Below are 143,075 nucleotides of genomic sequence, written 5' to 3' on the forward strand. Positions count from 1 at the left end.
CTCTCTCCAGCCTCCCCCAACCGAGGCGGGGATCTCAAGTTTCAGCCCCCCACGCCACCCCCTCCTCTCCCCCTCCCCCTTCCCCCCTCCGGTTCCATGTTAGCACTTGGAACACAAGCAAAGTGACCCCCCGGAGAGCGAAGGGAGGGGGCAGAGGGGTGAGGCTGGGGAGGAGGCAGCCAGTTCGGTCTGTCTCTAGAGGCACAGAAAATCCTCGAGAGGCCAGGGAAGTGGGCGCGCAGCTGGGAGCTGGCTCCTGCCCTCCCGTCCTCCCTTCTCCCTCGGGGCCTGGGGGGACGTTGGACTCTGGGGTGGCCCTGGCTCAGTTGCTGTGACAGTAATGAGAGGTTGTACTGTCCTGGGGCAGACTGTTCTGGGGCCGCCTGTGGCTGGAGCAGGGAGGTGGAATGCGGGGAGAAGAGCTCGGGGGTGCAGCGGTCTCTCGGCCAGCCCTGGAGTCAGAGGTGGCTGGTCTAAATCCCGCTCCCAACTGCTGGCCGTGAGACCCCGGGCAGGCGGCTTCGCCTCTCTGGGCCTCCACATCCCGACCTCTAAGCCAGGCAAACCCCATCTCTTGCATGAGGAATGTACGTGAGTCCTAAGCATAGAGACTGAGGAGTTTTTAGTTTACTTGTTTACTGGTTCAAATCCTGGCTGCACCACTTACCAGCTGTGTGACTTTGGGCAAGTCACTTAACCTGTCTGTGCCTCCTTTTCCTCTTGGTGAACTGAGGGAAATAATACCATCCACATCACAGGGTGTGAAAATTAAGTGAGTCAGAGCAGTGCTGGCACAGGGTGAGCACTAAATAAAGATTTTTTATTGCTGTTGTCAGCGTCATAGTTATAGTGTATCTCCCCTCCCACAAGTCGCTGGAATGTAAACCCCACGAGGGCAGGGACTTGTTCTTGGGTGACGCGTCGCTGGGCAGGAGGCGCCAGGGAGTTGGTTGGGCCTCTCCTGGGTGGGCTGCCTTCCGGCTTTCTCTGCTCATTTTCCCAGCATGGGGGCCAGGCCAGTGCTTGGTATTGTTTTTTTTTCCCTTTGTTTTCCCAAATGCTGATGGAATTTTGAACCAGGCAGGCTGCTTGGGGCGGCGGCGATGTAGAGGCTCATCCGGGGGACTGAGGACATTGTACCAGGTGTGTGGGGCTTTGGCAGGAAGAGGAAAGGCAGCTGGTTATCAGCCACCGGAGTTCCCTGAGCTTCCCGTGCGCTCAGAGCCCTGCCTGCCCGCCTGGCCTCAACTGTCTCAGCTGTAAATGGAGTCACACCACCTCCGACCTCTCAAAGAAGAAGCGCGTTAATACAGGCCAGGAGTATATATATCACAGAGCCTGGCACAGACGAGCCCCGAGGAGAGGGCGGCTGGCATTAGCATGCGTCAAGAGTCGTGTGGTATCCCGGGAAGGCCAGCGTCGCTATCTTCCCCATTTCACAGACGAGAAAACCGAAGAGCAGGAGAGTGATTTGCCCAAAGTCACACAGCCTGTTATTTGACCCAGAGCTGAGAAGGTGGGCAGGCTCAGCTGCCACGCTGACCCCAGAGCCCCTCCCACTCCTCCCGGGTATCCCCAGGGCAGTGGGCAAGGACACCCACCCTTCAGCCTCAGTCTCCTCATCCGTACACTGGAGAGGGCATGAACACCTCCTCTGGGGCGCCAGGATGACAATGGGAAGCTCCTGAGACAGGCAATGCCTTTAATCTTATTGATGGAAAGAATGAATGAATGAAATGTAGTCTCCTTCCCTGCACAGGAAGGCTTAGCACAGGCTTAGTTAAACAGACATGGGCTCCATAATTATGCTAGCAGCCCTCTGCCCAGAAGAGGAGACAGAATTACCTGTCCACAGAAGAAATGTAGGTAAGATCCAAAGAAGAGTTCTGGAAAGCCTGGGATATGGCCCTGCCAACTCTGCACCTCCATTTTAGCACCTCCTTCTCACCTCAGGACCTTTGCATATGCTGCTTTCTCTGTCCAGAACACTGTTGTCTACCCACCCTCGCCCCCACCTTTCACCAGTGTCCCAGTTACTGTGGCTGCCAACAAATTACCCCAATAGTGAGCAGCTTAAAACAAACAGTATTGTCTCTCAGGGTTTCTGTAGGTCAGGAATTCGGGAGCAGCTCGGCTGGACAGTCTGCTCGAGTCTCTCATGAGGTCGCAGTCGGGTCGTGGCTGAGCTGGGGTCAACCCACAGGCTTCTTCCCTCGCCTGTCAGCACCTGGGCAGCCCATGCCCTCCATGGTGTCTTCAGATGGTGTCTCCAGCTTGGGGACTTCAGGCAGCCGGGCTTCCTACATGAACTCAGGGCTACAAATGTGCGCATCCCCAGAGAGCAGGTGGAAGTCACATCGCCTTCCTCTAGGACACCCTGACATCCCCTAGGCCATGACCTGGCCTTGAAGTCAATCAGTGAAACATCTACCACATTCCATTGGTCGGGGTCTGCCCAGGATCCAGGCAGGGAACACAGACCCCGCCTCTCGATGGAGCATTGTCATCGTCACAAGAAGTCTCGCGGGATGGGAGGTGCGTTGCCGTAGCCATCTCTGGGAAGTGCTACGGCAGGAGAACTGATCTACGCTCACACGGGCCCTCGGCCCTGTGCAGGTGTTAAGTCAGGACCTCCCTCTTATAGTCCCCCACTTTATCCCAGCCCTTCTCAAGGGGCTGGGAGGGCCATCCCTTGTGCAGATTCTCACCTCTCTCTGTCTGTCCCCAGTGTTTGGTCTACAGCGTGTTCTCAGTCCAGATCTGCTGAATGAATGAATGAATGAGTGAGTGAGTGAGTGCAATGCCTGAGCCAGGCTCTCCCCTTTGGGCTGATGCGGAGCCGCTGTGGGGCTGCACTAACAGGGCACACCCAGGTGGACACAGACACTGGGCGGCCTTGGGCAGATGGCTGACCACTCCAAGCCGCAGTGTCCTCTTCGTCTTCCGCAGTGTCCCACGCCTTCCCGTGGGAGGGCGCGAACAGACTTGATCCATGTCCCCCCGAGATTTCGCAGAGGCCAGCTCTCAGGAGAGTTTACAAACTGCCAGGCTGCTGAGGACCTTTAACCCAGGTCCCAAAGCCAGTGTCCAAGGTGGCTTGGGCATAAGTCTAGCGCAGAGGCTGAGGGTTTGCAAAGTGACCTCTTGGCCCTCAGGGGAAATGGGAACCAGCCATTCCCACGAGAAGCAGCAGTGGCAGCAGGTGAGAGGAGCTCATGGCAGGACCCAGAGAGGGAACCGGGAAGGCGCCACCTGGGGTCAGCCGGTGAGCTCAGGGAGCCCACGTGCCGGTAACCAAAGGCAACACTGAACTCTGGACCCGGAACGGCTCTGTGTGTGGACTCGTGGCCCCGACCTCACTTCTGAGCACCAGACCCAGGACCACCCGCCTTCTGGACACGACCCCCAAGGTCTCAAACAGAGCTCCCCATTTCCTACCCTCCTGACTCTGCCCCGAACGAGCTTCTCCTGGATTCTTCCATCACTGGCATCGCCCAGCCTTGACCAGGCACCAGGGACAGAAGCCTGGGAGCAGAGTTGCCACCTCTGCAGTCGCCCAGGGCCCCGCGCTGGGAAGGGTCTCATGCTTGGTTTAATGCTCTGCTGTCACCGTCCTGAGAGTCTTAATAAATTCTGAACAAAGAGTCCAGGGCTTTCATTCCACACTGGGCCCCTCGAGTTATGCAGCCGGTCCTGCAGGGAGACCTGAGCATCCCGCTCCTCCCTTACCTGTCCCGGCCCTGCTGCCCAATCAGACCTGCTCTCCCAACGTGACCCTTCAAATATTCCTCCCACTCTTCATTACTCCGGGCACACTGGGGCCAGCCTGTCTGGACTGGAGTTCTGCTTTCCTGCCTCCCAAATGTACGGTCTTGGCCAATCTGCTTAACCTGCCTGTGCCTCAGTTTCCACTTCTGTCAATGGGGTTGATACTAGTCATTACCTGACAGGGTTGCTAAAGGGTTGAAAAGCTGATCCCTGTGAAGGGGTTAACACAGAGCCCAGCACATGCTAAGTGCTCCATAAATGACAGCCAACCATGTTCTCATGTCCCCACTGTCACCCTCAGCCCGGGGCGCTCCATCTCTGCCGAGGGGAGAAGATAGAACTGCACTCTCGTTGATCCATCTTGGATGCTGCAGCCGGAGCGATTTTTCTAAGACACAAATCCAGCTCCTGACTTCTTTGCTTAAAACTCGTCAGTTTTAAACTCCAAGCCCTTGACGTGGTTTACAAACCCCTGCAGGATCCGGCCTCATCGCTTCTCCCTTGGACTCTGTACTTGTGATGTGGAATTGGTTTACTTCCAACACGCTCTCCACACTCTCCGACCTCAGCGTCTGCTCTTGTGGTGACGTCTGCTCGGACCATCCTTCCCACTTTATTCACTGGCTTCTTTCTACGTGTCTTTCGGGTCTTATCTCAGGCGTCACCTCCTCCGGAAAGTCTTCCCTCATCTGCCTCCCTCCTTTGGTGGGAACAGGCCCTCTACCTCGGGGAGATCAATGCCCCTTGCCTGTGCATCCCCTGTAAAAGCACTCACCCGCATTACAAAGCCCTGTTTGCAGGCCTGTATCCCCCTCTAGACGGGAAACCCTTCCAGGGCATTGACCACACTTTCCCCTTCTGTGTCTGTTGCCTGTCCTAAGGTCAGGTTCATAGCAGGTTCTCATGGGTGTTTGTTGAAAGAATAGTCTCCACTAGAGAGTAGGGGCTGGAGCTGCAGTCCCAAAGTAGAAACTAAGGAAGTCATCCTTTTCTCTCCAGGGCAGGGGCAGCAGGAAGTTTCTGTTTGGGGTATTTCAAGTGTCTTGTCTCCAAACACTGAAAACAACCCCCATTCCCCCTGGTTTATTTTCCCTTTGCTAGCCTGTTATTGCCTTGGAGGCAGAGCATGGAGAAAATGCATCTGGAGACTTTGGCTTTTGCTCAAAGGGCTTGGGCAAAAAGAGAGCTTATTGGCCAATGTAACTGAAAAGTGTAGGGGTGTCTATTTAGCTTCAGGCATAGCCGGATCCAGGTGCTCAAATGACATTAAAGAATCTTTTTTTTTTTTTCCTTTTTCTCCAGCTGTAGGCCCTTGTTTTCCTCTGTTGGCTTCATCCTCTGACAGTTTCCACCACCATCATCTCCACCATTGGCAGCAGATCCAATCTATTAACTTACCAACCCCCTAGAAATGGAGTGCTTTTTTCTTGATATTTTTGGGGAAAGTTCTGGCTTGGGTCACATGGACTTTCCCAAACCAACTACTGTAGCTAGAGGAATGGGATGCTCTGATTGGTCAGGCTTGGCCATGTGCCCAGGCCTAGAGTAGGGTCAACCTCATAGGACCCAAAGGGATTGAAGGAAGGGTAGGGTGGTTCTCAAGGGAACCTGGGGTAGAGTGACCAAGAGGGAGATGGATGTTGATGGGTGCAAAACACCTGCCCATCTGCTTCCCTATCCTGGCCACTCACCGAGTGAGGAAGCCAATTGGCTTCCTCTCCAGAGCCGGTGGAGCCTTGGCATGACCGTGGATGCCATGGATCCTTACCTTGCGGTTAGCTCATAAGGAAACATACCCAGAGAGGGAGGTGACTTGCACAAAGTCACGCACTGGAATCTATTTTCCTGGAAGAACTGATCTTCCTGCTCCTGGGAACAAAGGCAGGGAAACGGGATGATTCCTGGAGAGTCACTTGCTGATTTGGGGCTCCTCAAGTATTTGGATCTGTTGAAAACAAGACAACAGGCTCAAAATGGAGTCACTTATGCTAAGACCCATGTCGCCAAACCAAGACTTGATGCCTAACTTGATTACAGTTTCGGCTCTCCCAGGCATGGAATCCTAAACCAATCAATCAGGAATCACCTGGTCGGCACAGTGAGGCAATCTGCCTGACAGACCCCTGCTGTCCCCTAAAGGAAGGTGACTTGCCACAATCAGTCCGCTTTTTGCTGCTATAACTTCCTGGTCCCCTCCCTTCTGCCTGTAAGTCTTCCATTTTGCACAGCTCCTCGGAGCTCCTTTCTGTTTGCTGGATGGGATGCTGCCCAGTTCATGAATGGTTGAATAAAGCCCATAAGGTCTTTAAAATGTACTCAGTTGAATTTTGCTTTTTAACAGATCCAAAGAAGAAGATTAGGTCACAAGTCCGAGTCTCCCACTCCTGGCCTCATCTCCACAATCCAGCACGTCCTCCAGCCCCTCCCTTTCCAGCTCCCTGCTTCTCAGCACCCCGGGCGGTAACTGAGGATTGCAAGCCGGGCAGCTTAAAGCGCGCCCCAGCCTCTTGTACTGTGCTGTTCACGTCCCTGAGGACAGTACCTGGGCGTCTCCTGGGGCCACTGACGGCAAAGTCGTGAGGTCTGGCAGGAAGCTCTGGGGCAGCTGACAACCCTGGGGATGATCCATCAGTGTCCCCGGGAGGTCGAGGGGTGAATCTTGTAGAGCAAGAGTCACGGGGTCCCCATAAGACTTTCCACCCAAGGCAGTAGTCTGTCAACTGTTCCCCATCCCCTCTTTCCTCCACACCAAACCCAGAGCCACAACACAACTGATGGATCAGAAAGGACCCTAGGCTGGGTTTTGAGGTCACCCCCGTGGCCCAGGTCCAGCGATTAAGAGCCCCTCACTCCTGGCACTGACTCCCGATTCCACTGTGGTAGGTGAGACTCGGTCTCCTCGTCTATAAAATGGAGAGGATGGTCTCCCGCTAGCAAGGCGTGGGGGAGAGTCTTCCGGTTCCCAGAGCTGTGTAGCAAAGTACCCCAAAACTTGGTGATTTAAAACACTGGGAACACCTACTTTACTCATAAATGTGCAATCTTGGCCCGGGTCGGTGAGGACGGCTTGACTCGGCTCCGGTCTGCATCAGCTGCAGCCGCTTGAAGGCTGGAGCCTAGAATCGTCCGAAAGCTCACCCATTCACATCGCTGAGGCCTCAGCCGGGACTATCAGCCGGAACAACTAGTACGGCCTCTGCACGTGGCGGGGCTGGTCACACCGTGTGGTGGCTGGGTTCCAAGGGCGAGCATCTCAGGAGAGCAGGCTGGAGGCGTATGACCTTTCGTGACCTGGCCTCACGAATCACACAGGGGCGATTCCTCTACATACGTTCATAGAGGCCTCACAAAGTCCCACCCAAGTTCCAGGGTGGGGGAGCAGGCTACCCCTTGATGGGGAGTGGCGAGGTTTCAGAAGAGCGTGTGGGCTGGGAGTGTTGTGGCCATTTGTGGAAAATACAGTCTGCCACAGGAGGGCAGGATGAGAAAATGACGTTTCAGTATTTAGCCCCTAGGTGCTCAAGAGTTGGTAACTGTTATTATTATCCCTGCTATTGTTGGAAAGATCCAGCATCTCTTGGCATGAAAATGTCCTTCAGACCCTCTGATAATTTAAGGTGCAGCAGGAAGCGGGATTATTGCCATTGGGGCTGCCAGAGATATTGGCCCAGAGACGCCCTGGGATTCGTCCAAAGTCGCCCAGCATATCAGCACCCAGTCCAGTCCCAGCCAGATGGGCCTCCAACACAGCTGCCTCTGCTGTTAGCAACACTTGTCTCTTCCCGGGGTATCTACTCTGGCCTTGGTTTCCCCTCTGAACAATGGGAGTGTCCTGGCTTTTTGGCCCCAGAGGCCGAGGGGACCAGCATGGAGGACACGCACCCTCTTGGCTGTGCTGCTCAGCCTGGGCCACCAGCCACGCCCGTCCTTTCTCAGGCCTAGGGAGCTCGGCCGCCTCTGAGCCCGCATCTGGCACTCACTCCAGGACGTGAAGAACGAGCCTGCCAGGTCGGAGGGCAGATCTATTTTGGAACCTGGGACCCCAAGGAGGCCCAGAGGAGCCCATGACCCAGAGAATCCACAGGCCCCTCTATATTTTGTTTGTTTTTATTAAACAAGCACAGCATGTCCCTTGTATAAAAGTCAGAAAATACATACTAGCAAGAGGAAAAAAATAAATGTTGCCTGCGCTCTTGCCAGCCAGAGGCAAAAACCACAGCTAATGTTTTGGAGTATTTTTCCCTAATCATTTTCCTCTACATATAGATATATATATTTTTTGGTGAGTTTTCCAGAAAAAAAAAAAACAACTTAAAGGAACATTCTCTAAACCATTTTTTATTTTATTTTACTTATTTTGGATTTACCTTTTGAAAAAAGAAATCAGAAAAGCGCACAGGATAACATAATACAACCCCATTTACCCATCACTCCAAATGGGCTCATGTCAACATTTTGCAAATTTGTCCCAGATTTTTTAAGAAATGAACTATTATTATGGGTAAAGTTAGAGTCCCTCACATCCTCTTTCCCAGTCTCATTTTCTCTCCCTCCCTGCCCATAGGTCCATATATATGTATCCATAAATAATTTATACTCTTTTTGTGTTTACAAAACTCAAATATATGCTATTAAGCTCTGGCAGTGTCCCACTTGCCCACTATGTTTTCTGGATCTATCCAAATGACACATATAGATCTTGTGACCCAGTCATTCTCTTTTCACCACTGTGCAGCATTGCATCATATAATGATGCCACTCTTTATTTATCCAGTCCCGAGAGGATAGACATTTGGGTCGATTCCTAACGAGGCTTCTGTGGCTATCTCATACATGAGCCCTTGTGCCCATGATCAAGGGTTTCTCCGGACTGCTCCTCCTGGGGTTTCAGGTCTATGTACTGCCAGCTTGAGTAGATTGCCAAACTGTGCTTCCAAGCGGCTGCACCGAGTCGCCTCCGACCAGCAGGGCAGGAGAGCTTCCATTGTCTGCACTCCTGCCCTCCCACAATGCCCTCCCGGGGCGTTGTCAGGCTTTACTTTGTGGCAATCTGATGGCTGTGAGACGGTACACGTATTTTATAGCTGCTTTGCCTTTAATATATTGTAAACTACTTTCCTCAGCAGGAGATTCTTCTATAAGTACATGTTTAATGGTGATTTAAGGGGCACTGGCACTGATGGATTTTCTTAGATGATTCCCTATGGCTGGACACTGGGCTTTGTCTTGGCGGTGAATTGCAAAACTGACTACAGACTCCTCCCATCCTGTAAGCACGCTCCTTGGCAATGTGACTTTGCAGCTCCTCCCATTAAGAGGCGGAGTCTATGTCTCCACCCCTTGAATCTGGGTTTGACCATGTGACTTGCTTTGGCCAATGGGATCTTTTCAAATAGGAGGCTCCAGAGGCTTGAAAGGGACTCTGCCCTGGGGCTTGCTCTGCGGCTCTCGTGGGTCCCAGGGACCACGTGGGAGCAAGTCCAGGCTAGCCTGCTGAGTGCTGAGAGACATGTGGCCAAGTCATCCAGTCACCCCAGCTAGACACTGAGCCAACCCCAGATCTGTGGGTGAGGCCATGCCAGACCACTCAGCCCAGACTTGACCCACAGGAACATGGGGAATAATAAATGTTTGTTGTTTTAAGCCAGTAAACTTTGGGAATGGTCTGTTAGACAGTAAGAGCTGATACAACCCCAGTCAGCTCTCTCCTTTGCTCAGCTAATTCCTGGCTGTGACCTTGGGTAAGTTGCTGCCTCAGTTTCCCCCTCAGTGAAATGGGGCATGATATCTACCCCTCAAAGTCACTGTGAAGATGGGATGAGAAGACGCAAGTCAGTATCACAGGCGAAGACTCTGTATCCAAGGGGGGTCCTCTTTCACGTCCTGGTGGTCTTGGATGTGACTTGTGACCTTTCTCCTCTCCTCTTGGTTCTCTCTACTGCCCCTTTTGATCCAAAACTTACTCATCCTTCCAGGTTTTCTCGAAGGCGTCAATATTTAAAGGTGAATGCACACTCAGGACTTAAGTATTTAATGGCGGTTGTGCGGACACCCCTAGCGCTGGATTTCCAGGTCCCCCCCGGACACGCCCTCTTGAAGTTGGGCGTGGCCACGTGACTCGCTTTGACTAATGTGGATAGTTTTAAGAACCGTGTCTGGTTCTCCCTGCTTCCTTCCCTACTGCAGAGACTGGAAGCCTTGTGTTGAGAGAGCTGCAGCGTCAAATGGTCGAAATTCCGTCAGCCTTTGTCCTGTGAGGTTGCCATGAGCTTACCTGATGATCCCCATTGGACAAGAGGCATGAGAGAGAAAAAAAATCTTTGTTGTATTGGCTGTTGGTTATGGCAGCATAACCTATTTGGGGTTGAACTCTGTACCCCAAAAATACATGTTGAAATCCTAACCCCCAGAATGTGACCTCAGAATATGATCTTATTTGGAAAAAGGATCGTTGCAGATGAAATTAGTTAAAAGATGAGGTCATATGGGAGTAGGTATGCCGTTAATCCAATATGCCTGGTGTCCTTATAAGAAGACCATGTGAAGATACGAGGGCAGAATGCCGCGTGAAGAAGAGGCAGAGGCTGGAGCCGTGCAGCTGCCAGCCAAGGAACTCCGAGGATTGATCCACCACCAGAAGCCAGGAAGAGGCCAGGAAGGATTCTACCCAGAGTCTTGAGGAAGCATGGCCCTGCTGACGCCTTGATTCCTAGCCTCCAGAGCTGTGAGAGAATCCGTTTCTGCTGTTTGCTGTGCTTTGTTATGGCAGCCCCAGGAAACTAATGTGACAGCCTACCCTGGTTACTACAGCAGTCAAGGAAGGTGACCTCCTACAGTCATCGCAGTGTCTGTTCAGTGAGACTTCTGTGCATCGGGTGCAGTGCTCCGTGCTCCACATACAATGTTCATGCATTTTTATTATTTGTTATTTGTTTATTTCATTTAGCGTGTGCCTGCCATGCACCCAGCGCTTCTCTCTGGGCCATAGGGAATCAGAGTGAACAAAACAGCCTCCGCCTCCCAGAGCTGGCTGACTAGCCGGGCAGACGCTGAGCAGGAGGACTTGGTGGTGGGTGTGTGGCTTTTCTGAGGAGGTGGCATTTGGACAGAGACCAGGAGGAGGCCCCCCAGGTCCAGCCTTGGGGATATAGAGGCCCTCTGCCTGGACGCTCCTCCTCCAGAAGAGAAATAGGAAACTGTAGCGAGCTCACGGGCTGCAAACCCAAGGAGCTGTTATAAGGGAGGTTGTAGAAGAGATTCATGATTTATTGTGAAGTTAAAAAAATAACTTCATCCACGATTTCTTAGAGAGGGCACAAATAGCCTGAATCATAAGAGAAAAGACTGATAAATTGAACTTCATCAAACTTAATTGCTTTCATTCTTCCAAAGACATGATTAAGATAATGAAAAGGGGGATCACAGACTAGGAAAAAATATTTGCAAAATATATATCTGATTAAAGATTTACATCCAGGATATATAAAGACATCTCAAAACTCAATAATAAGAAAATAACTAACCCCCAAAATGGGCAAAAGTTTTGAACAAACTCTCAACGAAAGAAGAGACACTAATGGCAAATAAGCGCAAGAAAAGGTATTCAGGATCCTTAGTCATTAGGGAAATGCAAATTAAAACCACAGTGAGGTGCCACTGCACATTCACCAAATGACTGTAATCAAAAAGACTGAGAATGTGCACTGGCAATGTACGGAGCAGCAGGAACTCTCATTCATTGCTGGTGGGAATGCAAAATGGGAGAGCCATTTGGGAAACAGTTTGGCAGTTTCTCATAAAGTTAAACATATACTTACCTTACAACTCAGCAATTCTCCTCCTAGGTATTTTATGCAAAAAGAAGTGAAAACGTGTGTCCACTCATTTGCACACAAATGTTCCTATGAATAGCATTATTCATAATTGCCCCAAACTGAAAACAAGCCAAATGTCCATTAACAGGTGAATGGATAAATAGATTTTGGTGTATCCACCCAATGGAATACCACTCAGTAGTAAAAAGGAATGAACTATAGATGCATAGAACAACATAGATGAATCCCAAAAACATTATTCTAAGTAAAAGAAGCCAAAACCACAAAAGAGTTCATACTGAGTGATTCCATTCATATGAAACTCCAGAAAAACAAATCTAATCTACAGTGACAGAAATCAGATCAGTGGTTGCCTGGGCTAGGGGCTGAAGGGTAGAGATTGACTGGGAAGGGGCACAAAGGAACCTTTTGGGGTGATGGAAATGTTCTATACTGGATCAGAGTGGTAGCTACACAGATGTATAAATTTGTTAAAACACAACAAACTGTAAACATAAAATGGGTGAATTTTATTGTATGCAAATTATACCTTAATGAAGCTGATTAAAACAATAACAGGTAGTGTTGGTAAGAAGGAAGTTGACTCTTGGTGGTCACCAAGGTGCTTGACCACTGCCTGCCTGTGAGACCAAGTGCAAGTCACTGCACCTCATCAACAAACGAGAATCACCACCCTTGTAGTGCGGTCCTTCGTGGGGGTTAGAAATGACACAGGGAAAGAGCTCAAGTGATCATAGTAAGTGATGGTGACAATTATTATCTTTAATGCATAAGGATAAGTCAGGCTCCTTAAGGAGCCTTAGCATCCTTCCTCCATCTACTAAGAATTTATCCATCCATCCATGCATCCATTCATACTTCCATTCATCCATGCATCCATGCACTCATGCACTCATGCACTCATGCATCCATCCGTGCATCCATTCATGCACTCATGTATCCATCCATGCATCCATTGACGATCTATCCATCCATCCATGCATCCATCCACCATCTATCCATCCATCCATGCATCCATCCATCCATGCATCCATCCACCCATCCATGCATCCATCCAGCCATCATCTATCCATCCTTCCATCCATGCATCCATCCATGCAGGCGTCCATCCATCCAACACCTATCTATTGAACACTTGCTATGTGCCCAGCACTGTGCTCGGCCTTGTGGATTCAGGAACACACAAGAAGAAATGCTTGTTGGTTTACACTTTAGTGCAAGAAAATAACACCAAGCAAAGAATAGACAGAAAATGAATTCCAGTTGCGAAAAATGCTGAGAAGGAGACTCCAGGGAACCCTGGGCTAGTATAACGGGGTCCTAAAATAGTCAGGGTCAGGAAACGCTTCCTTGATAAAAGAACATTTGAGCCGGGCCAGAGGGTTGGTGAGGAGTTACTCAGGCATAGGGTCAGGAGGAAACTTCCAGCAGGAGGCACAGCACAGGAAAAGGCCCGGAGCAGGGAAGAAGCCACGTAGAAGGAAGACCTCCCTTGTGTGTGGATCTGGAAGATGTGGACTCCTGATGGGAACAGAACGGCCCCTCTGTGTCTTCACCTCCCTGCAGGGCTGCGGTCTGGCAGGGCAGGCAGGGTGGCTGCTCTCCAGCTTTCTGTCCAAGAGCCCCCCCACCCTCACCTACCTGGGGAGCAGCAGGAGTCAGAGCCAGGAAGGTCTGCAGGGTGTTGGGGGCCTCAGGGGGCCAGGTGGGGGTAGGAGGTGGGCTCAAATCTGGAGCAGGTACGTAGGCAGGGGTGGGAATGGGGGAGCTGGCAGCAGGACCTTGCCAGGCCTGGATGCCCAGGTAGGAGGGGAGTGGGGCTGCAGGAGAGGAGGGAGTGATGCCATGGCTTTGAACTTGGGCTTTTCAGACAGCCCTGGGTTCGAGTTCCACCTCTTCCATTATAATTATGAGAACCTGGGAAAGTCGATTCACTTCACTGAGCCTCCAATTCCTCCTCAGAGAAAGGGGATGATTTAAAAAAAGGAGAAGTTAGTAATAGGATCTCCCTGGCCGGCTCAGAAAGCAGCGAGGCATAGGGGTCAGCCTGTGCTCCCGTCACGTCTGCACTGCTGACCAGCCATGTGACTTTCGCAAATATCCTTAACCTGTCTGCGCCTTGGCATCATCTCTAAAATGATGTCTCAGGGAGTTAGGAACCATAGGTTCTTCCCAATGTCTATACTTCTCTTCTTCATCAGGAACAGAACCCCTGAATTTTAGCTAGGCTCATGTCTCCTGAGAATAAAGATTGCATTTCCCAGCCTCCTTTGCATAAATTGTGGTCTGGTGATTAAATTCTGGCCAATGAGTTGTAAGCCAAGGTGTATATAAACTCAGAGGTAGGGACAGGGCTCATTTTCCTCATTTCCTTTTTCTCATTTCTGCTGTCTAGAATGTGGGTGTGATGGTTGGTGCTGGAGCAGCCACCTTGGACCATGAGCAGAACCTGGGAATTAAGGCCACGCATGGCAGAGCAACAATATGGAAGGCCCAGACCTGATTGTCTTCTCTTGGCTTTTAACTGAGAAAGAAACAAAATTCTCTGTTGATTAAGCCAACCCACTCAAAAGGCTGTAATTTCTACCTCGTGGGGGTTTTGTGAAGACTAAATGAATCAATACATGTGACAAGACAGAGCTTGGTTCAGCATGCCGCCAGAAAGTGCTGCATTACTGTGATTACCTATGGGCAATGCTGGGAGGAGTAAAGGAGATAGTGACAACAGCAGGCCTAGCACAGCATCTGACAAACAGTAGGCCCTCCATGAAGGATAGCTAGTATTATTATTGGTGCTGATGTTATTTCGTTATTGTTGCCCAAGTCCTCCAGCCTTTTGTGGTCACACTTTAACAAATGAATAAATAGAAATAGGAATAACAACATATTGATATAATAACAACAATATGATATTTATTGTGTTCTCTGTTCCACACACTGTTCCAAGGGCACGTGCTAACTCATTTATCATACTTTGTCTATTCTAGGTCAGCAAGTGTTTACTTTTTAACATCCTCCAAATCAGGACGTGCCTTATAATTGTTGGCATCTCAGATTTGATGGGATACACTAGTAACCTTTAATAAAATCACTGCAGGCTCCACGAGGCCCATAGTCTTGGGAAGTCCAGGGTGCTCTCTGGTGCCCAGAGGGCAGGGCTTACTCTCTCTAGGGGGTTCCTGCTGTCACATCTCCCCCTGACCTGCTGGTTTCAACTCCCCAGGGTGTCTACGGCCACCTCCGGGCCCCTGGGGACCCTCAGGCCTTCGCCCGCTGGCTGCACCGTCTCTGCCAGGTCTGCTCTGCCTCACGTGGGAGAGTTCCCCATGCCCCCCTGCCCTGAGCCCTGGAGGTGGGGACGGCAGCAGGGGGACCCAGCCTGGACTGGAAGCAGCAGGTGTTTGGCCGCCTCGGCCACAGGGGCCCCCTATCCTTCCTCTCCACCCCCACCCTGCTGCCCTGCCCCCACGCTGTAATCTGAAACTTCTCCCCAGAAACCTGTCCAGGCCTGCAAATAGCCCAGTCGGCACCCCTTTTCTTTCAAGCCAAAGGGTATTGTGCTTCCTGACAGAGAGCTTCCCGCCCGGCCCAGGTGAATCTGGCAGCTGTCCTTGGCTGGAAGCCTGCTTTTCGCAGGATTCCTCTCCCTGTGATCTGCTGTCCCTGCCGTCGGAGTGGGGGTGGGGTAGCAGTGCTGCGGGGCCGAGAGGCAGCGGCTGAGCAGGAGGTGTGTGAGCAGAGGGACTTCCCCGTCCTTCGCGTCCGCATCCTCCGGGAAGCCGTCCCTGACCCCTCCTTCACCGCATCGCCTCTCCTGGTCCTCATCTGGCACTGAACACACGGCCCGTAATCGCTGAGGATGCTGCTGCTGATGACAAGTAGTAACCGCATTGACAAGACTGACCGCATCAGCACTGAGAGATGGAGAGGTGAAGAAAACAGACTCGAGTTAGTCGGATTGGGCTTCTCTGAGCCTCAGTTTCCTCACCTGTAAAATGGGTTTAACAGCATCTACCTACCTCGGTAGCTGCTGGGGGATGACGCAGGGTCAACATACCACCCTTGGCACTCAGAGCAAGGGCTTAACCTGCGAAGGCAATTGATGTTATTATTACTGTTGTCACCACTGCAAGGAACATTCACCAAGAGCTTACCACAGGCCGGGACCTGCACCTCCTCCTACATGATCACCCATGAATAACAGGGTGTTATGATACCCATTGAGGTTGAGGAAAGCTGAGTTTTAGCGAAGCTAAGAGATGGGCTCAAGGTACCACAGCTGGTGTGTGCAAAGCCAGCATTGCGTTGAAAATGTGGGTGACACCACAGCCTGGGCCCTGACCCAGCAGACTCTGAGCCCCCGAGGGTGGAGGGCCCGTCTCAGTCCACACTGCTGCACACACCGGCCGCAGGAGGGCGCCAGGCTCACTGGGCTCTGGCCTCAGACATCCTGGGCTCATTCCTGCTTCCCACTGAGTGGTCCTGGGCGAGTACTTCACCTTCCAGAGCTCAGGGTTGCCTTTGGAGGTGAGACAATAGCCCCCACCTCGCAGGGTCGTGGGGGGATTAAGTGAGTACGTAGATGGCCTGGCACACAGTGGGGCTGAGGCGGAAGGTAGAAGCAAGTAGGCCAGGCCTGGAGATTCTCGGGGGCAAGCACGTGTCCCCCAGATATCACCTCCTTGGCAGAAACGGTTCTCTGAAAGCTGGCAGCAGGTGAAGTTCTGTGAGTGACAGAAATTCTCAAATTGGCCTGTTTTCTCAAGTGGGGCATTTTTTCATTCCACACGGGGGCGAGAGGAATGTTCTAAGCCCAGGAGTTGCTGTGACAGGTTCGTTCATTTATGCAGACATTTCCCACCACAGGTCATGTGAGGCCACCCTGGGGGTCTTTATATCCGCTGTTTGCTCCGCCCCCATCACTGTTCCCTCATGGGTGTCTTCTTATCGTTCTAGCTAGGCTGGAGCATCTGCCCTCACAGAGCCTTCCCCAGGCGCCCTGTGGACATACTCTGTAGCCCTGTCCCCTGTGGTTTCTTCACGGCACTTTACTATCTGATGTCGAGTGTTAAATTTATTTGTCCGTTTGCTGTCTGTCTCCCCCACTAGATGTGAGCTCCTGAGAGCACGGACCGTATCTAAGGCACTCGCTTCTGTGTCCCTACCGCATACAATATACCTGGCATACAGCAGGTGCTCAATAAATGTTTGTTAAATGGATGAATGAAGTATTGTACCCTCTCATTCAACCATTTCCTGAGGCCTATGAGTTGTGGATATGCAAATAAACCAGGCATAGCCTGTGACCTCGAGGAGCGCTCGCTCGGTCTAAAGGAAGAAGAGAAAATGTGACAAATGCAAAACATAGCTGGGAAACTCATCTCCAGCTTCCGCAGGCTTCACGGAAGTGAGTGGGAGGCAGGAGGGAGGTGGGTACTGTGTGCTGAGGCCTGCTCTGTGACAGGACATCTCACACGCCACATTGGCTCAGGCCACACCACAGCCCTCCTCACAGAGTGAGCATCGGGAATTTGGAGGGGTGAAATGACTTGGTCCCAATCAAACTCACGGCAGAACCAGGATTGGAACCCGGGGGCCCGATTCTAAACTCTGAGTGCTGTTTCCTCTACCATGAGGTCCGTCCTGCCCAAGAGACAGAAGTTAAGCCCAGCCTAAGGGCACTCAAGCCCCCTCATATATAAAATATATAAATTATATGTTTTCACATATAAAAATACTTTATAAGGTATTCTATAAAGTGTATTTTTTATATGTTAAATTTTTTACAAAATAAATTTTAATAAAATATAATAATATTTTATTATTATTATTATTTTGCTCATGTAATGGCTACATCCAAGAGTATCAGCCTTCAGGTGTGGCTGGATCTAGGGTCTCAAACAACATCACCAGAATTGGCTCCATTCTCAGCTGGCCTCTCAAGTCTAGTGGCAAGATGGCTGCCTTGAGTGCCAGCCCTCTCATTCCCTCCCCACCTCCCAAAAGAACCAAGTCATGAAGGAAAAAGAAGGTCTCATTACAGGCCTTGGTGTTGGCTAATCCAGTGCCCGTTGCCATCAGCCTCCTCCCCCGATAGAGGCTGTGTAGCCAAAAATCCATCTTCCCTGCCTCTCCTATAGCTGGGGGGCACATGACACAGTGCTGGCCGATGGAGACGTAAGCCCGAGTGGGCCGGCAGGAGGAGGGGCGTTGCTCTGATAACGGGGCGCTGTGGCTGGAGCTGCCCCTCCTCACCGTGTCTTGTCTTGAGCACAAGATGATGACAGAGCATGGACCATCTTGCATCAACGAGGAAAAGGCCAAAAGTCACCCCACTAGCCCTGGCATCGCTAAGCTGGTGAACTCCTACCCCCAAACTTCTTCCTAAGAGAGAAAAATAAACCTGTATTGTTTGAGCCACTGCATTGCATTCCCTGTTATGTGCAGCTGAAAGCTCTCCTCTCTGTCCAGGCCCCAGACAGTCCCGGGGAAGGCACCACGTTGCTCTGTCCTGTTCAGGGGTCCTGTTCCCACTGCTGAGCTGACACTGGTGGCCAGCAGGGGTGGGATGTGCCAACTGCCCACTCCACCCGCCCCCTCGCCATGTAGGCTGAGAGTAGGCAGGGATGGTTCCCAGTGGAAAAGTGAGGGGCTGTCAGCAGAGGAGGAAATGATGGCTGTGTTCCCTATCCCCAGGGTCCATGGAGAAACAGACACCTTGTTCTTGGCCTAAGCTCTCTTCCATCATTTCCTGGAACGCGGAGATATTGGCTTGTTTGATCCTCCGGGGTTTTTATTGGGGCGGTGGGGGTTGGGGGGTGGGGGGATAATTCAGTGAACTGTCCAGCTAGGGGCTCTTCCTGGGAAGGGGACAAGCTGTAAAGACTGCATTAAATGCACTGTGCACGGCGTCCTTTCTGTGCCCCAGGACCGTGCCATGACCTTGCTTGCGTTCACCCTGTCACATCTGGATCCTTGCTCCCCTGAAGGAGAGGAAGAGAAACCTCGCCCTCCTCGGTGCTCTCTGCTTTCCCTGTAAGGCTTCGGAGCCAGGCAGGCCTGAGTTCAAGCCCGCCTCCCTCACGCCAGCAGGTGGGCTGCCTCAGGCTGTTACCCTGCCTCTGCACCTGCGTCTCTCATCTCATGCGGGGACAGATGGACCCTCCGTGGGGGAGGACGGCAGGAGAGAGAGTGAAGCAAGCGCCGGGCCCACGGTGGCCCTGAGGCAGCAGCAGCATGGAGCGTGCTTTCTCCGCAAACCCTTCCCCGACAGTCCCAGGATCCCAGGTGGGAAATCTGCTCCCTGAGGCAGGAACCATGGAGCGGTGACAGCCCCGCTGCCGCTCTCTCCCAGGCGCATGGCCAGGCCACGTTCCCCGGCCTCCCTTGAGGGTAGGAGCAGTCACGAGGCTCAGTTCCATTTCACCACACGCCTTCCCCTTCCGTGGGCTTCACGCACACAGGCCTGGAGACCTCGGGAGCCACGGCGGGAGGCGGAGTGTGGCTCCTGGACTCTCTGCTCGGGAGAGCCGCTCACTCGCTGGGGACACCGTGTGAGACTGTGGGTGAGTGAGAGGCAGACCTGCATGGTGTCTGGGGCATTCCGCCTTTTGGGCTGACTCTTGTTATCCACTGCCTGTTGTGTGTGGGGGGGTGGTGGCTGGAAGGGCTTGTAGGGTGGGCGATGGGTGGCCCATCAGGGAGGGCATTCCGTGTGGGTGTCGGCAAAGGCAGAAGGCCGGAGGTGGGGAGGCCTGAAGGGCCAGCGGTGACCACACTGCCTGGTGCTGAGACCAGACTCTCCTCGAGCCCTCCTCCCTCCCTTGACAGTCAGACAGCGGCCCACGACATCAAGCCTGGAGTCGGGGTAAAAGACTAACAATAACAATGACAAGGATGGTAATAATAATGGAATCATTGCCAATATTCAAGAACACTTACCACTTGCCAGGCGCTGGGCGACTGCTCCATAGACCTGACCTCACTCAATCCTCGTGATGACCCAGAAGGAAGACTGTTGTGTCGATCCCATTTTACAGACGAGGAAACAGAGGCCCGTGGGGCATCCAAGGACACTTTCCAACAGGCAGTGTCTGTGGAGGGCGGAGGGCAGCACTTCCCTGAGATCAGCTTCCTTCCTCAGCACAACCTTTCCTCGGGGTTGTGCCTTCAGTCCGCGGTGCGCCAGGCACTATTTATGGGGCTGAGGACACAGTGGGGAACAGACGAGATGAAAATCCCGGACCTTGTGGAGCTGCTAGCCTAGTGGGGAAAATGGGCAATAAACACAGACACACAAACAAGAGGCATGATGACAGGGATGAGTAACATCAAGGCAACAGGTAGGGAAGCTGTGGGGGACAAGCAGAGGAGGTGGCCCCGTGAATTTAGATGCGAGAGGAAGCCTCCCTGACACTGAGCTGAGGGCAAAAGGAGTGAGCCACACGAAGGTCTGAGGAAGGGTGTTCCTGGCAGAGGGAACAGCACGTGCAAAGTGCAAGTGCAAAGGCCCTGAGGCTGGACTGAGCTTGTTGTCTTCAGGGAACAGAAAGGAGGGCAGTGTGGCTGGAGCGGACTAAGCAGGAGAAGGAGGGGCGTGACGAGGCTGCGGGGGGGTCCAGGATGGGACAAAGGACAAATTTGTGTGGGCAGTGGTGGGAGGGGCAGAGGACTCCCCTGGAAGGACTCATCTGGGTGCCAGCTCCAGGGGTGCATGGAGGGGGTATCCATGGAGGAGAGGAGACAGGAGTCTCAGCCCAAATTTACCCCCCGACTTGACTTCTCTCATTCTTGCTCTTTCTTGGCACAAGTGGAGGCTGGGGCCTTGGGAGGGTGAGGCCCAGGCCTGAGTCCACGGGCCCCGGGAATGACGAGGCACACTCCTGCCCTCCTGGAGAGCCTGACCGGGAGCAGAGGAGAGGGAAAGAGAGCCCTGAGAGTCAGCACCCTCACAGCGCCTGCCCTGCCTCTGCTCTGCTTTGTGGCCTGGGGCTGGTCGCTACCCGTCTCCGGGCCTCCCCGTGCTCCCCTGTTTGAGGAGCGGGCTGGTCTGGCTCCACTGTTGTCCAGCTGTCGGTCCTTGGGCAGGCTATTTAACCCCCTGTGCCTCAGTTTCCTCATCTGCACAGCGAGGACGCCCGGTCCCTGGGGTTATGGTGAGGAGTAAATGGACAGTGACTGGACCTCAGTGGCTCTCCAGGAATCACTGTTATCTTACCTTCTATTGCTGTTGTTCCTGTGCTGTCAGCATTAATGCAGATCCTTTCTGAGGCACCTTCCAGCTTTCAGACTGGCCTGGATGTGGCCGTCCTGCCCCCTGGGCCGGTGTTGAGGGGCAGCGTACATCTTCCTCAGCGATGCTCTGCCTGGAGAGGGGTGGGCAGCGGGCTTGACCTCCCCTCCACGAGATGGGCCCCGTCCCCGCTTCCTGCCCCAGCCCTGCAGCTCCCCCTGCCCAGCCCCCTTCTGCAGGGACCCAAGCGTTACTGCCCTGAGAAAGGTGGTTTCCACCAGGAGGAGGAGTCAGGACCAGGAGTCATCCCTCAGGCCTAAATGACCATTGCGGGGGTGGGGGGGGTGGGGGCGGTGGGGGGGGTTTGTTTTTGAGCCTGGAGGGAGAGGAAGGGGTGGGAAGGAGCAGGGGAGGAAGTGGAGATGAGCCCCCAGCCCAGCTGCGGCCTCCAGGAGGACGGTCTTGTCAGGGCGCAGGGCACCGGGCTCCCCCACACCCCTGGCGCTTCCCTGCCCACTCCGGCTCCTGCCCCAGCCTCCCACCACTGCCCTCCCCTTTCCTGAGGGGGTGCTCCTTCTCTCCCCAAGTCCCGCCCCCGCCCCGCTGGAGAGCAGCAACTTGGGCTGGCCCCTTGATGCCCTGCTGATTAAAATGCAGAAGGGGCCTCTGTCCAGAAAACGTGACTAGGCCTAATGGCTCCCAGCCTTCTTGGCGGAGCAGCCACCGGCTGCTGGCTGCCCTCACCCCACTCTGGAAGGGACTTGCAGACAAGAGAGCAGAGCCCAGCGTGGATCACGAGCCGGGCTTCAGACTCCTGGTCCAGTGCTCGGGCAGGCAGGAAGGGTTGTGAGTAGAGGATGGGGTGGGCAGCCCCTTGGTCACTCCCTGGGCTTCAGTTTCTTCATCTGCAAAATGGGGGTGATAAGGGAAGATTTCCTGCTTAGAGGGCGCCTGGGCCACTGTGAGCACTCGGTAAATCCTCCATGAGCCCTCAGCCCTCAGACTCCCGCTGTTGCCCCGTCTCGGCTTTCCCGCTCTCTCCCTCCACCTCCGTGAAACCGCTCTCAGCAGGCACTTGAGGCCACAGTCCAGGGCGGGGCCCCTGACTGCCCTCTTCGCGGCTCCACCCCAGCACCAAGCTGTCACCAGGGGCTCAGGACGCCTGTGTCAATTCAGTTGATCTCTCTCCCATGCGGCACAGTGCCGTGTGCTTCTTTCTTATTCTGATAATACAATTACTGATGCAGGGAAAGAGGTTCTAGAAGGATACAAAGCAAAGAGTTAAAATTATGCCTGGTCCACCCACGCATGGCCCCCTCCCGCTCCTCCCCCGCTCTCTGTGCAGACGGCTCCCGGGCCGCACCCTGCACACGCTGCCCGGCAGCTCCCCTGTCCACCGCCCAGGGGGGTCCGGACGGAGCCCCGTCAGCACATGGGCCGTGCGTCAGCCTTTTCATCACTGCATAGTCAGCCACCGCGTGGCTGGGCCACCGCAGTGAGCCAGTGTCCCTACGGACCTTGGGCTGTGGCCCAGCTCCTTCTGTTTCTAACATGGATGCAGGAAAAGCGGTGCAGGGGTTTCTCTAAGATTCCTGGGCATGAGGCTGATGGATGGCATGTGCTCTTTGTGTGTGGGGTACCGTCAACTCCCGCCTCCCCAGCAGGCTGTTCTGGACTTGCACACCCTCTGCCCCCAGCCCGTGTGTGAGGGTGCCTGTCACCCCAACTCCTCCATCCTGGCAGTCCCCACCTGCTTGCCTCTCTCGTTTTCTTGCTCTGTTGGAGGTGACTAGAGGCTCGAGCATCCTCTCATGGCTGTGCTATTGGCGCTTGTCAACCACACTGGTTGAGAGCAGTGTTCGTCTCCTCTCCGTCTCAGGGGACACCGTCACAGGCACCCACAGGAATCAGGGATCACCGGGGAAGAGGTTTGGGTCCACAGAGGCAGTGTAGGGAGAGCTTTGGAGTGGAGGCTCTGGAGCCAGGTGGCCTGGATTCGAATCCTGGCCTGTGCCCTTTGCTAGTTGAATGACTCTGGGCAAGTTACTCAACATCTCTGAGTCTCAGCTGGGTCATCAGAAAAGCTGAGCTACTAGGAGCATCTAGCCCAGACGGCTGTTGTGGAGTTTGGATGAGCTAGTACATACTCAGTGCTTCAAGCAGTGCTGGGCACACCAGCTGTTGGTGGTGTTATTTGGGCACCTGAATAGTAATGTGACCTGAAGGGACATCAGGAGACAGTAACAGCTACTGTTTGTTGAATGCTGACTGCGCTGCGAGCTTTGCGTGAACTGGCTTATCTAATCCTTACAACTAGGGGAACCTAGAGCTCCGACAGGTGGAGGGACCTGCTGGCCTGGAACTGGACACCCGCGGCCTGCTGCTCTCAGGGCTGTTCCCCACCACGCACCCTGCTTCAGGTTCCAGTGGGCAGGGTAGCTGGTGTGAGAGTGGCCCGGCCTGGGTGGGAAATGGGATTTCCGGGGCTGGAGCCTGGTCCAGAGCATGAGCCTTGATGAGAAACAGCTGCACACAATCGGGGCCCCCACCGGCCCCTCCTCTGCAGCCCGGGGTGAGGGGCGGCGATAGCTTCCAGATGGGCTCGGCTCTGAGCCGGTACCGTAAGTGACTCGGTCTGGGTGCCCAAGGGGCGTTACTGCAGGCCTCTTCCTTGGCTCTCGGCCCCTCTGGCCCTGCTAGATACCTGACGAGGTACCTTGGTTTGGGCCAGGTGACCTCAGGAATGTCTGCCTTGCTCTGAGCCTGAGTTTCCCCATGTGAGAAATAGGCATTCTCCATTCAGCTGGCCTGGCAGAGCTATTGTGTGCTGGGAAACCTGAGGAGGACCAGGAGAGGGTTTCCCCAACTGTGGAGAGCTGTGCACATGGGACAGACTCTCCCAGACCAGGAACCCCAGGAGAAGTAGGGCTTTTTCGTTTGTTTTTTATTTTCTATTTGTATTATTTTTGGAAAATATAATACATAGCCATAGTACAAAATCTCAAAGGTACAAAAGGGTCCATAGTGTAAAGGGAGTCTCTCTCCCACCCCGTCCTCCAGACGCCCAGACCCCCTTCCCCGAGGCAACTTATCACCAATTTCTTGTGAATCCGCCCAGAGATATTTTATGCACATGTAAGGAAATATACAGGAATTTTTTACCCAATGATGGAAAACTTCACACACTCTTCTGCACTATCCTTTTGTTATCTAATAACACACTTTACATCACTCCATAAAGAGTGCATCATTCTTTTTGATGACTGACCAAGATGATATTCAAAACATCACACAACTGTTCAGCACGGACATTGACCAGTCAGAATGGACCCAGCAGTGAGCAACCCCTACAGCTGTACAGTGCTGGTGGCTGGTGCCGGCTTCGTGTCTGTGCAGTTTTTCCTTGCGTGGGTGTGTCAACATGTACTCACCCAGTCTTCAGGTGATGGGCGCTTAGGCTCTTTCCAAGGTTTTACTTGATTTACTTTCAATCAAGGTGGCAATGAATATCCACTTTATACATTTGTGGGAGGGTATAAAGAGGATAATTTTCTAGAAGTGAAATGGCATTCTACATTCATTTGTAAAAAAATTGTTTTAACCTGTACCTCACATCATACACAAGAATTAACTTTAAATGGACCATAGATCTAAATGTCAAACCTAAAAGCATAAAACATGCAGATAAAAACATAGCAGAAAATCTTTGTGACTTTGGGTCAGGCAAAATTTTTTTAGATAAGACACAAAAAGCATGAACCATAAAAGAAAAAAATATATAAATTTGACTTCATCAAAATTAAAAACTTCTTCTCTTCTAATGACACTGTTAAGAAAATGAAAAGACAAGCCACAGATTGGGAGAATATATTTGCAAAAGTCATATATTATAAAACACTTGTATCCAGAATATATATAAAGAGCTTTCATGACTTAATAACAAGAAAACAAATAATCCAATAAAAAATGGGCAAAAGATTTAAAAAGACACTTCACCAAAAATAGATATTGATGACAAATAAGTACATGAAAAGATGCTCATTATTATCAGTCATCAGAGAAATGCACATTAAAACCACAGTGAGGTACGACTACATGCCTATTAGAATGGCTAAAATTAAAAATATCTGATAATACCAACTGCTGGTGAGGGTACATAGCAACTGGAACTTGGGAAAACAATTTGGCCATCTTTTAGAAAATTAAACATATACTTCCATATGACCCAGCAATCCTACTCCTAGGCATTTACCCAAGAGCAATGAAAATTGTATTCACACAACAAACTGTATGAATATGTTTATAGTGGGTTTTCTCATTATCACCAAAAACTGGAAACAATGGTTCACCAACAGGTGAATGGATACACAATAGAATACTACTTGGCAATGAAAAGGGATGAACTACTGATGCAAGCAAAAATATAGATGAATCTCCAAGGCATTAAGTGAAATGAAAGAAGCCAGACTCAGAAGGCTACATACTGTAGGATTCCATTTACATGACCTTCTGGAAAACCATATGGACAGAGAGCAGCCTGATTAGTGTTTGTTGGGGCAGATGGGAGACGGGGGACGAGATCAACTGCCAAGGGGCGTGAAAGGACTTTCTGGGGTGACAGAACTGCTCTGTATCCTGATGGTGGTGGTTTTGTGACTGTATGTTTGTCAACACACAGTGGACTTTACGTTTCAGAGAAGAACTTTATTTACTGTAGTAAATTATATTTCAATAAATCTGATATTTAAGAAACTCACACATATGTCTGTAAATTTGATAACTTTCCAAATGCCTCACAGAGATAGAGGGTGTGCCGGTTTATTTGTTCCTCATAGTGTGAGAGCGAGGGCAGGGCTTCAGAGGGCCAGGAGGGAGTGGGGAGCTGGGTTTGATGACCAGACTGGAAGCTGTGTGCTGGGGCCTGGGGGCGGTGGCTGGACGCGGACCCGCTGCAGCCTGCGATGGCAGGGGCAGTGGCTGCTGCTGTCAGGTAACACCCGATCTCCTCTTGCCCAGAGCCACTTTGGGGTCATTCATCCATCCATTCAGCAGTGACTGGGTCCCACCCTGTGCCAGACTGGGACTGGGCACTGGGACCCAGAGATGAGTCAGACACAGGCTTTACCCTCATGGGGCTCCAGTCTAGGGGCAAGACGACACACACAGTCAGGGACCACACAGTCATGTGAGCGGGGAGCCAGGGGGAGAGGCTCCTGGCCTGCCTGGGGGCTGTCAGGGAAGGCTTCCAGGAGGAGGCGGAGTCAGAGCTGAAAGCTATAAGATGGTGGGAGTCAACCAGGTGAAGAGGAGGAGAGCACAGCTGTGTGGAGGAGGAGAGGGGGCAGGCAGGGTGGGAGCTGCAGGGGCGGGTCCCCACACCCCAGCCGTGGACCTCTCACCCTCCCCTGCAGCCACTTCCTCATCTGAAGGATGGGGTCGTCTCCCGCCCTTCCAGAGTGGTTGAGATGAGTCAGGATAACGTGTGTGAAGCGACCGATGCAAGTTAGGTCTGCAGCCACCACGGAAGAAGAGCAGGAGGTGGGATATTGGGGGCCCGGATGGGGGGATGGGCGGATGTCTGCTGGCAGTCCTCTGAAACTGGGTGGAATCCGAAAAGGGGGCTCTCGTGCTGTCAACGTCAGGGAGTTTCCTCAAAGGAAACAAAATCTAATATCAGTCCTTTACTCCTTCGTGTGAAGTTCTCCCAGTGTTTCTTCTGTCCGGGGTCTGGGTCTCTGACCAGGAGATAAAAGTGTCTGTCCCTGGAGGCCAACCCAACTCCATTCCCACTTGCTGCCTCCCAGCTGAAGTGGTCATTGGTTCTGGACGATGAAATGCAAGCAGAAGTTGCCCTTGTGTGTGTGTGTGCGTGTGTGTGTGTGTGTATATATGTGTTGTGGGGGGAGGGGCGGGAGGGAGCAGGAAGTTTCCTAAGAGAGCTTTCTTGGTACAGATATGGCCTCTCCCTGTTGTTGCCTCTTTTTTCCTGCTTGAATGTGTGTGCAGAGGCAGCCATCTTGCAACCATGAGGGACAGTCCAAGAGAATCACAGAGACACCAGTCCTGACATAACTGGATCACCGAACCAATACCAGTGGCCACCTACCTCCAGACTTTCTATTATGTGTGGAAAACAAACCTTTATTTGCAGGAGGTGATTTGAAAATATTGAACAATTGACATGAGCATACGTGTGTGTGCTGGATGCATATCCACACTGCTTATTTGCTGAAGCCTCTATGGGTTGGAGTTTTCCCATACTTATAGTCAAAAGCAGTCCTGAAAACCCAATTAACAGAGTCTTAAACAATTAGGGGCTTATTTTCCTCATGTAACAGAAGTTTGGAGATCAGAGGCAATAGGTGTAGTTTCAGTGGTTCAACAAAGTCAGGGCTGGCAGCTTTTCTCTCTTAGACTTTCCTTCAATTTGTCACCTCATGGACACAAGATGGCTGCTGCAGCTCCAGACATTACATCTACATTTAAGGCAGGAGTAAGGCAAGGAGAGAAAGAATAGTTCCATCTATTCCCTCCTAAGCAGACCTCCACTGAGGGCTCATTGGCCAGATTGTATCACACGGCCACTCCTGGCTGCAAAGGAGGCTGGGAAAGTGAGTATCTGGCAAAGCCAAGAGTAAAAGTGTGTTCAGTTAGCAAGGTGGAAGTGGAGGATGGTACTGGGTGGGCAGTGCCCAGTACTGCCATAGTCCAGTGTCAGGAACAGGTGGAGAGGGATTGTGGAAGGTACGCTAGAATTCATTAATTTTTTAATAGAAGCATAATTTACACACAGTGAAGTGCACGGATTTCAAGTGTACAGTCAGATGAGCCTTGACAAATGCACACGCCAATGGCACCACCGTCCTCAACAAGATATAGAACATTTTCATCACCCCCAAAAGTTCCCCTGTGTCCTTGGAGAAGGAGAGGTGGGGGGCATTCAGGATGGAGAGGGTCTTTGCAAGTGGTCACAGGGCTCATGGTGCCTCATGACGGGGCGCCCGCCGGCAGCGGGCAGGGACAGGGCGATGTGGCGGGTAGGGAGCTGGACAAGAGGTCTTCCTAGTGCAGAATGGAAAGCACGGGACACTGGTAAAATGTGCAGGCTAAAACCCAGGCCTCTCACCCCTGAGCTGTGTGACCTCAAGGAAGTCATGGACCCTCTCTGTGCCTCAGTTTTCTCTTCTGTAAAGTGAACACCCATTCTCTGCAGGGCTGCCTGAGGACTGAGCTGCACCGGGCACAGAGGGAGCATGCAGAAAGTGAGTGACCTGGGGCCCCGGAACGCATTCTTTCCTTCCCTCTTTCATTCACCCACAAATACCGATGAGGTGTCACCATGCGCCGGGTTCTCTTCTGGGTGCTTGGGATACGGTGGTGCACGGGGCAGCTGCAGTCTCTTTGCATAGTCTGGTGGGGAAGATGGGCACAGTCAGGTGAGGGGGCAGACACAAAGAGGTCAAGAATTAGATAAGCAACACCATTCTAAATCACGATAAGGGCTATGAAGAAAAATTTCAAAGGTACTAAGTAGAGAATGATTTGGGGGAAGGGCATGATATTTAGACAAGGTTATCGGGGAAGAAGGTCTCTCTGAAGAGCTGACATTTGAATGAGACTTAGAGGAGGAGAAAGAGCCAGCCATGTGGAGATCTGGAGGGAGAGCATTCCAGGCAGAGGGGATAGCAAGTGCAAAGGCCCTGAGGCCAGATGAGATTGGTGTGTTTGAGGAACAAAGGAGGCCAGTGGGGCTGGAGCAGGCAAGGAGGAGAGGGCAGGAGATAAGGGCAGAGAGGGAGTGGGGGCCGATTAGGTAGGGCCTTGAGGCCACCACGAGGAGTATGGATTTTATTCCAGTAGGGAAATATCTAGGTTGCACCAGCCCTGACACAGTGCAAGACACCCTCCAGGTCCTTGTTCCTCGTGGCCCCTGGCCTCCTGCGTCCTCCTCTGTGTTCATCAATGTCAATGGGCATGTTGGCCATCCCAGGATCCCTCCCGATGCCCTTCCCCCTGGCCTGGCCCACCCAGTAGTGAGGCCCACCCTCCCTGAACCCCCTTTACTCAGGCTCTGAGGCGATCCTGAGATCATGAAGGGACCAGACAATATTTGTTAACTGAACAGACGACGATGCATTCTTGCTGCTGTTAGAGGCGGCCCAGGGGAGGGCTCCCTGTTCTGCTATTTGGGGGCTGAGCCTCAGTTGTGTCACTGTAAGGTGGGGGAGAATGCAGCAAACAAGTGTGTGATAGATGCTTGTACAACCTCGGTAGTAACCTGAGAAATGTGAGTCAAATAGTGAAGAGGGACACCCTTTACCACCCCCCCCCCCCGCGCCTGGCACAAATTAGAAAGTCGAGAACTACCACATGTCAGCGAGGGTGTGGGAGGCGGGAATGCGGTGTCCTGCGGGGCGTTTGGACAGGTGCAGCACCTAGGGACGGTGAGCAGGAGCCCTTCTAGTGACCCAGCCACCCTCCTCCTGTGTGTGCAGCCCAGAGAAGTTCTCCCACAGGCGCGGAGGGGACCCTGGAGGCGATGCTGGCTGTCCTTGTGAGGAGGTTGAGGAAGGCAGCAGTGGACCACAGTCCACGCCTAATGCCAGGGTCGGTGAACCGCAGTGGGCAGAGGCACACGGCTGGATCTAAGAAACACCAGGCGACTGGGGAAAAAAGACAGGAGGAAGCCTGCAGCACGAGGCCGTTTCTGTAAATAAAGCCTACACAGCATCCCTACGTGGTCCACAAGGACTCACGTATATTCGAGGGCACTGCACAGACTCGTGAGAGTGGGCGCTCGAGCAGGAGGGGAAGAGGAAAGGGCTGGGGGCACCAAGAGAGAAACTAAATTAAATAAAACAAGAGAGGGGTTTGCACAAACTGAGAATAATTAACTCAATTCTCTTAGCACCCACACTCTAAAAAAAGGGAAAGATAAAATGGGGATGATAGAAGGGCAGCCACGTAGCACCTTCCTCCAATGAGCTGCAGCATATGGAGTGCTCAGCGCGGCCCCTGGCGCACAGTAGGGCTTCGCAGATGGGAGCTAGATTGTCTCCAGCCCCAGGCCCTAGCATTGGAGCCTCGCTCCTCTGGCTTCCTGGGCAGTGCTGCCCCCTCGTGGCTTAAACAGTTACAGGTCTCAGGCCACTCCCGGGCTATCAGAGGAAGGGTGTGGAAGGGGGGAGGGGATGGAATCTCAGGAGGAAGGAGACCTCCAATTGGGGAAGAGATCGCGGATCACTGAGGCTTCCTGGAAGAGGAGCGTCTATGCTGGACGATAGATACAATTTGGAGTCCAGGAGATCCATGAGCGAATGAAACAATGAATGGAGTTACCAAAAGCTACCCTTCCTGAGCCCTACTGTGTGCCAGTGCTTTACACACCCCAAATCATTTCATCCTCCGCCACCCCTAGGATGGGTGTTATTGCTCTCAGCCTCATCTGCAGCTGCGGACAGGGAGACTCGGGGGGGGTAAAGTGACATGTCCGAGGTCATGCGGCCTGCTGGGCGCAGAGCTGGGGTACGCACCCGGGTCTGTGTGACTTGCTGGCATGTTCACCCCCACTTTGGGGTGGACCGAGAAACCCAGGGAGCTCAGGCACAAATCACCCCTGAGTCTTGGTGTCTGAACAACGGAACATCTCAGTAGAATTCCACACGAGGTTTGCACAGGGGGTGGAAATGGAACACGCGTGGACAAAAGAAAGCTCGTCACGGGCTGGCGTGCGGGGGCTCACCTCGAAAGCTGGACCCTCACTCTTTGGCAGGCAGTGGGGGCACCCACACTTGAGGGTCAGAGGTGGCACCTCACTCCTTGGGCTCAAGGACATGTCTCTAAGACACTGTCTAAAAAATGCTTCATTTCAGAATTGATGTCAAAGCCATTTGAATCTTTATTAAGGTATTTAAAGACCAGTTTGCAAATGTCTCCAAAGTATGTCCTTTTTATTTTTGGACTTGGTAATATATTCCCACCTCTTAAAAGTCAAAAAGAACTAAAGGGAAAAGCCAGCCTCTTTCCACCCTGTCCAACCGCAGCCCCACGCACCCTGCACACCGTTCTGCAGCTTGCTTCTCCCCCTTCCCAGTGCGTCTTGGCAATTGCTCTGGGTCAGTACGTCCAACGCTTCCTCGAGACGCCCCTCAGCTGCAGGGCGTTCCCCTGAGTGCTATGAGATTAGATCTTAGATCTCCTACAGTTAGGATGTTCCAGTTTTTGTGATCACACACAGGCTACAGGAACAGCCGTGTACCATGAACATTTGTCCTTTTGCACGTGGGCGAGGATAAATCCCTAGGAGTGGATTGCTGGGTCAGGGGACATGTCACTGTAATTCTGACAGATGTTGTCAACTCGCTTTCTGTCGAGTTTGGACCACATCCTTCCCCCGGGAAGGCAGGAGGGAGCGCCGCCTCACCCACAGCTCAGGCAAAGCCCTGGGGTTTCAAATTTTGGCTCTTTGCCAATCACATAGGTGAAAAATGGTAGCTCTGTGTGATTTTATTGTCATTTGATGTGAGTGAGGTTGACCATTCTTTCCGGTGTGTGTGTATTTGGAGTTCCTATTCCAGATGAATTCCAGAGCAACGCTGAGTGGAGACAGCGGTGCAGCTCTGGACGCGTTTCTCCCACACGATGCTCATCTCCCTGGGCTGAGTGCCCCGGTGGGTGCCTGCGCAAGAAGCGGCCCCCTGGTGAAGGGCAAGGTCGTGAGTTCCTATTCTGCTACTTACTTTCTGAGCCTTGGATTCCTCATCTGTAAAAAACAGGAATAACAGTAAAATCCACTTCAGAGGGCTTTGGGGAGGATGAACTTAAGTTTTCAATGTTAAGTGCCTGGCACAGTTCCAGGCTCAGACCTAGTGCTTAAGAAATGTTTGTTGAATGAATAAACGAAATATATGTAATAATAAAAAGTTTTATTGAGTACTTACTGTGTATATAAAACCTTTCTCATGTATTAACTTATTTAAACCTCACAGTAACACCACAAAGGGATACTTTTATTATCCCCTTTTACAGACGAGGAAACAGGCACACAGAGAAATACAGGATCTTGCCTAAGGGCTCCTATCTGGTCAGTGGTAGTGACAGGATTTTCGGCCTTGCTGTTCTGCTCTTCCCTGCCTCAATTCCCCGCCCCTCCACCCGAGGAGTGAGGTGCTGCTATTAAGCCCTGCTACAGTTGTCTACTGCTGTGGAGCAGACCTCCCAACCTTCGAGGCATAAAGCAACAACCATTCTCTTATGCTCCTGGGCTCTGAGGATCAGGAGTTCAGACAGGGCAGAGTCTTGTCTCTGCTGGGGCCTTCACTGGGAAGACTCCACCGCTGGGGGCTAGGACAGCCAAGGCTAGAGGACCCACTTCAGAGATGGCTTCTTTACTCGCAGGTCTGGCCGGATGGTCTATTCTGCCTTGTGGGTGGCAGGCTGAATGGAAAGGCAGGACTATAGGTGAGGCCTGCATGGGCTCCAGCAGACTCCAGGGCTGAGTCCCCATGTTCCAGGGCCTGGCAGCCTAGGAGGCTTGGAAATTCTGGGGTTGTCACCCCCATGAATAGCCTCTTATCCAGGCCTTTGCACATGCTGTTTCCTGTAGCTGGGACCCTCCCACCCATCTCATTAACGCCTCCTCATTCTCAGTTCTCAGCGAGCTCTCTGGTCCTAGAGGAGGAGCTCCCGGAGCCCCCCAGGCTGTGGACGGATTTGCTGGCTCTCCTCCTGGGTCAGTCCTCTGTGGAGGGCCTTGTCACACCCTCGTAACTGACTCATCTACAGACTGGACGCTCCAGGGACAGGCCGGGTCTTCATCACAGCACCCAGCACAGTACCAGGCACACAGTGGGCTCCTTACGAATATTTGTTGAGTGGATGAGACGAGATTGATGAATTTTGAACGACTTTAACTTGAGCCTCAGTTTCCTCTTCTGTGAGTTAGCTTGTTGCTGTGAAGGTGGCGGGAGATAAAGGATGTGAAACTGTAGGGCACAGAGGAGGAAGTCAGAAAAATGGTAGTTATTGGATCTCTATCGAGGAGGGGAGCGCAAAGGAAATGAGATACTGGGCCTAAAGCGCTTAGCAGTGTCTGGCACATAGTAGGTGCTCAAGGCATATGACATTCTTATTATTAATCATTATCGTTATTACTATTATTTTTGTTATTATAAGAATTCATGTTCCTTGAATTAGAAGGATCACATAGGATGGTTTGAAATTTTCCTACAAGTGAAAATCACCACCTCCCCCCCCACGGTCATGGCGACTGGCTGTGGGATGATGGGCTGGGGTCCTCTGACTCAGTTTCCCTCCAAGTAAGAAAGGGCCTGAGCCTGCGATCTCTGAGGTCTGACAGACTCTGCGCTGCTGTGAATGCCACTCAGCGAAGCCACCCTCGCAACTCTTGTCTTTCAGCCTGAGGCGGGGGTCAGCCTCTCCCTCGCCCTTCACCCCGCTTTTAGTCCTGCCAGGAGAGCAAGTCCCCAGATTTCAGAGAAGCGCCCAGTTAGCATCCGGGCTGCTGCCCTGTGCCTGGTTGGGCGGCGCCCTCTAGTGACAGGACTGGGAAGGACAGGCGGGGCCGCCGCGCGGCGTCAGGCAGGGATGGGGACCGAGTGAGCGCCGGGGTGGGGAGTGGGCCTAGGGGAGGGCCCTGGTGTGGCCCAGCTGGGGAGGGGTCTGGGAGGGGTCCGGGAGGAATTCCTCAGTTCGCCCCAGGCCGTGTCCCCTCCCACTGGAATAGCGTCCGGAGGGCCAGCGGCCGGAACCTCCCTCTGGGCTCTGCCGCACTGCCCTTTCTCGCTGTGTGACCCGGGCGGCTTCTGGGCTTGTCTCTGAGCCTCGCCTTGCAAGAGGCGGTTAGACGGAGGGTCTCCTTCCCAGTAAGGCCGCCTCAGCCCCCGGGGAATGTGGGAGAGGCTGGGACTGGAAGGGATTAGGAGATGGGGATCAGGGAACATCTGAGATCCAAAGGTTACAGGAGGGGCTTAGGCCCTGAAGAAACTTTCTCTCCTAAATTGAAAACGTTTAAAAAACCTTGCCCATAGCCCTCAGTTGGGGACAGAGGACCAGGCCCCCTGAGGGAAGGAACATGGGCAGGGGACTGTAGGACTGGAAACTTCCACTCCTATCTTGGTATCTTAGAATTGTGGAATTTAGAACTTTCCACATCCCAGAATTTCAATCTTATCAGAAACCTCTATCTAGAATATATATACACTAAACTCTGTAGAATCAGGTCATTGACCCTTGAGGTCAGGATCAGAACAGCAGCCCCTCAAATTTAGGCGCCGGCACTCTGGGGCTGGAAGTCATCTGAGAGCCACCCTCTCCCGGGTCTCGTCCTGGAATGAATGTCTGCTCTCACAGTCTGCCCCTAAGCTTGTTCACAATTAGTCAGTCTGGGCAGGGCCCTGAAATCTGAATGTTTAAAAAGCCCCTCAGAGGATGCTGTTGGGCCACCCAGATTTGGGCAACGGATGTAATCCTGTCATGCCTCCTCGTCCTCCATCAAATGGGGAAACTGAGGCCCAGAAAGAGGAAATGATTTGGCCTAGACCCCACTGACTGCTGATGACAGGCTGGGACTCCAACCTGTGCCTCCAACACTGAGGGCACTCTCACCAGCAGCCGAGGGTGTTTAGATGTCTCCGTGGGGTTGTCACACCTCCTAGGTTTCCCTGGCCCCTCAGACATGTCTTACGGAGCACAGATGGGTTCCTGGGGCCACTTCTGTGATTTATGGGGCTTCAAGAGGCGCTGGTGATGGTGAATGCTCTCTTCTCCCTGTGGCTGAGCCCCTTTCTTGAGAGGGACCTGGAGGGGCTAAGGGCCCCTCCTCTTCCTACAGCATACCCGCAAGCTGAAGCCCCCCAGTCCCCGGCACACCCCGGCCCTCTCAGCCCTGAGCATTCCAGTGGAAACCACCCCACATGGTTTAGATTCGGCTACTCCAAACTCATCAGCATCATAGTTTTGTAACACCCGCTTGATGCCCACGAAGCATTTGCAAGTTTCTTTTTTCTTTTCCCTTTATTAAAAAAAAAAAAAAAAAGTTGTGGTCTTGAAACAACAACAGAGCATTTCAGAGGCACAAACTTTTGCAGAAAAGAAGCTGTGGCCTGGCGAGGCGAGGAGGGGCTCTCGCTGTCCTCAGGGAGGCGAGGGGGGATGTGAGAGTGAGGGGGGCCGTGGGGGTCAGGCCCCCCCAGGGCCTGTCGGGAAGCAGTGCTAGGGGATCTCCAGGCGCCAGGCAGAGGGGGGCCTGAGCGTGGCATTCTCCTGGGGTGGGGGGGGCCATTTCATCACTGTAGCCGCTCCTCCAGCCTGCCGACACCCCCTTCCCCAGGCCACCCCGGGCTCAGGTCTCAGACTCTTCCTGCTCCTCAACGCTGAGCCCTCTGATTCAGGCCAGCCAGCAATGCCAGCGCAAGTCAGGAGCGCCCCTTCCTGGGGATTCGGGGGAGCAAAGGAGGAGGGGGGCTATGATGGTGGATGACGGGCAGTGAGGACAGACTGATTTCCGCGCTGGGTCTAACCTGAGACCCCTCCCACTGCTCTTCTGGCTGGCGTGTGGGTGTCACAGTGAAATGCAGATGCCCAGGTGCCAGGTGCCAGTGGTGGTGCGGGTGAGGGGGGATCTTCCCTTGCTCCTGACCCAATAGCTCCCTTCATCGCCCCCCCCGGAGGCCCCAAAGTTCCCTCTCAGCTGTGGATGTGCTGAGTGGAGCAACCAACAGGCAGAAGGCACAGCACTGGCTTCCCTGTGTGGCCTTGGGCGAGTCCCTTCTCAGGCCTCAGTCTCCCCTTGGGTACCATGGGCAGGAGGCGCCAGGGTGGGGAATGGAGTGGCCTGGATAATCTCAAAGCTCCTGTCAGCTCCCCTGGCCTCTTCCGGGATGAGCCGGTGGGTTCCCCAGGGATGACAGCCTAGCTGGGGCAGCGCTTGGGTCCCCGAAGGACATGGGAGTCCCGTAGGCTCTGGAAACAGGGCAGGGAGCTACCAGAGGGAGGGTGCCGAGGGAGCACTGATGGGGCAGCAGGCAGCTTCCAGGAGGGCGGACTCTGCTGCCACAGGCGGGCACAGGGCTGGCCGTCCAGCCGGAGGCCCCATGGTGGCTCCTCTCCTGCCAGCTGGGGGAAGCGTCCGGGCATCGGGAGGCCCGGAGCCTTCTCCAGGGCGTTTCTGGAGGAGCTGGTGTCCGAGGGCTGTGGAAATGGCCTCCGGGGACTGGCCAGAGCAGGCGGCGCTCAGAGCCCGGGGTTCAGGGGTCTGCTCTGGAGCAGGAGCGGGGCTCTCAGGACTCAGGAGCCGCCTGTGCTGTGGCCTGGGCCCCGCCCTGCGGAACCCCTGCTCTGCAAAGGTGGGGTCAGGACAGCGACAGGGAAGGGCCTAGAAAGAGATGTTTGCTGTCTTTGAGGAGCGGATGGAGAGAGTGGCTGGGGGGGGGCAGCAGATGATCTCTCTCCTGAAGTGTGTGTGAGAGAGAGAGAGACAGAGGACATACAAAGAACAGGAAGAAAGACAGGAGAGAAGGAACAGACAGACATAGGAGAGAGACAAGAGAACATGGAAGGGGGAGAGTGGAGATGGAGGCAACTCAGGAAATGAAGGGGGAAGAGAAAGGAAAGGTAGGCTGACAGGAGAAAGGGGAGAGAGAAGGCTGAAGGACGCAGGCAGCCGCGGCAGACAGCGGAGGGGGAGGGGCGGGAGGGAAAGAGCGGCTGGAGGCGCCCGGCTGCTCAGGCCTGCGGCCGCCGGGGCCTGGCGGGCAGCTTGCGGTCTGGCTTCCCGTCCTTGCGCGGGCGCTGCTCCCTCCGGCCCTTCTTCTCCCCGGGGCTCTTCTCTGCAACGAGAGCACGGCCGTTGTTTCTGAGGCTGCTCAGGCCCTGGGAGGCCCTGAACCCTGAGGATGAGGGTGTCCCCCCCCAACCCCCCGCCCACGGCGGGCTCAGACTCACGTCTGGGTGCTGACAGGACCATCGCTCCTTTCTGGAGTCTGGACTGCGGTGACTTACCCAAAGGGACCACTTCTCTCAGTTCCTTAGGGGGTGAGGAGGGGCCCCCCAGGCCTGGAGGTTCACGCAGGCCCCCAGTCAGGACTCGGGGTGGCCTCGCGGGGGTGCCCATGACCCTCCCACGTGCACTCACTTCCCAGTTTACAGGGCGGTTCAGTGGGGACTCGACACCTTTTACCTGGTCGGTCCCGGCACCAACTTCCCCACTCACCTCCAGGCCCCGCTCTGCCCCTCAAAACGACGAGACCTCAAGAGGAGCGGCATCTAGCGAGTGCTCCCGCACGCCAGCTGCCTCCAAGTGCCCTGTGTACCTTAAACTCGCGACAGCCGGGGAGGCAGGCACAGCCCCACTGCCCCACAGGACAGGCGTCACGGGGTCTGTACCTCACCCGGTTCCCACTGTGCAGAGTGGATGCAAACCCCACACCTAACCTAACCCGGAACCTTGACCCCATGGTGCCCCCCCACCCCCCGTGGAGCTGGGGTGAGCTTCTATCACAAATGCCAGATTAGCCCCATTTCTCAGATGAGGTGACTGAGGCCCAGGGAGGGGCCTCGCTTGCTCAGTGGCACAGCCAGGGCCGAGGTTCTTGGCATCACTTTCAGTGACTCCCAGCTCACTTGGAAGAAAAGACCATGTCCTCCCTCTTACCCCCCGGGCCTCCCCTCAGCCCCCTCCTCCTTGCTCACTTGGCCCCAGTCATTGGCCTCCTTGCTGTCCCTCCAACACAGCGGGTCCATGCCACCTCCACACCTTTGCACCGGCTGTGCCCTCCACCCGGAATGCTCTTCCCAGCTGTTGTTTGTCATATTATTATCAAAACAGGAGAGAAGACCAGGCTTGGTTTGGGAGCCAAGCCAGCCCTAAATTTCTGGTTTACAAAGTGTCTCCACACCCCGGCCGCTTTCATACATTGCTCTCCCAAGGGAGCTTTATGCCCACGTGCACATGAAGAAACCCAGGCTCAAGGAGTCGCTTCCCAAGGTCACACGGCAGTTAGAGGTGGCAGCGGCGAGGGGACGGCAATTTCATTTCTTGAGTGTCACCTGTGTGCCTGTCTCTCCAGGAGTCAGGGCTCCCCCTCCTCAGAGCAGGCTCAGGGTCATCCCCTTAGACCAGGCCGCCCACCTCTGGGGCTCCCTGCACTCACCCCCAAGCCCTCAGGGGACCCTGAAGCCAGGCTCCCTCTCTAAGCTCCGGGGCTGATGGTATCGGCCCTCAGGTGAGGCAGCATCTGGGGGACGGGGTGTGGGTGCTGCCTGAGTGGCCCCTGCCAGCTTTGAAGGTGGGAACATGGGGTGAGTGGCTGTGGGTCCCCATCCCTTCCCTCTGCTTGCTTGATATCTGCCCATCCACCCACCTACCCACCCATCTATCCTCCTATCCACCCACCTACCCATCCACCCACCTACCCACCAATCTATCCTCCCACCACCCTCCCACACATCCACCCACCTACCCACCCACCTACCCATCCACCCATCTACCCACCTACCCATCCACCCACCCACCTACCCACCCATCTATCCTCCTATCCACCCATCCGTCCACTCATCTAACAAGTGTTACCTGAGTACCTACTATGTGCCAGGCCCTGTTGCTGGCACTAGAGAGGCAGCCACGAATAAGGCAGACAGAGCTAGCTCTCCTAGGAGATCACATTCCAGTAAGGCAGACAGAGACTAAACGAGCAGACACAAGAATGAGCACCATCATTTCCGGAGGCTGTAAGTGCTGTGACATGATGTGATGGGGAGTGACTCTTGGTCGGGGAGGCTCAGGGCCTCTCTGAGGATGAGACCTTTGAGCTGAGACCTGGATGAGGCAGGAGGCCCCAGTAGGGTTGTCAGGAGGATTAAAGGAGTCGTAGTTACAAAGCACTTAGCACACCGCCCAGCACACGGTGAGTGCTTTATGATGTTCGCTGCTGCTGCTGTTGTTATTATTATTGTTATTATTATTATTGTTATTATCTGGGGGAAGAGCCCTGTCTCCATCCTTCCACAGCCAACCACCACCAGCTCTCAGGTGCCATGAGAGGTGTGGCCACAGGAACTAGGGCTGTACAGGACTATCTGTCTGGGTGCTTCCCTGGGTCTGGGGTCTCTTAGTTTCTCTGATCCCATCTTGACCTCACCTTCTGTCCCCAACTGCCCACCATGACTCCCAGAGGCCCCCATCTCTGCTATCTGCATTCTCAACCCAGACTCAAGTCCTTCTGAAACCAGGGGCATCCCTGGGTTCAAGTCCTGGCTCCACCACGTCCCAGCTGTGGGTTCTGGGTGGCCTGGCCACAGGTCCCTCACTCTTAAGCACAACTGTAGATTCCTCTTTGCACACAGACCCATGTTTGAATTCCAGGTTCATACATCCCTAGCTGTGTGACCCTTGGGCAAGTGACTCAGCCTCTCTGGGCCTCAGTCCCCTCGTCTGTAAAATGAGGATAATACAGTCATGTGTTGCTTACCAACTGGGATACGTTCTGAGAAATGCGTCATTAGGCTGTTTCGTCATTGTGTGAACATCACGGAGTGCACTTACACAAACCTAGGTGGTATAGGCTGTATGGTACTAATCTTATGGGACCACCGTCATATGTGTGGTCCGTCATTGACTGAAACGTTGTTATGCGATGCATGACTGTAATAATGCCAACCTAATAGTGTCGTTGTGCAGATTAAATGACTTAATGAATGTAGGGAATTAGCACAGTGCCCTGCACACAGTAGGTACACAGTCAATGTTAGCTAATTCGCTCTGTGTGGTTACAATGAAGAGGGCCCAGTGGCATTCAGTGGACAGGGGTTGGGGTGCTGAATCGGACAGTCCCCACAGAGAAGTCCCCGTCCCATCCAATTCTCTAGCGGCCTGCCACACCCTCACGTAGCTGAGAGATCTGCTGGCTCAGAGCCGAACTCCGTTTTGTGAGTTTTGAACACTGTCCCCTTCACTGAACATTCCAGGGCTGCCAGGGTGCTGTCAAGCAAGAGATCAGAGAGTTTTGTTGGACTTGATTCAGAGTTGGTCACCACTTGGGAAACCGCATCCCTGATGGCAACGCGGCCGTGCATCCAAGGCCCTGACCACGGCCATCACTTCTCCGTGATCCTACTTCATTCTCTGGTGTGGCCGAGCACTGCCAGATGACATCTCCTTATTGCCCTTTTATATTACAGTTAGGGCGCTATCCTGATTTAAAAACAAACGACTGTGCAAGTGGGTTACGTTATCCGTGAATTCCATTTCAGAGTAGGAAAGAGGGCGTTCCGAAATCCTTGTTATTGACAGGGAGGTGGTTAGTCTGCAGGGGTCAAGAAATCCTGATGTTAAGGACAACTCAGTCCTCCTAACGTACCTGGGACTGACCCCAGCAAGGAAGACCCTCCTCTGAAAGCACAGCGAGGAGGGCAAAACTTCCCGCACAGGAAGGGATGGCTACTGGGGGACTTTCAGGCAGCCTGACAGGTACTGCTGAGGTGGCAGTGTCCCAAGGCCACTCAGAGTCACCCAGGGGCCCAGCCTGGTGCTCACCTCCCGGGCAGGGCCTCTGGATGGAACATTTCCGCGACTCGGACAGCACCTGGCAGGTGGCTGCCTCTTCCTGCCCAGCCCGGCCTGCCTCTCGCACCCGGGTGTCCAGGCCCCAGGCCGAGCCGCAGGTCTTCCTGTTGGGGGTGCAGGGGCTCCAGTGGCCCCAGGGGCCCAGCTCACACTCCTCTGTCGGGCGGAGAGGGAAAGAGACAGACAGACCGACAGACGGGGTCAGCGGGCAGTGAGCGTCCTTCAGATCCAAGCGCAGGGTCTGAGGGTTCAGTTCTCCACGTGCAAGGGACTCACAGGCTATTACAGGGAGCAGAGGGGAGACATTTACACAGCCATTTATGAGAGCCTGGGGTGCGAGCTATACAGTAGCCCGCCCTTAGCCGCAGTTTCACTTCCCATGGTTTCAGTTACCCGTGGTCAACTGTGGTCTGAAAATATTAAATGGAAAATTCCAGAAATAAACAATTCATAAGTTTTAAATTGCATGCCATTCTGAGTAGCGTGATGAAATCTCACACTGTCCCGCTCCATCCTGCCTGAGACGTGAATCATCTCTTTGTCCAGCACATCCACGCTGTGTACACTGCCTGCCCGTTAGTCACTTAGTAGTTGTCTGGGTCATCAGATCCACTGTCATGGTATCGCAGTGCTTGTGCTCAAGTCACCCTTATTTTACTTAATAATGGCTGCAAAGCACAAGAGTCGTGATGTGAGCAATTCCGACACGCCAAAGAGAAGCCATACAGTGTTTCCTTTAAGTGAAAAGGCGAAAGTGAAAGGTGAAAGTTCTCGACTTAATAAGGAAAGAAAAAAAAAATCATATGCTGAGGTTGCTAAGATCTACAGTAACTTTTATAAGAGTATATTGTTACAATCGTTCTACTTTATTGTTAGTTATTGCTGTTAATCTCTTACTGTGCCCAGCTTAGAAATTACACTTTATCATAGGTCTGTATGCATAGGAAAAACACAGTATATACAAGGTTCGGTACTATCTGTGGTTTCAGGCATCCACTGGGGGTCTTGTACGTATCCCCCGTGGATAAGGGGGGACCACTGTACTGATACATAGGCTGCTGGGGGCCAGAAGCCAGAGTGACCAGTTGGCTTTAAAGGGGGGGGCCTCCCCGAGGAGGCGACATAGGGGCAAAAGGGAGAGAGAGAAGTGCATCAGATGGAGATGGAAGGACGCACGTTCCAGGCAGGTGTGCAAAGCCCTGGGGGCCGCAAACCACGTTGGAGGTACGGGCAGCTAGAGAGGGGCTGAGGTGGAGGTTCGGGAGGGGAGGGGTAGGAGATGAGGCTAGAAGGTCACACAAGGGTTTTGAAATGAACATGTGCCTTTGATAAGCCATAGAAGGCGGCAGCTACGCAGTGCTGTTGTGAGGAAGATGAGATCATGGGCATAAAATTTCTTAACAGGCAATAATTTTAAAATATATATAAGTGTATATATTCTTTCACACTTGATTCTTTTAAGAGTCCCTGAGAGGTAGGCAGAGAATAAGGGCAGCTATTAATACCCCCTTTTGCAGCTTGGGACACTGAGGCCTAAAGCAGGTAGGGGGCTTGCTGAGGGAACATGGAGGGGGTCGCACAACAGGACACAGCCAGTTTATGATCCAGTTGGGCCCGGGAGCCAGGTCTCCAGCCCTTAGCACAATGGTCCTTCTGCTGAATGCATTCATTTGACAAGTAAAGACTGAGCAACTGCTGTGTGCAAGGTGCTGTGGTGGGTGCTGGGTGCAGTGGGGACAAGACAGACCCGGGTCTGCCTCCTCGAGTTCACCATCCAGAGAAGTCAGGCTGGAAGAGCAGGGTGCTCGTGCAGTAATGGGGGCAACACAGGCAGCCGTGGGAGCCCAGAGGAGGCAGGGGTCCCAGCCTGGGGGACCTGGAAGGCTTCCTGGAGGAGGAGACTCCTGATCTGAGTCTTGAAGTATGTGCGGGGAGGTTAGCCAGGCTCAGGGAGGGCAGGAGAGAGAAGTGCTCCGGTGGAAGGAATAACCCCAGCAGAGTCCCTGGAGACGACTCGGCCCTTGACACTGGCCTAGAACTCAGGACATTAGAGCATGGACTCAAACGGGGGAGGGAAAAGTGATAGCGGCAGAGAGGCTGGCAGTGGGGACCAGAGTGCCCACAGCCTGGGAGGGCTCCAGTGAGGACAATGGGAGCCACTGAAGGGCCTTGAGCAGAAGAGAAACCTGATCAGATCGTCATGTTGAAATAAGCACTCTGGCTGCCGGGATGAGAGCCAGTGCAGGCTGAGGGCAGTGGGACCTGAGGCAGGTAGACAGGCAGGACGCTGTGCCGTGATCCCAGCGATGGGCAGAGGGTCAGGAGAAACAGGCGTTTGGGGGCGGGGTGGGGAGAAGGAGGCGGGTTTGGGAGCTTTATTCTGCTTCATTTTTTCCCCTGAAGTTCTTTCTGCCACGTGACGTCTGTATTTATCTTGTGTGTCTCCTCTGCCTTCCCACGAAAATGTCACATCCACGAGGGCAGAGGCTTTGTCTGTTCTGTTCACTCTACGTCCGGAGCTCCTAGGAAAGTGCCGGGGGCACTGCAGATGCTCTAGTAAATATCTCCTGAGCGAACGAATGAGCAGATTGGATTGCATGTCGGGTGAGGGAGAGAGACGAGTCGACAGTGATGCCCGTGTCTCCAGCATGGCCAGCCCGTGGGTTGTGGAGCTGGTAACTGAGAGAGGAAGCCCAGAGGAAGCACCAGGCTGGGGATGGGGAGGGAGGGAAGGAGGCATCCACAGGGCAGGTGGGGATGTGCGTCTCTGGTCAAGGAGTGAGGGGGCTGGGACAGCGAGTCAGGAGCCGTCAGCTTTGGGAATGACCATGAACATGAGCCCAGAGAGCAAGTGTGGGCAGAGATACACGATTCAGGTAAGAACACCAGGGACAGCCTCACGTAAGGACAGACCACAGAAGAGGAGCTCACACAGGAGTCTGAAAAGGAGCAGCAAGAAGACAGAACAATAATAATGACAGCTGACACATAGTGAGCACTTACTGTGTGCTAGCGACTGTATTAAGTTCTTTCAATTGTATTAATTCATTTAATCCTCATAATAACCCTCCCCCCACACAAGGAGGTAGGTTCTATGTTCTACTGTAATTTTTGTTTAACATTTTGAGAAACTGAGGGACAGAGAGCTTAAGTGACTTGCTCAGGGTCATTAATGGGTACATTTTAGAGCTAGGATTTGAACCCAGTTCTGTCTTACTCTAAAATCAGTGTTCTTCTTCTGTACTCTGCTGCCTCCCTTGGTGATAATAATGACGCCGATGTTGGGAGTACCAGTCATCATAATAATGGTGCTTATGATGGTCCAGCGTGTTGAAGGATTCCTATGTGCACCTGAGGTAGTGATGCTGGGCCTCCCATCACCTGGTGACATTCTGCTATGACCTCTCCCAGGTCTCCTGACACCCCTCCCCAGGCCCCAGCTCCAGGGAGGGGAGGAGGGGCAGGGCGAGGAGGCCCCCACTCACCCTGGCACTCCCGTGTGCTCTGCTGGGCTGTGGTGCCCGGTGGGCAGGTGGGCAGACACTTCCCCTTGTACAGGTAGAACCGCCTCTTGCACTGGATGCAGAAGTCCTGGCTGAAGCAGCTCTCACAGGTGGCCCCACATTCTGTAACAGAGCCAGGGCCACCCCTGGTGAGGGTGACCGCCCAGGGAGGGGCGGGAGGGTCTCTGAGCAGCCCCAAGCTCTGTAGCACTGGGATCAGTACTCAGTGTCCCCTCTGAAGCCCAGACTTGCCCAAGGTCAGACTGGGCTGCATTCTAGGAGAACTCCCTTTCTCATTGAACTGAGGCTCAGCAGGGGCAGGTGACGTGCCCAAGGTAACATGGACATACCTGAATTTAACATATTTGAATTTAAAGGTCAAGATTCCCTTTCTCATTGGAGCTGTGGCTCAGAGAGGGCAAGTGACTTGTCTGAAGTCATACAGCAATCTGGGCGGGGAGTGAGGACTCTGCTCCATTTCCATCAAGGCTCAGAGACGATCATGATTTGTCCCAGGTCATGGCGAAAATTAGAGTTAGGAGTTAGGACTCTTTTTCCCATTTGAGCTAGGCCCAGGGAGGGTGAGTAACAAGCCCAAGGCTACATAGCAAACTAGGGAAGAGGTGAAGATTCCCTGCCCCATTAGTGCTGAGACCAGAGAGGGCACTGACTTGCCTAGGGTTTCAGAGCCAGCTTGAAGTCAAGCAAGTATCTCCGAGTCTGGGCTCAGGCGTATGCCTGCTTCCCTGTGGCTGTCTTGGGGTGAGAGGCGGGATGTGGGCCACAGGCGCCCAGGAGAGCAACACAAGCGCAGGACAAGGGAGGAGCCACGTACTTTTGCACCTGTTGACCTCCTGGCCGCGGATGCCGTAGTAGCCGGGGGGACAGTCGTGCACACACTTGCCGTACTGACGGATACCTTCCCGGCGGATGAACAGGAAGAGCCTCTGCTGGCAGGTGGAGCAGCCATTCTCCTCTGAGCAGATGACACAGCCTGTGCAGTTGCCCCCCGGACCAGTGCCCACTGCCAGCCAGACCAGGGTGGAGGGTGGGGGAAAGGGAGAGAGAGATGGTCAAACCATATGCGTGAGCAGCTCAGACTGTCTCATTGGGTTATTAACTGATCACGCAGCCAACCATACAAAAGACTACATTTCCCAGTTTCCCCTGCAACTAGATATGGTCATGTGACCAAAATCTGGTCAATGGGGTATAAGGTAAAACAGTGCGTGCAACTTCTGGAAAGCTGCCTTACAGGGCAGGGGCATGCCCTTTGTCATCCTCTCATCCTTCCTGTTGGGTGGAATGTGAACATGATGCCTGGTGCACCAGCAGCTATTTTGGATCATGAAGTAGAAACTACGTGTTGAGGATGGTGGAGAAATAAGATTTAAAAAAGCCTGGATCCTTGAGGAAGGCAGAACTGCTGTACCAGCCCTGGACTGCTTCTGTGGACTCTTATATGAAAGAGAAATCAACGTCTATTTCGTTTAAACCACAGTTATTTGCAGTTCTCTGTCACTCACAGACAAATTTAATCTTTACTAAAATAGTCTGTATTTTGTGTGTGTGTGTGAGGAAGATTAGCCCTGAGCTAACATCTGCGAATCCTCTTCTTTTTGCTGAGGAAGACTGGCCCTGGGAAAACATCCGTGCCCATCTTCCTCCACTTTATATGGGACGCTGCCACAGCATGGCTTGACAAGCAGTGCGTCAGTGTGCTCCCTGGATCCGAACCTGCGAACCCCGGGCCGCCACAGCGGAGCGCATGCACTTAACCACTACTCCACCAGGCCGGCCCCTAAAATAGCGTGTATTTTTGAGTGTGTGTGGTGCACACGCAGGTGGGGGTGGCGGGAGACTCTCACTCTCCTGCTGGGTTTCTGAACACTACTCCATTCCTCACTGTCACCATCACCAACACTCCCAACATCATCAAGCACAGCAAACTGAGGGGAGGAACTTTTTGTTGCCCCAGAATTAGTGACCAGGACCCAAAGCTGGGAAGAAAGAGGTGGAAAATACCCTAGAACCTAAAGAGAGCCTCTACGAAGCTCACAGAAGCCTCTGATTAAGCTGACCACTTAGAAAGAGGGACTCACGGGAGCCAGGAGTAGTCAGCCTGGGGAAGGGGGGTTGCCGTGGCTTTCTCTCTGTTCTTAAACCCTCAAACTAAGTGCGGGGAGATTGCAAGGGAACCCCTCACAGAGACGGGGGGGCTTGCAGGAAGGGGTGACCAGCATCTCATGCCCTGGTTGGACGTGAACTTGTGCTGCAGCCCCATAGATCTGCCCCTTCCCTCTGAGCAAAGAAGAGACCAGGAGAGAGAAGGGCCAAGCTGAGAGGGGAGGCAGCAGTAGGTGAACCTGCATGGCCTTCAGGGCAAGCCTGGGGGGCTCTCAGTGGCAAGGGCCCCCTAGAAGTAGCCAGGCTTCGTGCTGTGGCTGCTGCCTCACCTAAGAGGGCTGGTTGCTGGCATGCGCCCCAGCAGTAGGAGGCAGCAGGGTATACCACCTGGGGTCGGAACTGGGGAGAGTCAGTGTGTGTCACTAAGGGACAGAAAAGGACCAGGCAGCTTCGTAGAGGCAGTGACTGGGGAAACAGGGAACTGTTTCAGGTTTCTACCCCATCAAGGTCACACTGGTTAATAAACCAGTTACACAGGGGCTCCCCTGAGCTCACGGCCACCCAGCAGGGGACATTCTTGGCTCTCCAGCTCCCAGCTCCTCCTCTGTTCCTACTGGTGCCCCATCCTCCTTTTAAAGGAATCCCCGTTGCATGAGGCCCTGTGGAAGGGCAAATCCTTCCAGACACCAAGGTGAACAGACACCAAGGAGGCCCGAGCCGTCTTCGTTTCGACAGTTGCTGAGCATTGACCGAAACCTGGCCAGTCAGACACTCACTCCAGTGACCCCGAGTCCTGGGAGTGGGGCACAAACAGCGAGGGGACAGGTGGTTCACAGTGGAGGCAGAGCTGACTGTGCCCAGTCCAGCCTGGGTCCTCTCTGTCTCCCCTTCCTCCCTCCCTCTCGCTCTGGGATGGGTACATTTCCCCAAGCCTGATCTCCAGCTCCCTGGACTCTGGGAGGCCCCCACACCCTGCCGATAACTCCCATCAGTGTTGCTTACACCTGAGAACCCGACCGATCCAGCGGGCTCATATGGAGGTACAGAGTAACTAACGTGTACCCTGGGATCCTGCCCCCAGGCAGCAAGCAAGGGTGGCAATGTTTCAATGCCCCTGGGAAGACAAACTGCCACAGGAGAGCAGAGTAAAGGTTGTGTGTTTCCAACGCTGCAGACCTGGCGGGGACCTGAGGGCAGAGAGAAAGTGTGATGTCGTAAGAGGGAGTCCCAGGGCCAGAGAGAGCATCAACTGAGAAGTGGACAGAGCCCAGACTTCCCAGCCGATCGGCAAAAAATGTAAATTCTAATGATACCAAGGGCTGGCAAAGATGAGAGGAAACTTTCACTTCTGGTAGGAGTATAAACTTTGGAGAAAAATCTAGCAGCATCTAGTAAATTTAAGGATGTGCCTTTTCTAAACACGGCAATTTGGCTTCTGGTATAAATCCTACAGTGGCAGTTCTCAAACTCCAGCATGCATCAGCATCTCCTAGAGCACTTGCTACAACACAGATAGCTGGGCTCCACCCCAGATTGTCTGATTCAGTGGGTCTGGGACGGGGCCTGAGAATTTGCATTGCTAACAGGTTCCCAGGTGATGCTGATGCTGCTGGTCCTGGGACCACACTCTCAGAACCACTGGCTTAGAGAAACTCTTGTGTATGTGCATAAAGAGACAGGTACGAAGATGTTTATTGCAGCATTATTTAATAGCAAACAACTGTACAAACCTGTCTATCAAAAGCATAAACACATAGTGGCATAGTCATATACCACAGCCATATATTGCTTATATGACCCAGCCATGCTAAATGACTGAGGGAGGGTTACAGTTGTCATCGTGGATACACCTCAGAGACGACAGCAAATTGCACAATGAATCATATAGTAAGAAGCCATTTACATAGAGTTTGCAACTTTGCAAAACAATACTCTGTAACATTTATGACATAAATTTGTATTAAGAGTAGAAGACATAAAAGGGACTGATAAACATTGAATTCAGGATGGTGGCACCTCTGAAGTGAGAAGTGAGGAAACGGATTCAGGAAGAAGTCTGGGGACTTCACTCGTATCTGTAATATTTAATTTCTTAAAATCTGAAGCAAATATGGAAATGGCAAGATTTGATAAAAGTGGCTGGTGGGTACACAAATGTTCATTGTACTATTTTTTTATTCTTGACTGTAGGTTTAAAATATTTCACAATAAAAATATATTTAAAGAAGAAAGAGTTTAGCCTCTATTGTGTCCTGGGGGGAGGGGAAGGGCACCTCATTCTTTCTACGCCTTCTCCGCCCGCACCCATCCTCAAGCTGAAGTCTTGGGCAGAGGAAGGTGACAGAAATTCAGAAAGTAATGGAAATTGGAGCCCCTGAGCTCCATGCTACTCCTCCCCCATGTTCACTCTCCCCCTCCCCCTCCTCCAATCAATAATGGAACCCTGATTTTTAGCGGAATTTTGTCTTCCAAGAATAAAGACTACATTTCCCAGGCTCCTTTGCAGGGGTATGTGGTCATGTGTCTAAGTTCTGGCCAATGGGCCTCAAGTGGGCGTGTCCTGTGCCACGCCCAGGAAGTGCCCTTCAAAGGAAGGGCCGGGCTATCCTCCTCCTCTTCTTCCTTCCACCTGCGGGATTGCGGCCTTGATAGCTGGAGCCATGGCAGATCAGAGGGCAGAGGGACCTGACAGAGAGACACCGTGGTGCGGCCATGCTAACCCAGGGCTGTCTTCCTCAGAGTCTTTTATAGGAGAGGGAGGAAAAGTGTCCCTCGTGTTTAGGCCACCCGGCCTTTCTGACAGATACGGAGGACTACATGATAATGACTGATGGTGTCGGGTCTTCAGCCACGCAGGTGGGCACAGAACGATGGCAGTGGAGACCAGGGTGCCCTCCTCAGTGCCCCAGGACTTCATAAGCCTGCTGGACCTGAGATGTGACCCCACCAACAAAGGGCAGGGGGGCCCTCATTTGGCTTGAGGGGATCACTGCCGCCTGGCAGAAGAGGAGTTCAAATTAGAAATTATGTTCAGTTACAGAAAAACAAAATGGTATTTCCTGCAAACTGAGTTTGTGGACTGAGACTCGCACCCCAACATGGGTGGTGGTGCCCATCTTGCAGCTGAGGAAACAGAGGCTCAAAGAGGTGAAATGAGACGCCCAGGGTCCTGCAGAATCAGTGGGGGTAGAGACCCAGATCATTTGGCCCCGCACTGCCCTCTTGGAGCATTTGTTCAGGGTCTTCTCTGTGTCAGGCAGAGCTGGGGCCACAGGGGTGAGCCGCACACGGCCCCTGCTGTCACAGCACCTCACAGCCTGGTGGGAGGGGCGAAGCCACAGAAGTGACTGATAGCAGCACAGATGGGGACAAAGCAAAACTCCCACCACTGTCTCTCAGAAGGGCCTGACCCCTGCAGTTTCCCTGGGGACCCTGAGGCCAGATGGAGTGGAGCCTTCCCAGAGATCAGACAGCCAAACAGCACAGAAGCCCCAATTAGAGCTACAGCACTATTTGTAGAGTGATGTTTCTACATGCTGAAGACAAAAGAACCCTACGAGGGCCCTCCCCTGACCTCGGAGGGTGTCAGGTGTGTGTGTGTGTGTGTGTGTGTGCGCACACGTGCGCAGGCAGGGGATGGATCTCAACTAGCATCTTTCAACCCCAGGTCTTAGAAGAGAGGTAGCTCTGCCTCCTGCATCCTTGGTCCTGGCAGTTGCTAGGGCGCCCTCTAGTGCCCCTATGTTGTAACAGCACTTCTGACTTTGAATTCTGATGGTCTCTGGCTTTTCATCACAACATCTCTATAACTCCTTAGAAAGAGCAACACTATCCCCCCTGTCCCCCCTCCAAGGTCACGGGTGTAGAGACTTGAATGCTAATTTTATGAATAATAAGTGATGACAACTAGAGTTTGTACAATCCTGCTTTAGATAGATCCAAACTTGATGGTTCTTAAACTTGGCTGTGCATAAGAATCCCCAGGGAAGCTTGTAAAGTGTCTGGTTTGGGCCCAGGAATGTGCATTTTAACAAGTCCAAAATAAATGTACTAGGCATTTTGGAAGTGTCTCCCCTGCTCACAGTTTCCTTTCCCCAAGAAGCAGACTGGGCAACCACGCCTGTACTACATGACCCTGCCCCCAGCCAGTGGTGGACAGACTGCACCAGGGACCGACAGCTCATCCAGGCTGGGCCAATTAGACCGTCTCTCTTAGAATTTTGACTCTGGGCCGACAGACAATGGTCTGGGATGGGCTCTTGACATAAGGACATTTGCAGGAGGGCAGGGTGGCCTGTTCTGGTGCACATGTGTGGGAAGCTACGGTCGGCACTAGCATCTGTGGCCCCTCTCTTTGCTAACAGATGCCTCATCCCCCCATACTCTCTGGCTTTGAGGTTCTTGTGGAGCCTTCTCCACCCAGATGCACTCAGCCTGGGCTTGGCCAATTAGAGCATCAGGTCCCCTTGACTACAGTGGCTGGTTCAGACACAGGCATGTATCTCAACAAGAGTTAGTCTTGGGGGTTTTTGCGGGGGCATCAAAGGGTATGTGTATGCGTGTGTGTGTGTGTGTGTGTGTGTGTGTGTGTGTTTTCTTTTCCACTTTATTTGGATTTGGGAAGATGTAGGCCAGACCTGGTGGGCACCACATGAGGGGAGAGTGTCCCTAGGATGTAGGCCACACTGGCAGCAGAGCCCAGAGATCGTCTGTGCACCTGGATCCACCCCTGGGGAGCGTCCATATATTCTCTTCTTTTCTCCCGCCACTTTGAGTTAGGTTTTCTGTCACTTGCAGCCAAAGACCCTCGATTAATACAGGAGCAGAGAGAGAAAAATAAACAATCAGGTGCAGAGGACAGCAACCAGAAACCTCATGTGCCCCGAAGGACAGAGTTTCTGACCATCTTCCCAGCCCAGGTTCTGGTCCCTGCAAGGCCTGGCTCACCTCACAGCTCCAAAGAAAGTCACGTTGACATGTGAGCTGGCTCTCCTCCTGTCAACTTACAGTCAAAATGACATAGCTCACTAGACAGGAAACAGGTCATGGGGGAGGGGCTCTGCTTCAGCAAGGATGAGGGCCTAGAGCACCGCCCACCCAGCTTGGCTGCCATGGACCCCAAGGGGCCCTGGGGCTCTGGGGACACACTTTGAAAACCCCTGGGTCCTTCTACACCTCAGCTGGGTCCTGGCCTTCATGGCCACCCTCTCCCAGCTCAGAAGCACGTTTCTGAGTGAAAGCCTTTGAGCTCTAACTGCAACCTCCCCGAGTTTCCTTGGGGCGTCAGAAGGGATGGCACCCCGTGTAATTCTTCTTAGCAACTGCATCCCATAATTGAGACCACCCTCCCTCAGTCAAAATGCCAGTCAGCCCAAAGAGTCTGGCCCTGTGTTGCTCTAGCAGCTGGAGGGGCTTGGAATGACATCTGAGTCACTTTGTCCTTCCTGGCACCCAGGGGATGAGCTGGGCCTGCATGTCCATTTTATGGAGAAAGACAGTGGAATTTATCACATCAGGCTTGGCAGTTTACAGAGGGATGTGGGCTTATAACAACCCTGAACACGTGCATCTGCCCAGGGTTGAGAGACCCATTCATTCACTCATCCATCCATTCATTCAACAAACAGTTGCTGAGCCCCCACCCTGTATCCGGTCCAGCGCCAGGGGCTTGATGGTTATGAGCTTTGGGGGGCAGCTGTGTGATCACGGGCAAAGTACTTGAATTCTCTGAGCCTCAGTTATGCTAGCTGTAAAAGGGGGTAATAATGCTTATCCTGCAGGCTTGCTGTGATTAAAGGAGATGGTACATGGAAAGCGCTTGGCTTAGAGCCTGGCACATAGCAGGCCCCCCCAAAATCGGGGCTATTGTTATTATATTGGGGCAGATGATGTGTTTTCTGCCTTCAGAAATCTAAGGACATGTGTTGTGGTGCAGGTGCCCAGGTTCAAATCCTGACTCCACCACTCCCTGAGTGAACTTGGACCAGTCCCCTCATCTCTATGGGCCTCAGTTTCCCCATCTGAAAAACTGGGGCAGCAATTCCTACCCCCAATTCCTTGTTATGAGGTCTGTGCAGACAAACCAGCAAGTGCCTGGCACACAGTAGGTGCTTCTCCGTAAACATTCGTTCCTTCCCTGCTCCCTCACCGTCACGACACACAGCGGCATTGTCAACCCACATTTGGACCCCCTCTCCCCTTTCACAGGGGAGCGCACAGAGGCCAGAGCTGCTGATGGACGGCAGGGTCCAGGAGACAGTCTTTCGCCCTCTGGAAGGTGAAGAGCTCAGGGCAGAGATGAGGAGGCAGCTTGGGTCTTGGGGGAAGGGTAGGTTTATTCTTTCTGCTGGGATCAGGAGATGACCTGTGCTCAGGGTCACCCACATCCTGGGGACAACCCCAGGCACCAATGGCTCAACGTCTGCAAGTGATCTCTCTGTTTTTCCATTTGAGGATTTGGAGTGGATTCAGGGTCCTCTCTGCAATGTCATGCCTCCTACCCATCTTCACTCTGGAGAACTTTCCTTGACGGGGTCCACAAGCACAGGGTGACATCAAGGACCCTGGAAATCATGTGTTCTCCCAGACAGGTACATCTCCTCATCAGCCCACAGCAAGTCTGTCACTGCAAAATCTTCAATACCCAAGTCAAGAACTTCAGCCCCACACTTTAAAAAAAACTAATTTGGATAGATTGCCAACATTTAAAAAACCAGATTTCACATAAAAAGCTGGAACTTAGACTTCTCTGGAAAAAGTCAGAATATCTGCCAACACTGGGCCTGAATTCCTGCAGGGCAATAATTGGTTGGAATTACATAGATGGGGCACAGGCTCTCCAGTTTGCTGCAGTCCCCACCACTCCTTAGTATTACCCCTGACCCTGAGAGCAAAGGTCAGCTGTCCTGTATCATCCTTGAGCTGCTGTTTATCTAACACCCATGTCACTCACTCACAATCGAAGACAACATAGAGCAGGTGTTCTCAAACTTGGGCATGTGGCGGATTCACCTGGAACGCTTGTTGAAACCCAGACGGCTGGGCCCCACCCCAGAGTGGCTGATTCAGTAGGTCTGGGCGGGGCCTGAGAATCTGCATTGCTAACAGGTTCCCAGGCGATGCTGATGGTCCTGGGACCACACTTTGAGAGTGGAGTAGGGTTAAGAGCCAGACTGCCTGGGTTCAATCCCGGCTCTGCCCCTCACCCTTGCCCATGTGACCTTGAACTAGCACCCTAACCTCTCTGTGTTTCAGTTTGCCCACCGTTAAAACAGGAATCATACTGGCCAACCTCACAGACCCTTGAGGCCCTAAGCAGGCCTGACATGAAGGTCTCAGTAACGTGACTGTCACCACCTGCCAGGCCTCCGTGGGCCTTTGGGATTCTGGCCTTGCTTTCGCAATCAGTGCAGGACTTTTTATTCTGATGTCAACACTTTTGGGGTAGGGTTTCTTCATAATTGGGGTGTGCCCAGGGAAGTGTGTCTCACGTGAGAACATCGTGTGTCACGGTGGACTGGGGATTTAACACGGCTGTCCTGAAGGACTCCTCGGGGGTGAGACGGATAGGGAGGGAGAGAAACAGACCACTGTCCCCTACCCCAAGGCAGTGCAGCCTGAGGAGGGCCAGGCCCTTCCCTGGGCCCTGCTCTGTCCTTGGAAGGATCTAGAATGATGTGGAAGGGCCCCATGCAGAGAGTGCTGGGCAGTGCATCCTCTGATCCCTGCCTGGCAGCGGGGGACACATGTCACAGATGACCAAGCGAAATAAACAACATCTGGGCTCCCGCCTGCCCACTGAGACTGCCGCATATGGGAGGCAGTCACTGCCACTGGAGGCTGGCTCCGAGGAGCCCCGGGCACATTCCTGCCTGGGGGGCAGATTGCACCATCCCCCACAAGGGGTGGGCCCTGGAGATGACTCCTGGCTTGGAGACTGCCCAGGGGTGCGGGGCTAGAGGTCTCCAGCCCACTGGGCCCTCCTCAGCACCTGGGGCTGGGGGTGGGGAACCTAGAGGGCTTTATGTGCAGCGGAACATTGAGGTGATCTTAGCTTTCCGGCCTCATGAACTACCACTTCCTGGCTGGGTGATCTTACGTGGCTTCACTACTCTGAACCTCAGTCTCTTCTTCTGCAAAATGGGGACAATAGTAGCAACCACCTCCCAGGCACTTGTGAGGATGATGTGAGCTCATCTATGCAAAGTGCTTAGCACAGCTCACAGCAGATGAATGAGCACTATTTCATTACTTGATTCATGGGAGATGCATGGAAGTCACCCCGAGGTGCTCCCTCGAGGGCTGGGGCCCAGCTTGTCTTGTTCTTCTTCAAGTTTCCATAGCCTTGCACATTGTAGGTGCCCGTGAACTATTTCTTAAATGAATGAACGAATGATGACTTAATAAATGTTCTCAAAACTGTTCTCAGGGAGCCTGCACTCTAGCGGGAGGACCAGGCTCACACGTGGCAATGAAAGCCGATGATGTCCGCCCAGCGGGGCTCAGAGCCCAGCGGAGGACCCAGGCAGGCGGGGGTTGGGCTCAGAGCCTGGAGTCATGGGGATGGTTCTCCAGAGAGGCAGATGTGGGGCCAGGAGCAGGACTAGTCTGTGTGGGAGGAGAGATGTGAGGACAAGGTGGTGTGTGAGTTAGCAGCAGGGAGGCAGCTTGTAGAAGGAGCACGTAGAGAATCCCTGCTAAGGCGCCCATACCCGACCCGAGAGGTTAATGGATGAGACCCTCCAAATGTAACAATAATCGGCATCCAAAGTGCAAACTGCTTATCCTTTTCCCCCAAACCTGTGTCTCCTGTCATCTCACAGGAGTCAACGGCTGCTCTGCTCATGGGCAACAGCCTTGGAGCCATCCTGCCTCCTCTCCTTCCCTTATTCCCACGTGCAGTCTGCTAGAAACTGGTCAGTCCCGCCTCTGAAAGATGTCCATGATCCGACCACTTCTCTCCACCCTCACGCTGTCACCTGCCCCCTCCAGCACCACCCCCTCACCCCCGCCCCAGCCAAGGCCACCAGCGCCCTGCAAAGACCTGGAGGCCCCGGTGCCTCCTGCGCTGACTCGTTCTCCCCCGTCCCTCCCAACCACTTATCCTGCTCCAGTGACGCCAACCTGTCCCTGCTGTTCCTCAGACAGGCCGAGACCACTCCCACCTCAGGGCCTTTGCACTTGCTCTGCCCTCTGCCTGGAATGCCCCTCCCACATTCATACACAAGTCCCACCCCCTCGGGCCTCTGCTGGAATGTCCCCTTCCCTGTGAGACCCCCTGACCACCTGACCTGAAGTAGCACCCTTCCTTAGCCCCCCCTCACCCAGCTTTGTTCCTCTTCATTTATCCCCACCTGGTATGTGATATGTTTATTTGGGTTTTGGTGTCTCTTTCCCACCACGGGAAGGTGAGCTCTGGGAGGGCGGGAACAGAGCCCAGCACCCTGCACACACTGGTCAGCCCCCGGCTTTGCTCACTGAAATGATCCTGGTGAGTGTTGGGCATCACTGCCTCGTTCCTTTTTACAGCTGCTTACCATTCCGTGCAGAGATGCCGCAAAATTCATTTGGGTGCGTTATCACACCCAATTCAGAGAGGAGGAAAGTGGGGTTCAGGGCAGTGACGCTGTTTGCCTGAGGTCGCTGAGTCAGAGGTGCAGGGGACAGTTGGACCCAGGCCGTGTGACTGCAGAACCCGAAGGTTTCCTCCCGGGGCCACCCCGCCTCCCGGCTACCAGTGCACCCCTGAGCCTCCTTTACTCGTCCACCCAGATTAACAGGTCCCTTACGAGGCCTCGCTAAGTTCCCAGTGCAGTGCCAAGGCCACTGCCTCCTTCAGTGTCCATGTGACGTTGACTGAGACAGGAACTTGACCAAACAGTGGCGGTACACTTGTCCCAGGACTGACCCCCCACCGTGTGTCTCTCTCGTTCCTTCTCCCCCCTCCCCCAACAGACATGGAGCAGATCAGCATGTGTGTGTTCAACCAGGAGAGACGTCCAGGTCTCTGTCCTTCAGGTCCCTCCAAACTCTCCAGGGGTGATGCTCTTCCCCACGTGGGCTCACGGAGGCGGGGAGTACAGGGGGGAAGCCAGGGCTCACACCCACATCTGTGGCTTCACAGCCAGTGGAGACCCCCCGATGTAAATGCACATCAGAATCGCCAGGCCGCTGACTAAAGCGGAGGCACGGCCGCCTCTCATACACGCTGTTGGTTTAATACCGACGGTGGGGTGCCCGGTGTCACGTGCGTGAACTCGCGTGATCTTCAGAAACCCCTCTGCCAGGCTTCCCCAACCGTACCGTGCACACAAGGTGCCCAGGGATCTCGGGCTCAAATGTAGATTTGATGCTAACAGTCTCGGGAGAGGCCTGCGATTCTGCTTTTCTGTGAAGCTCCCTGGGGGATGCTCATGGCTCTGTCCCCAGAGCTCATTTAGGAGGCAGAGAGGTGGGTGCTGTTATTACCCCTCATCTTACAGGTGAGGAAGCTACGGCTCCAAGGCCAACAAATGTAAGTGGCAGAGCTCGACAGTGTCCTCAAACTGATGACACCTGGTGATGGACGGGAGGTGCAATAATATGTGGAAGGGGCAACCTGACTCTTACCACTCACAGGAGGGGTATTTTCCCAAGGGGCCCAAGTTGGGGGCAGTCCCTGCCAAGCTCAGCATGGCGGGAAGGGGAGGGGCCAGCTTCATGTGTGCCTGAGCATGTGTGTGCCTCTGGGACAGCAGTGGGTGTGTGACAGTCTGGCGGCTGACAGAGGAGACCCACATCAAAAGGACTCCAGTTCCCCGGGGGTTGAAGCATGGAGAAGGCCTTGCCCCATGCTGCCCCTGTCTGGCCTCCTGCTCGGTTGGGGGGTGGACACGGTCCAGAGCAGGCTGCTTGTGCCCCACATCTGTCCCCAACCAAACCAAGCCTCTGCCTTCCCCGTCCCTACCCACCCCTGCTGCACCCCCCAGAGGCATTCTGCCCTCCATTAGCTCCTCACTAAGAGCAGTCACATTGGTGTTCCTGGTGGGAGCCCTGGGGGCACCGAGCAGCCCAGAGCAGCCACCAGTGACCTTCAGAAAATCATAGTTTTTTTAAAAAAGGATTGTTACTGGATTCCTCATCATTCAGCAGGCTGCCTAGGGTAGGAGCAGCCGGCTGAGACCGGGACCTGGAGGAGGCAGTGAAACCCTCCAGCTGGCTTCTCCGGGACCCATCTCCCCAGAGCTCAGCGCCCTGTGATCCGTGAACACAGAATTGTCACCAAGCTGCCCCGAGTGTGAAGCTGTCACAAAATCTGTCTGTGGAATTGTCACACAACTGTCTTGTGTGTAAAAGTGTCATAATGTTGTCAAGTGTGTGAAATTGTGTAAGAAATTATCTCGCAATTGTCCCCTATGTAAAACTGTCATGAAACTGTCAGGTACATGTGGTTGCCATTCTTTTGAAAAAATATTGAGAGGACAGTTCCCTTTCTTTTCATGTCATAGGGACAGGCTTGCTGTGTGTGTGGCCTTGAACAAGCTGCTGAAATACTCTGTGGCTCAGTTTCCTCTTCTGTACCCACCTCAGAGGGCTATTTTGAGGATCGAATGCATTATGCACAAAACAGTGCCTAGCACACAGTAGGTGCTCAAGTGATCTCACAACCCCCCTCCCCACCACACACTAGAATGGAATCTCCCTGAGACAGACCTGATTCTGGCTTGCTCACGGCTGTAGCCCCAGTACCTGGCAGAGTAAGTGCCTGGTACACAGTAGGCGCTCAATGGGTACTTGTGGGCTGGAGAGTGGACTCAGACAGGTTCTGGCTCCTTCCAGTCCCAGCTTTGTCCCACAGTGGGGAGGTCTGGCTGTGTGACCTTAGGTAGTTCTCTCGGCTCTCTGATCCTCTCTAAGCCTACCTCGGCTGCTGTAAAATGCCCTGGAAGCTGTGTATAAAGTGCCTGGTGACACTGCGGGGGGCAATATGCTGGGCTAACTCCCTTCCCCTCCCCTGGGAGTGTCTGATTCCTGGGGGCTGCTTAAGGCTGTGGAGGCCTCTCGTGGCTCTGTGGGAGGCTGTGCAAGCTTCAGCTGTGACTGAGTTGGGGGAGCAGCAGTTAGGACCCTGGCGGGACACGTCTGGCGAATCCGGAGACCCAATGCCATACATGGGGGGGTGGGGGGGCAGAGGTGATGCCACTGGTTCAGAGGTGATGCCACTGGTTCAACCAGGAGCCCCGACGAGCCCTGGGGAGGATGTGGGTGCCAGGATTCTAAGAAGAACTGGAAAGTCCGTGATTCCTAAAATTAATCCAAGTGAGGAAGGCGCCAGGTCTCCCCGTTTGCTCTACAAACGACCTCCTTCATGTGGTCGTGTTGAGGTCCTGCGACTAACCGAGCTCCGGGCGAGGAACTAGGAGCGTGGTTCCTGACTTGGCATGGATTCAGACTCATTGTGTAACCTTTGGCAAGGAACCTCATTGCCCCATGCCTCAGTTTCCTTAGCAGAAAGACAAAGGATTGGTTTTGATAAAGGGCTTTCAAACTTTTTTCCAGCCACGGAAGCCTTCTTTTTCCCGAGAAGAGCTGATATGGGGTTCAGTTAACAGGGCAGGTGGGAGCTGAGCCGCTTTGGGGGAGGCCTGGATGGGTGAGGGGGAGCATCTCAAGCCCAGCCGTTTTGATCCGCTTTGCCCACTTCTGGAGGCTGCCCCTAAGGGCTCGGATAATCTCTGAGGACCCTGCAAGCCCCAAAGTCCCACAGTGCCGATGGCAGTAGGAGAGGCGGTGGAGCAGGTAAGAGCACAGGCTCTAGAGGTTCCCACACGCCTGGCTTCAAGTCCCAACCAGCCTCTCTGAGCCTCAGTTTCCGCATCTGTGAAATGGGGATAACGACTGTCCTCACACGTTGCTGTGAAGGTTCAGTAAGCTGGTGTGTGGGACACGGTCAGAACAGGGTTTGGCAGATGGTAGGTGCACAGCAGTGGGAGAGCTGTGGGCAGCTGTGGATCTCTGACCCAGCCAGACTCTGGCTCAACAACCCTCTGAGGTATTATCGTCTCCTCTTACACACAAGGATGGTAACGCACAGAGAAGGTAAGTAAGTTGTCCAGGATCACACAGCTGGTAAGTGGCAAGTTGAGATTTAAAGCCAGGCAGTCTTAGTAACTGGTAGTTATTATTAAGTATCGGGGAGAAACTAGCCCCCAGAATAGGTCCAACATAAACACACCCCTCACCTCATAAAATTAAGCCCTCAGGAAGCTTTGGGTATACGATCAGCTCCCAGCACAGAGAAAACCTGGGGCCCCACTGCCAGCGAGCATTAGGGAAGAGGGTGGGGTCGAAAGGTCAGGGGTGCAGAGGCAAGCCTGAGTCTGACCCTCAGCACCGGGCCCCGTCGGTGTTCCCGGGACAGCCCCCGCCTCTCAGCCAGCACCCCGGGGACGTGGAGGTTCCAAGGGGTGACAGACAGTCAGGAATCCAGGTTGGGCCTCCAGCCACACCAGGTTGGCCCTCCAGCCACAGGGTGAGCATCTTCAAGGACTCTATTCTGGTCTGGCCTCTCCCCACAGGCTCCTTCCCCTCTCAAATCCCAGTAGAAGGGAGAGAGCCCCAGAACTGGACTCTAATCCCAGTACTGTGGGTCCTCACACAAGTCCCTCCTTGTTCTTGTGCCTCAGTTTCTCCTTCTGTCAAATGGATCATTAAATTCAGTGTTTCTAAGGGTCCAATATTCATTTATCTATCCATCCATCCATCTGTCCACCCATCCATCCATCTATCCATCTGGCAGCATTTCTAGGATGCCTACAAGGTTCCAGGCCCTCTTCTAGACTCCAGGAATATACGGGTGAAAACAAGAAACAAAAAACCTCCCCTTTGCTTTTGTTTGATTTATTAAACAAAGTTAAAAGACAAACCATAGACCTGTAGAAGCATTTTAGAAAGATACATAAAATGCCACTAGGCGGGGAGGGTAAATTTCCCAGGCACCTTGTCTCGCTCACCCACGCCGCCCAGCGCATGCACAGTCGGGGTACTGGGTGCTCTGTAAACGTTTGTTGAATGAATGCATGAACAAGACTTATCTTGCTGCTCCAAAACTTGTGACTAAGAGTAGAAGTGAAGTCTGAGTCCTCCCTTCCCCTGTCACCCTGTTCTGAAGAGAACTGTCTCCTGAGCATGAAATTGGGGCCAGACATCCCCTCCAGGACTTAGTGGAGGGGGCAACTATCTCTGCACCCTCCATCCTCTCCCCCTCCACCGCCTCCCCAGCCCGTGTAAACCAATGTCTGAAGAGGAGCCAAGAAGGATTGTCCCGCAGTGGCTGGGACAGGGCAGGGCGCTTCCCCACTCCCTAAACCCAGGTGGGGTGGGAAGAGAGTCACTCAGAGAGAATCGGAGGGCCCTGAAGTTCACGGCAATGGGCATTTCACCCCCTAACTGAACACACACTTGCTGATCTCCCAAGTCTATGCGGGGAGAGGGGAGAAGGAATGAGAGACACAGCATGGGCGGGTCAGGCCTGGGCAAGCCTGCACGGCCACCATTTGGCAATTCTCTGTCCCTGGCAACTGGATGCTGAAGAAGGCAATCGAGCTTGATCCAAGCTGCAGATTTCCAAACCAAAGGGGCAAGAGGCTGTGGGGGACCGTGGGTAGTGAGGGAGCTGGGAAGATCAGAAGAGGTTGACCCCATGCTCGTCCCCAGTAAATCACACCTGCGCCATTGTTAGGCACCTGCCACACACGGAGGGCGGGCGTGGAGGGAGGCGTGGGAACGTTCAGACCCGTCCCCCTTCCCTGCTGCTCACTGGTGGCGGGCCCCACGTTTTCTTGTGCCGGGAGTTGTGAGGCCACAGCAGCACCAGAGACGTAAGAAGCTGCTGTCCCTCTCCCCATCCCTCTGCTCCCCAACACACAGAGGACGGAGGGAGGGAGAGAGTACGACGCATCTCCCCACAGGGCAGATCAGTGGAGCCAGGAGCCATGTCAGCGACGAGGAAAGACAGAGCTTTGAATTAGACCTACGTTTGTAAAATTTAGCACTAGACTGAGCTTTTTAATACCAGAAAGCTCTGAGATCTTCCCAGAGTTATTAAGGATTGGGTTTTAGAGATATAACAGAGAATTAGAAGGAAAAAAAGCACATGTCCTGTTTGTAACCCTCTAGAACATGTTCAGTCTGATCACTAAGCCGGTTACACACAAAGCTAGCCAAGGATTACCATCCTCAATATACTACGAGCTCCTAGGAATCAATAAGAAAAACAGGAACAACCAAGGTGGGAAAATGGGCAAAGATATTACAAGTAATTCAAGGAAGAAAGACAAATGGGCCAGCGACCACATGAAGAGCTGTTCCACCTCACTAATAACTTTCAAAATGAAGATTAAAACAAGGATGAAATATTACTTGTGACCTCCCAGATGGGCAAACTGTAAAAGGCTGACGGCATCAGAGCTCCCTCTTACGAAGGGAGTTTGGGCAGTGTCTGTAAAGTTTAGAATCTGTAGCACGGGGGTGGGAATATCATTTGAGAGACGGTGCCCCGAGGCTCAGAGAGATCCAGGCACTTGTTCAGAGCCACACAGGGGGTGACTGGAGGGCAGGGCTGGAACCCTGGTCTCTGGATGGGTGCCTTTGGCCCTTTATCTCTGGCCAGCTGGTCCTCTCCCTGTGGCCTTGTGAACAGCCTGGCCCCAGGCCCCTGAATGGGGAGCCCAGGCCTGCTCTACCCATCGCTGCACCTGCTCTGGGGCTGAGGACGGCTGGGGCCTTGTGTTCCAAACGACACGTGTCCTATCGTCACCCCTTCCCCACCACAGATGAGGCTCCCCCTCAGTCCTGCTCAGCAAGGGGCAGAAGGTAGAGGTGGGAACCCAAGGTTTGGGATCAGACAAACCTGCTCTCACGTGCCAGCTCACACCTGACTCCCTGGGACAGTTATTTACCCTCAATTTGCTCACATGTAAGATGGACACAATCGCCCATTCAGTGGAAAGCTTGTTCCTTCCACAAAGACTTGGGGAGGGCCTACTATGTGCCAGCCACCGCTCTCGGCACTGAGGACCCTTCAGTGAACAAGACAGTCCTCCCCTCAGGGAATATGCACTCTCAAGGAAAGAGAGATCATTGGAGAGAATGACAGGGAGTAAATGAAAGTTAGCAGTGATGGGAGGAGGGCCTGGGCCGCCAAGAAAGGCCTCTGTGAGACGTACAGGAAAAGGAGGCACCAAGGTCCAGGGACTGGAAGGAGCTTGGCACGGAAGAGGGTGAGGTGAGGCCAGAGTGCAGTGACCAAGGGACAGGAGTAGGCGAGGAGATCAGAAGGGTGGATGGGACCAGACCCGGGTGTGTGGGCTCAGACGGAGTCTGGACAGTGCTGGGTTTTCCTGGAAGCGAGATGGGTACAGGCCGAGGAGTGTCCGCCTTGAAAGCTCCCTCTGGTGCTGAGGGGAATGGACTGTAGGGGCAGGAGTGGGAGCCAGGAGCCCGGGGCCGAGGCCTGTGGGCAGCCAGGTGGTCTGCACGAGGCTGGTGGCTGTGAGGAGCAGGGAGGGAGGACAGACAAGCTTTGCTGGTGGGTAATTATGAGAGTTAAAAGGTAAATAGCGTAGTCGGTGGTGTAGCACGTAGTTGGTGCTTCGCAGATCTGTTACTCGCCCCCAGCTCTAAAGAGACCTAAATGGAGAATCCCATGACCTTGTCTACCCCATAGCCCCCTCCATAAATGCCCCAATCGCTCCGCTTCTCCCGCCATCGGTTTCGGTCCTGCCTCCTCGACCTGCTGCTGCTGTTGACTTTCACAGGCTGTGGGGACGAGGTGCCTGTTCTGGGTTCCCTGCTTGTTTTTAAGTAGACTTGCCATTCAGCTACGCTCCCTGCATCTGCTGCACACCCGCCTCCAAGCTGGGGGCAAACGCGAGGTCCTGACTGGTGGCTCCCTAAGTCACTCAAAGCTGAGAATAGGTGGTGTCACAGTGACATCTGTCCAGGCCAGGACCCCAGACCAAATGCCCAGCCCCAGGAAATGGGGGGATGGGAGGCAGCGCCGGGCAGGCAGGAGCCCAGGTCACACACAGTCTGGTTTGATTCCCAGCTCTGCCACCTTGACCCTAGAAGGCCCTTTGACTTCTCTGAGCCTCAGCACCTCATCTGCAAAATAGGAATGGTGCTCTCCAAGGGTCCCCTGGAGGGTAAAGGGAGGTAGTAACTTGCAGAGCACCTGGTTGTGTGCCCAGCTCATCTGCCAAGTACTCACCAATGGGAGCCGACCTTATCCTGTGCTCTGCCCTGGTTTAGCTCACCAATTCCTGGCACAGTGAAAGAGGGCCCTGGCTTCAGAGCCCCACCCTGGCTTCCAACTGACTCTACGAGGACTGTGGGAACCTGGGCAAGTGACGTCACCTATGTGGGCCTACTTTCCTCTTCTGTAAAATGGGTCCAATCTCCTAAGGTTGCAGGTAATGCCCACCAAGTGCCTGGCACACAGTAGGTGCTCAATAAATGGTATGATGCCGGTAGGAGGAGCTGAATGGAAGAAGGGAAGACAGGCATGGTGTGTGGTGGGGGCGGCAGGAGCACAGGGAGGTGGGGGCTTCCACGATCCTGGCTCTACCTTGGAAACCTCTCGTGGCCCTGGGGTACTATCTCCACCGAACTGAAATCCAGGTGATCGGAGAGACCAGGGCTTGCATGGGCCTGGGAATTCTGCACCCACTGTCAGCGGGTCTCAGTTTCCTGATCTGCAAAATGGGAACCATAATCCTTCCGGCCCAGTTAAAACCAGGATTAAGGGCTGGAACCAAGATGAGCAGCTGCAGCCAAGGCTCTGGCAGACCCTCTGAGGGACCAGGACTGCAAACGGGCAGAAGGAGGCTAACGCTGGCTGTGTGTCTGCACGTGCGGGACGCTGTGCTACCCAGGTCCTCGAGTTATATCATTTCAAACCCACCACAGCCCTACAAAGCTGGGGCTACACTTACCCCACCTTCATGGATGAGAAAACTGAGGCTCAGACGGGTGAAATGATTGACCCAAGAACTCACAGCGAGGAGTCAGGTGGGATGCAAACCAGACACCAAGCTCCTAACTGCTGGGGGCCACGCCTCCCTGGTGACCTGCTGCCCCTCCCTGCTGACTCCTGCCTGGTGGCTCTCCAAAAACAGAGAAGTGCCATTGAAAGCCATACATCTCTCAGGGCCCAAGGCCCACCAGAGAGGAGCCCCAAGCTGTTTGCGGGGACAGACAGGAGGAGGAGTCATTCTCTGTAACATCAGCGGGCCACGGCGGGAGGAGAGAGGACCAGCTCAGTCGTCTCCAGTCTGAAACTGTCTGCACTGCAGGATGGAGCCCTTAGACTCCCCAGACCTTCAATAAAGTCCGCTTTATGCACAAATGTCCTGAGTGCCTGTTTTCTTTTCCTTTCCTTTTTTTTGGGGGGGTGGGCAGGAGGCTCCTTGATGCGAGAGACTAAGATGATCCACAAACTGAAGCGATTCAGCCAAAGCCGCCCTGGGAGAATGTCAGCGCCTGGCTGGGGATGCTCAGCCCGCAGGGAGGACTGAGCCCCCTCGGGGGGCCTTTCAAGACCACTTCACCTGTCTCCAGTGGCAGGGCTCTCCAGCTGACACCGCTCCTACTCTAACTAAAACTCACGCTGTTGGCCTGCCTCCTCCGTCAGTCTGGGACCCCCAAGGACAGGGGCCGGCTGACGGCAGGAGTTGGACAGATGTGTGCTGACTGGGATGCAGCACGGGGGACCGTCAGGAAACAGGGTGAGCAGAGAAGCGGCGCCGCATTTGAGAGTCCAGCAGTGACCTCAGGAAGGGCGGGGCTGCTGTGTCAGGGCATCAACCCTAGTCAAGGGAGAGTCGCTCATGGGGAGCGGGGTCCGCTCGAGGGATGGAGAATTGGGGCTCACACCCTTCTTATGAAACCTTCTTATAAACACTTTTTATAAGGCCAAAAAGCCAAAAAGCCTAGGCCATATGGCAGAAGAACCCCCTTGCTCCCCCAAAAAACCTCAAGGGATTTGACGACATGAACAGTGTCATAAATAACGATTTATATTCTCCAAAGGACAAAGTTAGCAGATGGGTTTCAGACTCAAGAACGAGATCTTCAACGTCCAAATCTACAGGGGATGGGGGGCGAGCCCGGTGGTGCAGCGGTTGGGTGCGCGTGCTCCACTTTGGCGGCCCGAGGGTTCACAGGTTCAGATCCGGGGCGCCCATGCTGTGTTAGGCCATGCTGTGGTGGCGTCCCATATAAGGTAGAGGAAGATGGGCACGGATGTTAGCCCAGGGCCAGTCTTCCTCAGCAAAAAGAGGAGGATTGGCAGATGTTAGCTCAGGGCTGACCTTCCTCACAAAAAAAAAAAAAAAAAAAAAAAAATCAACAGGGATGAATACGTAAGTAATACAAGGAAGTCCTATACACTGACAAGAAAAATTCAGGAAACTCAATTAAAAAGTGGGCAAAATAAAAATAAAATATAAGAAAAAATGAAAAACTAAAAAGCAAAATAAAAATTTTAAAATAAGGGGAATAAAAATTGAATAAAAATAATTAAAATTAATTAAAAATTTTAAATAAAATAGCATTTAAAAACTAAATTAAATGATAAAATTTAAAAATAACTTAGAAAAATAAAACGGAACAACAAAATAAAAAATATAAAGTGAATTTAAATAAATTACATTAAAATTAATAAAAATAAATAAAATACATTTTAAGTTAAAATAAAAATAAGAAATTTAAAAATAAGTGAAATAAATTTTGAGTAAAATAAAAAATCGGTAATTTGTAACAACCTAAAAAATAAAGAAAGAAAAATAAAATAACACAACACAAGAGCAGGGTCTTGTGGGACGGATGCTGATGATGTGCTGTGAATTAAGGAGTCCGATGGACCCAAATGCCTGCCAGAATGGAGGGAGGGGAGGAGGAAGCAAGAGCATATCCCAAAGGCAGCGTCTGATGGGGTTTTCCAGCCTGCTGTGGGCAGAGGGTAGGACATCAGCTCCACCTCGGCCTCATCCACAAACAGCCATCGCATCGTTTATACATTTATTATGTACGGACACCACACACACACACACACCCTTCCATCCTCACTGTACCCTCCGAGAGCTGCTCTCACAGAGGAGTGAAGAGAGGCTTAGAGAGGGTGAGTCACTGGGCCACAGTCACACAGCACTCAGGACCACCCTATCCTCTGAATCCGGGCTTCTCAAAGTAACCTTTCGACGAGTTAGGTCTGCTGAGGACTTTCAAATAGAGGCAGGGGCATGTCTGACATCAGGCTGGAATGTTCTGGACACTAGAAAGAGCCAACCCCCATGACGCATGACCGTTCTCTCACGCATGACAGTCGCACCGACTGTCTCCCAGGTGGGTTACATGCATCGTCTCCATGATCTTCAGGACAAGCGTATGATGTAGATGCTCTGATGGTCCCATCGTACTGAGAGACGGCACTGAGATCCAGGAGGGAAATAGTTTCCCCCAAGTGTGGCAGTAGCCATGGCTGGGAGCTGAGCCCAGGCCTGTCACAGCCCAAACCCCACACTCCCGCCTGGCGCTGGACACTCTTCATAGTCGCTAACTGACCACTCCCTACGTGCTAGGAACTCGTTTCATGCCCCATTTTGCAAATTAGCCAACAGAGGCACAGAGGGGAGAGACCACCTGCCCGAGGTCACTCGGCTAGTGAGTGGCAGAGCTCACGGCCTTCGTGACAGCCTGCCGGCCTCCCACTGCTCGTCTGGGACTCGCTAGACACAGCTGTGCCCACTTGCCAACCCCACAGCAGTTTCTGGAAGGGCAGCCGTGACATTTCTTCTCTGTGTGTCTCCACCCCTGCGGATGTGGGCACTGTCGTCAGGCTTCAGGGAAAGTGAAGGCTTCTGGCGAAAGGGAGTGGTTTTCCCCTGTGGTCTGGGTCCCTCAGGCATGGGAATGCCTTTCTTTTGAGCTGGTGAAACAGAACCCCCACCCCCGACAGGGAAGTGGAGTCCCCACCACAGGCCACAGAGCCGGGACCCTGTGAATCACACGGCATCACTGAAAGAAATCATGCTAGGACAGGCGGTGGTGGCCCAGCCTGGCACAGCAGCACCCGAGAGGACTCAGCTTCACCCACCAGCGATGGGGACCAGACCATTCCCCGTGGGACCTGAAGGAAACCCCAAGGGGGGGGCCAAGGGCGTGTGTGTCCTGGCTGGTGCTCACCGTCACACAGGGCCAAGAAAGGAGGCTCTGGCCCGTGGAGCCCTGGGGGCACATTCCAACCTCTCCCCGTCCTGGCTGTGTGCTCTTGGCAAGTCGATTGCCCTCTCTGAGCTGGGAGGGCCTTCTCTGTGGAATAACAGGATCAAACCACCTCATAGGCTATTATGTGGATGCACTGGGAGAAGGTCCAGCATACACTCAAGCTTTGGGACCAATTGTTTGGGTTTAAATCGTGGTTCTGCAAAACTAACTTTGCCAACCTACTAGACTGAAACATACGAAATTGCTAATATTGGGCTGTTTTCAACCTACAAAAATGGGAATTTCACATACTTCAACTAATGCTCCTCTCTCTTAATTCAGTTTCCTCCTCTGTAAAATATAGATAAAAGCAGTCCCCTCACAGGTTGCTGTGAGGACTAAAAAAGGCTGGGAGGCAGCTGAGCTCAGTATTAGAGCTTGGGCTCTGGGACCAGGCAGGATATGAACCTTGGCTGTGTGACCTTGGACAAGTTACTTAACCTCTCTGCGCCTCAGTTTTCTCATCTGTGAAATAGGGATAAAATAGTACCCACCTCCTAGGTTTATTAGGAGAATTTAATCAGTTCCTATGTATAAAGTACTTAGAACAGTGCCCGACATTGTTAAATAAAATAAAATAATACAGGTAATATCTGACATAGAGTAAATGCTCAACCACAAAACCCAATCAAAAAGAGACTTTTCTAAACCTTTGATGCCAGTGAAAATTAAGGATTTTTAAAGAAAGAAAGAAATATATCTATATGTGTGTGTGTGTGTTTAGGAACATATATTGTGTGGATACATAGGTGAGGAGTGTGCTCCTGGGTGTCCACCAAGCCCCGGGCCATTCTGTGTCCCGACAGTGTCCACAGCCCGAGGCCTCGAGGCCATGGTGGCTCTGTGTCCGTCCCAGGCCTCCGCCAGGTCCAGGTTGGAACCACACAGCCGAGCCACAGACCCTATGTGGCACTCAGGTAACTCCAGAGGCCCTTACGAGGCTCCCAACCCCGGGCTGGCCTCTGGTTGTGAAGAAAGCTCGACAGACAGCCTTCAAGCTGTGAGAGCCCTCTTGGTTGCCTCCTCTCATCTGACATTTACCCCCGACCTGGGAGAAAGCAAAGCAGGCAGAGCATTCCCAAGTCACATGAGGAAACGGAGGCTGTGAGAGGCTCTAAACCAGACTTTCAGGCTCTGGAGCAGGCTGCTTTCTTCTACCTACCCAAAGCCGCCCTCACCCCATGATCTCCCCCGCACCCTCACCTCCACCCACCACAGGGGGACCTTGGGTGAGGTGCCTCCCTGCTTGAGGCTCCATTTTGACAAGCGTTGGTCTCAAGATCTCAATTGGCCTTTTCAGCCCTAACGTTCCATTATTCTATAACCCTTCTCCAGAACTCCAGAGAGAAAATGAACAGTGAACTGCTCTGCAAACTGTAAAGCACTGTGCAAACGAGAGAGGGCTTAATGGCGGCATTAGATGGGTTTTCTGGAGAAGTGCATAGTAGGCAGGATTTGCTCCTGTGGTTCCGGAATCAGGAAGACCTGGTCACACACACACATTTGCTCTGTGACCTTGGACAAGCCAGTCCCCCCTCTCTGGACCAGGCTTTCTCTTCTGTAAGGGGCGAGGGGGCCACCATATCCACCTGGCAGGGCTGGGGTGAGGATCAGTGTGAAAGACCAGGCCATGTCTGGTGCTCACTGGCTGCTCAGGGGTGTCTGACACAGGAGGATATATTTAGGGCCCCGATGGATCATTCTACCTTCCAGGGGCTGAAATCCACACGCCTCTGGAAGGACGTGGCCACCAGATTCAGGGCCATTAGGAAAAACACACATGAACTAAGGACCTGCGAAATGTGTCGGGGGCAGCTGCTTCTGACTGAGGCAATTTGGTGTCACATTTGAGCTCTGGAGCCAGACTCCCGGGATTCACATGCTTATTGCTTTGTGACGCACTGGACCTTAGTCTCCACATCTATAATATAGGGACCCTCCTAGAGCCCGCCTCTTAGAGATGTCGTGAGGACTGCATTGGGCTCAGCTGATACAGCGGCCTCCACACTTCTTTGACAATGGTAAAAATTACATTTTTATAGCAGTACACACAGAGTACACAGATCACACACACAGTCATTCACACACTGTCACACATAGCCCACCCATGTGCACGCATGCTCACCCACTGGTACACACATACACATGTAACCCAAAACACATTTCTCATAATAATTAATCTTAACACTTGCAATGCACTCTGATATTTCCTAAAAAGGAGGTTGGCAAACTATAGCCCATGGGTCAAATCTGGGCTACAGTCTGTTTGTAGATGGCCTGTGAGCTAAGAATGGTTTAATATGTTAAAAGGGTTGTTAAAAAAATACAACAAAAACAAAGATGAGCATGTGACAGATCATGTGTGGCCCTCAAAGCCTAAAATATTTACTATCTGGCCCTTTACAAAAAAAGTTTGCCGACCTCACTCTATTTTATTCTAATCTTTACTGTTTGGTTCTATTCCATTCCATTCCGTCCATTTCATTCAAAAACGCTGGCTGCACTTACTAAATTTATCTGCTGATGGGTGGAAAACCTCAGTTTGAAAAACTTTGAATTAATTCAAGCTTCAGTTTGTTCACTAGACGGAAGGATGGAAAGATGGAAGGATGGATGAATAAACAGTGGACCAATAGACAGAAAAGACAGGCGAACAAAATGAGTAAGGTCACCGTATCCAAGCGACACTTCAGCCAAGAAACGCCCCCTCCTTGAGCCTCAGATTCCTTTACTGTGACTAGGAGCACCACCAACCTGCCTCTCAGGGCTGCGCTGGGGGCACCGGGTCCTGTCCCTGTCAATCTGTCAGGCTCCGTGCCTGGCATCTCAAGGAGACCCTGGGCACTCTGACGGCAGGGATGGTGGAGTGCATCTCTGCTATCCTTATCAACACCTAGTCCAGGACCTGGTCCAGAGGAGGGGCTCAATAAATATTTCTTCGTGATGATGGTGACAGGCCAGCGGCATCCGAGGCCCTCCATGACTGGACTCTGGCCCTGTGTGCAATCGGACCTCCCCTTCCTCTGGCCACACAGCTCCCCGGACCCTTCCTACCTGACCAGACCCTCTCTTCCCCTCCCTCCCCTTCCCCTCCCTCCCCTACCCTGCTGCCACCTCTGCCTGGCAAAATCCTGAATGCTACCCCTCTGATGAGGCTCCTCTCAGATGCCTCCACCTTGCAGCCTTTGGCAATTCACTAACAGGATTCATTTCTATTTCTGTGCCCAGTCTTTGAAGCCTCCAGAACTCTGGGTCCACACCCCAGCTCAGCTGTCGGGAGCTCCTGGGCAGGTCATTGCCCCTTTCTGAGCCTCATTTTCCTCATCTGGGAAATGGGTGTAACACAAGGCAGTGTCCTAGTGAGGATTCACAACCCATACGCAGAGCTGCTGGCACAGGGCGGGCCCTCACTAAGTGGCCTCAAGGGCTTCCTTTGGTGGCTGGATTGGGGCTGGGAGGTTTCCATCTATGGGAGAGGGAGGTGGTTTCCCCCCAGGGGTGAGGGCCATGTGAGGTGAAAACAGCATCCCCTTTGAGCCGGAGCCTGGCTCCAGAACTGGCTGCAGAGGGAGAGGGCGGGCGGGTAGAGCTCAGTTTATTGAGCACCGACTGTATGCCAACTATTCTGCTTCCCTTCTCTCAAGCGGCCCCTACTTTATGAGGAAAGCCGCGCCCAGAGGGGCAGAAACACTTGCCCAGAGTAGCATTCTACTGAGGCACAGAGCACCTCCCTGAGCCCTCTGCAGGCAGTTATCGCCCCCCATCCTGCCCTTTCCGAGTCCGTTTTCCATTTCTCCCTGGTGTCACCTAGACGCCAGTGTTTAAGGGGGCACACCTTGTTCTCTGCCCAGCCACAGCCCCGACCTGGAGACAAGAAACCCGGGTCCTCCCCCATCTCTGCCACTGCCAGCAGCTCTGGGCACCTGCTTGCTGGGTCTGGGCTTCCCTGTCTATGCACGGGAACGGTCCCACCTGCCCGGCCATCCACACAGGGCTTTGCAGTTACAGAGAATTATTATATTCACTCCACGTAACAGGCCTCCGCAGTGGGTGCTGCCACGGTCCTCTGACAGATAAAGAAAAAGAGGCTCAGAGGGGGGAGAAGGGCAGAGGTGAGATTCAACCCACGAGGGACCCCCCGCCCCCCAGTCCAGGGAGCATCACGCTCTGCCATCAAATGGGAGGCAGAAGTGGCTGAATCCTTATGAAGCTCCTACTGTATGCCTTCGGCACCTTCCCTCTGGGACTGTGGGGGACCTTCCCAACCACCAAAGAGGTAGCTACACCTGTTCCCATTTCACAGATGTGGACCATGGATGGGAGAAGGCACGCAACCTGTCCCAGGCCACACATCTAGGCAGGAGAGGGCTCAGGATTTGAACCCAGGGCTATGTGAATTCCTGAGCTCTGCCCTCTGCCCCTTGCTGCCTCAGGTCTAGAAGGATCTAGAAGCACCATGCGAGTGTGGGGGACTCTCGCCTCCACCAAGCCCCCTCCCCAGGAGGCCTTGGATGTTGGGGAAAGTCAGTCATGGCCTGTCTTCTCCTCGATGCCTACATGAGGCTCCGTATCGGGGTGGGGGGCACAGACCCCTCACTCTGCCCGACTGTCCCATTGCCAGGACACCCCAGCACATTTCAAGAGAAATGTCCCCATCTGGTTCTGACTCGTTTACTCTTAGTTAATTAAAATGTAGTTTTGTAAGAGACACTTGAGATCCAAGAACCTTTCTCAAGCCTATTCTTTCACTCTTTCTTGTCTTAGAAACAGAAAAATTGGGGTTCATCAAGCAACAGCGACGCCGGTGCTGAGGAAGCGCGGGTCCGCGGGAGCCAGGCCCTGAGGGTGACGGCTCAGACCGGGAGGCCGCTGGCCCAGCGAGTCGGGCAGGGAGGGCAGGGAGGGGACACCCCTCCACACCAGCAGCTCCTCACCTCAGCACCCCAAGGTTCCCAACACAGGCCTGGCACAGGGGCTGCCCTGCGACACTTGTTGAATGAACAAGTGAAAGGAAAGAAAGGAAGGAAGGAAGAAAGGGAGGGAGGGAGGGAGAGAGGAGGAAGAAAGAAGCACTGTAACACCCAGGTACCTTCAGGACACATTCTGTGAAAGTTAGACCAGAACATCAAAGCTAGTAAGACACTCAAGGATCTTGTGTGGAATTCTCCAAGCAGCTGTCTTATGAAAAATGGTCTCTGGTGTGTAATTACTTTGGGAAAAGTCCTGCTGTCTATCCCCAGCCTCTTCACCATGAAAGCTCTGATAAGTCCTGCAGTCAAGAAATCTGCTAAACCCAGCATATCTCAAACCTATTTGGTCAGGACTCCTATGACCACCTTGCAGAATATGCTACAGGAAGAGTTTCTCTACTCCCCGCCCCCACTCCAGTGCCAATGGGGAAACTGAGGCTGTGGGCAGGAGCGGGGGAGTCCACGTACCCAAGGCCACACAGTACAAAGGGGTCAGGGTGGGACTGAGATCCAAGGCTGTCTCCACTGCAACTGATAAATGGAGCCACAGGCCTCTCTCTGGGAAGACGCAGGGCTGGGCGTGCGAGCGTCCCAGACTCAGGAGATCAACCACCAAACTGGGCAGTGTCAGGAGCAGCCGTGCTGAACTCCTCACTGAGCAACGGGGGGTGGGGGTGAGCTGGGGACAGGGGAGGGTTTGGAATTTTTCGTTTCCTTTATTCTTTGTTTTAGAACAAAGAAGCACCTTAAAGATCTAAACCAGCTCCTCTTCAGATGGGGAAACTGAGGCTCCGAGAAGGGAAGACCAACACAGCTCAGGAGACATCTTCTCAGCGTCCCATCAGATGGATTGGGATTCGAGCCTGCTTCGCTACTTACCTGCTGTGCAACCTTGGACAAATCAGTCTCCCTCTCTGAAGCAGTTTCCTCATCCAAAAAACAAGCATACCCCCTCCCTCTGCTAGGCTGTTACGAGCAGCCAAGGACACAATAGGCAGGAAGTGAGAATGACTAATGCAAGTGCCCACTAGGAGCCTGTGTACCCGGCTACTCACTTAAGATACACACTAACTCATTCGTCTCCCCCACATTGGCCCTGTGAGCTGGATACTTAAGATTACCACTCCTATGTTAAAGAGGAGTCAATGAAGAGAAAGTTTTCATTTTTTGGTCTTTTTTAGAACTGAGAAAGACCTTAGAGATCTTCTAAAAGACTCTCAGATGGGTAAACCGAGGTTCAGAGAGGCAAAGTGGCTTCCCCAAGGTCACTTGGGGAAGGCAGGCTGACTCCAGAGCCCATATACTTAACCTCTATACCAGGGCCATTCACAGAGGAGTGTCCCCAAGAAGTCCCAAACTCCCCGTGCTCACTGAAGCCCACCCACCTCTCCACTCCCTGGGTCCCTCTGTGCAGTCTCACCGGGGTTGGAGCCCTTCTGGCCGTAGTCTCCCTGCCGCACCCAATCCCACCTCCCAGCTCTCCCACAGCCCCTCACTGCTTCCTGCTCCACTCCAAGAGGGACTGTGTCCATGTACGGCTTTTCTCTCTAATGGACTAGAAGCCCCCAGAGGGCAGACTCTTGTTCTCTTTCTTATGTAGCTTTGCTCAGACCTAACACTAGAGCTGGAAAGACAGCGGACACTGGGTCTTCCATTCACCTGCTGGAGAACTTAGCCAAGTTACTTAACCTGTCTGAGCCTTGGCATGTGGCTTTAGAAAATGGGATGACCCCTATGTTAGGAGGATGTAGCAGGATTCCACGAGACAGCACATGGAAAACCCTTGGCACAGTGGTGGGTGTTCAACTGTTGATTCTCAAACAGGCATCCAGAGGCCGAATGGCTGCCCGGCTCAGGCAGGAGACTTACTCACCGGCTCACCCTCCTCGGCCCCGCCAGCTCTGCTGCCCCCGGCTCTGCAGGGACAGCCTCAAACCCACCTCCTGAGGACGTTCTGATTCTGGTAGTGAGGGGCGGTGACATAGGACGCCAAGGTGAGACTGCAAGGGTTCCCTGGCTTAGTGCCCCAGGTACGTTTATAGTTTGAACCTTGTTCATCTTCCCCGTGGCCAGAGGAGGCCAAGATGGAAAAACTGAGGCTCTGGGAGGGGCTGGACTTCTTCCAGGTCACCCCCAAAATAAATGGACTTGAACTCAGGTCTCAGGTCTCCCTGACCTCTGCAGCTCATGCCCTCCCCCGAGGGGCCCCCACCAAGGATCACCGACTTCTCTGAGGTGACACAGTGTGTCAGGGTCGGTGATCCTACTGGGGCATATGGACTCCCAGCCCAGAGCTCTTTGTCACCTCCTGGTTCAGCACGGATGCTTGGGATGGCTTCTAAGCTACTGACTCTGTCCCCTCATCCCTGTGCCCTCCAGCCGGCACCTGGGGCTTTCTGTCTTTGCACAGAGCCGCCCTCCTCCCCCGAGCAATGCTGCTACCATAGGGAGTGGGCTCAGTGAGAAAGCCCCGCCAGCCCCTTTCCTCCCTGGAGAGCCTCCCTGCTCTAGCTTGCTCAGTGGGTGCCCTGGGGCCTCAGTGTCCCCATCTGTAGAGTGGGACTGACGGCTCTCGGGAGAAGTCAATGGCCCAGAGCGCCGGGCACCAGGCAGATGCCCCAAGGGCCCTTCCCCTTTCTGTCCCGCTGCGCCCGCCCAGCCACCCTGCCGGGCTGCACCTCGTACCTTGCTTCTTCCTTCGGTTCAAGGGGAGCATGTCCACGGCGTGGGCGACGAGCAGCAACAGGCAGAGTGGCGCCCGCATCTGGGCAGCCTGGGGCGGGCGCCCGCGGGGGCCCCGGGGAGGCCCGACGGCCAGCGACCACCCGGCGGCGGCGCGGCGGGCGCGGGGGCTGCTCCGGGCGCGCCGGGCGCATCCGCGGGGCGCGGGCTCGGTCCCGCTGTCAGGGACCCTCCGTCCGCCCGGGGGCCGGCCGCCAGGTCGAGTGAGGGCGTCGGCGGAGCCGCGACACTGCCCCGGCGGGGAGGAGCCGGCGCGGCGGGGGCGGCGCGTTAACCCGCTGGGGGCCGGCGCGCGGTGGGGCGGGGGTCGCCCGGGCCGGGGGCCGGGAGGTCGGTCTGTCCCGCAGTCCGCGGTCTGGCGTCGTTCCGCCCCGGCACTGCCCTGCTCACACACCCACCACCGGCCAGGCAGACACAGGTACAGAGCCCCCCCCCTCCCCCACCACAGGTGCGGACGCCCGGTGGCCCCCATCCTTCTGCTCTCAGCACCTCCCTGCGCCCCACTCCCCGCCCCCGATTTTCTTTCTCCTGCTGTCTCTGTATCTCCTTTCTCCCGCGCCTGGCCCGTGAGGGCCACTGCCTCGCTTCCTCTGCTTTTCTGTCTTTCTGTCTCACGTTCCCCTACTCGCGGCCTCTTCCTTCGACCCGACCCCCGTCTGGTCTGTGCCCTCTCTGCTCTGTCGCCTTTCAAGAGAGTCCTAAGTCCCCTCTGGCCACTGACCCTGAATGTTTCCGGAGCGGCCTGGGGGAGCCCCTAGTCTTTGACTCCAAGTGACCAGCACCTCATAAATTCGCTTGTGAAGGGGCTGAGGACCTGGACTGTGTTTCCTTCAACCTTATCTGCAGGACTGGGAGCAGCTGGCTCCACTTTAACCCTTTTGGAGCCAAATCCCTCCTCCTACCCAACAAACAGCACACACCGGCCTCCTGTCGCCCTGCCCAGTAAAAACAATAACGATAATAATAATGCTAGCTCTCAGTTTTGAGGCCTCTGTGCTTGGTGTTGTGCTAAGCACTTTACACGTAATATAATCTTCAAAACAACCCAGTGATGTTCTATTCTGATTAGTCCCACTGCGGGGGGGGGGGGGGGGGGGGCTCAGAGCGGCAGAGTGACTTGCCTAAGCCCACACAGCAGGTCAGTGGTCTGTCTGGGTCCAGTGCCCACCCTCTTAGCCACTACTTGGGGCACAGGGGACCTTACCCTTGACGCTCTTTTGCTGAACAGTTGTCCTTCCTTTTTCGTATGTGTGTGGTTTGATCCAAAAGCAAAGGAAGGTAAACGCTGGTGTGTCCTCTCCAGCCCTTCTCCCCATCCTTAGGGAGTCTCCCTGAGCAATGAGGACATGTGAAGGCATGTCAGGGGGAGTGAGGCAGCCCTGGCCTGGCCATTCTTCTGTGGAGCTCCGTGAACACTGGCAGACAACGTCCTGGGGATCTCGGTGGCATGTCAGAGCCATACCACCCAGATGGCTCCATTTCACAGATGGGGCCACTGAGGCCTCGGGATTGGGAGTGCCTAGCCCAGGTAGCCCAGTAAGTCTAAAACAGAAGTGGGATGGGCATCCGGGTGTCCCAGCATGGTCCCCTCCATCATGGCCTACAAAGCCCTCTTGTTCTGACGTCTCTGATCTCAGTCTTCCCCACCACCGCACCCCTCACCCCTTTAATCCTAGAGATCTCCACTCCTTGTGGAGTGGTATTTCACAAACACCTCCAGGCCTGTCATACCTCTGAGTCTTTCATGTGTGGCCTCTCTGTGGAATGTTGGCCTACAGCCCATCCCCCTTCTCCACTAACTCATTCGGGACCCAGCCCTGGATCTGCCCCTCTTTCAGGAAGCCTTCCCTGATTCTCAGGCCAGGTCTAGTGCCTCCTCTGGGCTCCCACAATCGCTTTATCACAGCTTTGATAAAACTGTAGTAACTATAGATGTGTCTGTCCCTCCTTCTAAACTGTCAGCTGTTTGAGTCCAGAGATGAGGTCGTATCTGGGTCCCTGGAGCCTAGCACATAGAACAGGACTCAGCATGTTTGTAGAATGAATGAATGAGGAATACATGAATGAGTTCTCCAGATGCAGGAGTCTCCCAGCTTATACATGGAATTCAGGTACTTAGAGAAATAAGGTGACCCCCGAAGATCAAGCTTTAGGAAGTTGGAAAGTCAGCCCCTACCCAACCATCCCCAGTCCTGAGGTCTCCAAAGTGCAGAGCAGGACAGCCCCCAGGTAAGCAGAGGCGGAGCACTGTGCATCGTGAGTCATGCAGAGGCTGGGGCCACTCAACAGCCACCCAGCTCTGTAGCCTCTCACCCCTTCTCCCCCCACTCCCTCTGCTCCAGCTACTCAGGCCTCCTCCTGTTTCTCAAACTTGTCCACCGTGTGTCCTCAGCAGGGCTTCTTGCTGTTCCCTCTGCCTGGATAATTCTTCCTCAGATATCCTCAGGGCCTGTCTCCTCTCAGGTTACCTGCTCAGAGAGGCCCTCTCTGACTGCTGCAGATAAAATAGAACATCCATTCCCTGTATCCCCTCGTCCTGCTTTACCCTCCCTGGTACCGGGCACCGCCTAGCCTGCTCATGTTTGTAACTTGCTTGTCTGTGAGTTCCATGAGGTCAGGAATCTTCTATTTTATCCCTGTGACTGACACATAAAGTGCTTAATAAATATTTGTGGAATGAACAAATGAATGAAGAGCGGCCACTCATCCCTTGATTCCTTGTGGCTCCCCAAGTACCTCCTGCTCTCGTGGGCTCAGTTTCCCCATTAGTTCAATGGCATAGAGGGGATTTTGTGTTCTCCGAGAGCCCCTCCAGTCCCTTCAGAATCCGATATTCCTGGGGTTCTAAGAGCCAGAATTCAGGCTCCCACCCCGCCCTGAGATGCTCAGAGGGTCTTGGGTTCTCTGTAGCTATAGGGGGCTGTCTGAGAATCCCAGCCTGCCATCCAGTGGCCCTCCCCCAACATAGGTGCCCAGGGAGGACATCGAGGCTAGGAGGTGTGCACACCAGCAGTCAGTTAAGGAACTGCTGAACACTGTTCAGATGGGTAACACTGTGATGTTACCCATCACAAACAGATGAAGATGGGTACGATGGCTGCAACATGTTATGCTCGTAGCATGTGTTCCTGATCAGCAAATCCTTCTCCCCCATGGGATAGCCAGGACTCAGGTTACTTCCAGCTTGTGCTCTGCTCTCTTCAGTACATGGCTTAAAGCTTACTGCAGAAGGGTCAAGGCATGGAAGACCACCTATGGGAGGTACAGAGCATGTCCCCCCACATCCCATTGGCCAGAACTCAGTCATGTGACCACACTTACCTGCAAGGGTGGCTGGGAAATGTAGTCTAGCCATGTGCTCAGGAGGAAAACCGAAAGTTTTATGATCTCTGGCCAGTCAGCCACATTGAACCACTCTCATTCTTGCCCCAGTGATGCAGGAGCTCCTGCCTGTGTTGGCTGTGACCCCTACAAGCTCTTCTTCCTAAGCAGCCAGAGGACCTGGATTTTCTTCCAAGTGAAGCCCAAACTACTCCTCAGAGCAGCAAGGGCTGCAGGATGGCCCCTACTTGAGTGACCAATTGTCCCAGTTTGAGGGATTGAAGAGTTTCCTGGGATGTAACTTTATCTCATGTATAGCTTGGTGTAACCACCACTACCTCAAGATGCTCTACTGGACCATCACTAGACTCCCTCATGCCACCCACTCCCTCCCCTCCACCCTGACCCCTAACAACCACTAATCTGTTCTCCATTTCTATAATTATGTTGTTACACAAATATTATATGATGGAATCATGCGGTATATATCCTTTTGAGATTGGCTTTCTTCACTCAGCATAATTTCCTTGAGATTCGTCCAAGTTGTTGCACGTATGAATAGTTGCCTTTTACTGCTGAGTAGTAGTCCGTGGTGTGGATGTACTATAGTTTGTTTTCCCATTCACCCATTGAAAGACATCTGGATAATTTCCAGTTTTTGGTTATTAAGAATAAAGCTACTATGGACATTTGTGTACAAGTTTCTGTATGTTCTCTTTGGTGAAATGTCTGCGCATGTCTTTTGCACATTTTTAATTGGATATTTTTGTTTTCCTGTTACATTTTAAACGTTCTTTATTCTATACAGAAATCCTTTTTTGGATATATGATTTGCTAATATTTTCTCTTAGTCTGTAATTTGTCCTTTCAGCCTCTTACCAGTGTCTTTCACAGAGCAAAGGTTTTTAATTTTGATGAGGTCCACTTCATCAATTTTTTCCTTTTATAGGTTATGCTTTTGGTGTCAAGTCTAAGAACATTTGCCTTGTCCCAAGTCTCAAAGATTTTCTTCTATTTTTTTCTAGAAGTTATATAGCTTGACATTTAAGTCCATGATCCATTTTGAATTAATTTTTATAGGAAGGGTGAGGTTTAGGTCAAGGTTTATTTTTTGCTTGTAAGAGGTCCAGTTGCTCCAGTATGATTTGTTGAAAAAGCTGTCCTACCTCCATTGAATTGCTTTTGCTCTTTTGTCAAAAATTAGTTGGGCATATATGTGTGAAACTATTTCTGGGTTATCTATTCTGTTCCATGGACTATGTGTCCTTCTATCTGCAATACCACATTGTCTTGATTAGTTCAGCTTTATAATAATTACTTTATAATTACTGCAGCTTGAAATTGGGTAGACTGATCCCACTCACTTTATTTTTTTTCAAAATTATTTTAGCTGTTCTAGTGCCTTTGCCTTTCAATATAAATATTACAGTAATTTTGTCTATGTCTACAAAAAAATCTTGCTGGGAATTTGATCAGAATTGCATTAAATGTGTATGTCAATTTGGGGAGAATTGACATTGTTGACTATGTTGAGTCTTCCAATCCATGAAATGGTATGTCTCTCCATTTATTTAGATCTTCTGAGATTTTTTTTTTAAATCAGTGTTGTCATTTTCAGCATACAAGTCCTATATATGTTTTGTTAGATTTACACCTAAGGATTTCTTTTCTTTTTTTCAAGCAATTGTGAGTGGTACTGTATTCTTAATTTTGCTGCCCACATGTTCATTCCTAGTATATAGAAATACAACTGATTTTTATGTGTTGATCTTGTATCCTGCCACCTTGCTGAACTCACTTATTAGTTCTAGGAGTATTTCTGTAGATTTCTAGAGTTTTTCAACATAGACAACCATGTCACCTGCAAATAGAGACAGTTTTCTTCCTCCCTTCCTCCCTCCCTCCCTCCCTTCCTTCTCTCCTTTCTGTGCCTTTTATTTTCTTTTCGTGCCTTATTGCCTTGGCTAGAACCTCTAGCACTGTGCTGAATAAGAGTAATGAGAGCAGACATCCTTGCCTTGTTCCCAATCTTAGTGGGAAAGCATTTGATCTTTCACCATTAAGTAGGATGTTAGCTGTAGGTTTTTTGCCCTTTATCAAGTTGAGGAAATTCCTCTCTATTGATATTTTTCTGAGATTTTTTTTTTTATCATGAATGGGGGATGAATTTTGTCATATGCTTTTTTTGCATCTATTGACAATCTTGTGATTTTTCTTTGTTAGCCTGTTTATATGGTGCATTACATTGATTGCTTTTCAAATATGGGAATCAGCCTTCCCTCCCAGGAATAAGCCCCATTTGGCCATGTTGTATGATTCTTTTTATATATTGCTGAATTGTATTTAATAATATTTTGTTAGAGATTTTTGCATCTATATTCATGAAGGGTATTGATCTCTCTCTATTTTTTTGTACTGTCTTTGTCTGGTTTTAGTATCAGGATAATACTGGCCCGAGTAACGCCGGAAGAACAAAGCCGACCAGAATAGAGTTGCAAAGGCTCTGGAAACTAAACTGTCATCACAGCTACAGCCACCCAAAGTAGGTAAGCACCTACATACTGCACCTAAACAGTGAGACTGTCTGCTAAAATAAAAGATTTAAATAGGACCTGGAGCTTCCTCATATAATAACCCAAATGTCCAAGATATATAGAAAATTACCTGTCATACCAAGAACCAGAAAACCACAGTTTGAATGAGAAAAGACAATCAACCAATGCTAATACTAAAATGATTCAGATGTTGGAATTATCTGACAAGGATTTTAAAGCAGCCGTCATAAAAATGCCTTGACAAGAAATTATAAATTCTCTCAAAACGAATGGAAACAGAAAATCTCAGCAAAGAAATAGAAGTTTTAAAGAAGAAACAAATATAAATTAGAAAACTGAACAATACAATAATTGAAAACAAAACAAAAACAGCTTGCTGATGGACTCAGTAGCAGAGTGGAGATATCCAATGATGGACAAATCCTCCGACTCCCTCCTTCAACGGGTGGGATAGCCTGAGGCGTGTTCTACCCTGTCTCCCGGATCCCCCTGTAGGCCTGAGTTCTGGTTGTCCACAGTGGTAACTGGCTTGATATCCTACACTTCATGGGCTGCCTTCCCATCCTATTTCCCTCTTCATTCTCAGCCCATTTCCCAGGATCAGTTGCCAAATAAACTTCTTGAACTCAAATGTGTGTCTCAGGGACTGCTTCTCAGCAACCCCAAACCAAGACAATATCTTATTAATTCTCATGATCACCTAGAGGTAGTGCAGGTAAAAACAATGCCTAATCCAGAGTGAGTCTGCACTAATAATTTTTATCATCTCTGCCTCAGTTTCATCATCTATAAAGGAGAGGCATTGAACCCCCACCTTCCTCCACTGGGCTTCATCTTTTTCGCCTCTTAAAGCACAACCTCTGTAACCCCTGTCTTCACTCTTCACTTCGTCTGATTTTTCCCAAGGGAAGGCCAGCAGCCCTGTCCCAGGGATGCTCAGGCGAACAAAGGAGCTGCTTCAAGCCAGCCACCCCCCTCGCCAGCCCTAATGGAATCACAGCCTCCATGGTGGGATGGGTTGTTGTTTTTAATACCAGTGTGAAGTAAATTGAAAAATTACCCATAAAATACAGGTTTTCAGCAGCTGGCCTGAAGTTTCTTTCCATAAACAAACAAGTTTAAAGAGATGCCTTAATGCCACCCGCCAACTCCACCCTTAGCCTTCTATGTCCCCGGGGGGGAGTGGGGTCTGCTGAGAGACGCAGCCTCCCAGGCGCAGGCAGGCTGCTGGGGGCCCTGGGTCATGTCTAGGCCTTTGGCTGACTTGCACCTCTCACCTTGTCTGTCTGCTCGATAAAGAATCCCCCAGACTCATCTCCCACCCCAGTTCCTACACCTCGGTGTAGTCTTCAGAGCCCAACTGCCTAGGTTTGCCTCAGAGATTTTCTACATATTAAGTGCGACTTTGAGCAAATTACTTCACCTATTTCTGCCTGAGTTTCCCCCTCTGAAAATAGGGATAATATCAGTATCTACTTCATAGGGCTGTTTGACGATTAAAGTACATATGAAGCTCTTAGCACAGTGCCCGGCACCAGGCCATGCTCTATGATGTTAGCTATTATTAGTTTTACAGGTATAAGAGAAGTTAGGATAGAAGATGGAGCAGGGGGCTTAGTGACATTTAGACTTTTCCACAATGAGCCTTCTTTGGGATTTCCTCTGGGGTGTTTATATAAAAACTGCGCAATACCCTGGAGTTTGCAAAGCTTGCTGACATCCGCTATTTCATTTGGCCTGACACTTAACTGTGGAAGGATTCGGGACAGGGGTTACAATTATCCCCAGCTTCCAGAGGAGGAAACTGAGGCCTAGTAGGTGGACTGATTCGCCTATGGTCTCAGGAAGTGGTAGACTCCTTTTTGGTGGTTTGAGGACCCATGATGAATCCTGATCCTGGTCACACACCGAACCCTGACTCTTATCATAGACTGAGTCCTGGTCCTTCATCACACACTGAAACTTGACCCTGATCCTAGACCAAATCATAACCCTGGTCTCAGGTGGGGCTCTGACCCCATTCATGATCATGGACTGAACCTCAAACTAAGCCACCATCTTGGTTTCAGTCAGAACACTGAATGTTGTTTCACACTAAGCCCTGACTCGAGCCTCAGACTGAGCCCTGATCCTGATCTTAGATTGAGCCCTGGCCCTGTGGCACACTGAATCCTGATCCTTCTTATAGACTGACTGAGCCTTGATCCTTCTTATAGACTGAGCCCTGATCCTTCTTTTGCCTGAGCCCTGATCCTTGTTATAGACTGAGTCATGATCCTGGTTACATACTGACTCCTAGCTCTGGCCCAGACAGAGTCCCCAGTGGAGCCTCTAACCTGGAACACTACCTCTAGCTCCATCCTGGATCTTCTGTATGAACCCAGTTGCCCATCTTCTCCAGGTTTCGGTCCATCACCCAGGAAACGACAGAAAACTTCTCTCAGCACCCTGTGGAGAAGGCGCAGGCATCAGAGCAAGATTTACAACCCGTTATGAGAAGCGAGACCCCATCTCATCTCCTGTGTTTGCAAACCCCCCAACCCCACTCTGGGGCAGCCTCAAACACCCAAGTGCCCCTGATGCCACAACTCTGAGGAGTTCTATTGTTTTGGTGGTTTTCAGTTTTGATTGTTTAATGAAGTAGTTTCTGGTTTTACACTCACAGCCCTGGTGCACTGTGGTAGAGTTTTTCTTTCCTCTGTGGTTGAAGTTGTGACACTCTTTCAGACAAGGGAAAAATTTTAAAAAACGGTGAAAATATTTCCAAAATATGTTCACAATCAGGTTGATCTCTTGGTAATTGGCTGACGGGGGGGCGAAGGGAAAGACAAAGAGTTTTTCACAGTGAGGGGACGCAGGTCTCTGGTGGGCAGGGGCGTGTGGGCAGCTTTGGCTCTGGGTCTACCCAAAGGTGGCGATGGGGACGGGGAGATGGAGGAGAACTGAGTGCAGGACGGTGGAGGAGAAAAGCCAAGGTTAGGCCTCCGAACGTTCCCACTCTGGAAGGAGTCGAGACGCAGAGCCTCTTACTGGCTGTGCGCCCTTCACTCTGAGCCTCTCTTTCCTCATCTGTGAGATGGAGACAATGACAGCTGCCCAAGGAGGACTCTGGAGATCAAAAGACAAGGCGGCTGCAGAGCACCCAGCACAAGGTCCAACACTGAGAGGTGCAAGTAATAGTGGTTACTGCCATTGTTATTATTTGTATCCGTGGTTTCTCAGCTGAGAGGCAGTAGAGCTTGGTGGTACATGGAGGCTGGAGTCAAACTGCCCGGGTTGCAGTCCTGCTTCTCCTGCTTACTACCTATGTGACTGTGGGCAAGTTGCTGCACTCCTCTGAGCCTCAGTTTCCTAATCTGTAAAATGGGGATGGTATTCAAGTTATTGTGAGCATTAAATGAGTTAATATGTGCAAAGCACTTGGAACTGTGCCTGGCATATAGTAAGTGCCTAATAAGCATTAGCTATTATTATCTGTTCAAAAAATATTTCATGCATCCCTACTATGTGCAGCTGCATAGATAGAAAGATCACTTCACATGAGGTGCAGTGAGGGACACTGGGCCCCCACGTTTTCTATCCCCATGTTCCCTGTCTTGTTTCCGGCCATTAGTAGTTGATGAACTGATGGGTTGATTGATTCATTCATTACCAAGCACCAACCGTGCACCAGGCAGCAGTGAAAGTTAAAGATACAAGGCCCTCACAGCCTGGTGGGGAAACAGAGCAGGAGAGCAGGCCATTACAACAAAGTCGGATAACTTCTAATCTCCAGACTCGCAGGAGGGGGTGTGGGAGCCCAGGGCAGGCGCTGGAGAGAGGCCTGCAGGAGCTGATGTCTGAGCTGAGCCCGAAGGGCTCGCAGGAGTTAAACACTCATTCATTCAACAAGTATTTACTGAACACTGGTCCACACACTGAGGACTCAACCGACAACACAACAGGTCCAAATCCAGCCCTCCTGGAGCTTCCGGTCCAGCAGGGGAGACAAGGAGCAATAAAGACACAGGTACATGTAGAATATGGCGTTGGTGATGGGGGGTGCTGTGAAGAAAGCTAGAGCTGGGTGAGGGGATGGAGAATGACGAGAGTAGTCAGGGAAGCTTCTTTGAGAGGTGATGCTGACCAGGGACCTGAGTGAAGTGAGGCATCAAGTTGGGTGGAGATCTGGGGAAAGCATTCTAGGTGGAGAGAACAGCAGATGCAAAGGCCCGGGGGCAGGAATGAACTTAGGGTCAAGGCAGTGAAGGGAGGCAGAGTGGCTGGAGTGGAGGAAGTGTGGGAGTGTGTGGGAAGGGGAGCAGAGCAGTATCAGGGGTGGGGGGGTGTTGGGGTGCAGGGCCTGAGTGTGTTTCCAAGGAGATGGGAAAGGGCAGGTGCTCAGAGGGGTGATGGAGAGGAACAGGGGCTGCCACCTTTGAGGAGGACAGGGGAGGGACAAGATTGGATGTTGGCTTTAGAAAGGCTGGAGTTCTGGTCCTTCCTCACTCTTGCCTTAATTCTCACAACAACCCATTTCACAGGTCCTGGAGAGTCACCCTGAGAGGAGGTAGATCTGGCTGCCTCCAGCTCCCAAGCCCTGGCTCCCTGAGCTCCCCCTTGTCTTCTCTGGCCTCTGCCTCCCAGCCCTAAGGACCCTCAGGATCCACAGCCTCCCCTGGCCCACCAAGTCCTTCTTCCCGGCCAGCTCAGCCAAAATTGGACTGAGGAGGACGTGATAGGCACCCACCCTCTGGTCTTCCTCAGCCCCTTAATCCCAGGACCAGTCTCTACCTGGGGCCTCCACTGCCCGCCTCCTATCCCTCGTGACTTTGACCAGTTTAGCTCCTGAGCAGTGTTGGCAAAGGTGTCCAGTCTCAAGTCTGCCTCTTGCCATTTCTCTAGCTCCCCCAGTGGGTGCCCTGCCCATAGCATCTCAGCATTCACCCTTCAGGTACTGCTGGCCAGAACCCAGGGCTCCAGCCTTCCACAGGGCAGGCTGGGAGTGCTGCTGAGTTAACACCCCCCAGGATGATGCTGGGAGCTGGCGGATAAGCCCCCAACTCCCTCGCCTCTTGGGTGGGACGACTCTGTCTCCAGACTTCCCAGTGGGTTGGAAGCTCAGTGGCCCAACTTGATCCTCACCCCTCCTTCTATTTGCTTCTTTTCTTTCCCCATCTTCCTTCACCTCTTTGCTCTCTGGGATCAGCTCCCAAGTAACCAGTTTGCACTTGAATTCTTATTTCCAGGTCTGCTAAGATAATCACCATGCCTAGTCGATTTTACCTGCAAAATAGCTCTCAAGCCCAGCCCCTTCTCTTCATCACCTCTCTGACTGCCTGCTTGGTCCGAGCCCCCAGCACCTCCTGCCTGCATGCATCTCCTCCCAGGCTGTCTGCAGGTTTTGCTCCTGCCCCTCCCCTTTCTCCCCACCCGAAATGAAGCCAAAGGGATCTTGATATAAAGAAACCAGGTCATTTCCTTCCCCTGCTTAAACCCTGCCCATGGTTGCCCCTTGTTCTTCCCTATCATGGCCCACAGGATCGGCAGCCCCCATCACCTCTTCTCTACCTCTCTGCCCCAGGCCACACTGGTTGCCTCCCTGTTCTTCAAACACACCCAGTCATTACCATCTCAGGGCCTTTGCACTTGCTGTTCCCTCTTCCCAGAACACTCCCCAGGTCTCCCATGCTGAGATCATTCTTGTCTTCCTGGCCTCAGCTCCAATGGCACCTCCTCAGAGAGGCCTTCCCTGACCACACAATCAAAAGCTCCCCGTCCCTCATCACCTTGCTCCATCCCCTTAGCCTGCTCTGTTCCCTTTATACCGTTTCCCACCATCTGAACTGGCCTTGTTGATTTGTTGTCTTGCTGTTTGTGCCCCCAAAGGCAGGGACCTTGTCTGCACATGCTGGGCATCTTGCCCCAGGCCCTATGCCGGCCTTGGTGTCTAGCTGTGATTTCGGAGATGTCCCTGCCCTCCTAGAGTTGACGGTCTGGTTGGACAGGTGCTGGGGGAGGAAGGCATATCATGGACCAGTTGCAGAAAGTGCCAAAAAAGACAAGAAGTGGAGAGAAAGTAACCAGCTGGGGGGCAGTGGGAGACCACGCTCACTTGTGTGGCTAGATTCTGTGTGAGAACAGAGTCGGGATAAGAATGATTCAGAAAGGTACTAGTGTGGCTGTCTCCCACAGCAGCCCAGATGTGAGCAGTGCAGCCTGGTGGAATGTCTGTGTGGTGCAGGACTGTTCCCACCTGGTAGCTCCACAGCTCCAAGACAGCCCCCAACACATCCATATTCCAGCGGTGGGATTGGGCAGCCCACAACCGCGTGGCCACGTCCAGCTGCAGGGGAGGCTGGGAAATGTAATATTCCACAGGGCAGCCACGTGCTCGGCAAAGAATCAGGGGAAATGTTGTTACCCAAGAGAAACAGAGATTGGATATGAGGGATGCCTGGTGGTCCTGCCTCAGGCGTCAGTGGGAAGCACTGGCCCCCCCTGTTTTCTGCATGTCCAGTTCTTGGTCCTTCTTTGTGTGAGGTGGAGGGGTAGCCTGAATCCCACCTCTGGGATCCCACACCCTCTGTTAGTTTCCTCCTTCCCTCGGTCCTTTCTCAGGGGGTCCAGCCAGGCTCTCCTCATGTCCGCCCTCCCTCTGCCTACAGTCTGTCCTCTCCTTCTCCTTTGCTCCGCTCTTCACTCCACATCTCCCTCTCATCAGGAAACATCTTAGACTCTCTGTCCACACGCGTGGCGGCTGCTTTCTCACTCCCTTCTCTCTCCACACTCTCGGGAGGTCTGGCCTCTTCACTCCCTGCTCCGAGGTGTAGCTTACTCAGCGGGGACCAGTCCCTCTCTGTCATGAGATCCACTTTTTCTCTCCCACCTCCCTGTGGCCCTCTGCCCTGCAGGGCACCCTTGCTGATGTTCTCTGTGAGGCTTCAGCACCCACTGGAAACAAAGAGTATGGGCTTTGCAGTCACGCAGAACAGGAACGAGGCTGCTTCACCTCTCTGAGCCTCAATTACCTCGTCTGTAAAATGGGGTCAAGAACATCCATTAAGAAACAGATTTTTACTTGCAGCCATGCCATTCAAGGCGTTTAAATGGACCCATACGGATGCATCTGAAATAGGGCTAACAGAGCAGCAACACCACTGCGAGTGCGTCACAGTCCAGAGCTGCGCTCTTCCCGGGGGTCAGCCCCGAGACGCTGCCCCTCCCACTGCCCCCCAACTGCCCCTTTTGCCCTCTTTTCTCCTCCTTTGCTAACTCCTCTTGCTGTTCATTCTCCTTGCTGCATTCCTTGCTGTATTCCACAGCGGGCCTTCTGCTCCGTTCTCTCTCCATTTCCGCAGCTCTCCTAAGTCCTTTTCCCAGCTTGACATGATGCTTCACCCCCAGTCTGGACAGCTCTGCTTGAGGTCCCGTGGGCATCTCAAACCCAGGGTGTCTGGGACCCAACTTAGCCTCTTCCCCTTCTGGCTTCCGACCCTAGGAAGGGCCTATCCACCCTGGGTCTCAGACTCGGACTTCTCCTCCTCCTGTTCCCGCCCGCCTCGCGCCCACAGCTGCTCAATTACTCCTCCTAACATACTACTTGGGTGTGTCACTTCACCTATAGCACATGCCGTCACTGTCCTGCCTATGCGCCCTGGGCATTCACCTTTCCATGCCCAAGGAGCCTTCCATAAACACCTGTAACTCTCTGCCTGAGGTCAGAGGTGCTGGAGAATCAAGAGTCCCCAACGTCCCCCCAGCAATGACTGATGGGAGTTGGTGGATAAATACCCAGCTCCCCCGCCCTACGTTGGGACACCCGTGAAGTATGTTCTTCACTGTTTCCCGGAGGTCCCCAGTTGAGGTCCAGTTGGGATTGAGCTCTCATGGCCACGTCAGCAGCTTGCTTGATTATGCATCCTTTTGGCTGCCTTTCCTCCCAGGCCTCATGTCCCCCTCTTTAATGTGTTTCCTAGAATCACCTCCCAAATTAACCATTTGTTTGATTCCTCATCTCAGTGTCTGCTTCTTGGGGAATCCAAACCAAGCCCGTCTATGAAGACCCTTTGCCTCTGTTTGGGAAGCCCTGGTCTTCAGGATGACACTCAAGCCCCTCACCAGGCATTCAAGGCCCTTAACATGCTGACCCCTCCACCATATGTCTGCCCTTCCACACTTTGCTCATGCTGTTCCCTCTGGCCTGAACTGCTTGTCCTTTTGCTTAATGCTCATCTGAGTTGTACCTACCTTTCAAGATTCAGCTTAAGTTCTTCTCCTCCAGGAAGCCTTCCAGACCACATTAATCCTTGGAGTGTTCCCACAGCCCCAAGAGTCTGCTCCTTACTTGTGGCACAAATAGTGTCTTGAGTTTTACCTGGTTTGCTCCTCCAGCAAATAGTTAGGTTAGCATTTTCTCTGTGCATGGCTCTGAGAGCTGGGAGAGCCAGGACACGGAGGTGAATCAACATAGACCCTGCCCTGAGGTCTGAGCAATCCAACGGAGAAGATGTCTGGGAGATGGAGTTGGCATTTCAGGCAAGACCATCAACTCCATGAAGAGAGGGACCATTTTTATACACTATAAAAAATACATGCATCATTTATTCTAGTGGATTAAAAGAGGGGTTGGCAAACTGTAGACCAGAGACCCAATTCAGCCCGCCACTTGTTTTTATAAATAAAGTTTTATTTGAACAGAGCCACATTTATTTATGTTTGCCTATGGCTGATTTTGCACTGTAATGGCAGAGTACTTGTGACAGAGACCACATGGCCCACAAAGACTAAAATATTTACTATCTGGACTTTTATAGAGAAATTTCGTTGACTCTTGGCTTAAAATACCAATAATTATTTACTACTTCCCACAGTTTCTGAGGGCCAGGAATTTGGCAATGGCTTAGCTGGGTGGTTCCGGCTCAGGATCTCTCAAGGAAGTTGCAGTCCAGATGTCACCGGGACTGCACACACCTGAAGGTTTGGTGGGGACTGGAGGATCTGCCTCCACGGTGGCTCACTCACACGGCCAGCAAGCTGGTGCTGGCTGTTGGCTGGGGATCTCCGTTCCTCTCCACATGGGTCCCTCCACAGGGCGGCTTGAGTCTCCTCACAGCATGGCAGCTGGTTTCCCCAGTGAAGGATCCAGGCTAAGCACTTTACACACAGCCTCATTTAATCCTCACAACATCCGTAAGGGACAGAAGTGATCATTATCTACATTTCTCAGCTGAGGAGACCAGAGCTCAGAGAAAGGAAGCAACTTGCCCAAGTCAGGAACAGAGCTAAGACTCAACCTCAGGTCCCTCTGGCTCCAAAGCCATACTCCTAACTCCTGGGCTGCCTCTCTGAATCATCACAAAGTTCCAGCAAACGATCTGTGGCTAAGGATCCAGGATCATTTGGGTTTGATTTACACCTCCCCTTGCCGGGGGCATGGTCCCACTCTGTCTCCAGTTACCAGCTCCACATGTGGGGTCCACCCTCTCTCAGACTCTCCATCAAGTGAGTCACTGGTCCTATTGAGCTTTCGTTCCCAATATTTTTGCCATCCACCTCTCCTCTTTTTCAGTCCACTGCTTCAGTCTTATCTTGAGCCATCTGTTCTCTCACCTGGAGACAGTCAGAAGAGGCAATGCTTTCTGCTGATGTTCCTTGATCTTACCACTTGGTGCACCCTCAGCTCTCCTCTGCACATCCTCTTGGAAGATAGAGATGCAAAGGATGACCCCATGAGGCAGAATTCATTTTGTGTATTTTGCAGATGTGAGAACAAAGGGTTACAGAGCATGAGTAACTCCGCCAAGGTCAGATAGGGAGTGGGGAGAGGATTGGAATAGAAACCCAGATCTGTCTTATTCCAAACCCAGTGCATTTTCCATTCTGCCCATTGACCCATCAACCCATCGACCCATCCTCCTATCCTCCCATTCATCCATTGATCCATTAACCCATCCTCCCATCCATCCATTCATCCATCCACCCACCCACCCACCCATCCATCCACCCATCCATCCATCCATCTTCCTATTCATCCATCGACCCATCCTCTCATCCACCCTATTATCTTCCCATCTATCCCTCCTCCCATCCACCCACTTCTCCCATCCACGCACCCATTGTCTTCCCATCCACCCATTCATCCTCCCATCTACCCATCTGTCATCACCCATCCTCCCATCCATCCTTCCTCTCATCTACCCATCCACCCATCCACTAACCTATAATCATCCATTTTCCTATACTTCCATCCTCCCATTTACCCATCCACCCATCCTCCCATCCACCTATCCACCCATCCGCCTATTTATTTGATAGTTACTGAAAGCCTACCATCCACCAATCACTATTCCAAGGACTGAGATATGACTTTGAGCTGGACAAAGTCCTGCCCTCATGGAGTTCACATTCTGGTTGTGGATGGCAGACAGCCAACAAATGAATACACATTGCACATGGGGCATAAGTACTATGAAGAAAAATAAAGCAGGGGAACAATGTGGGGAGTAACTAAGACAAGATGATAGCCAGGGAAGTCCTCTATGACAAGGTGACATTTGAGCAGAAGCCTGAAGGAAGTGAGGAAGCAAGCCCTGTGACAACTTGGGAGAAGAGCATTCCAGGCAGAGGGAGCAGCTGTGCAAAGGCTCTGAGGTGGGAACAAGCTTAACTGGCCTGATGATCAGCAAGGAGGCCAGTGTGGATGAAGCAGAGTGAGGGAAGGAGACACAGGAAATGAAGAGGCCAGCTAGGGCTCGATGACGTCAGGCCTTGCCGGTTACCAGAAGTAACTGGATTTTATTTCAAGCGAGTCGGCCAACAGTCTACCCAATAGTAGGGTGATTTCTCATCTCCCAGGGAAGGAGCTACAGAGCTCTGGGGACCAGTGCTTCCTGGTCTCTCCTTCTTCAGTGACCCAGCCCAGTGGCTTTCACATCTGTAGTTGAAGCTGAGGCCAGGGATGAGGGCTTGGGAGGCCGAGATCTGTGCATCGGCGTCCCCGGGGAATGAGTCTGCCCTTCACTGAGTAAAGAGGGGAAGAGTAAACCATCACCAAGCACCATTCATATTAGCCTGTTCCATCCTCAGCACCCTCAAAAGCTGGCATCGTCAGCTCCATGTACAGGAGAGGAAGCTGAGCCTCAGGGAGGTCATGAGCTTGCTTGAGGTCACATGGCCAGGAGGTGGCACCAGATTCGCCCAACTCTCCAGTCTCATATTCTACGTTGTCACTCTACTCAAGTAAATCTCTCAAAAAAATTACTTGAGTTCCCACTGGATGCTGGACTCAGAGTGAGAGACCCTTGTAGACTCACGGCCAATTCTGGAGGGGACCTTCACAATCACCTGGCAAAAGCCACCATTCTCCTGGTGGGAAACAGAGGCTCTGGGGAGGTTCGTCCTTCAGGCCACACAGCTCAGAGAGGATGAAGCAGGATGCCCAAACTCAGCTTATTTTACTATAACTCTACGTGATAGGAAGGGAAAGAGCCCATATTTTTTTCCACACTTTTAGTGGCTTGACTTGGAGCTTGACAACAGACGTGTTCTCAGACTTGCTGGCTGTAAAGGAAACCGACTTTCCCCATTGATTGTCATTGTGTTTTGGGGGATGGAACCTAGGACTTTGCTGTGTCTACTCTGGGTCAATAACTGCCCCAAACAAGGATATCTGGTAAAAGTTGGAATATGTTAATTCATCAATAGGTTTCCAAATCAATTGATCAATGGATTTCTATGTCCCTATTGTACAAAGGGTTTGAGGCAGCATAGGAAGGAAGCGAAGGGTGGAAACTTGTCATCTTCTGAGCTTCTCACATTCCACTCGTTGGAAACGTTGAGAAATGCAAAAAAACAAAACAAAACAAAATATCCAGCTGCTACATAGCTGGGGAACAAATTCTTAGTATGGAAGTAATTCTGCTAAGGCTAGCCTCCTCAAAGTACATTCCAAATGCTTTTCCTATTTTCAGATTTAATTAGGAGACGTTTCTGTATTGTGAGTCATCACTTAATAACGGGGGGTGTTTATTAGGGAGTGAGTGGAAAGAGGATGGGACAGTCGGCCAATTCAAATCCGAGTTCTGGGAGTCACTCACTGGCTGTGTGACCTTGGGTGAGCCACTTTACCTCTCTGAGCACCAGTTCCCTTGCCTATAAATTAAGATTTACCTGGCAGGGATTCGGGAAGATCTAAACTAGATCATACACATAAAAACTTGCCACAGCACATATTCACTGCTTTCTCTTTCCACTTCTCTTCTCACTTAGTCTCCTAAACAACCTCAGGGGCCGTGGTAGAAGTGTTGTTTGCTTTCTCCAGCATGAACTATAGTCTTCCAGAAACCATTCAGCCAACCCTCTGAAATGTTTCAGGTCAAAGCTGATGCATCTTCTTACACTGGCACGTTGTTGTCTCTCCCCATAGAGCCAAGCACATAGTCATTGCTATAAAAAAACATCTTTGGATGGGGTGGGAAGTTCAGAAGAGGGAGACATCTCTGGGTTGGCGTCTTCAAGGAAGGATCCCTAGAGAAGAAATGCTAGGATTTGGTTAGGTGGTAAGAAGGGGGCACTCAGGAGGTGGAAACAGCAAAGGCCAGAGTGTGTAGGCAGGGCTGAGCTGAAAGGGGACAATGGTAGATTGAAGGTGATGGTGGCAGATTAGCCCCCAAAGCCACTGACAGCTCAAGAGCAGGAGGGAAAAAGATGAGTTACCGTTAAGGACAGACCAAAGTCACTCCTTAGCTGATTTGTTCTTGGGGCGAGCATCTCTCCTCCCCCACGGAAAGATCTCTGTCTCCCTGGGACAATAGGCTTCGGTCAGCGCAGAGGTTTGCCCACTACACTTTCTCTTTCCCTTTCCTCTGGGGAACTCCTCCCCATTCCAGGAGCCTGGATGGAGCTGTCAATCAAGATGCCTGTCACTCTGGCTGCAAGGGGAGGGCTTTCCAGTGGAGCCCTTCGGAATCTCTTCTTCCTGTTGGGGCTGTGAGGGAGGGTCTCCCTCTTCAGACTGTCAGGATATAGCCTTGGGGCTGTTGGTGTCGTATTTATGCCTCATGGAGTGAAGCTGTCTGAAGCAGGAAAGGATGATGCTACCAAGCAGAGAGCCAGAGAGAAGCCTGCCAGGATTGCCTATGGCGTGGCTCCAGCCATACTTTCTTTCAGCCCATTGCATTTGCCCTTTCTGGGAATCAATACATTCCCTTTGCTTGTTTAACAGGATTTCTGTCATAGGCAACTGGAAGAATTAGGATCGTTACAGTCGGCAAATCAGAGACAGGCCTCTTTAGAGACAGACAGAACAGGGAAGGCGCACAACAGACGTGGAGAGGCTGAGTGTGGGTCTGGCCGCTGCAGACTCACTGTAGCGCTGGCTCAAGTCATTGCCCCTCTCTGGGCCTCAGTTTCATCATCTGTGAAATGGGCTGCTATGAGCAGGAAATAAGATCATTTATTTATGTCCCACCTTGTTGCAAAAATGATTTTAGGCAGCTTACAGGTGTTATAAATCCAGAGGATAAGAAGAGAAATGGATAATGAAGTTGTGGGAAGGGGAAAGAATGTAAACTCAAGGATGAGATCAGGTTACTGAATGCCTGCTGTGAGGTTCTGGGCTGTTGCTAGAGGTGAATAGATAGATAGGTTTGTTCTGAGCTTCCTTGTAGCTACAGCAAGAAAAGGAAAACAGTGACATGGATTCATAGGAGGGAAAACCCAAACCAGTTCCTGAGAGGAAGCCCAACTTTTCCTAGAATAAAAGTCTGAAGTAAATTTCCTGTGTTTCTCCATCGTAAGGACATTGTGAAACACCGTGAACCAAGATAAAAGACAAGGAACAGGCTGGAGAAAACAGTTGCAATGTATGTAAGTCAGAGGATGAAAAGCCGCCATAAATCAAGGGCTCCTACAAGTCAACAAGAAGAGGACAAAACACACCATCATAAAGTGGGCAAAGGGACTAAAGACACAATTCATGACAGAAGAAATAGTTATCAAATCAGCAAAAAATAAAATAAAAAATAAGTAACACCGGTGTTGGTGAAGGAATGGGGAAACAGGCATGCTCAGACACCACTATTCTTTCTAAGCGCTTCTCATCACTTGACATATTATATATTTATATGTTTATTTGTTTGGGCTGTTTCCCTGACCAGACTGTGAGTTCCATGAGGGGAAGACTATCTCCTGTTCACTGTTGAATCCCCAACACCTAGAACAGTATGCCCAGCACAGAGTAGGTGCTCAATACATATTTATCCATCAAAGGCATGAATGAATGAATGAATGGACAGCCTGTAAATTGGTGTAACATTTTTTGGTAGGTAATTTGGCAACATCCATTAAGATTTTAAATGCACATTCACTGATTCAGAAGTTCCTCCTGTGGCGATCTGCTCAATAGAAACATACCAACTCTCAAAGGAATAAGAAGAACATTCCTTGCGGCGTTGTTTAAATGGCAAAAGTTGGAAATAACCTAAATGCCCAAAAGCACTGCATTGATTGAGCTATGGTATACCCTCCCTATGGAATACTATGTGTACTTCTTAAAAAGAACAAGAACAGATCTATGATACTGACGTGGTCCGATCTCTAAGACACATTACTAAAAGAAAATAGGGAGTTACAGAACAACAGTATGTAGTATCTATGGAAAAAACAAAAACTCTATCTATCTATCTATCCATTTATCATCTGTCAATCTATCAATATAAACAAATAGAAAAATATCTTGGAAGGAATCACCAAACTGTTAAAAGTGGTAGCTTCTGAAGGAGAGACTAAAATGCGGAGGTATGCAAAGGGATATTTTTACTTTCAAATTTTATTTAAATATAATATACATTTTAAATGTGCACAAGGGGCCGGCCCGGTGGCACAAGCGGTTAAGTGCGCGTGCTCCGCTGCGGCGGCCCGAGGTTCGCCAGTTCGGATCCCGGGCGCACACCGACGCACTGCTTGTCAAGCCATGCTGTGGCGGCGTCCCATATAAAGTGGAGGAAGATGGGCATGGATGTTAGCTCAGGGCCAGTCTTCCTCAGCAAAAAAAGAGGAGGATTGGCAGATGTTAACACAGGGCTGATCTTCCTCACAAAAAGAAATAAAATAAATGTGCACAGATAGGTATAAAAAGTTGCTAAATTTTCACAAATTATACACACTTCTGTCACTGGTGCTCAGATGAAGAAAGAGAATATTCCAGCACCCGGTAGCCCTGCCCATTATCCTCTCAAGGAGAGTTTTCACAATCCCTTTATCACCTTAGATTCAATTTGCCAATTTTCCAACTTTATATAAATGGGATCATAAGGTGGGTACAATTTTGTGTTTAGCTGTTTTCATGCAACATTCTGTTTATGTGTTTCATTCTTTTTACTTTTTTATTGATAGATTTCTGTCCATTTCAGCTATTTTCAAAGAGAATGTATCACTTGTATTCTACATATGTGAGTTGGATAATTACAATCTATTAGTTTAAATAAATCAACACAGACAGTGTGTGAGCACCAATGATTTGCCTTCACCAAGTACAAGAGGGAGTTCCCTGAGGTAAGACGAGGGAATGAGTACGGCTGGGCAGGTCGCAGGCCGCTGTTTCAGACCCCTCATCCCCGAGTAGGCGGCTGGAGTCCGGAGCCTGGGTTGTGGGGTTTCTCGGCTTTGGCTGAGGCTTCTGTGGGTGTTGGACGTTTGGCAGATGATGCTCATTTTCCATGATAACAGAAGCTTCCACGTAGTGAGTCCCACCTTGCCCGGCATTTGCAGGCATCAGCTCATCCTTGCACAGCATCCCAGAGAGGAGACGTGACTTGGCGCAGCGGGGGCTGAACTCAGATCTGTCTGGCTGCGGATGCTGAGCCAGTATTTCACAGTTCGGTGGCGAAATGAGCAGCCAAGAAAAAGATGAAATGTGCTAACCAAGACACACATGGCTGCGGAGAAATCCACACCCCCGGGGTGTGGGTGGGCATGGTGTGGGGAGATAATGGGATGGTGAGAGTTCAGGGACACTGAGGAAAATGCAGAAGAACAGCCTGACGCTGGGGTGATGGCTGCTCGGGTGGACAGCTGGGGATCAGGAGGCCTGGGCGCTCCCCTTAGACCTGCCAGGCCTCTCTGCGTCCTCCTCTAGGGCTGAAGGGGCCAAAGTCTCCACCTCTGGTCAGTGGAAGACAGACTTAACCGTCCCCTTTCGTCTGTCGTCTGTGTGATTCTTTTTATGCATATCCAACAGTGCACCAGGACCGCAGGTATAAGCGGACAATATTTTAAAAATTTTTAAAGAATTTTTAAAATAATTCCCCTTTCTCTCCTTCCTTCTCCGTCTCCTCCTCCCCTTCTTCTAGCTCTTCTTCCTCTTCTTTCTTTCTTTCTTCTCTTTTGAATAGGTAGTGGACATATGCGGTACAAACACAAACAGTACAAAAGTGTACCCTGGGGAAAGGAACTCTCCCTCCCACCTGCCCTGCAGTCACCAGTTCCCCTTCCTGGAAGCAGCGACTCTTTCCAGTTTCTTTCTCGTGTTTCCACTCGGAAACAGTTTACGCATTTCTGAGCATATGCACATACATCCTCTCCTCCCCTTTTTTCTTTACCAAATGGTAGCATAGTACGCGGTGTTCTGCCCTTCAGTTTCACAACACATCTTGGACGTCATTCTTCATCAGTACTTGGAGAACTGCCTCTTTCTTTTTCACAGCTGCACAAATTCCATGGTTTAGATGTGCCACTGCTTGTTTAATTGGTGCCCTATGGTGGATGTTTAGGTTGTTTCCTGCCGTTTGCTGTTACCACAAGGCTTGCAATGCCTGTCCTTAGGCAGATGTCATTTTGCAAATATGCATATGTGCGGAATAAACTCCTACAAGTGGAATCAGTGTGGCAAAGGGAATGTGTGTTTTCATCTGGGTAGGTATTTCCAAATGGCCTGAGACTCCAGCCAGGACAGCAGAACGCCTGTTCCCCACCGGCCAGCCACCCAATACTTCTCATCTACTCTGCAGTCTATATTCCAATTTTATTAACTGTTCCAATAATGTCCTTTATAGAAATTTTTTCTGGGGCAGGATGCAGTCTGGGATCACATAATGCATTAGTTGTTGTTTCTCTTTAGTCTCCCTTAACCTGGAACAGTTCTTGACCTGTCTTTGTTTTTCATGACATTGACATTACTGAAGAATATAGGCATGCTGTTTTATAGGATGTCATGTCCCTCAGTTTGGGTTTGTGCCGTGTTTCTTCATGATTAGACTCAGGTTATGCCTTTCTGTCAAGACACCTCAGAACTGATGCTGTGTCCTTCCCAGTGCAGTGCATCAGGAGGCACACGAGGTCAATTTGTCCCTTTGCTGGTGTTAACTTTGATCCCTTGATTAAGGTGGTGTCTGATTTCTCCACTATAAAGTTATTACTTTTCCTTCTGTAATAAATTTTTAGGGATATACTTTACTATCTTTATTAAATATCTGTCCTTATCAAACCCACTGTACATCTAAAATGTGAATTTCTTAATTGAGAGTGATGGGAAACATTTACTCCTGTGTTTAAGAGCCATTGGGTTTCCTTTTTATTGAATTTTGATGATAATGATTTTCTTTTCTTAAATTTGGAAGCTTATTTAGAAAAAGTGCATAATTTAAGCTTAGCCCTATAGCTTTTGATCCATGATGATAATAATGATTTTTTTTTTAAATCCTCATTTCTCTAGCACCTCAAAGGGGGATTCCTTTCCAAAATCCATCCGGGTCTCAGGCCCAGGGATGGGCTTGGCCTGCCCTCCCTGATGGTGGCCAGAGGCCTCGCCTCCGCATTCTTTGCTGCAGGAGGGGGCAGAGAAATGCCTTCTCAGGGGGGCATTTCTCCCAGGGGGCTCCAGCTGTCATAGACTGCAGGTCAAGGTGGCCCAGGCCAAGATTGCAGTCTGCCCTGAGAGTCAGCCCTAGTCCTACAGTTACTACCCCCTAACCATCCCCCCATCCCCAGCCCAGGGAAAGCCCCTCTCCCATTGTATCTCCCAGATGCTGAACCCCTTGTCCCAAGTCGTGCTGGCCTGGGGTTCCCAGTGCTGCCCCTTCCATTCTAGACTGTCCCATACCAGCTTTCGCCACCCAGCCCAAACCTACAATCCTGGTGTGTGGGGTAGCCCTGGGGGAGGAGAGTTTCCACAGTGTTTTAGCCACAGATCTCTGCTCCAATAAAATCCTACTCAGAACCCCAGTCCATTCAACATCTCAAGGTGGAGTTGAAGACCCTTTGTGGGTCTATTCTTCTCACTTTGCAAGCGTTCCCAGGGGGGCATGCCACTTGTCATGAAGTCTAGACAATTGTTAAATAAATAAACTACTCATAATCAATATTTTCCAAAGACAAAATTTAAAAACTCTTTCAAATAATTTTACAGGTAAAAATGTATTTAATGTGGGTACATTTGAAAATATTTGATACAATTTGATTTCAAAAGAAAGAGCGCCGGAATCTATAGTGAGCCACCCTCCCACACCTCCCCAAATAAATCAGGATCACCTGTTTGTCTCTCCACTGTTCCCTTTCGTGTTATCACACTCAAACCACACATTATTGATGGGACTAAATGTTTACGGTCTCTCTTCCCCTCCACCATCAGCGCTGTGTGGCGGCCGGCAAGGTCACCGTTGTCTCCCGAGCTCCGAGAGCACGGCACTATCATAAAAGAGAAGCACTGTCATGAAAGAAAAGGTTGACACATTGGGCTGCATTGGAATTAAGAGGCTCCTTGAGGTAAGGTGCTCAAAACAATAGCTGTTGGGTAGATGAAGGAGTGAAGGAACGAGTAAATGAAGGAGTGAATCTGTGCACCTTCCTGGTAGGGTTGAGGGTGATGATGCCCCATTTGCATGGTGATTGCAGAGGGCTTTCAGGGTTTGGATCTGGGGGAAGGGGGCTGGCCTCTGTCCCCACTGTGCCGACCCTGCTGGTGCTGGGAGCCACTCTCATGAGACCGTGGACAGCCTGGAGCCACCGTGTCCCTCCCTGGAGGGTATTTATTTTGATGTTGTCAGCCACTTCAGTGACTCTGCCGGGCCCATGGGACTCCACTGCCCTCTCTCCTGGACCCCAAAACCTGCCACATCTCTGAGAGGTGGAGGAGACTCTTGGTTTCCAAGGGGGCTAAACTGGGCTGCAGGGGTGGGAACGGGGGCAGGCCCTCCCTGTGGCCGGCCAGTGCTCCATGGGAAGGTCCTGGGGTCATGTCTGGACGTTGGCCCCCATCTCCTCTAATGGTGCTCCTGCTGGGGGACACTGCAGAGCCCCAGGACAGGCCTGCCATCAGGAGACCTGACCTCTCCTCCCAAGCACTAGAGCAACCTTGGCTCAGGCTGGAGGCGGCAGCTGGAGGAAATGAGCTGAGTTGAAAGGCCTACTCTGGCACGTGGTAGCTGTGTGACCCTGGCAGGGGACAACTCCTCTCTGGCTGGGCCTCAGTTTCCTCCTCAATAAAATGAGGATAATCATTGCTGCAGCCCTGCACCCACATAATGCCATCATGAAGACCAAATAAGAGTGGGTGTGAAGGGCTTTGCAGGGAGCCCACACAGCGTGGCCATTCCTAAAGAGTATATAAAAATCTTATTAAGGGAAAAATAAAATTTGCAAGAATGGTCTGCCCAGCATCTTTAAAAGAAGACCAGAGAGAGGACAGTGCTCATGCCTGGAACGACCTCTCACTCTTCCCCTACCTGGCAGGCTCTTGCGCCTCCTCGAGGTGGCAGTGCCTCCCCCAGAAGCCCAGCCAGACGGCATTGTCCTCCCATCATGCCTCCCCCATCACAGCCCTAACCTATGACTGTGTACTTGACAGTCTCTCCCCCACTGGGAATTCCTCTGGGCAGGAACTGTGTCTGATTCAGAATTTCCAGCACTTCGCACGGAGCCTGGCGCATAGTAGGCAAGCATAAATGTGTTTAGCCAGACTGACTGGCTGTAGGATAGCTCGTGGTGGAAAGTCAGGGGCTGGAGTCTAAAGTTGGGGGATTCATTAAATTAAACACAGGCAAGCTTCACACTCCCTTCCCAGCGGCTTCTCTGGATGACTCTCTCATCCAGGTTTGAGACAAGGTCTAGTTTACTCCAACTTCAGGCCAAGTGAAAGCTTCTTGAGGTAGGGTGACCGACGTGTCTTGGTTTGCCCAGGACTTGCTCGATTTTAGCTCTGAAGTCCTGTTTCCCAGGCAAACCTAAAATTGTTCACCATACCTTGAGTCAAGGGTCTGAGTCCTGTTTGCCACTGATTCTCTGTGGCAGATATTGTAATTGTTCACTGATCAGACATACCCTCATCCTCCCCTCTCCTTCTCCCATGCTGGCAGAGCCCATCTCTCATGATAGAAGCTGAAAATGGCAGACACTTTCCCAGCTTCCCTTGTGGTGAGGGGTAGTCATGTGCCCCAGTTTTTGGCAGTGAGACAAAAGGGAGAGTTAGCTGGGAGCTCCTGGGATAGGGTTTCTTCCTTCTATCTACACTTACCTCCCCCTTCCCTCTTCTTCCTGCTTTTGGATGTTGTCATGTGAAGATGTGATGCTTGGAGCTGTGGTAGCCATCTTGTGACCATGAGGGAACATTCTTACCACACACTGAGGGTGGTAAAGTGAAGGATCAAAGGAGCCTGAGACTTTGGTAATATTATTGACCCTCTGAACCAACCCTAGGACCACAGGTTTCTTATTCTGTGTGATAATAATAAATCCCCTTGGGCCTAATGAACCTTTTCTAGAGGAAAACATAGGAAAATATTTTAATAATCTTGGCCGTTGTGAGATATCTTACACGGAACACAAAAAGCATGATCACAAAAGAAAAAATTGATAAATTGGACTACCTTAAAATTAAGAATTCTAGTTATCAAAAGACATCATTAAGAGAACAAAAAGGCAACCCACATGCTGGGAGAAGATAGCTGAAATATCTCTCTAACAAAGCACTCATATAACAATATATCAATAGTGATGAATAATAAATGAACAATTTTTAAAAATTGGGGCAAAACTTGAATAGGAACCCCACAAAAGAGGAGATCCAGATGGCCAATAAGACACAAAAAGGTGCTTAACATCATTCATCAGGGAAATGCAAATTAAAACTACAGTGAGATATGATCTTGTACCCACTAGAACGGCTAAAATTTAAAAGACTGACAATACAAAGTGTTGGTGAGGACATGGAGTAACTGGAACTCTCATACTCTGGTGGTAGGATTTAAATTTGTACAATCACTTTGGAAAACTGTTGACCAGTAGCTACTAAAACTGGATACAAACATACACAATGACCAGGCAACTCCACTCTTTGGTATTTACCCAAAAGAAATGAACACATGTCCTCAAAAAGCCATGTACATGTAGTTTTATTCATAAAAAAAAGATGTTCACAGTAGCTTTATTCATAATAACAGAACACAAGAAACACCACAAATGTTCATCAACAAGAGAATATGCAGATAAGTTGTGATGTTGTGACATAGCCATACAATGGAATATTACACAGCAGTAAAAAAGAATAAACTACTGATACATGCAACAAGAGGGATGAATCTTAAAATCATTGTATTGAGCAAAAGAAGCTAGACATAAAAGAGTATACACTGCATGATCCCATTTCTATGAAGTTCAAGAACTGGCAAAACTCATCTATACTGTTTGAAGTCAGGTTAGTGGTTACTTTTTGCAGTGGCAGGGGATAGGGAGAGTGTTAGCTGTGAAAAGGGCAATAGGGAGCCAAATGGGGTGGCAGGAATGTTCTATATCTTGACCTGGGTGGTGTGTATATCTGCAAAAACTGTTGAGCTGTATGGCTCGAGATTTATGAAATTTATTTATGCAATACACCAATTTAAAAAGTTAAAAATAGAATAACCTCTATGGTTGAAGTCACTTTTAATCAAGTATTCTGTTACCTGCAGCCAAACGCAATCTAACGAATGCATTTCTTAACACACCCCGGAGGCTCAGATGATGTTTGCTGGGTGAGCAATGATAACCGTCATGCAGCAGCATTCTTACAGAACAGAACACGGAGCACGTCACATCCATCAATGTCCATCATCCTCACCTCCACTCTCCCAGGGAGAGTCTGTTAATTCCATTTAACAGATGTGGAAACAGGTCCAGACCCCAGCCCTGACCTGCCCAAAGTCACACAGTGAGCCTGTGACCAGTCTGGAATTTGGGCCCAAGATTGTTTCATTCCAAACCCAGTGTTCTTTCCTCTACCCTTCTCTCATCCCTGGGCACATCCACCAACAAACATTTATTGAGCTCCTATTGTGCATACTTCAGGGAAACCTTTCTGGTCTCTACTTCCACTGAGCTTAGAGTCTCGGAGAAGAGCAAGGATCTTCTCTAACAATAATAATTGTACATTTTTTAAGCAATAGCATTAAAACTACTTACACTTATTAAGCACCTACTATGTCCAAGATCAGCAGTTTCTAAAGTGAAGTCCAAGTGCTGCAGGGTGTACCCCACTGGGTTGCAGGAAAAACAATTAGTAATTCTATTTGTATACTTTTTATCTCATCTTTTTTAAATTTCCATTTTCGTGAGTATTAGATAAGGTAATGATATATTGGCACAGTGATATATGTTTTTACTTTATAAATATATAAAATATATTGAGAGTGAAAGTTCATTGATAAGAATGAGAGACCAAGACCCTTTGAAGACGCACTGGGTCACCTGACCACACAGTTCCGTGTAACCCTCACCATACCCCCAAGGACCAGATGTATTACCTCAGGTTACAGATGAAGAAACTGAGTCTCAGAGAGGTTAGGGGCTCAAGGCCACACAGCCAGGTAAGCAGCAAAGTAGGGACTAGTACTCAAGGCTGGTGGGCCCAGCACTCCTCTGTCAACCGTCCCCACACCAGGCCTCACTGTCCCCTTGACCAAATCCCTTCTTAGAGCTCCAGTCCCCTTGTGTAAAACTGAGGGGGAGACCAGACTCAACTCAGTTTAGAGGGACCCCAAGTACAGAGATGAGGATGTCATCGTCCTCCAGAAAACCCATGTGGGGTTCATTGGGAGCCTAGGAAATGTCCCTAACCCTGCTGGGAGGGAGGTCAGGGAAGTTTCTCTCAGCACATGCCCTTCCGGTGGCCCCAAAAGTATAAGCACTACTCATGGTGACAGAGCCAGGAGTCTGGTATCTATTTAGCTCTTGAGTGATGTAGTGAAATTCTAAGTTTACCTCCCCTTTTTCCGGGATGTAACCATCACCTCACCTGATCCAAAACACATTTTTAGTAACCTTTAGCTGTGTCTTCTGGTATTGACTTCCATATTTCTAAATCTTACAAATACACAGCTATCTCTTGATGTATCCATTTTAGACACTGTATGTTGACTTCCTGTTATAAAAGAGGAGGGATTTTAGCTCAATGACACCCGTTTCTCCTCTCCCCTTTTCCCAGTACAATATCCATTTTTTGTGTATTTCACACCAGTGTTTTCATTATTGTGGCAATGCAAATACTGTTTCCTACTGAGTACTCTATTGTAATGACATTTCCTTTCTCTTAAACTCCCAGCACTTTCCCCTTGAATTAACAATTGCCTGTTTTTGTCTGTTTAGATTTCTTTGAACATTTGACCCCAGCCTTCCCACACCCCAAAAACAGCTCTGTAAAACACCCCTCAACGTGATCCCCTCCCAGACCAACCCCTCCATAATATCATGCTGCCATCTTTTTTCTGGGCTCTCTGACCTTTAATGCCCGTCTAGACTTGTTTTGTTCTGGGCCTGGGGCACAGCTACCCATGAGGAATTCCCTTGCCTCGCTCCACAGTCTCCCGTATCTCATATGTTGTCTAGATTTACCAAACAAAGCCCCTGGTTCCCCTCCTGGTCTGTGCCCTTGCCCAAGCCCCTCCCACACTGACACTGAGCTCAGTCATGTGACTTGCTTTGGCCAATAGGATAATAGCAAACATGACGCAAGCAGAGGATTAAAAAGTACTTGTGGTTTGGGGTCTTTGCCGTCTTGCGGCTCTGGGGAACCCTGTGAGCCCCACCAGGCTGGCGTGAACCCAGGCTGGTTTGCTGGAGGTAGGAGACACCTGGCCAGATCATCTCCATTACCCGCGCTGATGTCAGCTGATATCAACCACCAGACACAGGAGTGAGGCCGTCGACTACGGCCATGAGTCAACTGACTGCAGACTCATGAGGGGGCCCAGTCCATACTACTGAACCATAGGTTCATGGCTGTTTTAAGGTGCTAAATTTTGAAGTAGTTTGTTACACAGGCAAAGCTAACTGATACAGGTTTTCCTCTTCCTTGGTTTAGTCCCTCTTTGTGATGGAGCGTATCTTTCAATAGCATGGCAGTTTTAAAACGTGTCCACAAATCCTTTGATATTTGTCCCATCAGGAGATGGGTTTGTCACACACGTACCCCACTTGAGTCTGGACCAGCCTTAGTAATGCTGCAAAAGTGATGCTACATACCTTCCAAGGCTAGGTCAGAAAAGGCCACGCAGTTTCCACCTGGTTCTCCTGGGACGCTCACTCTGGGGGAAGCCAGCCACCATAAGAGGTCCAACTACCTCAGACCACCATGCTGGAAAGGCCACGTGTAACCATTCCAGTCAACAGTGCCAACTGTGACCAGTCTTCCAGCCACCCCTGCTAAAGGCGCCAGATATGAGTGCCACAATCTTGGACCCCCCAGACCAGCCCAACCACCAGCTGAAAACCACTGAGTGACCTCCATCAATCACCCAGTCCAGCCCTCCCTGAGTTTCTAACCTACAAAATTAGCCCACTAATTTGGGGGTTGTTACATAGCCATAGATAATCAGAGCAGACTCCCATCTCCTGAGGGGCAAACGGGCAGGCGTTCTGGGATGGAAGAAACTTGTGGCCATTTGTTCAATCTACTACACATTTTTAATTCTACTTTCTTACTCTCTGTTCCTTTTTAATAGCTTCCTGTTCATGTTTTATGGATGCAATATCTTCATCTCTCAAAGGACATTAATTGTAGGATTTATTTTGAGGTTTTCTCCTGTTCTCTGCTTTGTCTCTTTCTCTAAGTCTTTTCCCTCCACCTCCTGGTTTGCTTTGGTCTCTGTCTTTGATATTGGAAATTCCTTTATATATGTAGTGATCCTCGTCTGTCCATTCATATTCACAACATGATTGGAAGCTGTGGGTAGGGGTGATGAACTGGTGGGCTTCTGTGTAGGGTGGGTGATCAAGTGGCTGCTAATTAGCTTTTCTGTGGAGCAGTTTCCTTTCCCCTCAGATTGTCATGTCTGTAGGTCTTTGTCTTAGAAGTGGTTCTCCAGATAATATTCTGCCCGGGGTTGAGGGGAGGGGGTAAGCCCACCCAATGACATTCTAAAACTAGACAGATGACTGGAGTGGAGGATCTCATCTTCTCTGGGCCTGGTGTCCCTGGTTCTAGAGCCTCTTTGATTCCCTTTCTCTGGTTTATAAACCTGCCTTGGCTGGCCTGGATGTGAGAGGGGCTATTGGTTGGCTGGGCAGGGTGGAGGTCAGGGACCCAGGGGTTCAGTGCTCCTTGTACAGACTTCCAAACCATCCCCCTGCTTTGAATCCCTGCCTCACTAGCACCTTCTGTGACACCTGGCATCTCCAGTTTTTGAGTCTTGCAGGCAGATCAGCTTGTTTCTCTTTGTAGCAATCTACCCACATCACGACCACCCACCGCAGGCGTTTGGGTTTGACTTATTCCTCTCACTAAGTCGCCGGCCATTTCTTCATCCACTTCCCTTCTTTGTTTCTGGTGGCTCAGGGTCACAATATCTCCCAGTTTTCTCAAAGACAGAGGTTGTGTTTCTGCTCTTGTTTTGGGGAGATTTTGCAGCAAGAAGAGGAATAGAAATGCTTTTAGTTTGTCATCTTAAAAATACCATTTCATTTGAGTTTTAAATTGTATAAGCACCATTATATTGAGCAGAAGCGTGTCAGCAATGTGGGTAACTCTCTCACTGGACAGCCTGTATTATAACCCAGACAGCTTCGTGTTCTGCTTTTACAAATGCGTTTGATACTGTTAATAAAATAGCAAGTTGTATATTAAGGAAAATACAGATAGGTCATTGCTGGCCAGGCAGAGGGTAGAGAGAAGGGCAGTCCAGGAAGCCTTGGCAAAGGACCAGAGGTGGGAAAGAGGAGAGGAGACACGAGGCCAGTCTGTCCCCGCTACGGCAGAAGTGCCACTGTCCCCTCAGCTCGCCCCTCCCTCCCTGCAGGTCTCTGCTCAGATGCCACCTCCTCAGAGAGCACTCCTGCCACCCATCATTTTCTACCTACTCACTCTGCTTTATTTGTCCTCACCGACTGCCTGGCGATGGATTATATACTGACTTACTCATCTTTAGTGTCTGTCTTCCCCTCTAGAATGTGAGCTCCATGATGGGAGGGAGTTTTTCTTCTCCACTTCTGGATGCCCAGTGCCTACATCAGTGCCTAGTACATTAGTGGATGCTCGATAGTTGTAGAATGAACAAGTGACTGAACAGTTGCCAGAAAGTTTCTATGAGTAGGTAGGAGATCTGAGGACACAGATGGAGGCCTAGGGGCAATGAGAGAGTCTGGCTGGCCCATACAGTGGGTCTTGAGCTGCCTATCATGGCAGCCCCTGCTCTTGGAATACCACAGCTGCTTCCCCTCTAACAAGCCCCTCCTTGGAGGCCAGGGGCCTATGAGAAAGGGAGAGAACACAAAGTCCCTTTATTCGGGGGAGAGGATTCCATCTCGAGACAAATTGTTACCTCTGAGGCCACCAGCCGCCCAGCCGGCCCATCACCATGGCCTCCCTCTCAAGGATGTGGCCACAGGCCTGGCCAGAGCTGAAATTGCCCTGGAAACTGGTCTCCCTTTAATTAACAGGGAGAGTAACCAACTCTGCTAATGGGGTAGGGTCAAGTTCATCAAGTCCCCAAAGGATCAAGGCCTCCTTGTTTATTTTCCCAAAAATGTTCTCCTTTACCCAGGACAAGGGGGTGGGCAGCGGGCCCCAGGCAGGGAAAAAGCTTTAACCTCCAGCCTGCTCAACTCAGCACGTCACAATTTAGCTTGTATTTTTTTAATAATTGCAAACTTAATGAGAAAATAACCTAACCCCAAAACACAGTAGGGTCTCATGGTCAGCAGTTGGCGGGAGCCCCTGGCAGCTGTGAGGACACGATGCAAAGGGTAGAGGAACCACTGGAAGACAGGGGATGCTCTTCATCTGGAGACTTCCTCTCTCCAGGGTCAGCCTTGGCTCCCTATTGCCTTTTGTATCATGCCCAACTATCTCAGCCTTTGCCTTAGAGCTGCTTTTCCTCAGGTCCAAGGTAGAGGACACTGGGATCCAGAGGGGAAGGGAAGTTGTCAGGTTGTGTGCTGTGTGAGAGCTGATGGTTGGGATGAGTTCTGAGAGAGCTGAAGGGAAGTGAGAATACATCCTGGCTGCAATCTGACCCCGGCTGGGTATGCCCGTCATGCCAGGCAGCTAGCCCTGGGAAGCAGGCACTTTGATTGCCCCTTTTTTACATTCCAGGACTAGAACCCAGGCCTGGCTGGGTTTAACCCACACACTAAGTGCTCTGAAGGGAGCTGGGGGTAGAAATCAAACAGCAACAATAATAATAGCAGCTTCCATGGATTGCAGACTTGCTGTGTGCCAGAGCCCATGCTGAGTTCTTCGCTGTCACTGTCTCTTTTAATCTTTACAGTAACCCTCTGTGGTAGGTGGTGTTATTGGCGCGTTTTACAAATGAGGCACAGAGCGTAGGTCAGGAAATTGCCTGCACTCTTACCTCCTGAGCACAATGCTCTACAGTGTGTGGGACTTGAAATGAGTTTTGTGAGCTCCCCAAACGAGAGACCTTGTCTGTCTCCTTCATTTTTGTGTCCCCAGGGCCTAGAACAGAGCTTAGCATAGAGCAGATGTTTAATAAATATTTGTGGAGTGAATAATTGAATGAAGGTATATGGACCTAGAAGTAACTTCCAAAGGAATCATCTCAATTCTCCCTTCTCTATCCCAGAGGACTTCAGCTTACCTTGAAGTGGACAAGGTATAAAGGGGCTCTAAAGCCAGGCTGAGAAATAGGGCTTGATTTGAAGGACAGTAGGGAGCCACAGTAGGTTCTTGAGAAAGGAAGTTCCAACCTATGGGGGCTAACAGTCTTCTTGTGTCTCCACAGATTCCAGGAGTTAGTCAAGGTCTGTGAACCTTCAGCCAGATGGTCAAGTAGGGGATGTGTGTGTTGGGGGCAGAGGAAGGTACTTCTCAGAGGTTGCGGCTCCCAAGCTAGCAATACTCTTGGATTGGTGGCTGAGTGCCAGGATCAGGCCCACCAGCCAGCTTCTCAGGTTTCCCTGGTAAATCCCCATGATCCTGGGGATCACATATGTCCACCGCCAGCTTCCAGAATCAGTGCATCATCGGACCTTTGAACAACGAATTCTTTGAAACTTTCAACCCTGGAGTCTTGGGGGCCCAGAAACACTCATCTCAGACTGTGAGGCTGTAGAAACTTTCCCATCTAGAATAATGGAAGGAGTGAAACATTTATTGAGTGCTTACTACGCTCCAGCACTGTTTACAAATATTAACTCATTTACTCCTCACAACCACTCCATGAGGTTGTAACCATCGTGCTCCTTGCTTTACAGATGTGGAAACTGAGGCACCAGACGGTCATGTAATTTGCCCAAGGTCACCCAGTTAGTGGGGGTGGGGCTGGCAGTAGATGAACCCAGGCCGTCTGGCTCTAGAGCACAGCTCTAGACGCTTCAAATCACTGAGACTCAGAATTTTAGGATCATAGAAAGTTACGTGGGCAGGATCTTAGAGCCGCTGAATCTTAAAACCATAGCGCTTTAGAACCCACCACTGTTGGCTTGTCACATTCTGCAGTCATAAAAATCCAAGCATTTCATAATCCTGGAATTCTAGACTCCTGGAGACTTCAAGTCAGAGAAGTCTGGAATCTGGGATTTTAGACCGACAGAAAGGACTTTGGGCTGCAAACCCAAGTTCATTCCTCTTATATAACAGAAAGGGAAACTGAGGCCCACAGAGGGGAAGGGAGGTGTCGGCGAGAGGCAGAGCCTGGCGGTCTCCGTGTTGGTGTGTGGAGAAATTCAAGCGAACAAAGGCAGGCCAGGATCTGCTTGTGATTAGCAGCGGCTTTTAATGCTGCCGAGGAATGTGCCCACGTTACGTTACCCCCGTTACCCCCGCAGGTCGCTGCCTCCTTTCTTCCCCCTCAGAAGCTCTCCTCGGAGCCTGCCCTCACCAGCCTCGATATCCTGTTTATATTGACGACAAATTGAATTTTCAGAAGTTAGCCTCCTAGAAGCCAGCTTAATACACTGGAGGTTTTCTTTGCTGCATGCTGTTTCTTGGTGAGATGCCTGGTCTCCAGAAGCCCAGAGGAAGTCCAGAGAGGTTTTGAACACTCAAACACCAGCCCAGGAGGGAGGAGGGACAGGAACCATGGAGCAGGTGGCAGAGGGCATGGACGGACCCAGGGGCAGGAAGCGAGATGGAGTGTCCCAAGGTGGGAGGTGACAGGCCACAGGGGCTCCCTGCTGCTCAGGCCACATGTGGGAATGTGGGAATGTGGATCCTATTTGGGGGCCCTCAGTCTCTCAGACACATCAACCAACTGGGGCTTGTGCAGAGGAGGGAGGGGGAGAGGTGGGTGGGAACCATCAAGTACTGGGAGGTCGTGAACCTGGAGCAGATGGGGAGGAAGCACAATTCTGAAGCTTAGCCTCCTAGTGCTGCCCCTTGAAGGCCGAGGAAAGATAGGTGGAGCTCGGGGGCACATCTAAGACTGAAGGGTGGAAACTACATGGGCAAGATCTTGGTTCCATCAAAAGCAACGGTTCTCAAAGTACAGTCTGGAATCCCTGGGGTCCCGAGACCATCCCAGGGTGTCCACAGGTCAAAACTATTTTCATAATAACACTGAGACATCATTGGCCCTTTTCACTCCCAGTGGAGTTTTCCAAAGTTGACATGACACATGATGGCACGTTGCTCTGAAAATGGTGAAAAAAATTAACACAAAAAAATTCATGATGAATATCAAAATTTAAAATAAAGGCAAAATCAATATTATTGATTTTTCCTTTTGCCTCAGGCTCCAATATGGATTTTTCAAAATATTGCATTAAAATATTTATCTTGGTCACTGAGATTTTTGGCACCCCTTAAATTTTATGTTCATGTAACTCACCCTGGTCCTGGCTGTGGATATAATCCACATGGACTGAAGCTCTTTGGGGTCCTCAATAATTTTTAAGGGTGTAAAGGGGTCCCAAGACCAAAATGTTTGAGAATTACTGATCAAAGGGACCATTTTCCTGCAGCTCAAACTACTCAACAATGGAAGGGATTACATTGCAAGGTACTGAGTCCCCATCACAAAGTGTGTGCTTGCAAACAGGGATTAAAGAATCGGGCATGAGGAGTGGGAGGAACATCTAGCGTCTCATCTGGATGCCTACAGCAGCTGCCCTCTGGCCTTGTGTTGCCCCTTCGCCCCCCGCAGCCGAGGCATCTTCTCATTTTCCTTCTTGAAACCTCCCAATGGTTTCCCGTCACACGCTAAGCAAAAACCAAACTCTTCTCCATGGCCTACAGGGCCCTGCGTGTCCTGGTCCCCTCTCCCACTCCTAGCCCCTGGCTGGCTCCACTCTCGCCACACTGGCCTCTTTCCAGTTCCTCCACATGCCAAATCCTTTCCCACCTCAGGGCTCTTGCGCATGATGTTCCCTCTGCGTGGAATACCCTTCCCCTCGCTCATCTCAAAGTTGTTCCTTTCATCCTCCTCAGCTTGATTGTTACCTCCTCCAGGGGGCCTTCCCTGGCCACCCCATAGGAAGCAAGATTTCTCTGACATCCTTTCTCTACCTCTCGTTTGCTTCCTTCACAGACGTCACCACTATCCATTTTATCTTTATTTGTTGACATGGATGGTTCTCATCCGTTCTCCCCATGAGACCATGGGCTCCTCCAGGGCAGGAAGCCTGGCTCTCCCGATGCCGGGTCCCAGCACCTGTCATAGCACCTGGCGTGGAGAAGGCCCTTGAGAAATGTTAAGCAAATCAGCAAATTCATTATGAGTAAATGAATGAATAAGTAAGTGAATAAAGGCTGAAACCAGCTGCCTGCTGATACTCAGGCGCTCACCAGGAAGCCCAAGGCAGCGCAAATTGCTGGAGACATCAGTGACAACGCTGGACGGTGTGTGACGAAGTGTTTAAGTGTCACCCATTTGCCCCACTGCCATCAGCATTCATCGAGTGGGAGGAGAGAGAGACTGGCCTGGCTGGAGAAATCGGCTAGAGCTTGGACGGGCTGGGGCTTGAATACAAATCTCTCGGCTTGGCTGAGGCAGTTGCCCTTCCTTCTCTGACGATTCACTTCACTCACTATCAGGGCTCGGCTCAGACAACCCTGCCTCCTAGAGCCCCTCCCTGACTCTCCTCGGGTCAGAACGAATCCCCTCGCTCGGGGTGTTCGTCTATTAGGACAACAACCCTCATCTACTCCCCTGATTTAAAAACATTAGCTTATGGAAGTGTCCCGACAGCCTAGAGGTCATTGTCCCATTTTAGAGATGAGAAAAGCAAAGGCCCAAGAAGAGCTTATGTTCTAGTGGAGGAGACCCATCCTAGGCAAATGAACAGATCTACATTATGTCAAAGGAGATAGAGCTATGGTGAAAAACAACCTAGGGGAAGGGGACAAGGGAGGCTTCTCTGACGGGTCAGATGGATGTGGGTTCAAATTCCAGCTAATAATATCAGCTAAAACTCAGGTAACTATTATTCTAACATTCAGTTAGCCGTTACTTCCAGGATGCCTATCCCATGGGGGCGGGACTGTGTCTACTCACTGCTCTGCCCCCCACCCCTGGAACAGAGCCCAGCACACAGCAGGTGCTCAGTGTACGGTGTAGGGTGAATAGAGGGCTATCTATGCACCAGGCATGACGTGAATAATGTATAAGATACGTATTACCTTGTTTAATCTCAGTGGTCAACAAGGTAGGGGTTATCATCACCCCCATTTTATGAAGAAACTGGAGCACAGCAACGTTAGACTAAATAACTTCCCCGAGAACACACAGCTAGTAAACGCTGGAGTAGAAATGGATTCTAATCCAGTGCAGTCTGTCCGCACCTTAGCCACTACCCCACACAGCCTGACCCCACTTGCCTGCTGTGTGACGAGGTCACATTGCCTAACCTCCCTGAGCCTCAGTTTACCTTTTGAAATAGTACCCACGTCCCAGGGTGGCTGTGAAAGTTCAATCCCTGCAGCGCTCTCAGCCCCCCGCCTGCACGTGGTGACGCCTCAGTTCAGGCGGCCCATTCTTGTTGGTAATTCTGTCAGCCATCATGAAACGAAAGGGCACAGCATAAAACTTTCCAAATGGACAAAGCTCCCGTGATTTCTGGAAAGCCCTGGGAAAGTCGCTCAGGTGTGGAGGTCACAGAGAAGAGGCCTCAGGGTTAAAATGTGAGAATGGAGTCCCTGCCCGCGCAGGTAGATTTGCAAACTGCCTCCTCTCCCTTAGGAGGGAGCATTACGGGGCACCCCGGGGACCTCAGGCACCCCGCTAAGAGCTCTGCAGCACCCCTGGTGGATTCTCCCCAGCCCCATTATGCGGTTGGCACCACTGAGGCCCAAAGAGGTGGAGGGACTTGCTCAAGGCCCTGCAGCGGGTCAGAAACAGAGTTAGGACCCAAGCTCAAGGGAGGGCCCCGAAGCCAGCACCCCAACCACTGTGATCAATCACAAGGAGGGCCGTGACAACAAGGGCAGAGGAAGACTGGAATGTTCCAGAAACCAGGCCAGGGCCGCACCCCTCCTCTTCTGTTGTTCCTCTCCCCTCCCGCTCCGGTTCCCGCGCCGTTTTCCCTGGTTGGGAGGACTGGAACTCCTGCCACGCCCGGTGTCTTCCTTTGACTCCTGAGACGGACGTCGGGGGAGAGCTGTCAGGATAGTACCTGTGAGGGAGTGGGGAAGACAGGACTGGGATGATGGAAAAGCTGACACACAGTAGAGCAGCAGCAAAACTCTCAGCGGATCCCACAAGGAGCTCTGGAGCTGACATGGCCCTCAGAGTTGTCCCCAGCTGAGGGGTGGAGTGGAGTATTTGTATTGCACATCTACCAGTCTTGGCCATGGGGTGCCCTTGGGCAAGGATGTGTCCTTGGGCAGGGCAATTCCCTGCAGCCAGGGGCAATTCCCAGCTGGAAGGGAGACAAGTTTGGCCAGTGGGAGAGACTCCAGCTACAGGGCCCTACAGGGCTCCAGCCACAGCCCTGACCCTCCAGGAATGTTTACTGAATGAGTGAATGAGTGGTTGGATGAATGGACGGCTGCTGGTAGAGGGTAGGTTGGAAGATCCAGACAGGAGGCGGGGAGACCAGTGAGCAGTCTAGAGCGACTGTCCAGGTGAGGGCGAGTGGGGCCTAACCCTGCAGGAACATGGGGATGAGCAATGAGAGATATGGGAGGTGAACCCTCCAGGGTCCAGCAACCTAGAGCCTTTATTGGCACCATCTCTCAAAATCCCACCCCACTCCCCTCCGTGCCCTGCACCGTGCTGCATCCCCTGCCTGGGGCCCTTTCCTTTCCCCTCTGTCTCCAAGTCCATTTTCCCCAGCTTCCCAGCTCTGCTTCCCCTGGGAAGTCTCACTGACAATACATCTCTCCCGTACTTACCCTGCGGCGTCACCTCACATTCCCCTCAGTTGAACCTTCCATTGGAGAGGCCCATGTTCAAATCTCAGCTCTGCAACTCTTTTTTTTTTTTTTTTTAAATTTTTTGTTTATTGCAGTAACATTGGTTTATAACATTGTAAAAATTTCAGGTGTACATCATTGTACTTCTATTTCAGCTCTGCAACTCTTGAATGCCAGGTCAGTTGAATGCCCCTGAGCAGAGGTACGATGGGACGAACATGGAGCTGCATACCCCACACAGGTGGGATCTCTCTGCTCCCAGAGCGCCTGCTCATTAGCCTCTGAAGACAGCATCTGGTAGAAATCAGGGCTTGGAGTTTGGATAATTGGAAACAGGAGCGGCATCCCTGGGGATGGCCCCTAAATCCTCCTGGAGCAGACAGCACAGCTCTTCACAAAGGGGCTGCAGAGCCTTAATTAAAGGTCCCAGAAGAGCAAAAACTCTCCAAAGCAAAAGAGCCCTGAATCTGGGGAACCAGGCCTGCCTGAGTGCCACACAAAAGTAAATGAGGCCTGAGGAGGAAAAGGCCCTGTCCTCGACATGCTGCCCACGGGAGGGACACGCCATCCCTACGGCTAACCTTCACGCGTTTGTATCAGTTGACACCTTTGGTTGTGGGCAAACTGGCTCATGCCAAAAGAGGATTTCCTGGACTAAAAGCCTAGGCTGGACCCTCAGGTACAGCCGGGTCTAAGGGCTCCAATGATGCCATTGGGGTGGGTTTCTCTTCGTTTTTCTGCTCAGCATCCTTCAGAGTTGGCTTCATTCCCAGGGTCCCTGGAGGCAAGATGGTGGCATCAGGACTGTCTGCGTGGACCAGTGTCATCACGCACCCACCCTGAACCAATGTCTGTGGCCAAGGAGAGCAACACCCTGATTGGCTGAGGCCTGGGTGGTGCCCCCCAGATTGCACTGACCAAAGAATAGGAAGAGGTTCCCCAAACAGAAACGGGAAGAAGGGGGAACGGATTCTGGGGAGGGAAGCAACCAGTGCGTACCTGCTGTAGGCCAGGCAGCTGTTGTTTGCTTTGCCAGTTTACAGGTGAGGAACCAGTCAGAGAGGTGAAGTCATGCTCGTGGTTAGGAGGGGGCAAAGGCAGGCTTCAGACCCAGCTCCATCTGGCAGCAGAGCCGGAACCCTGAATCGCTCCAGCATCCTGCTTTCCAGGCAACATGTGCTAGCACCTGGACTTGGTGCAGGGTCATCAGGAGGAGGATGGCACTCCCAGGAGGCCTTCCCGGACACCCTCTCAGACAGCCTGACACTTGGCAGCATTGGCTTTAATTAGAAGCGCACTCAGACCAAACCCGCCCGGGACTATCTGAGGAGACGGAAGAGCTGGGAGGCAGCAGCCACGGCCCGTGTGTAAGACCACAGACTAGCCGGGCCTGGAGGAAGAAAAGGCTCCATCCCCACAGGGCTTCGTTATTCTGAGTAAGGGTAAGTAACATTTATCAAGCGCTTTATGGGAGGCACGATTCTAGGTCCTCTGCGTGTCTTAACTTCTTTAATCTTTTCAGCAACCCTGTGAGTTGGTGCTATTATTAATCCCCATGGTTGAGTTGTGCAAATTGGGGCGCCATGTGACCTCAGCTCAGAAGTGCTCGGTAAGTGCTGCTGTTTATCATTATCATCTGAGGATCTTTAAGCCTTGGATTCTGTCTCTCTGGGACTCAATTTCCTCATTTGCAGCTCTTGCCATTTCTCAAAGACTCAGTTGCTACCACATCATGGAACCAGCACGTTCTAATCGCTTTCTTCTCTCCTCTCCCCATTACTCTCAAAGAAAGAAAGACCAGAGTTTGGAAAAGAGTCATCCTGACTTAGACTCATGGGGTCACACCCCAATGACCAGAAGAGAAGTACTCTTAGATGCCAAGGACACCAGTGTTCTAGAAAGACTGCTGACTTTGGAGGCAGCCAGATCTGAATTCCAATTCTGATACCACAGATTGTGATGTGGAAGATGCCTCCAAGAGTCGTGCAGTGCACAACCTTCACAACCTTATGCGGTGGCCCAGCAAAATTCCATGTCTGTAAAATGAGAAGTATGGGTGCTGTCTCAAAGAGCTGCTGAAAGAATTGAAGAAGCCAACATTTATAAAGTGTTTATCATGAGGCCTGCGTATATAGTAGGTGCTCACAAATATAATTATAATATTGGCATGAAATTGTGTAGGGTCACAAAGTTAATAAAGGCAGAGCTCCGATTCAAACCCAAAGTAATACTTTTTAGTACATACTTTTCCTCATAGGACATCACATAAAGGCTGAAGGAAGTGGAATGATTTATTTATCTGTATTAGTCCAAGGCAAAAAATTGGTGCCAGATAGCCCTGTTTTGGAAGGCCAGATAGAGGGGTGTGTGTGTGGATGAAAGGATGGGTGGATAGATGGATGGAGGGAGGGAGGGATGAAGGGACATATGGACAGAGGAGTGAATGGATGGGGAGTACATGGGTGGGTGGGTAGAAGATGGATGGTGGACTATTGGCTGGGCGGAAGGGTAAACTGGTAGACAGGTGGAAGGATGGACGTGTAGATAGGTGGGCAGATACTTGAATGCTTGGGTGGGTAAATGAATGGGTAAGTGGAAGGGCAGATAGAAGGACGAGTAGGTAGCTAGATGGGAGGACAGACAGAATGATGCTGACAGAAGCGCAGGCGAGTGTCTCTGGCCTCCTGGCTACCTCCTCCCAGCTGCCTTTTCCAGTGGAAAATTAAAAATCATGGGCCCTGGGAAGACATTTCCCTGTGTGGTCTGTTAATAGAGGCCCAGAAAGGCCAGCAGAGGCTGGAAGCTCGCCCCCCACCAGGACCCTGTTATTAGCCATGCTCCCCCACCCTGCCCTTGGGTAGAAGTATGAGCTGGTGGCCACTGAGGGGCTGGGCCCACCCAGGCCCCTCATTAAGCCTTATTAAACCCACAGAGGGGGAGGAAGAGAGGGAGGGAACCTTTCTCCCAAAGGTCAGTATTTGGAAAAAGAAGGTACAGATGTATTCCGGGGTGGTCGTCTATTCTCGGGCCATGGGGAATGTTGAAGTTTGTCTGGCTCAACCTGCTCCACCCCCATCTTGCAGGCTGGGAAACTGAGGCCCATGCGGGAGAGGAGAGGGGCACAGTCAGAAGTCTAGACAGAGCCAGACTCAAACCCAGGCCTCCCGACTCACAGACTGCAGCCTAGCCCGTCCCTGAAATCTGCAGCCTCAAGATCTATGTTGGAGAGGGAAAGAATTAGTGTGAATGGGGCTCCTACATATGCCAAGCCTTTGGACCAAGCATTTTCTGTTCATGAAACCACTGGTCTCCTCTGTGTCCCCACTGGTAAAATGGAAATTATTTGTTGGTCTTTTCACTGATCCAGCAAGTATTTATTAAATATCTACTATGGGCCAAGGACTGATCTAGGAGGTAGGAACATGGCGTTAACCAGCTAAGCAGGCTTTCCACCATGACAGAGCTTACCTTCTAGAAAGGGACAGAGAGAATAAATAAGCCTATTGATAAAATTTACTATGAAGAAAATCAAATAGGGATACGAGATATACAGTGATGGAGGGAACGTTCTTTGGATGGGATCGTCAGGGAGGCCCTCTCTGACAAGGTGACCATGGTCAAGGTAGTCAATCGTCCATCAAATCCATGCTGCCCTTTGCTAGTATATGGTTGGAGCTGACAAGTGGCTGCCCTGGTAGGGGCACCATTTCCCAGCCCTCTCTGTGTCCAGGTGTGGCCACGGTTCCAGCTCTGGCCAATGGGATGGGAGCAGAAGTGATGAGCGCCACCTCCAAAGCCAGGCTTTCAGAAGTGGGTGAGCTTCCTGCATGCTCTCTTTCCTTTTCCCCTGGCTGGATGCAAGTGACAGCAAGGCCCCAGGATGGAAGAGCCTGGATCCCCGCATCACCATGTGGAGGGGAGCCACCCATTGTGCTGGCACATCCATTACTTAACCAAGGGATAAACTTCTAGTGTACTGGAGCCATTGCACATTTCAGGGTCTCTTTGTTACAGCACTTGAGCCCAACCTAAGGCATACCACGATGTTTGATCTGAGACCTGAAAGACACATGATGAACTGGGTGAGGGCATTGCAGGCAGACAAAATGGCAAGTGCGAAAGCCTCGAGGCAGGACTGAGATTGGCATACTGGAGGAACAGAAAGCATACCAGTGTGGCCAGAACGAATGGCTCCAAAGGTGAGGCATGCAGGCCGAGGCCTCAGTCAGGAGTCTGGGTTTTAGGGGAGTCCACTGAGGGTGGGGCCACAAGCAGGGGAGAAATTGTATCTGGTTCACGTTTTGAAATGATCCCTCTGGCTGCTGTGCAGAGATGAGCTGGAGGCGGGCAGGAGTGGACATGGGACCACAGAGGGGCTGGTGCAGTCATCCTGGCAGGTGACCATGGTGGCCTGGATGAGGCTGGGGGCAACAGAAAGAGTGAAGTGAATCAATTCAGGGTATATTTTAGAGGGCTTGCTGATGGGTTGGTGGTGGAGGATGAGAGAAACTAAATAATCCACAAACCATTAAACAAAACCTGATGCAGGAGCCAACATATATTAGTAGGCACTTTTCGGGTCTCTTTCCAGCTCACAACCTTCTCCCCTGAGAGCCTCCCACCCCCATGGGAATTCAGTTTAGCTCGTAATCTGGCCCCTCCCCTTTTGCTGATTGGCCCAGAGATGGCCCCTGATCGGGGCTCAGCCAATCAGATCATCCTGGCTGTCAGCGGTGTGGCTGAGGTGGGAATGGGGCCAGGCCCTGCGGTTCTCTCCTTGATAGAGACCCCAGGGGAATGGCCTTTCCAAGGGCCATCCACTCACCCGAAAGGAGAGGTTGCCATAGCTGCAAGTAGAGTCAACCCCCTCTCCATCACAGCTGGAATCGCCACCAGCCAAGTGTGGAGAGGCTGGCCTTTGCAGAGCCCTGGCCTGCCAGGGCAGGAGAGGGTCTCCCAGGGCAGAGGATGGGAGGGTCCGACCAGACTTCTAGGCCCCCTGCTGGGCGGCATGACCACTGCATTCTGTCCTTTGTGAATATAGACAAGTCATTCCTCTGGGAAGGGAGAAGGAGCTTCGGTTTCCCTACCTGTCGAGTGGCTGAGTGTGGCAGATTGTATTTTCCCAAAATGCCACAAAGATATTTCCATTCCCACATGCTCTTCAGGAACCATGCCACTCTCCCGCACCAGGAGGGGGCGTCTATTTCACTTCCCAGGCAGCTTGGCAGGTCTTGTGAATAGCAACGAATAGAATGAAGCAGAGGCAACATTGTGTGGCTTCCAAGGCTGCGTTAGAAACGGTGATACAGCTTTTCCCTGGCTCTTTGTTTTCGGACACACCTTTGGAACCCAGTTGCCATGTTGTGAGGAAGCCCAGGCCCTGTGGAGAAGCCAGATGGACACGATCAGGCTGACAGCCCAGATGAGGTTAAATGTGCAGGTCCTGGAGCCGGCCTGGGTTCAGATCCATGACCCTTGATAAGTTCTTCACCTCAGTTTTTCATCTGTAAAATGAAGATGGCAATAACAGTACCTCGGTCCTATTGTTTTGTCAGGCTCCTGTGAGGTAATCCATTTAAGCACTTAGAACAGTGTCGGGCATGTGGCAGGTGAGGAGAGGGGAAAGTATTACAGATGTTGGAATCACGCACAAGGGAAATGTGAGCTAGTAGTAAGGCAGGGGCAAGAGTTTGCAGAGTCCTCGACCAGTGCATGGGCTTGGCACACAGTAGGTGCTCAGTAAGTGGTCGGGATCCTTCCTCACTTTCTCTTACTCTACATGTATCACCACCCAACATGGTATTTATCTGCTCACGTGATTATTACCCCTTTCCTCCACCAGAATGTGAGAGCCATGAGGGCAGGGGTTCTGTCTGTTTTATTCTCTGCTTTATCCCCAGAGCCCAGAACAGTGCCTAGCACATAGTAGGTGCTATGTACCAACAATGAATATGTGTTGAATTAATGCCTTTCTAGTCTAATTTTCAGTTCCATGCTTGGCACACAGCAAGTGCTCAATAAATGCTGGTCCTCCTCATCCTTACCAGCCTCTCCATCCTGCCAGCCCCATTCCCACCTGCTCTAGGGAGCCCTGTGGCATCCACTCGCAGCATCCACTGACGGCCCTGTGGCCCTGGGCCCTAGCCACCCCAAGCCAAGGTCTCTGCTGACTTCCTAGCCCACCTCTCACCCCTGTCGTCCTTCCTGCAGAGCAAACACTCACCTTGTTCCCCAGCCCTGCTGCCTTGCATATGTGTCATGCAGGACTTGGGGACCAGAACCAGCCCCGAGAAGAACCCCTACTTCCCTACCCACCCCCATCCCCAGGCCAGACGCATTCTTGCCGCTAGACAGACCACGGGGATTTTCCACGTTGCTTTCAGATCCTTGCCTCTCCCACCCCTCTGGCTACAGGGGCTGCAGTCCCACCGGGGCCAGAGCTATCCCCTGTGCGTGATTCCAACATCTGTAATACTTTCCCCTCTCCTCGTAGACCTCTGCCTCCAAATTCCTCCCGCTTCATTATTAGTATATATAAAAAATTAAGCTGTCTTAATCATTTTCCATATTAGCTGACAGCCGGCTCCCATATGCCTGGGAGTGAGACCATTTCTCCTGCACCCCCCTCTGCTTTTCCAAAATAACTAACCCCAAACAAAGCACAATTGTCAAAAATCTTCAGTCTTGGAGCCTCCACAACCTTGTCTCCTTGGGGTCCTGTCTGGCTGGTGTGGCCCGAGTCAGATGCAAAGGATGGAGGTTCTCTTACGTCCCCAACAAGCACAGACCTCAGGGCTGGACTGATCATGGTTCAAATCCCGGCGTTATCACTCACAAGCTGGAAGTCTCCATTTTTGCTTTGTCTGTTTTGTCCTGCCCAGAAAAGGAAAAGACATGAATTCTGGAGCAGACAGATTGGGGTTCAAACTCCAGCTCTGCCATTTACCAGCTGTGCAACCTTGGGCAAGCCCCTCAACCTCTCTGAGCCTCAGTTTCCTCATCTGTAAAATGGCAGAAACAATAGCGCCAACTTCTCAGTGTTGGGATGAGGAGTCAAGAAGAACATGACAACAACAGTTAACGTTCAGTACCCCTGCTGTATGCCAGGCGCTGAGCCAGGCCCCCACCTGCATCCCCTCATTTAATCTGCACAACAACCCGCTTTACAGACAGGGAACAGAGGGGCTGAGAGGTTGGAAATCTCCCCCAAGGACAAGCAGCAGAGAGGTGGGGGAGCTGGGATTCTAACCCAGGCACCCTGACCCCAACTCCTGCATCTTCAGGACCCATCCTGGCGCTGGCCCTCTGCAGGTGTCCATAAGTGCTCGCCCCTCTCCCACCCAGCTTCCCCTTGGTCTTTCCCTCTCTCCTGGCCTTGAACCTGGGCACCAGGGATTGGCAGCCCTGCTGTGCCCTGCCCCCACTACCCCCGCCCGCTCACTGCTAGGCTATGGGCATCAGGAGGGTAGGTAGGGCCCATGGCCCATGCATGGCAGACTCAGGGGGGCCCAACTCCCCTCTGGCTGCTCGTCGGTATCACCCGGGAGCACTTAAAAGCATAGACACCCATCCCTGATGTTGACGAGATAGAGGTTCCGGGTTGAACTGGACTGAATGATAAGTCCCAAGTCAGCAGGAGATATACTATTTTGCTAGGCCTCAAACATGAAGACTCTTTTTGTTTTTGCCTAATTGTGAACCAAGCTGATATTTTTTTCTTTACAAAAAAAAAAATGAATGAGTAGTCTGTTCATAATAGAAGCCTCCAATATATCTCCTAGAATTTAACCAAAATATCCCAAATAGAACTTAGGTAAAATAGCTGCACCTTCTTAAAATATTTATATTGATATTGACATGTCACTAAGACTTCTCATATTTCCTCTACGTCCTTGATCCACGCCCCAGTGGTTCTAGTTTCTCTATGTTAAGTACTCTTTCTGAGCCAGACACTTTCCATGGATAATTTCTCATCCTTTCTACAGCCCTTTGAGGGGGTATCACTAATCTCCATTTTACAGACAAGGAAATTGAGGCTTAAAGTGGTTAAAAGATCTGTGAGAACCAGGACCCAGATGTGAACCCAAGTCCCAGCTGCAGAGCCATGTTTTTGCTAACGCAGCCTCTGCATATTCTCCGGGAGGCCCCGTCCCACAGTCCTGCCCCGTGATCCATAAACTCTCCCTCCTCTGGCGGGACTGGTCTCTGCCCTGAGAGGCAGCATGGTGTCCAGGCAGCTGGGCTCACACCTCGGCTGGGCTGTTTGCTAACCACGACCCTTGGACCAGGCCTTCATCTCCTCAGCTCCTGCTTCCTCCCGTGTCCAGTAGAAATAGCATCCTCACCTCTCAGGGCTGTTCTATGGAATGAAGCCGTCCTGGACCTAAAGTGCTAGCACAGAGGGCTGGAATTCTTATTTTACTTCTAAGTCCCACAACCCAGTGTTAAATGGGGTGCATAGAACAGGTCGAAGGTAAAAGAAGACTTGGAACAACAAAGAAGAAACTGGAAAGAAATATTACAAAGTGTTGGTAATAGATCCCTCTGGGGATGAGATTATGGGTGATCTTGTGATTTTTTTTTCCAAACACTCAGCTTGGAAGTATATTATACTGTGTTTCCCCAATTCTATGATGCTATGAACTATGAGGTGTGCCGTCAACTTAATAGATTTTTTTCAGAGGAAAGAAGGAAATCCCATCACATGGAATTGTGAGACTTCTGAATTTAGACAAGCTAAACTCTGTGGAGGAAGGTGTCTTAGAATCAAGGAAATACATTTGTAATCAAGTAATCAAGGTGGTGGTCTGCAGGGGAGGAGGAGGATACGTTTATTTTTAAAAGGAAGAAGAGGATACAATAAAAGTTTCATTACTTTCCAGAACCCTGGAACATCAGCTTAATCCTGCCCAACTGACCTGGGTACTTGAGAATAAATACAGATATCCGGGCCCTGTCCAGGCCCTAATGACCCTGCATCTCTGGGCTGGGACCTGGGATCTGTGTTTTAAGCTGAGAGGGCAGATCCCGGGCACTGTGTCAGAAACACACCTCCTCCTCCACTTTCTATCTCGTTTCTTACAGATGAGAAATCTGAGGTCCACGGGGGAGGGTCATTAGGACTCTCCTGCTTGAGTGGTCTGAGCAGCCAATCTCCTCCTTCACCCCAGAGGGTCTTTCTCACCCCCTGCCCCTGCCCATCTCCCCCTCCTTGCTCTGTCTGCCTAGCACTGTTTCTTCCCTCCCTCCCTAAGGGAGTGTCCCTGTTCTTCATTAAGGAGACTGGGTATTTTTGTCTCTCTGAGTACTGTATTCTATTGCCAGCAAATAACTTTAAATAGAAAAAATATGCCCAAAATTAAACTGAAAAACAGAAGATAAATAGGGAGGGGTGGGTTGAGTGTCCGCCTGCTCTCAGTGAGGAGGGTGGGCTCTGAGCCTGCTTTCCCTCATCTCTGAAACAGAGGGCATGACATCCACCTCCTGGGGCTGCATGGGCTAGACGGGAAATGCGTGCAATGCACTTTGCACAGAGCATCTACGTGTCATTACCTCTGAAGTTACCAGGCACGCTCGCTGCTTTGGATTTTGAGATAATCATGTGGAAAAAGTGTCAAGGAACCCAAAGTCCCCCAGTTGACATTCCTCAACCAAGAGCAATGTTAGAACATGCTATCAGATGTCATTTTTCAATAGTTGCAACTTGAAGAGCATCCCTCCACCTCCTTCCCTACCCTGATGCAACTGTTCACAGCTGAGACTGACCTTCCAAAAGCCCAACTCAGAGCATATGGTCCTCCAGCTCCAGAACTTTCCAAAGCTCCCCAAGCAGGACACCCACTTCCTTTCTTCCCCTGGTTGGACGTCAGGTGCAGAGAGCTGGGTTGATCCTATGCCTGAGCTCCAGCCGCACTTCCGTTAGCAGTCAGAGCGAGACTCCTCCCTCGTTTTATATTCGTCCCTTTCATGCCCCATCCCTCCTCTTGTCCTTCCTCCACCTCGGCATCTTCTCTGACACGTCTGGTATACGTCTTTAAATATGCACATGCCCTGGGAGACGAGGCAATGTTGTTTTCCGTGCATGTTTTCAATTCACATAAATGCTATAAATATCACTGTTTCTTGCCCTTTTCACTCAACACTACATTTTAAGATCTAGCCTCCATGTGTGTGCAACCGTCATTTCTAACTCCTGACCAGTCTGCCACGGTGGGCACCCTGCAGGCTTCACCTGCCTATTCCCCTGGGGTTGGAGGCCTAGGTGACCTCTAACTCCCCACAATAAACCTCTGGACCACTCGTCATGCGAGAGAACTTCACAGATGCTGCTTATTGTATAAGCCAGTCGTGGTTTAGTGACAAGTGGCAGATGGCTCACTCAAGCTGGTCTAAACACGAAGGGCAAAGAGTGTCGATTTAGATGTTCATTAGCAGTCACTGCTGCTAATGCCTCCACCTCTCTCCATCTGAGCAACTCCACGCTCCCAGCCTCCCACCTTTCGCAGCTGCAGGGGAAGAAAAGTTCCCGCAGCAGCCGCAGGTGACTGCTGGGACCACAGCCTTGGCCTGCTTCCTTGATGGCGGGGCCCTGGTTTTGTCCTGTGTTTCAGAGGAGGGGGGCTCCAGGTCCGGGGGGTGAACATTGGTCTAAGGGAGTGTTTCTCAACCTTTTTTCATTATTGTCCCCTCAAGGAGCCATTTTAGACATTCTCTTAGTTGTGCTCCCATGAAACCTTTTTTTCAGTTATCTTAATTGAGGTCATAATGGTTTAACATTGTGTAATTTCAGGTATACATTATTATGTATCAGTTTCTGTATAGACTGCATCCTGCTCACCACCAATAGTCTAATTTTTATCCATCACCATAAATACGTGCCCCTTTACCCCTTTCGTCCACCCCCCAAACCCCCTTACCCTCTGGTAACCACTAATCTGTTCTCTTTGTCCACGTGTGTATCTTCCACATGAGTGAAATCATTCAGCGTTTGTCTTTCTGTGTCTGGCTTATTTTGCTTAACATAATACCCTCAAGGTCCATCCATGTTGTTGCAAATCTGACAATTTTGTCTTTTTTATGGCTGAGTAGTATTCCATTGTATATATATACCACCTCATCTTTATCCATTCATCCGTTGGTGGGCACTTGAGTTGTGTCCACATCTTGGCTATTGTGAATAATGCTGCCATGAACATAGGGATGCATAAGTCTCTTTGAATTGTTGATTTCAAGTTCTTTGGATAAATACCCAGTCACGGGATAGCTGGATCATATGGTATTTCTATTTCTATTTTTAATTTTTTGAGAAATCTCCATGCTGTTTTCCATAGAGGCTGCACCAGTTTGCATTCCCACCGGCAGTGAATGAGGGTTCCCTTTTCTCCACATCCTCTCCAACATTTGTTATTTTTTGTCTTGGTAATTATAGCCATTCTGACCTGTGTAAGGTGATATCTCATTGTAGTTTTGATTTGCATTTCCTGAATAATTAGTCATGTTGAACCTTTTCATGTGCCTGTTGGAACCCCATGAAATTTTAATACCACAGATAGACTGTTTATATACTGTGGCCCTTTGGAGGGCCACAAACTATTGTAATATCTCAGATTTTTTTTCACCACCCCCACCAAATACATTTTCATCCCCTTGGGGGAGATATTGCCCCCATTGAGAACGCATCAGCTGAGGCAATTTCTCTGGCCTGTAATTGGTTAGAACATGGGCAGACAAGACCAATGTAGATGATTAGACATGAGAGCCACAAAGGAGGAAATAGTCCCTTTTCCACCTTTGGTCTTTATCATGGCTGGGTGTGATGCCTGGATCTGCAGCAGCCATCTTGTGACTGTGAGGACAAGGTTGATGTGCTTCGGTGGCCAAACGGGAGACAGAGCCTGGGCCATTGATCACCTTGTTGAACCACCAAAGTAACTGTCCTTGAAGGTGCTCTGGCCAGGAGCTCCCCGTTATGTGAAATAATGCATTTTCTCTTGTTGTTTAAGCCTGTTCAGCTGTTTTTTTGTTGTTCTGTAATTGTAGCTGAGGGCACCCTAACAGATTCTATTCTCTTTCCCGTAAATTGCAGCAAATGTCCTGAGGCAGAGGCTCACTGGCATTGATGGCCCTAATTAGGCCGAGAGCCCATCCCCAAACCAACCATGCAGCAGGCTTGAGTCCTGTGCCCACCCACCCTGGTGGCTTAGGGGTAAGAAGGGATCAAGCCCCCCTGGACAGAGTGGGGGCTGTTCCTCAGATGGAGACCAGGGAGGTATTTCCCAAAGAGGTCATGAATGCTCGGAGGGCAGAAACGACAGCTGGGTTCCACACTCACACTGTCCCCTCTGCATGAAGCACCTCATGCCCAGCCCTACATACTCATCTTAATGCAGCTCACAGCTTCCTCCGCCAGGAGCTCTCCCCAAGGCCCACCGGAAGTTATCCCTTCTCCTCTGGTGGTGCCACACAGGGCATTTACAGTCTGCTTCTGCCCTTGAATGGCCAGTCTTCATGACATGCAACCACCCACCCACCCGCCCAACAATCATTAATTAGCACTTCCCGTGGCAATCCCCAGGCCTGGGGGCACCAAGGAAGAACAAGACATGATTCCCGCCCTCAAGGATCTCCCAGGCCAGGAGAGGAAGCAAGACTCATAAGCATTCACTCAACGCACATTTATTAGAGCCTTCTCTAAGCCAGTTCCCAGAGTACAGAGATACGTGAGATATTCCTTATCTTCAAAGAAAGAGGGAACTCCCCAACTAGGGGGACAAGCAGACTAAGAACAAATAAGTAAAATGTGTAACGAGGTCACAGAAGCCACCACGCATTGCTCTGACAAGGAGGAAATGACAAGATGCCTTAGACGATCTTGGCCCTGGGGGGGTGCACTGGCTGTGTAGATGCCGGGCAAGTTGGCACCAATTCCCCGCGGTCAGGTGCAATGGATGCGTTTGTGGCCTGCCCACGGCCACCCTTCAGCTCACCCCCAGGTTTGCTGAGCTTGTGCCCAGGGGATCTGCTTGCATAAGGAGACCTGGGTCTTATGGGAAGAAGTGGAGGAGCCAACACCTGACCTCCAGGAATCAGAGCTCGTGCCGCAGGGGGGACTAGTGCCGCATACGCAGGTCGAGTTTGCAAGTGGAGGGTGTTGATTAGGGATCCAAGGCAGGGGGAGGAAGCACAACTCAGCAGCGGGCCCAACAGAGCCTTGGCCAACCCAGCAAGGAAGTTGCCCTCCAGGGTGTCCCCAAAAGAGGCCTAACTGTCTGCACCTTTTTCCCCACCCCACTCGTCCATGAGATGCGGGCTGTCCCAGGAAGGCACGCCCTCCGTCCTCCATCAGAGCCGACCCCAAAGGGGCTGACCCGGAAGTCTCTCTGCCTTCAGCTGTCGAGTCCTTCAGGGTCAGCCTCAGCTCTGAGCACCACTTGACTCGGGGTCGCTTCCGTGAAAGGGGTTCTGGGCGGCACCCCACAGGGACCACCACAATTAGGGAGTCCTGTCCTGGGGGGTCAGGGTGTCCCAAACCCAGGTCTACAGGACAGGAACCCCTGAAAAGGCCAAGTAGTTTTGCATGGTTAGTTTTTTGAAATGTGAAGCTAAATCTTTAAGTTGGACACTGCCTGAGCAACCTCTGACAGAATACTTCATTGAGCAAGGAAAGCAGAGAGGGTGTGCATGACGATTGCTAGTACAGTTAGAAAGAATGGGGGGAGCTACACGTGCTGATAGGAAAGACTCCAACATTTTTTGTCCCATGGCAAACGGCGTGGGTGCAGGAAAAGGTGAGAAATTAGGAGCAATCATATACTCTCCATGACACAGATGTTTTCTGGTGAGCGCCAACCCCTCCAACTTCATCCCATAAGCCTTCCTCACTGGCCCGCCGTGTTCAAGGTCACTTCCTCTGATCTTCAGTCCTTTGCAGTCTTTCAGTCTCTTGAGCACATATGCCTTTTGCCTGAAATACTCCTTCCCCACCCCACTCAGATCTCAGCTGAAGTGTCACTTCCTCAAGGAGACTTGGGGTCTGTGCAAAGAGATTTGCATGGACACGGGCCTTGCCTCCATCGCACTATCCAGGAGACAGTGATCCCAGGAACAAGCATGGGTGGGCGACACCACGAACCCAAATCCAACCACAGCCCCTCTCTCACTGCTGTGAGACCCCAGGACAGTCTGGTCTCCTTTACTGTTCCTCCATTTTCCCTTCTGCTGAAAGTAAATAATAGCTTCCTGTATCAGAAATGCTTGCAGAAGCAAATAGCAGAAACCCCAACTAATAGTTACTTAAACAATATCTCACAAGGGCCGGCCCTGTGGCTCAGCGGTTAAGTGCGTGCGCTCTGCTGCTGGCAGCCCGGGTTCAGATCCCGGGCGCGTACCGACACACCGCCTCTCTGGCCATGCTGAGGCCGCGTCCCACATACAGCAACTAGAAGGATGTGCAACTATGACACACAACTATCTACTGGGGCTTTGGGGGAAAAAATAAATAAATAAATGATTAATTAAAAAAAAAAAAACAATATCTCACAAAGAAGAAGCCCGGAAGCAGGAAGCTCCAAGGCTGGGTTACCACACGGTGATGTGATTAAGGACCCAAGTGCTCACTCACACTCTCCCCCCCACCTCCTTCTCCCACTCCCCATTCTATTTCCACTCTACCATCTATTAACCCTTTGCCTTTTGTCCACAAGTTTGTTGCCTCATGGTGGCAAGATGACTGCCACAGCTCCAAGCATCACATTCATGTTCGAAGCTAGAAGAAAGTTTTGAAAAGAGGGGTGGCATCTATGAACTCTGCTCACATGCCTGTCTCTTATCAGGAAACAAAATATCTTTCCCACAACCCTCCCAGCAACTTCCTGTTACATCCCACTGAGCAGACATGGGGCACATGGCCACTCTAGTAAGGAAGGAAAGTGGGAATGCTACCATTAGGCTCTTATCTTCAGCTTCCCTGGTGGGAGGCAGCAAAGGAGAAGGGGGTAGGAGTTGGCTCCTGGGTAATCCAGGGTCTACTTTCTAGCTCAGAGCTTTTGTGAAAGCTTGGATTTGCCAGGAACATTCCGAAGCTCTAGAGCATATCATACGACAATCTACCTTTCTTGCTATTCATGGCCTATTAAGAGAAATCAGTATTGGAAGAGAACAATAGTACTTAGCACTTGTTTAACAACACACTTTTCAAAGGTGGAGAGAAAAGCAAATACTGACCGAGCACAGCCCAGGTCCCAGGACCATGCCACGTGCCTCACTGCCAACCCATCTCCTACCCGGTGTGCTCTTCACTTGGGCCGAAACAGCCTCTGCCGTGCCTCCCAGGGTCTCCACGCTGTCAGAGCCTGTGCTCATTCTCCTGGTAGTATATTTATTTGAATCTCCCTCAGCATTCATGTTATTCTATTTGACCAGCAACTGCCCCCTTCTTGATGCGTGGTCGTGTTTGGGCTTCGGTAGTCTCGCAGCCCAGGTTGCTCCTCCTGGACACGGTTACTAAATGCAGACTGCCTCAGGACTCATCCCTGAGCTCCCCCCACCCCGTCTATCTCAGGGCTTCTCAAATCTTAGCACATAGCAGCATCACCCGGCGGGCTTGTTACCACAGAGACCGCTGGGTCTCACCCCCGTAGTGTCTGATTCCACAGGTCTTGGATGAAACCTGAACACTTCCAACAAGTTCCCAGTGGTGGTGGTGATGCTGGTCCAGGGACCACACCTGGAGAACCACTCACTGTCTCAACCCGTGTTCAGAGCCTTGGTTCTCAGCCTTGGCTGCATATTGGAATCACCTGGGGAGCCTTAACATCCTGATGCCTGCGTCCCATCCCCCAGAGATTCTCACTTTCATGGTCTGCATCATCTCCCAGCACCTGGAGTTTATAAACCTCCCTGGGTGATTCCACTGTGCACCCTACGTTGAGAGCCACTGGTTTGGATACTACCTACACGCTGATGACTCCTAAATTTATTTCCCCCTCCTCCAATTGTCCTCTGAGTTTTAGATCGGGGTACCCAATTACTCATCAACATCTCCACCTGGATGACTCACAAGCATCTCAGCGTTAACACATCCAAAGGGGAACATGCTACTGCTCTGTCTCCCCCATCTCAGCAGACTGCAGCTGCGGCCCTCTAGACGCTCAGGCTAAAACCTTGGAGTTACCCTTGATTTCTCTCTCCCCGCAGGTGCCACGTGCAGTCCTTCAGCATATCCTGTCAGTTCCACCCCCAGAACACAGTTCTTGTCTCCTCTCCACCAGCACTGCTAACACCTGGGTGGGATACCATCAACTCTTCCCTGGGTGGTCTCCGCACCATCCTGACCTTCTCCCTACTTGCACTCTTTACTCCCTCACCAGGGCACCCTCCACGTAGTGGCCAGAATGACCTCTGAAAATCAAACCAGACCATGACACACCCCTGTGTAAAGTCCTGCAAAACTTCCCCTCACCCTTGTCATAAAACCTCAGCTCCTGCCCCTTTCTCAACCTGATCTATTCCATTCTCTGCCTGGCTCCAACCACACCAGCCTTCCTTCTGTTCCTTAAACACATCCAGTTATTTCTCGCATTTGCTGTTCCATTCCCCCGCACTTCTGTTTCCCTGGGTCTCTGCCTGGTTAGCGACTCCTCATCTTTCAGGTCTGTTTATGTGTCGCCTCCCCACAAAGAACAACCTGACCCACCTGTTATTCTTTGTCATCACACTATCCCTCTCGGCACCTAAGAGAACGTGATTGTTTGATTTGTAAATATACTGGTTCAGTCTTTCCCACTAGACTGTGAGCTCCCTGAGGGCAGGAACTGTGTCTTGTTCACAGCTGAAGCCTCAGTGCCCAGAAGAGGGAATGAGACATAGCGGGTGCTCAAAAAATATTTGGGGGAGGAGGAAAGGAGGGGGAAAAGGGAGGAAGGAGAGAAATGGGGGGAAGGAGAAAAGAAGGTCTGGCAATACTCAGAGCCCGTGAACTACCCACCACACCCTCCTCGCTTCTGCCCAAGAGATGGTTCAGATCAGAGACTGGATCTCAAGTCTCCAGCTTCGTAGCTCAGACGGCTTCTACTAGAGAGACAGAATATTCGGACCAGCCTGTCCCAGCAGCTGGAGCATATCCTCAGTTATGAGCACTCCGCAGGAGGATGTCTAACTGCCTTCACTAGCACATAGCTAATCCCCCAGGGGGCTTCTTCTCATTAAAACCAAAACCGCAATTATAGCTGTGCCAAAGCATATGCACATGGTGCCGCTTAAAAGGAACAGATTTACAAGGCGTTAACAACTCCACAGGCAGCCATGCCCCAGCACCAGGTGCTACAAATCATCAAAATTGGAACCAAATGAGTCACTGGGGCTGGAGATACAATATTCATTTGGGGACTGTTGGGTGGTTCTAACGAACTTATGAGGATTATTTGAAACACAGGAAATATGCTCCTGCCACAGGGCCTTTGCACTTATGATTTATACTTAAATCATAGATTTCAGTATAATCATTTTCAATCCATGGCATTTTTATCCTAATTGTCAAATTGTCTCATCTTTGGCCAGTAGGAACCTCTTCAAGTTGGCTCCTGAGTCCTTTTGACATATTTCCATTAGTCTTTATATGTAGTAAAACTTCTATGTAGTCCATATGACAAAATATTCCAGGCTTTTCTTTTTTTTTTTTTTTTAGTGAGGAAGATCAGCCCCGAGGTAACATCCATTGCCAATCCTCCTCTTTTTGCTGAGGAAGACTGGCCCTGGGCTAACATCCGTGCCCATCTTCCTCCACTTTATATGGGACGCTGCCACAGCATGGCTTGACAAGCGGTGCATTGATGTGTGCCAGGGATCTGAACCCTGGGCCACTGCAGCGGAGCTCGCGCACTTAACCACTATGCCACTGCGCCAGGTCCATTCTAGGCTTTTCCTGCCCTCATTTCCTGCCTCAGACCCAGAACAGCCATTTCTCCAAGTCCTGGTTCCTTTTAGTGGGAAATGGTATTTCAGGACCACAATGTGAATGCTAGCAATGCTCACTGCAACTGGGCTAGTCATTATTTCCAGGACTTGTCAGTGGACAGAGGTACAATACATGTATATAAAATAACTCATGGGTTCACATCGGCACTTGCCGTTCTAACTCAGAACTCAGGTTGCTTGTTTCACTTCTTTACAATCTATTTGTATCTTTTTTCTTACACACTGAGAATTCTAGTCACAATTAATGTGACAGGGAATGATAGCAATAGTCCACAATTAGTCATTTGCTTGATCCCATGCTACACACACAATAGTCTTAGATTAATAATATGAATATATCACCATTAATTATAATGACTGAGAACAGATTTAAAATTTTCTGCATGTTCTATCTCCTTCCCGTCCCCATTTTTAAGTTTACACGATCAGATAATAAAGCCTGTAATACCATATTCTCTTCCTTTCAACCATCACCTAGTCTTAGTTCTACAAGTAAGTCCATATTAATGCTCACTCCTAGTCTTTATTTTGACATCTCTCTGTTCATTTTTGTTGTCTGAGGCTCATTTTCTAGTAGATTCTTCAGGAAAGGCTCATGGACACAATATTCCCCCAGTTCTTTTGTATTGATAACAGTGTTTGCCCTTTGTATTAGAAAGTAAGTTTTGATGAATAAAAATCCTTGGTTGTCATTTTCTTTCTTTAAATATCTTAAATATATTCCTCTATTTTCTTCTACCCTAAAGTGTTGCTTTCAAAAAAAAATTCTGATGACATTCTAATGTTCTTTCTTTATGTATGGACTCCTTTTGCCTAGTTACCCAACTTTTCTATGTTTTTCTTTAAAGTCTAATAATTTTAGTGGAATGTGTCTTGGTCAGTTGAGGTCATTATTGTCAGGAATGTAGTGTTTTCTTTCAATATATTATTTTAAATTTGTTTTTTGCTTCAAAAAATTTTTCTCGAATTGCAGTTTTTAGTATTTATTCTGTTTGGTTTATTTCCTTTAAGTTTCTCTTTTAGGCACTCCTATTATCCGTATGATGTATCTTCTTTGCCTACCAATATATGCCACTTTCTTTGAATCTTTTTAATGTTTTTCTTCATTTTTTTGATTAAGAACTTTCCTCCTTTTTCATCTTCTCTTTCTCCTAAGGTTTTATTTATCATGTTGATTGTCTGTTCCTTCTAGTTTAGACTTTATTTTTTAATGGTGTTTCTTTTATTTCTAAATACAATTTCTGAGTTTTTCCTAATGTCTTCTAGTTCGGCTGGAAATAGCACATTGAGTTCTAGTCTACTTTATGAATATGTTTCTCTGGAGTGTTTTCATTATCTGCAGGGATGTTATTGTCCATATTCTTTTTTTTTAAATAACTTTATATGGGATTTGACCTTGATACTTTTCTGAGGCTCATCTTTATATTAAATTAGTTTACCTAAACACTTCGAAGGAGGCCATTTAGAATTTAGTTCAGTGGAGCTTTCCTAAATTCTCCAAGCTTCCTCTTTTGCTATTTTTGTATAATGTCTAAAAATATGGTGGCTTGCTGTCTAAGATATACTGGTTCTATTCCTCTCCCCACTTAGACAGGACTTTCTTTTTCCTTCATGTCTATCCTGCCCAATTTTGAATATCTGTTGCTATTTGAGGTGTATCCTACCTTCAGTTCTGTCCGTCACAAGTTGCTACGCCAGCTTCTTCTGGCGTAGACTTGACAGCCCACACATTGTGTGACAGTTGACGTTTTCCCACAGTACACCTATAGGTAGAGTTAAAGGGAGCACTTGGTTACTTTGTTCAGCTGTAAATGCTATCAGTGGATTGTGGTTTTCTCTGTATCTGCTCTGTTTTTATGGGGGGTTTGAAAATCCAAACACTATGCTTCTATCATTGCTGCCATCTTCCCAGAGTTTTCCAAGAAATTTTAAATTTGGATTGGATCAAATTCAAACCTGAGTCTTGAACGCTGGGCTAGAAGGTAGACATCAAAACAGGCGGTGGTGGTGGTGTGAGTCTGCTGCTGCTGGTTCTGCTGTTGTTTTTGAACACAGAATTTTAAATATTTTTGATTAATTGTCGCCATTTAACAATAGCAGGATTTCAAAGACAAGTTCAGATTTCTGACTTTTCTGGGAAAATGGAAAGTTCTGGAAACACTGGGCCTACATTTCAACATGGCAGCAGTGGGCTGGACTGCACAGCGTTGACGCATTCAGAGCAGGTGTGTGCTCTCCAGCTCGCACTGCCCCATTCCAGCCGGCTTCCCTTGTTTACGTTGTCTGCTTGGCCTCATAGGATTTGAGGTTGCAACCCCTGAACTATGGGGACTCTGCGTGTATTAATTTCCTATGACTGCTATTCCAAATTACCACAAACTGGCTAGCTGAGAACAACAGAAATTTGTTGTTTCACAGTTCTAGAGGCCAGAAGTCTGAAAGCAAGGTGTCAGCGGGGTGATACTCCATTGAAGGTGCCAGGGAAGCATCTGTTCCAGGCCTCTCTCCTAGATCTCCTGGTGGTTCCTCGGCTGGTGGCAGCAAACTCCAGTCTTCATGTGGTGTTCTCCCTGTGTGCATGTCTGTGTCCAAATTGCCCCCTTTTTAAAGGACATCAGTCATATTAGATTAGAGGCCCACCCTACTCCAGTATGGCCTCATCCTAACTAGACTAATTACATCTGCAATGAACCTATTTCGAAATAAAGTCACATTCTGAAGTACTTAGGGTTAAGACTTCAACATACGCATTTGAGGTGGACACAACTCAACCCCCAACACTGGGTTTTTCCAGTTTCTCTTTGGGAGAGAATCCCTAGGCCCCAAGGTCCCTTGAGACCCAGAAAAAACTGAAACCCAAGCCCACTTCTCCCCAAGCATTCGCAGGGAATTACATCCCCATTGAGAGTGGTAACACATTATCTGTGTTTCTCTGAGGCAGTTTTGAGTGTTCCTAATCAGCCTGTTGCTAAACCAGATGGGGAGAAACCTCCAAATGAAACTGGTAAGAGAAGGAGAGCAGGCAGACATGAGCAACTTTCTTTTCCAGGGAAGTCTGAGCCCATACCAGCCCACACTGCAAATTAACCTCACTTCACTTACTTGCCTTAGATGCTAAGAATGACCCATTACGTCAAATCCAGAAAGGGCAAGGGATCCAGCCAAGGTCACACAGAGAGATGGGCAGAGCTGGACCCTCCTGGATCCAAATCACAGTCCGAGTCATCACATAATATGAATCAGCCTCAAAGTATGAATTCTAGAAGGGAGCTTGGCAGGCCCATCCCAGGCAGACCCAGGACCTTGGTCATGTTTGTTTCAAACAATCCCCACTCCCCCGAGTTTGGCACCCAGCTGGACTGCCCGGCTGTGCCCTCTGCTACAGTGGGGCACAATTCTGAGGGCCTGTATCACCATGGCACCATTTTGGCCAGATCCACCAACATCTGCACTTTTATTGACTTCATATTTTTCTTTAGATTCCTTTTCTTCTTTATGTAAATAAATATCTTAAAACATATTTATTCAAGTAGATGTACTTAAAAAATTTTTTTAATTATTTTATTGAGGTCACATCGGTTTATAACATTGTGCAAATAAAAATTTTTAAATCTTATCACAACTATAAGTGGAAAAGCAGTACCTATCCCTTGTTATGACTAGGGGTATCTGTAAAAGTAAATACTCTAAAAACTAAATAATGTTATCAAATTCTTGCTAGGTACTCTTGCCTACCTAAAAAATTTGAACCTGAGGCATGTTCTCTCTTTGTTAAAAAAGATCAGCAAGTGTTGTAGATGTGTTGAAATAACTGAGACTTTCTCCTTAAAGTTATCAGAAGGGCTAAAGAAGAATTGGAAATGGAATAACACTGCCCCTGTGTGATTCAGTGCTTGTCAGAGTCTGGTCTGAGTCCCTAGGTCACTGTGGGTACCCCCATGGCGCTCCCTCCACGCTTGAGGAAACACTGACACAATGAAAACAGAACTGGAGAAAGAATCATTGGCGCATTACATTCCTTCCCTACATCAGTCAGCAGTCCGTGTGGAGCAACCACCCCAAAGCTCAGCGCCTTGAACCGTTTATTATTGTAGCTTATGGATCTACGGGTCAGCCGGCGCTCCGTGGATCTTGGCTGGGCTTGATCATGTGACTGTGGGGTGGGTGGGGCTTTCTCAGGCTAGGCTTGGCCAGGGCATGTTTCGTGGGGCGGCTCTGCTCCACGTTTCTGGGTTTTCTCCTGTGGGAGCCGAGGTGCAGTCTTCTCATGGTGATGGCAAAACACGGGACAGCAGGTGGAAACAGAGAGGCGCCGTGAGGCCTAGGCTCGGTACTGCTAGTCTGTCACTTCCGCTTCATAGTATCGGCAAAAGCAAGTCACATGGCTGAGTGCAGAGTCACGTCTTTCGTGGGAGGAATTGCAAAGGGTACGGATACAGGAGAGGTGAAGAACTGGGGCCGGTAATGCAATCTCCCCCACTAATGCAAGCTCTTGCATTGTTTTACAAATTTTGCTGTTTGTAAAATAATGACATTGGACTATATCAGAGCTTTCTAGCCCTTTCACCTTGAGGGATTCTTCTTATTTTCCTTCCACAAATTCCAAATTCTGAAATATTTTTATGTCTTCAATAAACTGCGTTTATGAAGTTTTCTTCTGGGCTTTTTGAAACAGCACTGTCTTCTGAGACCTTAATTTTGAAGCCACTGGATCTGATACCCCTTAAGTACCCAACGTTCCATATTTCCAAGATTCTACAAATCTATTAAGCAATTATTCTAAGAGTCTATGCTTTTAAAATATTCAAGATTCTAGCATTTTTTGTTATATACTTCTAGGACTCAACAGCTAGTCAACAAAACTGCATTTCCAAAGAATCTGTGTTTATATTTCTAAGATTCTCTGGATTTGTTTCTAAGATTCAAAGACCACATGTGCTAGAACATCTTAAGATATTAACTGAAGGATTTTATCTTGCATTTTATTTTTATTTTCTTTTATTTTTTTTTTCTGAGGATGATCAGCCCTGAGCTAACATCCATGCTAATCCTCCTCTTTTTGCTGAGGAAGACCGGCTCTGAGCTAACATCTAGTGACAATCCTCCTCCCTTTTTTTCCCCAAAGCCCCAGTAGATAGTTGTATGTCACAGTTGCACATCCTTCTAGTTGCTGTATGTGGGACGCGGCCTCAGCATGGCCGGAGAAGCGGTGCGTCGGTGCGCGCCCAGGATCTGAACCCAGGCCGCCAGTAGCTGAGTGTGCGCACTTAAATGCCAAGCCACAGGGCCAGCCCGATCCTGCATTTTTTTATATCCTTTGTCCTATTCCTTCTTGCAGGATTAAGTCTCTTTTAGTAAATGTTTTATGTGCACTTGAAAAGAATGTATACTATGCTGTTTTAGAGTGGAGTATTCTATAAATGTCAATTAGAAACGGTTGTTTGATGGTGGTTTTCAGTTCTTCCATATCCTTACTAATATGGTGTCTACTAATTCTGTTGATTACTGAGAGAGGACTATTGATGTCTTCAATAATAATCGTGGATTTGTCTATTTCACCTGTCAGTTCTGTCAGTTTTTGCTTCCTGTATCTTAAAGTTTTTTTGTTAGGTGCATACACACTTTAGGATTATTTTGTCTTCTTAGTCAATAGACACATTCATCATTATTTAACATTTCTCTTTATCCCTAGTAATTTGCTTTGCTCTGAAGTTCACTTTGATATTGATACAGTCACCCCAGCTTTCCTGTGATTATTGTTTGCATGATATCTCATTTTTCATCATTTCAATTTTAACCTGCCTATATCGTCATATTTGAAGTGAATTTCTTGCAGACAGCATATAGTTGGGTCATACTTGTTTGTTTTTTTAATCCATTTTGCCCATCTTTGACTTTTGATTGGTATGTTTAGCCCATTTACATTTAATGTACTTATTGATTTTAAGTTTGGATTTAAGTCTACCATTTTATTATTTGTTTTCTGTTTGTTCCCTCTATTTTTCATTCCACTGTTGCTTTCCAGACTATTTTTTTGGGGTTATTTGAACCTGTTTTAGTATTCCATTTTATCTATTGTGTTTTTTTACCGTATCTCTTTGTATAGTTATTTTTAGTTGTTGCTCTATTGATTGCAGTGTACATACTTAACTTGTCACAGTCATTTAGAGTCAATATTTTATCCCTTCAAGTGGAATGTAGAAACCTTACCATCATATATGTCTGTTTACCCTCCTCTCTTTATGTTACAGTTGTCTTATATATTGTATCTATATACACTGAAATTTCCATCAGACAATGTTCATAAAATTTTAGCTGTCAGATGTATTTTAAAGAGCTCAAGAGAAAAAGAATAGTCCATTGTTTTTACTCAGATATTTACCGTTTTATGACCTATTATTACCATCTATGTTGCTCTTCATTCCTGATCTTCCAGTTCCCTTGTATTTGAAGAACTTCCTTTAACAATTATCTTAGAGCAGTTTTGCTGGCTATGAATTCTCTTAGTTTTCTTTCACCAAAAATGTCTTTATTTCGCCTTCATTCCTGAAGGTTATTTTTGCTAGGTATAGAAGTCTGAGTTGGCAGTTCTTTTCTTTCAGCACCTGAAATATGTCGTTCTACTTCCTTCTCACTTCCATGGCTTCTTGTGTAAAATCTGCAGCCAGAAATGTAGGGAAAAGTCAATATGGGGAGGGGTGTCAGACAGTTAATAAAAGTAGTGTTATTTTTCTGGATTTTTTTATTGCTTGTGGTATTTATCAGCGTTTTAAAATTTGTGATTTATTTTCATTTTCTTCTCTTATGTTAAATAAATATTCACATTCATACCTAAATACATATTCATAATTTTCTTTTCTTTGTCTTAAAGAGAGTCACCCAAAATGGTATAAGGACCTCACAAAAACTAGATTGAGCCCTGCTTCCACCCCTTCAAGAAGGTGTCAGGGTGAAGAAAGACAGGTATTGGCTGAGTCCCAGCCAGATCCCTCCTTCTTGGCACAGTACAGGAGCTGAGAAATTCTGCAGGAGGTGCCTAGGCAGACAGCCTCCCACGGATCCCTGCGGGTCAGAGAATCGAGGTGAGCCAGGCATCTGAAGATGGCACAGGTGAGGCATCAAAAGCCAACAGTCCCGACTGAAAACCAGAGCAAGGAGGGCACAGCAGGAGCAGCCAGCATGGCAGAGGACTAGATGCATGACGTGTAGGACCAGATGCTCCTTCCCATCCTGGGATTATATGAGCCCCTCAGGATTTAGGTGTAACCCTGTAGAGAAGAAGAATACTAAACTGACTGAGATTTCAACCTCAATCTCTACTCCTCCTCCCCTCTCCCACTTCTGCCCAGTCATCCAGGTCATCCCGTTGTTTCCTGTAGTTTCTCCCTTGACAGGCCAAGCACACTTCATTCCAGCCTCAGGGCCTTTGCACTTCCTTTTGCCTCACCCAGTTGGACCTTTCTCCCCTGGGTCTCCATGGGCCTCACTCCCTCACGTCTTCCAGGTCTCTGCATAAAGTTTGGCTCATTGGGACACCTTCTCTGACTACCGTGTATAAAATAACACTCCTTCCCCATTGCCTGTCCCTCCCCCTGCTTGACTTTTCTTCAGAGCACTTATCACCACTTATGACATTCTATCATATACTTATTTGTTTATTTGTTTGTCATCTGTCTCTTCCACTAGAATGCAAATTAAACTCCATAGTGGCCGAGATTGTTATGTGACATGTCGTGGTTATATTCCTACCCTCTATAAAAAAGAAAGTATCTGGTAATAGAGGCCCTTGACAAACATTTGTTGAATGAATTAACAAATTAATTCTCTGCTACTTGTATGAATGGAAGCTAATAAATTAAGTTTGTGTAAGGAGAAATAAAGTTATATTTACTGGAATTTTTACCTGGCTCATCTACGCTTGGTGCTAAGATAGATGGATTTTTAAGAGTCTTGCTGTGTGTAAGATTGTATAATCTGCCCTGTATTTGTTTCTAAGTTTCCATAATACTGTGATTCTCTGTGTCCATGTCAAGGATCCTGGAAATCCCGGCCTTGGAGGCTCTGGACAGCTCACTCTGAAATATAAAGCTGGATCTTAATGACTCCAAGATGTACAGGATAAGCCGAGGGCACCCGGCTTGATTTCACGCAGCAGTTTCAGCTTGGAGGGATAATTGGAAAGATTATCACCAGGAAATTGTTTACAGGACAAGCAAGCTCCAGACACAGCTCTCACCACCCCCAGCTGCCGCATGGTTTTTATTTCACATAAGCAGTTTTCTGAGCAGAGAAAAGGGTAGAACCCTGCCTAGTTTGGTGGGTTTGTGTAGCACCAGGGACAAAAAAGGGGTACCCACAGAGGTCAGGGATGTCCAGGCCATCAAGGGAGAGGAAAAGGAGCTGAGATCTTGGGCTCCCCGTGAGGCAGTAGGATGGTTCTGGCCCAGGGCCAGCACACCCACAAGCCCACAGGGACCAGGCAGGTGACCTAAACAAGCAAAGATGGCCAGATGGGAGCCAGGGCAGACAGAACATCCATATCTCTTCTCCAGGGGGCAGCTCTGGCCAATTTTTGCCAAACAACGATGCCAGTGGCCAGATATTCTGATTTCTCATTAAAAGCAAGAAAGTCAAATTTGTACACGAAATCTTCCAATTTTAAATGTTGGCAACAGAATAAAAAAATTTTAAAGCACTATTTTCTAGTTAATATTTCCATGTAACAAACCACTCCAAATTTAGTGACGTAAAGCAACCATTTTATTATGTCCATGTATTCTCTGTGTTAGAAGTCTGGACAGGACATGGTGGGGATGGCTTGACTCTGCTCCACGGCGTCTGGGACTTCAGCTGGGAAGCCTCAAACGGCTGGGGTTAGAATCATCAGGAGGCTCCTCCACTCATGTATGTGGTGCCTGGGCTGGGATGACTCAAAGGCTGGGCCCAGCTGAGACTGTCCACTGGAGCGCCTACACGTGGCTTCTCCATGTGGCCTGGGCGTCTCACAGCATGCGGCTGAGTCCCCAGACAGAGCATCCGAGAGCGAGCGCTGCAAATCCAGAGAGCCACGTGGAAGCTGCATGGCCTCTTATGATCTAGCCTCTAGTCCCACAGTGTCACTTTCACCTACTCCACTGGTCAAAGCAGCCACGGATCCATGTGGATTCAAGGGAAGGGGTACACAGACCCCACCTCTTGATGGGAGGAGCATCAAAGAATTTGCAGCCATTTGTAAAAACACCAGGCACTGTGTGGTCATGCCAAATGGGTCTACAGGCTGGATTTGGCCAGAATGTTGCCATCAGCGTCTCCAAGGGGCAGAAGTGGACAAAGATCCTGCTCACACAGTGAAGTGACGACTAGCAGTGACAGCCCCAGAGCACAGATATGGGTGTGGAGCCAAGAGCAGAGGGGCGCCTGCCTGGGTAGGCAAATGAGTGGGTTCACACCAGGTGGAACCATGGGTTGACTTTGAAGGCAGGTGTGCAGGACAAGAGACCAGCCTGCTTAGAGTGGAAGAGGGGAGTTAGGGAGGAATGAGGTGGGCCAGGTGGGGCCAGACTATGAAGAGCCTTGCAAGCCCTACAAAGAGTCCTCAACTTGATGAGTCAGGCACTAGGGAGCCATTCACGGTTCTTGAGCTAAAGAGTGACTCTACTAATGAGGGCCAGTAATGATGCATGTAATTCCTTACAGAGTGTTTTACTTTGCTGATCTTTGTTTCCATGCATTTCCTCATTTGATTCCCACCCATGTGGTTGGGCTCTCCATTTGCCATATAAGCAAAGGAAGAGTCTCAGACGTTACAATATGCCAAAAGGACTAGTGGCTAAACCAAAACTGGAATGCAGGCTTCCCGACTCCACACCGCAGTCAGTGAGGGGCAGTGGGGACTGCAAGATGCAGTAGACATCTGCCATTCTGGCCGCCTAGCATCACTCCCCGATACCCCCTTTTCCTTTTGGGATTTCTCCCTGTCACCTCTGACTCCAAGTGATTCTAGTGGGGCTGTTAATCATGTGGTCCTATAGGGGGTGGGCCCAAAGCCAGGCTGACCAATCAGAGTCTTTCTCGGGGATTAACGTGGATGCTAGGGGAGAAACAGTCTCAGTGTTTTCTCTAGGGCTGGCAGTGGTAAGGATCATGTAAGCCTGGAGCCTCTGGCAACTGTCTTTACTGTCATCTAGGGAATGCCTGCTTGAGAAGGAAGCCAACGGGGAGGACAGCTGGGCTGAGAGGTGGAGGGAGGGAGACTGCCCCAGTGACACCAAGGAGACCCCCCAGATTCAGCTCCGCCTCGGCCTCAGTTGTGAGAGCCACTCTGACCTGCTTTTCTGACACGTGCACCTTCTGAAGCAGCCCTGACACACAGATTTAGGAGTAAGACAGACTTGGGTTCTCTCTGAA

General features: G+C 50.8%; 1 protein-coding gene and 1 long non-coding RNA gene across 3 annotated transcripts; both read right to left on the minus strand.

Annotated features, from left to right (window-relative positions):
• Positions 1-15,075: 15,075 nt before the first annotated feature.
• Positions 15,076-20,956, minus strand: LOC147914255 (uncharacterized). The gene is made up of 4 exons (XR_015555516.1): positions 20,821-20,956; positions 19,545-19,865; positions 15,623-15,690; positions 15,076-15,517 (listed from the first exon to the last, which is right to left on the minus strand). It is a non-coding gene; the product is annotated as an uncharacterized LOC147914255 (long non-coding RNA).
• A 13,949-nt stretch (positions 20,957-34,905) lies between these two features.
• On the minus strand, positions 34,906-75,316 carry RSPO4 (R-spondin 4). 2 transcript variants are annotated; one of them, XM_087445485.1, is made up of 5 exons: positions 75,006-75,316; positions 44,756-44,944; positions 43,903-44,043; positions 40,388-40,573; positions 34,906-36,683 (listed from the first exon to the last, which is right to left on the minus strand). In XM_087445485.1, exons 1-5 carry the CDS (start codon positions 75,082-75,084, stop codon positions 36,580-36,582), a joined length of 699 nt encoding a protein of 232 aa, XP_087301611.1. In that variant the 5' UTR covers positions 75,085-75,316; the 3' UTR covers positions 34,906-36,579. The 2 variants fall into 2 exon arrangements, with proteins under 2 accessions (XP_087301611.1, XP_087301610.1); XM_087445484.1 differs by lacking the exon at positions 40,388-40,573 and having other exon boundaries at positions 75,006-75,307.
• Between the last annotated feature and the right edge of the window lie 67,759 nt (positions 75,317-143,075).

The sequence above is a fragment of the Ceratotherium simum genome, chromosome 21 (assembly GCF_057802395.1).
Source record: "Ceratotherium simum simum isolate JZ-2026a chromosome 21, ASM5780239v1, whole genome shotgun sequence".
In the NCBI taxonomy this organism is placed as follows: domain Eukaryota; kingdom Metazoa; phylum Chordata; class Mammalia; order Perissodactyla; family Rhinocerotidae; genus Ceratotherium; species Ceratotherium simum.

Excerpts from the sequence above, each read along its gene's own strand:
- RSPO4 (XM_087445485.1), bottom strand. The coding sequence starts at position 75,084 with ATGCGGGCGCCACTCTGCCTGTTGCTGCTCGTCGCCCACGCCGTGGAC. Across the intron at positions 40,574-43,902 it reads GAGCACACGGGAGTGCCAGG|AGGAGTGTGAGCTGGGCCCC; the intron begins GTGAGTGGGGGC and ends TCCGCCCGACAG. Across the intron at positions 36,684-40,387 it reads CCAGAGGCCCTGCCCGGGAG|AGAAGAGCCCCGGGGAGAAG; the intron begins GTGAGCACCAGG and ends CTCTCGTTGCAG.